General features: G+C 34.8%; 1 protein-coding gene across 3 annotated transcripts; it reads left to right on the forward strand.

Annotated features, from left to right (window-relative positions):
* Positions 1-9,038: 9,038 nt before the first annotated feature.
* LOC138701703 (sorting nexin-8-like) lies at positions 9,039-69,724 on the forward strand. Of its 3 annotated transcripts, none has more exons than XM_069828884.1 (13): positions 9,039-9,177; positions 19,282-19,417; positions 19,697-19,821; positions 25,364-25,496; positions 27,590-27,768; positions 36,571-36,688; positions 38,706-38,908; positions 40,863-40,984; positions 42,253-42,387; positions 42,493-42,709; positions 46,462-46,650; positions 48,654-48,859; positions 49,413-69,724. In XM_069828884.1, exons 2-12 carry the CDS (start codon positions 19,396-19,398, stop codon positions 48,756-48,758), a joined length of 1,548 nt encoding a protein of 515 aa, XP_069684985.1. In that variant the 5' UTR covers positions 9,039-9,177; positions 19,282-19,395; the 3' UTR covers positions 48,759-48,859; positions 49,413-69,724. The 3 variants fall into 3 exon arrangements, with proteins under 3 accessions (XP_069684985.1, XP_069684986.1, XP_069684987.1); XM_069828885.1 differs by having other exon boundaries at positions 62,612-69,724; XM_069828886.1 differs by having other exon boundaries at positions 67,212-69,724.
* The last annotated feature ends 74,455 nt before the right edge of the window (positions 69,725-144,179 follow it).

Genomic DNA, 144,179 nt, shown 5'->3' on the forward strand with positions numbered 1-144,179 from the left:
CATTCCTAAGAAGAATTTAGCAAAAATTAATGGAACTACGTTGCTTGGACGTTCTCTCCTGGCTATAAATGCATTTAGTAGTAAGTATGTTATGCTCTTAACATTAAATCAAATTAAAATATCTATTTCGGTTGCTTTTGTAATGAATGTTATTTCTTACAGGGTTCTCGTCTGTGTGGGTTTCAACAGACAGTATTGACATTGCAAAAGAAGCAAAACGCTTAAGTGCTCAAGTTCATTGGCGCTCACGAGAAAGCGCTATTGATTCAGCTTCATCAATTACGGGCGTTCAGGATTTCAGTTCATGACATCCAGGTTAGATTCAGCAATTAATAGGCCTATATATTGTTCTTGATGTAGCTAGTATTAGTATTGTTACAACCACCTGAATGGTTACATTGGATGATGATGATGTTAAAGGAACATTTATTATTTAATTTGTTGTCCTTTAATCTTAAATTATTATATATAGGCCTACACATCAAAAAAGTTTGAGAACCACCGGTGTGGCTCAGTCGGTTAAGGCGCTTGCCTGCCAGTCTGAAGTTGCGCTCGGGCGCGGGTTCGGTTCCCGATTGGACTGATTACCTAGTTGGGTTTTTTCCGAGGTTTTCCCCAACCGTAAGGTGAATGCCAGGTAATCTGTGGCGAATCCTCGGTCTCATCTCGCCAAATACCACCTCGTATCACCAATCTCATCGACGCTTAATAACCTAGTAGTTGATACAGCATCGTTAAATAACCAACTAAAAAACAGTTTGGAACCAAACAGACTTTAACCCTTCGCAGCACAAATTAATTTTTTATGTTTTTCACTTCATGGATCATAACAAAGCTTCCATCAATTTTTTTCAACATTTTAACTCTGCACACAATTTCAAAACATAGATGGTACCTCTATGTATACTCAAGAGGTGGTTCCTTGGTGGAATATCTGTGCTGTAAAATTTAGAAAGAAAGAAAACTGTGGTTCTTCTGGATAACCACTATGCTGCAAAAGGTTAAGAGCCTTTTCATATTTCAATATTAACTGAGTTTGAATAAGGAAACCCTGTGACTACTTTAACCATATATAATAAAATATGAAACAAAAATTACATTTTAACTTTTTTATTGAGGCATAAATAAACAAAAGACAAACATAATACTGTAACGAGAATAAACTGTCAGTTCAATTACATGCAATTGTCTATATGGACATTTAAGAGAAACTGTTTTAGTAACGCGTCATGCCTTCTCTGGTTCTGACAAGTGCCTGGATGCGTTTTGGCATGCTCTCGACCAGGTTGTCGGGGCATTGCTGATATAGACGATCCCATTCCTGGATTGCAGTCTCTCTGAGCTCATGAAGAGTTTGAATAGGAGTTGACGATGACGAATGACATTCTTTAGTTGGTCTCAAGCATGTTCTATAGGATTCATATCCAGTGAGTAAACAGGCCATTGCATATGGTTATTCCAGCAGCCAGAATTCGATCATTTACCTACCTTCCTTGTTGTGGCCGGGCATTGTCATCTTGACAGATAAAATCTTCACCAAAATGTTCCCTACAGGCAATGACAAGACTTTGGACAATCTCTCTCCAGTATTTCACTGGAGTCATATTGCCTATCATGGGCACTAGGGGTGTTAGTAAGCCATGCATTATGCCTCCCCAAATATGATACTTCCACCTCCCTACCTATAGTATTTTACGGGATGACAGGCATGGGCTGCATAACCAGGTACTCTCCAGATTTGAACTCTTCCTGAATCAGGTCTTAGAAAAATCCTTGTCTCATCTGTGAAGAGCATAGAACCCGACCTCTCTTGCTCCCATCTCTGATGCTGTTTTGTCCATCTTGAGGATGGCAATTGAGTGGAGGTATAGCCTACGTCATGGTCGCCTTGCATGCATATTCATCGCGTGAAGACGATTTCTGATGGTTTGGGTGCTTATATGCTTCGCAGTAGTCCAAAGGAAAGGACTTCGTAGTTCTGAAGCATTGGTTTTTGGCTCTCTATGATCTAAACACTCCAATACCTGTCCAGCTTGAGTGGTTACCTTTGGACAACTTTCTCGGAGCCTATCTGCTACTCCATTTGATAACGCTTCCAGGCCTTTCCAACAGCACTATGGGGGGGGGGGGGGGGAGCTGCCTCAATCCCCAAAGCAAAATCTGTACTTAGCAGTGACATCATCTATGACTCCCTTACTTTCCTCAAGGCACATTTCAGTGACCTTCCAAAATATACTGAGTACTTGGAATCTTTGTTGCTACAACTGAAAGATGCCGTTAGTGTCATTGACTCACTTCTACAGAAACAAGTACCAGGATCCGTGGGTGAATCCGTAACATTAAAATTGAAGAAAGTATTGCAGAGGAATCAAGGGTTTGAAAAAATGAAAAATGTGTGCTCCATTCTCCAGGAGGAAAGCTTCAATTGTCAGTTACCGTGGATACCTGCTGCAGTGGCAGTGATGAAATTTGCACCTATGTCATGTGCTGTCAAAAGAACCTTTTCGTCCTTCAGATGTATATTGAGAGACAATAGAAAAACTTCTCAGTCAAGAATCTTGGCCATATATTGCAACCAGGTACAGCACCAGTAAATAATGTTGTTTTGTTTGTTTGTTTGTTTGTTTGTTTGTTTCTTTGTTTGTTTGTTTGTTTGTTACTTTTTAAAATAATTCTTGATCAAGTTTGAACAAATTTAATTCAAAGTTGTGTGTGTACTGTACCTTTTATCTATTGAAAACTGAAATTTATGTACTTATATCAAGGTAAATTATATTAGATAAAATGTTAATTGTAACAGTAATTTATTTAAACTACAAATAATGTTTAAGGGGAAGGAGCAAAAATGTCGAATCTTATAAATTTTGATAAATAGTTCCGTTCTCGAAAAGGTCAGTTTTGTGGTCTATGTTGCCTTAATAAATAAATATTTATTTTTAAAGAATAACTGTAAGGATAAATTTTTAATGATTGGACAGTTTTTACGACCCCTTTCACAGGTTGGACATAAAACCTAAAAAAAACCTATTTCACCGTTCCAAAAACCTAAAATGGTCTTTTCAAAAACCTAAAAATCTGGTCCCTACTTATGACATTGTCTGAGGGAGCTATATAAGTCCCAGCAGGTCAGAGAGGCTTTCATAGCAGACTACATTGGACCTGCTGAATCGATAGGTGGTACCATAGTGAATCATGGTACCTACAGTAATACGATCTTCAGATCAATATAAGATGCAGCAGGATATAATAACGTCATTTGCGAACAGACAGTTTCGATCTGAGGAGACTGCAGAACTCATATTTATTAGACTTCATTTTATTGTTTTCATAAATACTACCATCTCTCGAAATACTGAATTTTTTTTAATACACTGTATATAACATGTTTACAATGTTTGAACAATATCTTCCTGTGCCTAGAGTTTTTATACTCTTATTTTCGTTCGACACATAACCCTATCATTCTAGTCCAATTCGTTCAATATCTTCTCTTGCATGGTATGTGTGATATCATTAACCCTGTATTAACATACAGGGATTGATTTACAATTTCAGAGGCCTGGAGCTTAATTTTGTTTATGAGACACTCTTCTTTTCATATATGATAACTAGGCCTATCTTATTTTATTTAAATTTTATCACTTGTCTCCTTTCATCATGTACTATTTATTTCACAGAGGTTTTTATTAATTCTCTATTTTGAGGAGAAGGATTAAAAATAAAGTCGATTTTCAGTTGACAGAGTTGTTATTTCATTTGTATAATTAATTAAAAAAAAAAGTTTGTTCCTGGATTTTGAGGCCTCAGAATCATGAGGCCCTGAGCAGAGGCACCTTAGGCTCCTGCCTAAATCAGGCCCTGTTAACATATCTACTTTTCAATATTTGATATCTCGACAGATTATTTGAAATTTGTATTAAATACAATAAATTGATCAACAATCACAAAGGCAAAAATGGGCAAATATCAACAAACTTTGAAAAACATATAGCTTAAAACCAAGACAAGAAGCTGTTACTGCTTTCAGATTGAACACCAGTCATGACTGCCTTGCAGCACATCACTGCAAAATTGGAATCCTTAATACTGAAGAATGCCCCTTATGCAACTTACCTATTCACTGAACAAGAAAGTACGAAATGGAAACTTCTCTCAACTTTACTGGGAAGCAAGAAGCAAAATAGGTTAAATGATCCCAAATTGCGGCCATTAGAGAACAACAACAACAACGTTTTAATAGACGTTTTCTTTTAATGCGGATGCACGAAGTGAACATATTAAGCTAGATGTTGTGGATGTGATGTTGAATGAATCAGCATAGTAGAGTATTTCTTTTTACTTTTTACAGAGATTGATGTAATTGCTCTCGTACAATGCACATCGCCATTTCTGCAGGCGTCATTCCTTGCTGAAGCCTATACGATGATGCTGAGTGGCCAGTATGACTCTGTTTTCTCAGTCACACGAGAGTTCAAACTTCGATGGAAGAAAATGCCAGGTAATTTATTTCATTGTTCGATCAAGTAAATGGTCAGTTATGGACAGTGGCGGCTGGTGGTTTGAAAATATGGTGGTGCACAATGGATATCGGAGAGGAGTTAAACATACTTTACTTTAAAGTTTAAAACCGTGTATACCTGAAGGCTATACATATAAAGCTTATTTATATGCAATTAATAAGTAAAATGACTAAATACAAGCATACTTATTTATACAGAAAGTCCAAAAGTGGACAGGGTCGTGGATGGAGCTCTCTATATTACGATTTAACCTCATGAAAAACATTTGAGCACAGAATCGTCATCAGAATGCTACCAAGTACCAAGTCCAACGTTTTCGTTCATAAAATTCAAATGCAGCTTTCGTAGGTTGTTGGGAGATAGCAGCACTTATTGTCAGAACGACAACTCTTACAACTTTAAAGCAAAATACAAGCTCCTTTATGTATTGTGCCGTTTGTGTGGATGCAAATTGAGAAAGTAATGTGCGATATATGCGACTGTTCGTTGCACAAGCTGAATGAATACATTTTTCATGCTTATTACTTCGGACAAATGTCTAGTTGAAACAGATACTTTCCCAGTGAATTTAGTTTCTTCTGCAATGACGTTGGTGTCCCATGCCAGGGAGTGCGACAAACCTTTCTCAATGAGAAAGCAGTAGACCACGCCTCTAACCCCCTGTCCCCGCATTAGCCGAACATCTCTATAAATTACCTTCCATAGGTTTTCAACATCTTTGCAAACCAAGAGGCTCGAAGGCTCCTGCAGACGTACAAAACAAGATGCCAGCTGCAGATAGTCATGAATGAAAATTGTAAAAAAAAAATATATTTATATTTTTAATAGTAACAAAGCTGGGAGATTAGGAACATGACTGGGGGGTGTACAAACCTGCAACCCCCTTGAGAAGCCGCCACTGGTTATGGAGCTATCCCTACTTCTCCATGGTGCTACAGTCCCACAAGGAGCCAGATCCAGTCCAAGCACCTACAATATAGTAGTGAACTATTCAACTACCAGATGGGGTAGAGGTGCTGTATGGTCAGTGCTGAAAATCCCAACAGCTGTTATTAATGAACTTTCCTTTGACTGGAATTCATTACCTATCATGGCTCACCAATTTTGCGGATTACCCTATGTACTTTTCATTGCCAAGTACAGAGAGGTCCATTTATAATTTGAGAGTAGTTACAGCACACATTGATGGAATAGCTTCTTGCAACTTACTCACTGCTCACATAAGCTGAGTTACCTTTATGATGAACAGTATGTGACCGCACAGTAGTGTCTGTCATTCTAACACAATAGTTTACAGTATTAGGCAGAGTATTTTTCTAATGGAAACATATTTTCAAAATAAAAACTCCGTCATATGCCTTTTTGAAATCTATGAATAACTGATGTACTGTACCCTTATACTCCCATTTTTTTCTCCAATATCTTTCGAATACAAAAAATCTGATCAATTGTCGATCTATTACATCTAAAACCGCACTGATGATCCCCAATAATTTCATCTACGTAAGGAGTTAATCTTCTCGAAAGAATATTGGACAAAATTTTGTACGATGTCAACGAAAGTGATATTTTTATTGAAGTTGATATTCCTAAGAAACTAGTTCGAGTAATTAAAATGTGTCTCAGTGAAACATACAGGCCAGTTTGTATCTGATGCTTTTCCAATTCACTGCAGGCTAAAGCAAGGAGATGTACTATCACCCTTACTTTTTAACTTCGCTCTAGAATATGCCATTAAGAAAGTTCAGGATAACAGAGAGGGTTTGGGAATGAACGGGTTACATCAGCTGCTTGTCTATGTGGATGACGTGAATATATTAGGAGAAAATCCACAAACGATTAGGGAAAACACGGAAACTTTACTTGAAGCAAGTAAACTGATAGGTTTGGAAATAAATTCCGAAAAGACAAAGTATATGATTATGTCTCGTGACCAGAATGTTATACGAAATGGAAATATAAAAATTGGAGATTTATACTTCGAAGAGGTGGAAAAATTCAAATATCTTGGAGCAACAGTAACAAATATAAATGACACTTGGAGGAAATTACATGCAGAATAAATATGGGAAATGCCTGTTGTTATTGGGTTGAGAAGCTTTTGTCATTTAGTCTGCTGTCAAAAAATCTGAAAGTTAGAATTTATGAAACAGTTATATTACCAGTTATTCTATATGGTTGTGAAATTTGGACTCTCACTTTGAGAGAGAAACAGAGATTAAGAATGTTTGAGAATAAGTAGGCATTGTATTCTTCACCTGACATAATTAGGAACATTAAATCCAGACGTTCGAGATGGACAGAGCATGTAACACATATGGGAGAATCCAGAAATAGACATACAGTAGAATGTTAGTTGGGAGGCCGGAGGGAAAAAGATCTTTGGGGGGGAAGAGACGTAGATGGGAGGTGGGATATGATGATAATTCTGGATTAATCTTGCACAGGATAGGAACTGATGGCGGGCTTTATGTGAGGGTGGCAATGAACCTGCGGGTTCCTTAAAAACCATCAGTAAGTAAGTAAAAACTCCGTAAAACTTGTTTGAAAAATACTTTTGTAAGTTTCGTCGCAAATATCCAGAATCAATCACACTCAAATTATATTATGGATATTTCTGTATATTACAGTGGTTTAATAGTGTATTTTGTAATAGAAAATCTATTTAGTTTTTTAAATTATGATTTTGAGTACTACGTTTCATTGTTCTGTATGCGGTATTAGCGTTGGAAAGGGAAGAGATAGACGACTGCTGAAGTAATCACAGATGGGTTTCAAGTTTGCAGGCGTAATTACCATATTTCTGTCCTGATTACTTTCTCACTTGAATGAGAAATAACAATATAATAATAAATATGATCACTTCGAGCTGTGTAATATTGTCGTTTATTTTTGTATTTTATTTATTGCGATATTAAAAGCTGGAGAATTTCTTGTTGAATTAATGTTCTTCCTTTCGGTAAAGAAGCTAGTGTTTTAACTTAAAATATTAACAACTGATCCTACGAACATCGATACATTTATCAAATGGTTCAGATGAACTGGTGCGAATCAGCTGAATGACACCACTGCCTTTTGGTGAATTTAGTCATATGGGCTATTCCATATGAAATCGATCAGTAAAAAACCTCGCATTTTTTATACTCTAATTTTTCCCTACTCATACAAGGTACTGAGGGGAGTACATTTTCAAAAATATACTATCGAAAGTCAAACGGTTTTCGTATTATTGAGCGATAAATTTAGCGTATTTTATAAAAACAAGCCTCTTTCAGTGCTCAGAACTCTGAAACCATTTACTGCAGAACATTGAACGAGAGCTTATTTTGAAGCTGACATTTGGTAGGTTATGTTAAGAAGTAATCATTTTTATTATACACAGAGAGACAGATAATCTGATTTTACTTGCTTTTAGGCTTTTTGGCCATTTGTAAAAATGTAAAAAAATATTGAGAAAAAACCTTGCATTATTAAGAGGGATTAGGCATTGTTTGCTTAGTGGTATGGCAGTAAGTTTCGAGGGTATTAAATAGATTATTTTCACATGCCTAGACTTGAGCTGAAGATAAGTGAGTGTTGGGCGTCATTTTACTCCTGTGTTTATGAAAACCTGTGATGAAGCTAGCACAGCCATGACTGCTAGACGACACATTACGTGTTTGTCTCCTGGCCTTGCTTGTCTCGGTTAGCTCCTGTCTCACAATCAGCTGGTTAGTTCACGCGTGTACTATTTATTTTCTTTATTTGATATTTTCAATACTTTCTTATGAACATACCATCAGTAAAAACATGTGTTTATTTGTACTTTCAATGCGGAATCTAACTATATATTTTTAAAATATTTTTTCCTAGCCAAAGGCATCTTAATGAGGAAAAATCTAAATTTCTCCATTTCCATAAAAAGTAAGAAAATCTGTTTATATGTCAATATAAACTTTAATTTCTCAGCATCAAAATAAACCATGAGTTTGATCATTGGGTGAAAGGGTTTAGGTGCTACAACAGTTTAAAGTTGCTAATTTTATGAAAATACGATAAATTTAAATATTTTTAATTTAAACACTATGAAGTTCTGATGCCTCAAACTTTGCACAAAGCATTGTATCATAGTTCCCTACGTACAAAAAAAGTTTCATTGTATTTAGAAATTGTAAGGTCAATTTTCTCTATATTTCGGTCAATTTGAGATGTAATAGCTCATATACTCCATACCAAATGAAGCTTTGATTTCACTTCGGAACTAATATTATCCAGATAGAAAATACTAAGTTTGTAATCACTTATTGTAAATCTCTTAATTGACTTACTGCATTCAGTAATTACTGGCAATGCGAAATTTTACTGTAATTATATTCTTATCGAAGGCAATAAAAGTTCAACAACTATAACATCGTGGCAAGCTTTGCAAGTCATATGAATGTACGTTTCTATTTTATAAAATGAAATATTACAGGTAAAAATCGTGAAGATTGGCCTTGAGAACAGTGGAAAATAATATATAGCCTACTTCATTTCCAGATAAAAGTGTTAAACCACTGAACTTCGACCCTAAAGCACGACCAAGGCGTCAGGACTGGGATGGAGAGCTGGTAGAAAATGGAATGTTTTATTTTGCAACAACAGAATTAATTAATGATGGACTTCTGCAGGGTGGAAGGTAGGTGATCTTTTACTATATTTTATTTTATTATTACCATTGATAATTGTAAAGTATCATCATCATCATTCCACTCCCGATTATCAATTTAATGAGGGGAAAGAGTTGTCCGGACTTTCAAAAACTACAGATTAATTCACTTTAAGAGGACACTCCACTAGAAATTACAACTATTTTCCTAATCATTTTTTTTTCAACCAAATTTTGAGAGCATGTTTACTATGTGAAGGACTAACAAAATCCAAATTTTGAACTCCCAAATGTTTTTGGCTTTTGACATTTTATTTTTTTCTATTTGTTTTTGAGAAAATATTTTCAAAGCCAAGTTTTTAGTGAAAGATCTCAATTTTTAAGCGTCCTTTTTTTTTTTTTTTTTTTTTGCTTAAATTCACAAGACATAGAGAAACATTTCTATGCATTCATTTTATGAAATATCTCATTTATTCACTTTCAAAAATTGTTTGTTGATGTTGCTGTTGTTGTTTTCTAATGCCAGGCGTTTGACAATAAAGTGATTTGACCTCTTGCACTCCAATATTTTTCAAAGATATTGTCATAGTCAGCCACTGAACCACAGATTTTGAGGTATTCCGAATATATTTCTTGGTTTGAGTTGCACATCAAAAATTGTTTTGAAATTTAAAAAAAAATGTTATTTTTTTATAATTCTTGAAAAAAAAATTAATAAAATAAACTAGCAGCATTTCCTACAAAATAAATGCCTAGAAACATAAATACTTGCAGTAAAAATTTAATCCAGATTGATTATCATTAGGCATTAAAAAGTTGGTGTTGATCAAGAAAAATAAACTAACGGAAAAATGGTTTTGAAAGTAAAATGAATATTTATGTAACTTACGCCTATAAAAATTCTCCTCCTCTACATTCATCTAGTAACTTCAGGAAGTCAAGTTTAGAACAAAAATTTACTAGATTTATAATCAGAAATTAATAAAAAAAAAAAAAGAATTCTTTGATGAAAAAGTAGTTTTGACAGCTCTGTAAATGCCACGCCCCCTTACAGCCTTAATTTAAAAAAAAATATATATTTGTAATCGGAATTGAACTTAATCTATTTGTGGCATGAAAATAGCCATTCTAAAGAAATGAAATAGCCAATAAAATTTTTTCGGAAAATTTTCATGATTTTCAGTAGAGTCTCCCCTTAACAGTAAATTTGCTCCTATTTCATAATCTTCTGCCAATTCTCTACTCTCTAATTTCTCAATCTCTTACAATTTTTTTTAATTGTTAGAACCTTTTTCTTCCATGACAATACACTTTCAAGATGAAATTGCAATTTGTGAAAGCTGAAAGAAACTTAACTGAAGAGAGAAATACAAATTTTTCTCATGTGTACAGTAGTTATTGGCTTTTTTTATCTTTCAGTTCTACTGATAACAAATATAGTGCTTGATTTAAGTTGCGCATAAATTTTAATAGGAATCTAATGAACTGAATGCAGGTCAGGCTTCATTACATCATCAGAGCTACTCTGTGGATTGCAAGTTAAAGAAAAAGGACGCATATGGATATTTTACATTTATACACCGACGGATCCTTGATCTCCAGAGAACAAGGTGCTGGTGCAGGTGTTACGTGCTGTCTCTTCTCACTTTATAGATCTCTTGGATATGAAACAACAAGTTTTGATGGAGAAATCACTGCAATAAGTGAAAGTCTCAGGAATCTTCTATGCCACATCAATAAATTTAAGAATGCAGTTATATTGTCAGACTCCAAAGCAGCTATTCTATCAATAGTCTCTAAACACACACCTTCATCTCAAACAGCAGAAATAACTAAAATGCTCTCTCAATTAATATCACTCAATAAACGAATTGTATTCCAATGGATACCATCCCATTGTGGAATCCTGGGAAACGAGAATGCGGATGCTTTAGCAAAGAAGGCCAGCATTGCTACTTACAGACCTGTTACTAAATCTACATACTACTCTGTGAAAAGATTTATTAAATCTACATACTTAGACTTCAACAAACAAAATTTGATAACACAATCTCAAGGGAAAAAATGGAACCCTCTGGATCATAATCCACAGTTAATTCCCGATTTACCACGAAAATCGTCTGTAGCTGCATTTAGATTGGCAACATGTCATGATTGTTTGGCCAAACACCTGCATAGAATTGGAATATATCAGTCCCCTAACTGCCCATTGTGCAACTCAAACCAAGAAATGGATTCGGAACACCTCAAAATCTGTGCTTCAGTGGCCGACCATGATAATATCTTTGAAAAATATTGAGTGCAGGAGGTCAAATGACTTTATTGTCAAACACCTGGCATTAGAAAACAACAACAACATACCAAATAAACCATGCACGAATAATCTGGAGTTTAGTGTGTTTAAGTCCATACTCTTAGTTTTGAAAGACAAGGAAATTAGGAATGTTGCTAGTATAATGTAGCTGTTGTAGTTTTTGGCGTAGCTTCATCTTCCATACAACTGTTACAAGCTGGCGCCACATGCTTGCATAGTTACCGAATTTGTGCAGGAGCCATCATGGCTCTTTGTTAACTATACTTGTCCTCGAGGGAAATGCTTATACTCGTAATGTGTTGTGCTCTGACATAAGTTGTTAATTTTTTTTATTTTAGTAACAGACAGTTATTTTAGCGGTGGTAGTAACAGTAGAAGTAGGAAAACTATAAAGTCTCAGAGCAGAGATATAAGTTAATTTTGAATGTGCGAGATTATTTTGATACTGAAAGATAAAATGGTGGTACTTTACTGCTCACTGGCGCAGTGGGGAAGAGAGTGTGCCCCCCCCCCCAAAGCACTTTAAAAAAAAAAATGTTGAAGCTCTGCAACTTACTTCCAGTAACACATAACTCGTTTACAATAATGGCAACTCTCCCTGTAACTACTCGTACTTCAGAAATAGTACATTATGCAATGAGGCTATAATGGTAGTAATTAAGACGCGAGTATGTTTATGAAACGAGCGCAAGCGAGTTTCATAATTTTCATACCAGCGTCTTAATTACCATTATAGGCAAGTTTCATACGACTTTTTATGCTGGACCATATTTCTAACTTTAAATTATTCATAAGTATTCATGTTATTGTTATCTAAGTGAGGAGCGGAACTGACCTCGTGAAATACCCTACCTCGTAAATTGTGAGATGTGCGCAGACGCGAAAGTATTGATTTTTTCCGAGAAACAGATGTCGACGACCTTGATATAATCTAGAGCGTAAAAGAAACAATCTTGATATAACCTTGAAATTGAATTATACATTGAAAAACGAGATGACAAATTGAATTTATTTGAATATTATTTACAATTAACGCTAATTATTATAGTAACAGAACATAACCTTCTGCGACAGTATTGGATTTCCAGCCTCCGTGACATTTCGCTAGTTGTCTTTCGATTACATATCCGAGAATAATTGATACTTGTGCTTTCATATTGCTTTCTGATTGGTGGAAAACCTGAACTTTAATGAATAGGTGTACTTTAATGAGGTCCATTAAAGGGCTGCTACCAGGTGTATAATTACTACATTTCGGCATGGTCGAGCATAAAGTAATTTTCATCACTAAGAAAGCGTAGGTATACATTAGGAACAGCATAGGGGAGTAGCGCCTTAATGGACTGGGTTTCATCTACATACATAAGAAAATTTCTGTGAATGATGTGCTCAGGGAACTGGTTAAGAAACGCAGAAGGTTGAAATACATTGTTTCTAGCTTAAAAGTATAATAAAAGAGATACGGTTGTCAGTCATTTCGTCGCAATTTAATTTTCTTTTTATTTCAGTGCATAAATACGCCTATTTTTCATTTTGTCACATGGCAACACTGTAATGAAAATTTTAACCTGTGCTCACCTATTCTTGATATCTCATTCTCCTCATGTATTATATATGAGATGTCTCGATGTGTATTGTTCATGATGATTCAAGATTCAAGTTCCTTACGTGTTTGTCCATTCTACTTTTTTTTACTGTTCTTCCCATTTCTATTTCTCGCTCTTTTAGTATGTTTTTATTTTTTTAAACATATCTGTGACCATGAAGATAGATGGGTTTTGCATATGACAGAGAAAAATAGGGAGATTGTTTTAAGTTATGCCCTATTATAATTTGTAGTAGACCTACAGTTCAAGCCCTATACAACTCGGTCCAAAACATCGCGGATATGGATGTAACAGTGTAAGAAATATGCCCCCCGAAAATACCTTTATTAAATGATCATATTCTGATGTACTGTACCACGATCAAGCTATAACGGAGGCAGAAGGTAAATAATGTCCCCCATAACCTTGTTATATCGGAATTCAATGGTTTTGCTTTGCCCCCCTCCCAAAGAAACTGTTCTCTCTCTGCCTATGTTCTGTATGGTTGTGAAACTTGGACTCTCGCTTTGAGAGAGAAACAGAGGAAAAGAGTGTTTGAGAATAAGGTGCTTAGGAAAATATTTGGGCCTAAGAGGGATGAAGTTACAAGAGAATGGAGAAAGTTACACAACGCAGAACTGTACACATTGCATTCTTCATCTGACATAATTAGGAATATTAAATTCAGACGTTTGAAATGGGCAGGGCATGTAGCACATATGGGCGAATTCAGAAATGCATGTAGAGTGTTAGTTGGGAGGATGGAGGGGAAAAAGACCTTTGGGGAGGCCGAGATGTAGATGGGAGAATAATATTAAAATCGATTTGAGGGAGGTGGGATATGATGGTAGAGACTGGATTAATCTTGCTCAGGATAGGGACCGATGGCAGGCTTACGTTAGGGCAGCAATGAACTTCCAGGTTTCTTAAAAGCCGTAAGCAAGTGTTGTGTCAGATAGGGTATGTATTCTGAAATTTAGTTCTGTGTTAAGGATGTGTTGGCCATGTGTTTTTGTATAGCTGTATATTTTGTATTCTAGTGTGTTCAGTTTCAGACTTTTCGGGTCAATATGAGGATTTCCATGTCTGTTTCTAAATTGTTGTAATTGTGGTTGGTGTTGATGTGTTCTGCATAGATGGAAGTATTGTGTGATTTGGTCTAGCCATGTTATCCAGTATTTTTCTTTGCTGCCTACTGGTAAAGATCTTAACTACCACTTAACAAATTTACAAGTTAGCACGTGGTTTACTTGATTCGATCTCTTCCACCCTTGTGACTCAATTCTTGTTTGAACTAGTTGTTCATGAAAGTCTTTATTATCATCATTATTATTATTATTATTATTATTATTATTATTATTGCTGTGGGTGATGGTGGTGGTGAAGACAAAGAATAGAAGTACGTGTACTGCATACAGTATTCCCTACAGTTTATATAAAACAAATTACAAAAAACGTAACTAAAGATAACAAAAACAATCACAAGTAAATGAAATTCTGAAATAGGCAATAAAATAACGAATAATGCAGGTTCGCGTACACATTTATTGCTTTACTTGTCTAGTTTTTTATTAAGGGACATGTGTGTCTTCCCCCTCCCCCATCTTCATCTTACTTTCTCCGATCCCTTGAATACCTCTAATGTAAATGGAAGCTTTCCAGCGTTTTCTTCTCCATATGTTGAGATTTTTGGTTTCTCTTGAGTTCTTAGCTCCTTCAACAATCATTTTCGCCACTTCATTACACCATTATTTTTTTAAGTGGTAGAAATTGTCGCTCATTCTCTATATAGGGGTTGGGTTTCAGACTTTGTATGTACGTTTTTTATTATTACTTTATTTTGGAAAGGTCTTGTGCTCACTATCTTTATATAGTACCCAGTAATACAGAACATATTTTGAACCATCCAAAATAAAATCCTAAGTATGCAACTCACTAGTCACATAAATAACGTAAAGACATATTATACCCATTGTTAAAGTAATTAAATTAATTAAGGAAATTAAAGACAGAATAAATATGGGAAATGCCTGTTATTATTCGGTTGAGAAGCTTTTATCATCCAGTCTGCTGTCAAAAAATCTGAAAGTTAGAATTTATAAAACAGTTATATTACCGGTTGTTCTTTATGGTTGTAAAACGTGGATTCTCACTTAGAGAGAGGAACATAAGTTAAGGGTGTTTGAGAATAAGGTGCTTAGGACAATATTTGGGACTAAGAGGGATGAAGTTACAGGAGAATGGAGAAAGTTACACAACACAGAACTGGATGCAGTGTATTCTTCACCTGACATAATTAGGAACATTAAATCCAGACGTTTGAGATGGGCAGGGCATGTAGCATGTATGGGCGAGTCCAGAAATGCATATAGAGTGTTAGTTGGGAAGCCGGAGGGAAAAAAACTTTTGGGGAGGCCGAGACGTAGATGGGAGGATAATATTAAAATGGATCTGAGGGAGGTGGGATATGATGATAGAGACTGGATTAATCTTGCTCAGGATGGGGACCAATGGCGGGCTTATGTGAGGGCGGCAATGAACCTCCGGGTTCTTTAAAAGCCAGTAAGTAAGTAAGTTAAAATAATGACCAGCTTGCACATTGCTGAATCAGCTTATCGTTATAACATGCTAACTAGTGAGTGAAATTTGATAGGATGAACAATATCATTCTCTTGTGAAGTACAGTAGGACCACAATGATCCGAACTATTTGGGACTGGGGTTAGTTTGGATTATCAGTTCGTTTGGATTATGAAACATATGGAATTACTCTAGGTACACTGAGCTGCAAAAGAAATGCCGAGTCGAAGTCGCTGACGATTTGAAATATCATGTTACGAGGACTTCGCTGTATGTATGAAATAATTATACAAACACATCTGAACTGGTCTGCATTTTCTAAAGAGTTTTTATTCCATGCAAAAGAGAAATATGTAGTTAAATGTTTCAATTAGATTCAGTTTTCAGTTCTGTATCTGTATTATAATACTTACTTACAAATGGCTTTTAAGGAACCCGCAGGTTCATTGCCGCACTCACATAAGCCCGCCATTGGTCCCTATCCTGTGCAAGATTAATTCAGTCCTTATCATATCCCACCTCTCTCAAATCCATTTTAATATTATCCTCCCACCTACGTTTTGGTCTTCCCAAAGGTCTCTTACCCTCCGACCTCCCAACTAAAACTCTATATGCATTTCTGGATTTGCCGATACATGCTACATGCCTTGTCCATCTCAAATGTCTGGATTTATTGTTTCTAATTATGTCAGGTGAAGAATACAATGCATGCAATTCTGCATTGTATGACTTTCTCCATTCGCCTGTAACTTCATCCCTCTTCGCCCCAAATATTTTCCTAAGAACCTTATTCTCAAACACCCTTAATCTCTGTTCCTCTCTCAAAGTGAGAGTCCAAGTTTCACAACCATGAAGAACAACCAGTAATATAACTGTTTTATAAATTCTAACTTTCAGATTTTTTGACAGCAGACTAGATGACAAAAGCTTCTCAACCAAATAATAACCCACATTTCCCATATTTATTCTGAGTTTAATTTCCTCCCGAGTGTTATTTATATTTGTTACTGTTGCTCCAAGATATTTGAACTTTTCCACCTCTTCGAAGGATAAATTTCCAATTTTTATATTTCCATTTCGTACAATATTCTGATCACGAGACATAATCATATACTTAATCTTGTTGGGATTTACTTCCAAACCTATCGTTTTATTTGTTTCAAGTAAAATTTCCGTGTTTTCCCTAATTGTTTGTTGATTTTCTCCTAACAAACTCACGTCATCCATATAGACAAGAAGCTAATGTAACCCGTTCAATTCCAAACCCTATGTGTTATCCTGAACTTTTGTAATGGCATATTCTAAGAGCAAAGTTAAAAAAGTAAAGGTGATAGTGCATCTCCGTGCTTTAGCCCGCAGTGAATTGGAATAGCATCAGATAGGAACTGCCTATACGGATTCTGCTCTAAATTTCACTGAAACACATTTCAATTAATCGAATTAGTTTCTTGGGAATGCCAAATTTAATAAGAGTATTATATAAAACTTCTCTCTTAATCGAATCATATGCCTTTTTGAAATCTATGAATAACTGATGTACTATACCCTTATACTCTCATGTTTTTCTCCAATATCTGTGGAATACAAAAAAACCTGATCAATAGTCGTTTGCATAAATGTTTGATTCTGAAATCAGCATTGAACATTGATGTCATTCTTAATTGTTAACAACCTGTTCTCTCCGCTAAATATCGCAAATTCCAAAATTTTAATATCATGAGAATTTGAAGAATGTAAATAATAATAATAATAATAATAATAATAATAATAATAATAATAATAATAATATAATATAATAATCTACAAATAAAGGAAAGTTTCAGTGCAAAATGTTATTGCAAAATTATGTGTAGAGTAATTTGAAAACTCACAAATGCTAACTCGCGTCACTGAGAAGGGGAGAAAGAATATCCACAACATTAACTAACTTGAATATTCTGAACATAGTGACATATTGTTTGAAACATCTCAAGATGCATATGAACATGCACTTATATCTTCTGTACCAAGTTAATTTAACATTAAATATTCAGCACATAATCGTCACTTTGTATCAAAGCCATGTTGTATTTATTTTTGGTCCAGGAAAAATACAATATGGAATTGCTACAAAGTGGCAGGGGTGAGTGTATCCATAAAAAAATGAATTTTCCCTGGACCAAAAAAACAATATGCCATTGCTACGAAGTGGCGGTGATGTACTGGACATTTACCAATATAACTTTTCACTTTCTGGAACTTCAACCTCTGTATCTTTTACTTACGGTATGTTGGACATACTGTTACCATTACTACTAAAAAACTTGATCCAACACTTTGACACTTTACTGCACAACATTGGTTGCTTTCTGCGAGTTAGATTCCACTGCACTACACTAGTTGGACGTAATTAGAACCACCTCACAAGATGAAATTTGGAGAAGAAGAAAAAAATCAAGGGACAGTTTTTAAAAAGAGCACTGCGTGTCAGAGTAACTAGCATAGTTCCACAGCGTTACAATTGACATATCAACTAAAGAGAGAGTAATTTCATTTTATTTAATGTATTCCATATTTATGTTACATCAGTACTGAAGCTTTGAGATGTGGAACAAGTCAAAAGTTAAACTTTTTTTTTTGGCGAGATGAGGTGAGGCCGGGGATTCGCCATAGGTTACCTGACATTTGTCTTACAGTTGGGCGAAACCCTCTGAAAAAAAAAAAAACAACAACCATATGATCTGCCCAAGCGGGAACCGAACCCAATCGCGATTCCAGTTCTGAATCACAAGGCAAACAAGTCTACAGACTAAACTGAGATCTCAGACACCAGCTACCGCTTCTCTCCATTGAAGCATACAAAAAATGACAGAAATATGGCTAAAGGCTGTTTCACAATAAACTGGGAATGGAAATAATGTTAAAATAAATGTATTTAAATATGAGCATTCACAGTATTGTTAAAATAAATATATTTAAATATGAGCATTCACAATATTGTGAATTCTCACATTTAAATACCGGTACATTTATTTTAACAATATTTCCGTTCTCGTTCTCGTTTCCGTTCCCGGTTTATTGTGAACCAGCCTTTAAGTTCTTCACCACGGATGCAATGGTGAACGAAAAGTGGATGCGAGCGAAGTAAAAAAAAGTACCCGGTACTCTGTGCTGTAATTTGGCCGTAAGCCGTAACGCAGTACCAGTAAAAATAATATTAGGGTGTCAGTTTCAGCATAAATAATACAGAAAACGACTGATGAAGCACAATGAATTAGCAGGGTTCCAGCAAAAATTTGTGTTCAACTACAGCACTGCCGGTACCGGTACAATACATGAGTACGCGTCTTGCAATATAACATGAATTTCATCACCTCAATTGCGAAACGGACAAATATCCTATAAGAGAGGATTGTGTGTATATACTGTATGCGTAAGACAGTGAAAACGATATATGTACGTATGTGAAACGAAAGTTCTCGTTATTCGGTAACAACATTCTCAGGGATACAGTTTACTGCTATCTGCACGTTGTGCGCAATTTATAATTATTTATTAGGTCTGTATGTTATTGACGGCACTTATACAGTGTAATTATTAATTTAATATATTTATAGAAACATTAGAAACTAATTGCATTAAGCCTTAGCTTGTTTTTATTTTGAATTTCTTATAGGTGTGGTGTCGTGGAAATACCAAGAAAATACAGCAATGAAATTGATACTCTACTTGATCTGAGAGTAGCAGAAGCACAACTTGATGCGCATTCGTTTTTGTGAGGTGTCAAAACATGGCGACTGATCTTGCATTCGGTGGGTGGATCGGACAGTGTTTTATTGTATATTTTGTAATGTGTGTGATAATACGTGTTGTTAGTGATAAGGAATTATTGTCTAATAAATTATAGATAAGGTTAACGCTTTTACCAAGAAAATCGTAGCTTTTCAGTCATGTTTCTGTGTTGAATAAGATTTCACAATACAGGAACTTGTGATTGAAAACGTGATTTTAGGGTTAGCCCTCTGATTACGTCAGAGATCACAAGAGGTGTAACTGAGATAGGTAATAAGGACGTATTTTTTATATTTCAGGATCAGTTCCTCCGTATTATCGTGAAGTTTATAACATAATTTCACCTACTTCGAGCAATGTCAATAAAGAACTGTTTACAAAGTTACTTGTCAAATCGGGACTTCCGTCTCAAACATTGAGTTTGGTAAGTTTTATAAACTTGTAAAATTATTTACTGTAATATTTAATGCATGTTATACTTTTATGTCAGAATTTTAGAATTATTCATTAATTGTCTAAAATAACCAAAGAAATAAGGCTTATTCATAAAATGCCATTTAAGCGTAGCTGTTAAAAATTGAAATGAACGAAGCAACACAACTGTCGAGGATTGAGTTAAACTTTCAGAGAATGAACACAATAGGCCTACATACGAAGATGCAAAAGATTATAGCCTACTCATAGGCCACACACGCAGAAAACGACGCACAGACTTATGTTATTACCGTGAAGCAGCACTGTAACATCAGGGTAAAATATCCACTACCGGTATTAAGACTAGTTAGTCTTATTCAAATTGCACTCTTATTGTTAGAATGAGAATTTCCAATTATTCACCCATAGGTCTCTGTAGCTAGCCTATTTGGAGTAGTTACGTTTTTAATCTGAATAGTGTAACAAAACAACATAGGCTAGTTCAATTTAAATCCTGCCCAAATTCAACTTTGCAATTTCAAGTGCAATAATTAACAATAGGTCCCCAATAGAAACAACAACCAAATTTCTTGGCTTACAAATCGATAATATGTTACATTGGAAAAATCATATTAAAGAAATTACCCCCAAACTAAATTCAGCATGTTTTGCTATTAGATCTATGCAAGAGATAGTAAATATCAATACTTTGCATATTTCCACTCGGTAATGAGGTTTGGAATAATATTCTGGGGAAATTCCACAGATAGTAACAGTATATTCCTACTACTAAAAAAGAGGAATTAGAATAATAGTAGGTGCCAAATCTAGGGAATCGTGTAGGACCATTTTTAAAAAACTACAAACAATGCCATGGCTTGTCAGTAGCCTATATTTTTTCATTAATAATCTTCCTCTTATGTAATCGCGAAAACTTTGTAACTAATTCAACAGTTTATAGATAAATATGCGTCAAAAAATGACTTTCATACTCAATCGACAAGTTTATCTTGCTATCATAAAGGAGTGCGTTATATGGCAGTAAACATTTTTAATAGCCTCCCTACGAATATAAAAAATGAAACTCAAAACATAAGATTATTTAGAGCCAAATTTATGACATTCAACAACGCTTCATGAATATTTCTGTCTTGTATTGATACTAAAACCCATTGTGTTGCACTAGTAAACTATATTGTAAAACTCTTCTGTAGACTATAATATAGTACTGTATATAATATATTATATGTCAACTAGACTGTGACTATAATTAAGACTTTATAATAGTATTAGGCCTATTAAGATTAAGATTTTTTTTTGACGTGTTCCATATTATTCTAGCTGTGAAGCGATGTAAATAAATACAATACAATAGTAGGCCTAGTAGGCTATTTTTTTTTATTTATGGTTCTACCTCCGTGTTTCCCCATGCGTCTTCAAGAGATATGAAGAGGTTACCTTTACCTGTTTTATATTTATTATTGTCTTGGAACTTTGTTTATTTTCATTGTAAGATGATTTTTCCGTACTCGTTCAAATTTGTACCTGGCATAGGCCTATTTGTTTACTTTTAGTCTAAATAAATTTAATAACATAAATTAGTCTTTATACTTAAAAATTATTTTTGTCGTATGTCTGAAGTAGAGAGTTTGTATATAGGCCTACTTACGACGATAATATAGGCTAGTCTGTTATTGTAGTATAAAATTACAGATACCATTATACACACCTCACTATCGAGTTATACGTCATATGATACGTGATCAGCCATGCTTGATTTGTTGTTATCTATCACTTACAAATGTAGGCCTGCATTATGTAATGAAAATTAAATATGATTACCATGTTGAAACAAACGACTATGATAATTCTCTTTTAAATCATTTGTTTGTATAGTCATAATATTCCACTGTGTGACTTATTTGTTCCTACTTATGTGAGATGATGGTCTGAGGCTCGATTCCCGGCATGAGCAATGGAAGAAATTTATTTTCAGGACTGAGTGTTTGTCATTTGTCTTGTGATGTCTCTGTGTCACGCTCATCCATGACAAGAGAGGTCCGCATTTGTGAAGTGTCTTGTGTGTGTGGTCAAATGAATCTTTCTTCCCTATCTGCAATGGTGTGCAAGTCAGATGAAAGGGGAGTTTAAGCAAAGAAAGAAAGAAAACATAAATTAGGTACCTATCCATATTAAAGCAATAATACAGGTAGGCCTACCAGTAAATCAACAATTTATACTTTCATATGTAGGGTCTGGATGGGGAAGAAAATAACTCACAGAAAGGGGGGGGGGGACAGATATATTGTGATCAGTGAACTCTTCTTGGCTGTTTCATTCATTATAGACTATGATTGTAGAGTCGTCTATAGGTACATTTACAGTTTAATTTGTTTCAGCAATATACATTTTCAAATAAGATTTCACACAGTTAACTTATTGTTTTTCCCCACAGTTATTATTTTCCCCACTTATCGAGAAACAGAGGAAGACTAATTTATTTTCTTATATATGCCCATAGACCATTGTTTCTATGCATTATATATTAAAGGAAATTGAAATATTTAAGCTCATACTTGTTCATATTTTCCAACGACAACAGCATTTCAAATTTATATCAAGTATGGGTTTTGTTATTTTCTTCCCTACCCAGACCCTATATTTCTTATTCCTGAGTAGTTGATACAGCGTCGTTAAATAACCAACAAAAAATCTTATTCTTCTTCTTGTCGGTATACAGAATTATTCCACATCTAATAGTGGACAAATTTCAGCCTGTTCCTATTCAGAATATACGATTTAATTTAACCAGGGATCTTCACTGAAAATTGAAGGGAAAAAAATCTAGAAGTGGTACTTCATTTCACGAATTTTTTGACATTAAAGCAATGATAGCCTATGTATTCTTTTTATAATGCCAAATATTCCAGCTTTTAAATGAAGAGTCCACTGCAAGAATGATGGATGTCACTTTCTTGTCGAAAATGAACCAAGACTGTCAATGCATAACTTAAGACATATAGAATGTACATAGAGTATTATATGGCATTAACACTGATAGTCATTGTCCAGTAATGATCGGAAAATCACAGTTAAGCTGTGAGCGCTAAGCATTTCAAACTTTTAATTGCTTTTCCTGCAAAATGTTTTCCAAATGACATCCATCATTCTTGCAGTGGACTCTTCAAATGTTGAACATTTTCTCAAATCAAATATTATAATTTCAGATAGACAAACAAGTGATCTGCAGAACATAGAAAAATTCACACAAATGAATATAAAACTAGTAGTTTCAGATACAAGAGTCCAAATAGTAGCGGTGATATTTAATTACAAATGGTTACCGGTATTGCATGAAGTTCTCTGATAAAATTAGTTTTAAGAGGGTTTCAGTTAATCAAAGGGTATAAATGAAAGGATCAAACTGCTCTATGTAAATAAATGGCAGACACTAAATCTACCAAGGTTTTTCACAACTTACTACTACCATTTAGGCTCTAGTCCCATCAAAATCATATAAATTACCGATCTTTGTTAAGCATTTGAAATATAAACAATTTATGTATTATTGGCTATTAAGGATAGGCTTACAAAAATTGTAAAAATATAAAATAATCATCCTATTTTTCAAAATACAGAGTGATTCAAAAGTTCTACTCCATGTTGTTTGAAACATATAACTTACCAAAATTAATTAACTTTAGGTATATTACTGGATACATTAAGGTAACATATAGTCTCCAGTAAATTTAAATTTGTCTCTCTTCCATTTCAAGACAAACTGCTCAATGCTATATAATTTTGACATGGTGGAAAACACATTTACAAGCAATGAAAGTCACAGTATTAAGACATAAATTGAAAATCATTTCAGTTAGCCTATTTCTTGAAATTGAAATATTAGAATACCGTATACACAACCATGAGTAGGTATCTCAGATTTGTTTAATTATAATAAAATAAAATTCAGTTTTCTTTAAGTTCTAAAAATAAATAAATAAAAATAATAAATCAAATTCTAGTTTTTTTTTTTTTTTAAATACCATTATATTATTATGAGCATCTTGAAAAAAAGCTCCACTAATAATTATTTCTAACAAAGACACTTTTAGAAAAACCACAACACACACAGAAATAAAAAATGGAACAAAAGGTCATAATAATATAAATAACCATATACAAATTGTTATAAATAACACGAACTAAAATAATTTGGTAGCAGGCAAACTTAGAAATGAAAATTAGGCTACGGATTGAATTTTATATCTAGAATGTTCATGACACAGACTACCAAAGGGGGGTAACAAGACCACCCCACATGAATAATGTAAATTATATCTTACAGTAGATTAATTATTTGTTATTCTTAATTCATATTGTTAGTAGACATAATAGCGAACAAATACATGGAATTTAAAAAATAAATGTGTATAAGAATGAAAAAAATATTGTTGGGGTAATCCTACTACCCCTCTTGGTAGCAGGAAGGTTAATTAGACTATTTTGGGGCTAGAAGTCACGTATGGTATGCGTGGTTTGGAAAGGAGTGGTTCAGTCTGTCTTGTTTTGGATGTTTAAGGGCAGATGAAACTGCTATGGATGTATTATATGAATGCAAAATCTTAGCACTGGTACTTTTAGGAACTGTAAGTCTATCTCGAAACTGGGTAAGCTTTCTTAAGTTCCAAGTAACAACATTCTGCGAAACTTTTAAAAAAACTGTTAGGTAGGCTGTTCCGAGTTTAAGAAAAGGAACAAACATGAAGGTCTGTAAAATAAGTCCGTTATTTTCCTATTCTCTCTTTAATTATGAATTAATCAAATATAGTCTAAAATAATAATTAATGTAGCTTATATAGGAAAGATTGGAGAATGCTGGGTTTGCAGTGAAAGATTTGCCCTTGTACACAAATGACACAGTCTTTTTCTATATCTTAGCTTCAGGCGTCGTGGATAGTGCAGTCGATATAGCACTGGCCTTCTGTGCTTGAGGTTGCAGGTTCGATCCCAGCCCAGGTCGATAGCGATAAGTGTGCTCAAATGCGACAGGCTTATGTCAGTAGATTTATTGGCATGTAAAAGAACTCCTGTGGGACAAAATTCCAGCACACCGGCGATTCTGATGTGAAGGGTTCAGAGCCATAGTGGGCCAAGCACCATTTATTAAAAACGCAGAAAGCAAGGGTTAAAGTTAAGTGAATATCATAGTTTAATGAAGATTGACATATCATTTAATTTGAATGTGTATGCTTTATATTATACTTGCTATATGTTTCCACTGAATTATTGTGATAACTTTATTTTAACCCTTGTTTTCTACGGTTTTAGTAAATGGCGCTTGGCCCACTATGGTTCTGAACCCTTCATATAACCTCGGCAGTTGCGAGCATCGTTAAATAAACCATTCCCCTCCCCCTCTTTAGCTGTGAACATTAACTCAAAATTTCTGTTTAGTACTTAAAAATTCTAAGCCATTAGCTTAATATTCGATTTTATTGATAATTTACTGGTGCACTACGTTATTGTTAAGTTTCCTTCTGTAATTTCTTCAGATTTGGGAGCTGGTCGACACCAAACAAGGATCACTATCTCGTAGTAGTTTATACAAGGCCTTGGCTCTGGTTGCCTGGGCACAACAAGGGAAGCAGCCAAGTACAAAACTGCTGGAGAATTTCTCTGGGGAAGGTATGCTTGTTTACAATATTTGATCTATGTCAATTAGATATTTCAAATACAGTAGGCAATATTAATAGGACCAGTTACAAAAATCGTGACACCTTGTGAAATTGAAATGGTAAATAAACATCTGTTTTTCATATAATCGAGAAAATATTTAATGTGTGATTACATATAGATAAGAAGGGGCGTTTTATATTAATTTTTATACCAAAAGGAAGTAGTTTTAACCATGCACAGAAAGTTTTGTTGAAAACTTGAATGTAGAACTGCTAGGTAACTATTAGGCTATGTGGAATTTCTAAAGTTGTAAAATAATTATGTTCCCTAAAGTTCTAAATCTACATAATTTAAGTTAGTGATCTTCTTTTCTCTCTCTTCAAGGCTGTGGTCTTCGAATGCCTGTCATATACTGTGGGGAACTCACGAAATCAGCCCTGGTAGGACTGTAGAGTAATACCAATTCTACATGCAGACAACAGCCAGCATAATGATACTCTTGCTCGCAGAAAACAACATAATGGCACACTACTAACTACATTACAGTAACTAACCAATGTGAAAACATTCGATCAACTTTTAAAATATAAACCAACAGTTTCAACTTATACAACACACCCACACAGAGCTAGTCTCAAACTAACTGATATTTTCAGCAACAGTATAATTAAACATGTGCTGACAGCGATGTCATCTGTTTAGTGAGATAACACTCATAATTCATAACAACTTATCTTATCTCTGGTCAATTTTAGGAAGAGTGGTGTTCCATTCATCAATACCTCCCCACACCGCATCTAATTAAAATACACCTCACAGAAACTTTCTCGTAAGCTCTTCACAGTAGGCCTACTGCTTTTTTACTTTTCTTATAGTTTTGTCAGAGGTCAAATAAAGATCTAAGAGTCATAAAGTTCCCACATTAGGGACTTCTGACAATTATTTGAAACGGTGGGAAGAAAGGTATTACAGAAACAGTGAAATCATTTGATTTCAGATTATTTACATTAGACAGCTTATAATGTGAAAACGGTATTACAACTATTGCTTTCAGATTATTACTTATTATTAAAAAATAAATGCGTTTTTCTTCATAGAACGTATTTGTGTATGTGTACGTATTATAAGGTGTTCTAGAAGAATTGTCTCAAATATCAGGGATATATTGAGGAATTGATTGCAACAGTTTTTGAATTGGAATCCACATTTGCTGATGCCAAGCTAATATGCTGTATACAGTAGAATGTTCAAAAGTGTCACTGTCTGAAACGTGACCCCAAGATTATGAGCAGTGTTCTCATGCTTAACTTTGAAGTGTTTCCACTGCTTAATTACGTGTGTAGTGAATAAAATTATTAGTGTTTTGTTATTTGTCATTGTCGTGGTCATCCATCATGTTGTGGATATAGAAAATCTGTTCTATTCTCTGGTGAATTCTTTTTCGTGCTGATTGTTACATGATTCTACATGTTGTAAATGCAGAGAATCTCGTTTTTCTGTCAGCTCTGGTGAATTATTTTGGACGGTTTTCATGCCGATTGTTACTCAATCCTGTGTTGTGAATTATTTGGAACGTTTTCCATGATGATTTTTATCTGATCATACAGAGAAACTGTTTCTTTTATTCTCTAGTAGTTTAGTGAATTTTTTCAACCTTTTATCGTGCTGATTTTTATTCATGAGGAATATGTATTCTATACATTCATTCTATTTCATGGGAATTTTTTCAGTTACACTACACATAATTACAATGTGTATCACTGACCTCTGCAGAAGTGTCTCCATAGTTTGACAAGTAGCAGATAAGCTAATCACAGGAAGTCAGAAGAGAACTAGCCTTCCCTTTCAGTTCGAAAAATAACTAGAAAGTCTATTTCACTATACACGCAATTTAACAGCATAAATATATTAAAGTCAAGTGTGCATGCTCACACACGCAAATGTGCGCATAGTTGTGGGAAGGATACATTTCAGAAGTCATAGAGCTTTTATGTTATTAATAGTTGTGGTGTCTGTATGTTCGTTTTATTTCCCTGTGTATCCCTCATTAGAAAAAGTTTATCTTGATGTAATGTTATCTGTCTGTCATTTGTTTTTTGCAGAGCTTCCACGACCTGAACTAGGTGATTTATCTGATCTTGCACCAGAGAAAACAAGTAGTCCAACTCAGTTGGGTCTAAGATATCCTGACATCTGTCAGTTAGACACAATTGAAGTTGATTTGGTACCTGAAAAGAAGGGCCTGTTCCTAAAACACGTAGAATACCAAGTATCCAGCAAGGTAAGTCATTCATCTTATTTATGTAAACTTAGTGAAATTTGTGATTAGTAAAGATTGTGTTAGGACAGATTTTCTTAGAATACATTAGTTTCCTTAGCTACAGAGACATTTTTATGACATGAGGCGAGCAAACGGCGAGTCATTGGCAGCTTGCTCCCTGCATGGGCTATTAGAGGTGTGGCATAGTAGATCCTCACTCGCCATATGGCATTCGCTGTAGTCACAAGTTGTGTTACAAAAGTCTTATCTCTTCAAGTGTACAAAGTTAGTGTATAAAGTTTAGTGATTATTGTGTATTTAGGTAATGCCTACCAACAAATTCTCATTGTGCAAACATGTGTATATGTACAATATTTACATAAAAGGCAGAAGGTCGTGTGCGAAAACAATAAAATTTCCAAACAGATCTGTGCCTTCTGCCAAAACAATTACAAGATCTGCTAAAAGATTTAAAGACGCAGGTTAGAAGACGTGCTAAAAGATTTAAAGAAACAGGCTAGAAGACTCGCTAAAAGATTTAAAGAAAGAGGCTAGAAGACTTGCTGAAAGATTTAAAGAAACAGGCTAGAAGACTCACTAGAAGATTTAAAGAAAGAGGCTAGAAGACTTGCTAAAAGATTTAAAGAAACAGGCTAGAAGACTCGCTAGAAGATTTAAAGAAAGAGGCTAGAAGACTTGCTAAAGGATTTAAAGAAACAGGCTAGAAGACTCGCTAGAAGATTTAAAGAAAGAGGCTAGAAGACTTGCTAAAAGATTTAAAGAAACAGGCTAGAAGACTCGCTAGGAGATTTAAAGAAACAGTCTAGAAGACTCTCTAAAAGGTTTAAAGAAACAGGCTAGAAGACTCGCTAGAAGATTTAAAGAAAGAGGCTAGAAGACTTGCTAGAAGATTTAAAGAAACAGGCTAGAAGACTCGCTAGAAGATTTAAAGAAAGAGGCTAGAAGACTTGCTAAAAGATTTAAAGAAACAGGCTAGAAGACTCGCTAGAAGATTTAAAGAAAGAGGCTAGAAGACTTGCTAAAAGATTTAAAGAAAGAGGCTAGAAGACTCGCTAAAAGATTTAAAAAAAGAGGCTAGGAGACTTGCTAAAAGATTTAAAGAAACAGGCTAGAAGACTCGCTAGAAGATTTAAAGAAAGAGGCTAGAAGACTCGCTAGGAGATGTAAAGAAACAGGCTAGAAGACTCGCTAGAAGATTTAAAGAAAGAGGCTAGAAGACTTGCTAAAAGATTTAAAGAAACAGGCTAGAAGACTCACTAGAAGATTTAAAGAAAGAGGCTAGAAGACCTGCTAAAAGATTTAAAGAACCAGGCTAGAAGACTCGCTAGAAGATTTAAAGAAAGAGGCTAGAAGACTTGCTAAAAGATTTAAAGAAAGAGGCTAGAAGACTCGCTAAAAGATTTTAAAAAAGAGGCTAGGAGACTTGCTAAAAGATTTAAAGAAACAGGCTAGAAGACTCGGTAGAAGATTTAAAGAAAGAGGCTAGAAGACTCGCTAAAAGATTGAAAGAAACAGGCTAGAAGACTTGCTAGAAGATTTAAAGAAAGAGGCTAGAAGACTCGCTAAAAGATTGAAAGAAACAGGCTAGAAGACTCGCTAGAAGATTTAAAGAAACAGGCTAGAAGACTCACTAAAAGATTTAAAGAAACAGACTAGAAGACTCGCTAGAAGATTTAAAGAAACAGGCTAAAAGACTCGCTAGAAGATTTAAAGAAAGAGGCTAGAAGACTCGCTAAAAGATTTAAAGAAACAGGCTAGAAGACTCGCTAGAAGATTTAAAGAAAGAGGCTAGAAGACTCGCTAAAAGATATAAAGAAACAGGCTAGAAGACTCGCTAGAAGATTTAAAGAAAGAGGCTAGAAGACTCGCTAAAAGATTTAAAGAAACAGGCTAGAAGACTCGCTAGAAGATTTAAAGAAACAGGCTAGAAGACTTGCTAAAAGATTTAAAGAAAGAGGCTAGATAGAAGACTCCCTAAAAGATTTAAAGAAACAGGCTAGAAGACTCGCTAAAATATTTAAAGAAACAGACTCAGTGAACAATCGAAAATCAAACAGAAAACTTGGTGTTCTTACAGAAAAAAAATTAGACGAGATTGGTGAAAGATTGGAACATATCCCTAAAAAATCTCTAAAGTGTTCAGCACAGGAAACTGTACTTTCTCAGTTCTCTGCAAGAAATGCAACAAAATTATTGAAACTGAAGCCGTAAAATTTGAAGAGTGCAAGCATTAAGGCAGACAGACCCTGATAGGAGAGTGCAATTTTGTAACTGGATGTTGGAGAAGGTGAATTCAGGAGAAACACCATTGCATAGTGAGAAGATAGGGGTCTGGTGTGGAATGGACATCACATTATTGTTTTTTTGTTTTTTTTTTTTTTGGAGAGAATATAGTTAACAATAAAAGGTATTTCCAGTTAATTATCGACCCCTTCTTTGACGAACGATTGTCAGTCTATTTCCAACAAGATTTTGCGTCTGCTCATATAGCTGCCATGTCATTGAGGGAATTATTTCATATTTTTGGTACGAGGCTAATAAGTAATAATTTGTGGCCCAGGTCTAACACCCTATGATTTTTATAGGAAGTTAGGGTTTATAGGAAAAATCTTCATTCTATAGATGAACTAAATACTATATACGAGAAGAAATTGATGCTATCAATGATGTGGAACTTCAGTGTGTTGTTCATTCGTTTATCAGAAGATGTCAGTTGTGTGGTGGCAGATGGCCATTTTCAGCAACGACTGTGAGCATGAAGTCCAGATTATTTAACATCTATTGTTAGCACTGTTATGTATTGTAGAAGTGCTGGAGAAATGGTTATGTGCTCACAGAAACCACGCTAGCAATGGGCCATGAGTCACCTACCACCCACCATTTTCTCGCCTCACGTTATAATAATATCTCTGTACCATATAACATCAGCTCTCTATTAGGCCTATCTTATTGTCATCACTCTGTAAAGAAGTACTAGACCTTGCCAATCAGACCTCTCTCTAAAATAGCAGGTTCATATCTGATTAGCCAGCTGAGCTGAAAACTAAGACAGAAAGAGAAATAGAAACAGAAAATGTTTTGGTACTTCAGATTATGTTACGATTTCATAAAACCTACTATAGTTTTGATTCTGGAAGTTGTTCCCTGGACTTTAGTGGTGTGTGTGATGTTGGCCATTTGTGTTCTTTTTTGTGTTAGAATTTTTACATCTCAGAAGCTATACTTCCTTGCACATCCATGACTTTTACTTTACTGTATGTTTATATAGTTTTTATGTCCATACATTTATGCAAAATTGGATTTTGCCTTTCATAACTTATTCTGTTTTCAGCTTCCAAACACCAAATATATTTTGTGAATATCCCACTTCTAGTTGTCCGTTTTGCATCACCTTACTTCAGTTAATAGTTGTTTTTGGATTGTCCCTTTCTTCTTAACACTATTGTTCTCATAAATACTTGTGTATATCACTGTGTCCTTAACTTCAAAACAACCATCTCAGATTTTTTATTTTGTAGGCATTAGTTCCATTAGTCTTTCTCCATTACCATTCCATGTATCTTCTCTAAATTAAATACTTCGTCCTTATTTTCCTCGTTTGTTCGATCATTGAAGTCTCCCATCGTAATCAGTTTTAGTTATCTGCATTCTACTGACTGTATCTTGTGGTACTAAAAAGTTTGTTCTTGATTTCTGCTCTTTAATCTTCATTTGGAGCATAAACTGATATTACTGCTTTTTGTTTTTGCCTTGTGTAAATGTTACGAATTTCGTAAACTAGGTCACAAGACCTCTTGCCATCTGACCTCTCATCTACTTGACTTAATCATTTTCAGTGAACTATAGTGTCAGCTATCAGTTTAACATGTAGAGCATTTAATCATATACAGTAATAAAGTCTTCTTATGCAGATGTTTTTTCTTCTTCATGTATCAGCTTTCTCATTATATGAAGTACTGTATATAGATGTTAAAAATACTGTTTCAGTACTTGCACGGAAATACACTTTCAGCTTTTTGACGCCAGAAAATTGTTTTTTGGCATCTCGTTTGTCACCTGTACATAGTGATTTCTTCTGAACAATTGAACAAATATTTTTATATTAAATATCCGTGAGTCATTTTATTTGGGAATGATGCACATGAAATATATTTTTAGTAAAAGTTTGTTGGTCTTAAGTTTTGGAAGTGGGGAGGGGGGCAAACGACTATTCATTTCAAGATTCAGCAGACGATTTTCTTATTAATTTTTGTATTATATGAAATAATACATTTATTAATGAGAGACTGTGAAGTTACTGTCTTCGAAAAACGCATTTCTAAAATAATTATATATCGGTACGGAATTATTTAAACTTTTCATTGCAAATTTTGTGTAAGTTTTGAAAGCCCTCAGGCCACAGGGAGGGTAGGTAGCAGAGAACTCCTCATTGTTCAGGATCAGTTGTTCATGTATTATTGACCCTTGATGTAAACACATTTGTTACATGTGAGTGAATATATTTTTATATCCAAGTATAATCAGTTGTAAATTATTTTCCTCGAATTAGAAACAATTAGACTAGAGGTGTATTTGTTTTATGTAAATTTATACATAATTAATTACATTAGGCCTATGTTAAAGAAACACCTTTTTATGATGTTCAGAGGACGAAAGTTTTATTTGGGTGAACTTATTTCAATTTATGTACTTATATTCATATATGAGGCCTCACCGTCCTCATTGAATAATCAATGACTGTGAGTAATATTGTAGATACCTATTATTGGAGAAAGCTATCGGGTCCCGGTATAGTTCAGATGGAAAGAGCACAAAGAGCTGAGAGCTCCTGGGTTCGATTCCTGGTGCCGAAACGAATTTTACTCCAGTAATAGATAGTTACTTCAGTTTCTTTATATACATTCTTTAAATAATGATAATAATTCAAGAAAATAAACTGTAAGAAATAATATCATTCGTACAATGTGATAAAGGTACTGCATCATTATGAAATGCATAGAACGTGTAATGAGAAAGTATGTGTTATCTTCGTGACATTAATTTTTATATCATACATTATGGACTCGTGTGAGTCTTAAACAGACAAGACACAGCTTCTAGGTGTGTGGAAATAATATTTAGAATCCTGCTGAGATAATCCCTCCATACAGAAAATAACATATGCAGGAGAGTGCATAGTTTTTAAACTGACGTTATAACGGTAATATTATCTATTTCGCTCCAATAGATGACGCAATAGTAAGCACATTCCTTTCACGGTTGATCTCCTGGTTGGAGAACAGTATTATCTCAACATCTCAGAATAACTGCACCATAGTTGAAAGTGGTTGTCAATAAAAAAATACTGAAATAATCATGCAAATGTACTCAAAATTGTAGTAAACTGTGCATGGAAAAGTCTCTATTACTATTGTCGTCATTGTAATAGGAAAGAAATCACATGAATGAATGTAACTGTTGACGGATGTTTTGTAATGAAAGTGAGTGTAAAGTTTTTACTTTCTGAAACTTGCACGTCTTTAATTGAATAATGTTATAAGTCGCAAGATTTTACCAGTACCCATCCATAACAAGATCAATAAGTTGCACAAAATACAAATGTCATTACGATTTTCCTTCATTAAATGTTAGTCGAAATCAAATTTCTGCATTCTTAATCTTTAAAACTACAGATATTAGTGAAAGTATACATAAAAAGTAAAATACGTTTGCAAAATAAGTATTTCCCACTGAAATATACATTTATATCCTTGATTATGTGTATGTAAAATTGAGGAAGCTGTACGTAAGTTTGCCTATGTTCCAGATTCTTTTTAGAATATTAACAAATGCATGTATGTTATGTAATTTCTGTATATATTAAGCCTATCGTTCAAATACCAGAACTTAGGTACCCCCTGGTGGAGGTTTCAATACCTACAAGTCAGTTACATTTATTTACCGTCAGGGAAAGGCAGAAAACATATTTGTTTCGATACTTTATCGATAAATTGCAAAAAAAAAAAAAAAAAAAAAAAACCGTCAGGAGCAGAAGGACAAGTGATAAGCTCATCACCTCAAACACCACCTAAACATTAATAAACAGTAACTATAAATTCAGAGTATCCTAATTATCAGTATGATAATATATGTTGTACCCCAGGTGAGAGTAGTCTCACAGTGTATGTCTAGTACTAATTATAGTAAAGTCCTTGAGAAATTTGGAAATCCTAGATATTTTATTTTTTTGTTTCATTCGCGTAATTAATTCCTTTCTTCTATTTCATTTTCCATTTTTCTCATTTCCCTACTTTCTTCCTTCTCCTTTTGTTCTTTCTCTTGCCTCTCTCTCATTTTTCTTTCTTCTGTTTCTTTTTCATCTCGTTTCGTTTTTCCTTTTCTTTCTAATTGTTTTTTCTTTCTTCCTCCCTTTAGAGAATTGTTTTAAAATAAGAACATTACACATTACATATTCTTTATTCGTACAAAGATTTCACTGAGAGGAATTCTTTTTAGTAATCACGTTAGATCTGTGCTCTGTTCATTGCACATAAGATTACGCAAGTTGAACCAAATCAAACTGGATATAGTCAGAACGAATTCGTGCAGACTCTGGTTTCATCTAGCATATTCTCACCTGTAAACAAAAGCTCAGCAAGTTTCCGCAAAGACTTTAGATATTACATAATTTGTGCAGAGTGAAAGTTGATGGGATTTTTTTCTCTTTATTCTTGAACTTTCACTTGCAATATGTTGCTCACAATGACGAGTTGCGTGGTTACTTCTAGCGTAACTGAACTAACCTTGAACGAGAATAACATGCACATCAGTAATTGAAAGTTGTTCAGTTTATTCAGTTGTAACAGGTGCTTATTACTATAAGTGGCTTTGTAGGTTAAGTTTGCATGGAAATCTGACTTCCATGTTTGTTTATTTAGTTACGCTATTTGTTTATTCCGCTATTCCGTGTTTAATTTTGAATTTCGTGAATAAATAAGTCGCGTCGATCGTCTGTGATGAAGAGTATAATATGAAATTTGAACTTAGTAATTTGTCGTAGCCTAGCAAATGATATAATAATTGAATTAAGTAATGAGCATTCTAGAACCAAAATATACTGCCACTAAGCTCAAATATTTGCAACAATAATATTTCTTTTGATTTGGTTGGCCATTTTACATTGAAGTATATATGTAAACGCACATTTATATGGGAAAATATTTTTCATGCATACCCTATTTTTCTACTTCTACAAGATGATGCTGCTTTCGCTAATGTATGTCCCTTTCGAAAGCTTGGATATATTAAAGAAAAACGAAATATCGTATTATGGTTATTGTTGTTCAATAAACTGTCCGAAGACAGGTTTGAACTTCATAAGCGATATCAATAAGGCATAATTCATGATGCAACAAAGCCAGGAATTTATGGGGTAGGATGCGCAGTTTTTTTCCCCTTCCATTGTTTACATCATAATTCATATTACACTAATCATACTTCAGATCGTGTTATGGTATTGGCCACTAAAAATCGTAATATATTTAATAACGTATTCATGTTTAAGTAAGTTGGTAACTACATTCTTGTCCGTTTTGAAATGCATGGTTACGTTAATGTCTTGAAATAGGCCTACCCTTCAATAACTGACGCAAAAGTTTCAGTGAAAGAATAGTACATTATGCAACGAGCCTATCATGGTAGTAATTAAGACGCGAGTATGTTTGTTTATGAAACGAGCGCAAGCGAGTTTCATAATTTTCATACGAGCGTCTTAATTACCATTATAGGCAAGTTTCATACGACTTTTTATGCTCGACCATATTTCTAACTTGAAATTATTCATAAGTATTCATGTTATGGTTATCTAAGTAAGGAGCGGAACTGACCTTCTAAATTGTGAGATGTGCGCAGACGCGAAAGTATTGATTTTTTTCCGAGGAATGAATGTCATTGACCTTGATATAATCTAGAGAATAACATGAACATTAATCTTGATATAACCTGGAAATTGACTTAGAATTGAAAAACGTGATGACAAATTGAATTTATTTGAATATTATTTACAATTAACGCTAATTATTATAGTAACAGAACATAACCTTCTGCGACAGTATTGGATTTCCAGCCTCCATGACGTTTCGCTAGTTGTCTTTCGATTGCATATCCGAGAATAATTGATACTTGCGCTTTTATAATGCTACAATGGTGATATCTCATTGGCTGAACAACTGAACTATAACGAATAGATATACTTAACAACTGAACTATAACGAATAGATATACTTTAATGAGGTGCATTAAAGGGCTACTACCAGGTGTATAATTACTACATTTCGGCATGGTCGAGCATAAAAATTCTTATTGAACTTCATTATACACTAAGCTAAATATCTACTATTTTGTAATTAATTGCATGTTTTAGTGCCCAGTTTTAAATTTTTGCGGACTCTGTGCATATTTCAATATATTTTACACTTGTTCAGATTCCAGTTACAGTACATTTATTATGATACTGGTATTGTGTAATGAAATAGTGAAATTTAGCAACGAAGAAACATGTACATAGATTCACTACACTGATTGTATGTATTATTATTATTATTATTATTATTATTATTATTATTATTATTATTTATTTTTTTTTATTTATTTTTTTTTTTTTTTTCCATAAAATTATGCTACCTTTTTTTTTAAATTATGAATGACGACTACAATGAATTTCATGGAATTAAAAAAAAATGTAAATGTATTCCTGCCACAAGTTCGAATATTGATTTTTATTTTGAAGTGTTATTGTAAATGTTCACCTTTTTTTGTTAACAGAGATTTGGTTCTCTTGTGAGGAGACGGTACAATGATTTTGTGGCACTTCATGAGTTACTTCTTGGAAGATTTCCATACAGACTCATTCCTAAGCTACCCCCAAAGAAAATGGTTGGAGGTATGTTTCATTTACAAACATTATTACTGTTAATAAATCATGCAACTATTTTTATCATCGTCATCATCATCATTATCATCATCATCATCATCATCATCATCATCTTACTTTAGTATAAGGACTTATTTTTTTCTTCTATTTAATACCAATGTTAATACGAGTATTACTACTACTGCTATTGCTGTTACCACCACCACTCTACTGTGGCGACTGCTGCTGCTGCTTACCGCATTTTCGTGAATACCTCGCGCACAATTCTTCCGAAATAAAGTAAAAAATACGGGTTTGCGTCATATTCGAAATAAAGTTGGCAACATTGCCCGATTTTCCTCCACACAATTCCCAAGATGGTAGAGCATGCCAATATATTCCTCTGCTCGTTTCTTAAAATTGTTAAATGGTATTTGGATTAGCAGTACATGTGTCAGAATCAAGGTCAAGTGTGATAAGTTTATAGTTTGTGAGTCTTACATTTTCAATGGATTCGTGATGCATGGGCACATGTATCGCTCTCTCTTGTTGAAAATACCTTCAAAAAGTGTAACATCTCCAATCAGCTGGACAAAACAGAGAACAGTAAGTGTATGGAGATGTGAGTGAAGATGAATACCCGAGCGACGATGATGGTGATGACGAAAACAGTGCAGAATGAAGAAGTTAATAGTACTTACTTACTGGCTTTTAAGGAACCCGTAGGTTCATTGCCGCCCTCACATAAGCCCGCCATTGGTCCCTATCCTGTGCAAGATTAATCCAGTCTCTACCATCATATCCTACCTCCCTCAAATCCATTTTAATATTATCTTCCCATCTACGTCTCGGCCTCGAAGTTAATAGTGATAGCATGTATTTGTTATAACAAACCACGTAGTATGATACAAAATAAAAATAGATAGTTTACTGACTGACTGCTATTAATAATGCAGGATGTTATATAAACGGCCGAATAAGCAAGACAATAATTGACATGCATGCAGTGCATGTACATAGGATGGGTTTGAAATGCGCCCTGTGCCAGGATAAAATTTATTTAAAATTTATCGTTAACTGAACTCTATTTATGTTTAATTGTTTTTAATTTATCATGAATACATTTGTTGAAAGTATTATTTTTGTATATTTTTTTTCCCCTTTTCAACTGTGGGGTGCACGGCTTATTCGAGGGCATGGGGTATTCGAGAAAATATGGTATATTCTTCATCTCAGGTAGAGCGACTTGTAGTTGGTATGGAATACTGAGACCTAAAACTTATTTCATTGTGCGCCCAATAAATTGGAATCAGTCGAGGCAGTAATTCTTCTTCTTTTTCTTCTTCTTCTTCTATGCATTTTAAGTGTCGGGGCAGCCTTGTTCCATCCATTTCTCCCATTCCGATCTATCTGCATACAGTCTCTTCATATCCGCATTGTCTTCCCACACTTCTGTAGTTCTTTCAATCCTAAACTCCCAATTAATGCGAGAAAAGTTTTTCTTGCTCAGTTCTTCCTTCTACTCGTATCTCCATAACCTGCTTCCGTTTTCACTCTTCACCCATTCTGTTAACATGACTGTACCACTTCAGTTAACATTTCTCAACAACCACACTCATCCCTTTCTTCTGTCCTCATATTCTCGGATTCTTTCATCTCGAATTCTTTCTCTTCTGGTTTTTCCTGTTGTTTGCTTCACATACTTCTTCTCCATCACAATGAATTCACATACTTGTCCTGTAGTTTGCAAGACTCTCCGTGCCATACAACAAGATCTGGAGCATGAGTTGGTTTAACCCCCTGGAGCTAAACAATAGTTTCCAAGATACTTACATCTAGTTCCATCCAACTTAGAACACTGGGGCAGGATGTGTGGAGAAGTTTTTCTTCCTTATTGCAAAGCCTGCACATAGGGTCGTTAATGATATTCATGATTTTGAAGTGTTTTCTTGACCAGTAGTGACTAGTCAACATATCTACTACCATATTTTCATTCCTTCTGTTTAATGTTGAAAACGCTTGACTAAAGTCATTTACTTGTGTTCAGCGGACTCTCATTTCATTGAGGAACGACGCAAGTCCCTTCGAAGATGGCTGACACTAGTTGCACGTCATCCAGCACTCAATGGCGATCCTCTTCTAAGTTTCTTCTTGACATACACTGGTCCCGATGTCCAGCACAAGATAAGAGAAGTGTTTAGGCGTGTACCAGATGAATTCACCACTTCAGAACTGGCAGCACGTGCAAAGGTAAGGATGATGACATTAAGTGACCGAATTATAAGTTATATACACTAATTTCCCTAAAAATAATGCATACAATTTCCCTTTCACATGCATACCTTACATACAGTTCATGTGCTCGTGCATGTGTGTGTTTTTTTTTTTTTATCATTGTAAGGGAGTTGATAAAGTATAATGTAAGAATGTACTTACGTAATGTTGTTGTTTTCTAATGCCAGGCGTTTGACAATAAAGTCATTTGATCTCTTGCAGTCCAATATTTTTCAAAGATATTATCATGGCCAGCCACTGAAGCACAGATTTTGAGGTGTTCTGAATCCATTTCTTGGTTTGAGTTGCACAATGGGCAGTTAGGGGACTGATATATTCCAATTCTATGCAGGTGTTTGGCCAAACAATCATGGCCTGTTGCCAATCTAAATGCAGCTACAGACGGTTTTCGTGGTAAATCGGGAATTAACTGTGAATTTTGATGCAGAGAGTTCCATTTTTTCCCTTGAGATTGTGTTATCAAATTTTGTTAGTTGAAGTCTAAGTATTAGATTTAATAAATCTTTTCACAGAGTAATACATAGATTTAGTAACAGGTCTGTAAGTAGCAGTGCTGCCCTTCTTTGCTAAAGCATCCGCATTCTCGTTTCCCAGGATTCCACAATGGGATGGTATCCATTGGAATACAATTCTTTTATTGAGTGATATTAATTGAGAGAGCATTTTAGTTATTTCTGCTGTTTGAGATGAAGGTGTGTGTTTAGAGACTATTGATAGAATAGCTGCTTTGGAGTCTGACAATATAACTGTTCACTTATTGCAATGATTTCTCCATCAAAATTTGTTATTCCATACCCAAGAGATCTATAAAGTGAGAAGAGACAGCGTGTAACACCTGCACCGGCACCTTGTTCTCTGGCGATCAAGGATCCGTCAGTATATAAATGAATCCAGTTTTGTGGAGGGTACCTAATATTAATTGTCTCTAAAGACAATTGTTTTAGTATTTCAGTGTTTACTTCTGATTTCAGTATTTCTTCTGTTAAATTTAGATTATATTCTATATTTAATAGAGTTAAAGGGTTTGGTTTAATTTGTAGGTTTTCTTTTAAATTCAGGATATTGATTTTCTGTTTTAATTCTTGAACAATGGATATGAAACTTTTTTGAGTTTTCAATCTACAGAGAGGACTGTATGAATGCCAATTGTTTCCTGGTAATCTAATAACTTTTTCATATTGAATCAGTGCTTTTTCTTCTATTGTCATTTTGATGCTGTTAATATTAATGAGGAATCTCATAGAATCTGTTGGAGTTGTTTTGATTCCACCAGTAATGAGTCTGAGAGCTTGGTTTTGAACATATTCTATTTCGTTTATGAAAGGTGAAGTAATTAAAATTTCTCCGCAGTATGTCAGCACTGGCTGTATAAACATTTTGTATGTAGTGTTCAAAGTATTCCTAGAGCATCCCCATTACGTAATGTAGACAGGGATATAACTGATGAGTTTATTTATGTATGTGTTCTGCTAAGCAGTCATGACACAATTGTGAGAATGCAGTTACTGAAGTCTTTTAGGCTTATTTAGAAAGTATTGAATATTTTTGTTAAGTTAATCTTCCAATGGAAAGCCCAGTTACGTATTTTATTCTTCTTCCTCTTCCTCTTCTCTCTCCTCCCATTCCTCCTCAAAAACTTCGTACCACACTGAGCTATGTAAAAGTCACAAATATAAATTTGTATAATCTTCTATTTATTGGTATTGTGAGGGATTTGTTAAGTGCCAGTTTGCTTATGCTGAATCAAAGAAATTGTGGGGAATTATTTCTGTTTATTGTTTTATATCCTTTGTTGGAGTCCTACTTAATTCCATTCGTTCATTTCAAATTTAAGCTATTATTATTGTAATGGTTTTATTTTATGTTTTGTGAAATAATGTTTACTAACGAATAAATAATTGTCCACTAGGAATTGGTACCGCCTGAAACACATACAGAATTTGCTAACAGCAGAGATCAGATTAGAGTTATACTCAATGGAATCTCACGTCTAAAGCAAATTGCTGATGTCTTGGCTTTAAGATCACATGGGTAAGCAATACTTACATTATTAGCTAGTATTGATTTTTGTGTGAGGAAGAAAGATAAATTTACTGAGGCATACTCATGTTTCAAGTACAGAACTTGTGTATAAAGCTGTATTTTAGATGTGCAGGGGAATTAAAGTTTAGTTGGTATCATTATATGAAGATACTGTGTTGTTAACTGTGTTTACTAGAAAAAAAAAACGTTTTGTCTGGTATGATTGGAGTTCGTGTTGCTGTGGAATTATTTGGCACTTTTTTTTAAAATACACATTTTAACATCTTTGTCATATTGCATGTGTAGGATCTTTGGGTATTTATTATTAGGCCATGAACTATTGTTCTGATTCTGTTTCTGTTGTCATTTATTATAAATGACTTGCATTCATTTTTAACCCCTGTAGTAATAATAATAATAATAATAATAATAATAATAATAATAATAATACTTACTTACTTATGGCTTTTAAGGAATCCGGAGGTTCATTGCCACTCTCACATAAGCCCGCCATCGGTCCTATCCTGAGCAAGATTAATCAGTCTCTACAATCATATCCCACCTCCCTCAAATCCATTTTAATATTATCCTCCCATCTACGTCTCGGCCTTCTCAAAGGTTCCGGATCCGCGCAAACGTGCTACATGCCCTGCCCATCTCAAATGTCTGGATTTAATAGTCCTAATTATATCAGGTGAAGAATACAATTCGTGCAGTTCTGTGTTGTGTAATTTCTCCATTCTCCTGTAACTTCATCCCTCGTAGCCCCAAATATTTTCCTAAGCACCTTATTCTCAAAAATCCTTAACCTCTGTTCCTCTCTGAAAGTGAGAGTCCACGTTTCACAACTATACAGAACAACCAGTAATATAACTATATTATTATTATTATTATTATTATTATTATTATTATTATTATTATTATTATTATTACCATTTTTTCGTAGACAGATATGGTTTATCAACCCCTTTAAAATAATGTATCTGGAGATGGGAGTGTAATTTGAAATTCAGTGAAGGGATGAAGAGGTGGAACAGAAAATTTAGTCAGCAGAGCTTTTGATCTTCCTCCTCGAAAGCTAAATGGACGTATTTTTCCTCAAAATCGCGTCTCCTGCACATATTATTCAAGACTGGAAGTTTTGAAATGAACAAACGGTATTATATTATCATATGCATTAAGAGAATTGAGACATGTGCTGGGAATGATTTTACACAATTAATATGTTCCATTGTACTGTGATATCTTGTAAAAAAAAAAAAAAATATTCATTGCAGGTATGCAGCTGATATGGCTGAATTAGGTTCACAATTAACAAGTCTAGCAAACGAGCCACATGGGTCTTCGAGTTGGGCCACAGGTGGTAACAATGTTTGGGCTGACATGAAGAAAGGATTTCATATCATATCGAAGTAAGTAATATCTTTATTATACAATTTAAAAAATGGCGTTACAATTGCAACGACATTAATGTTTCAGTAGTAGTAGACAGTAATAATTTTTGTTCATATTCACAGGGAATTTGGGCTGCTGTCAAGTAAAGCAATGCAGCAAGCAGTGAGGGAAGAAGACGAGGTATGTGAGAGACTGAATTTGCTTCTGGATATTCTGATAGCCCACAGAGAGCTTTGTGAGAGGCACGAGAAAGGCGTTGCACAGGACCACAACAAAGCTCTGGCAAAGATGCTGTCGCTCAAGAAGAGGCAGATGCAGGGCGTCATTAAGGGCACAGATGTAAGTTTCAGTTCCAAATTTGGCTGGGTGTGTATGTGGGTGAATCTTCCAAATGTAGCATATTTCTAACCTCAAAAATTGTAAGATTCAAATATTTTCCAAAAAATTTGAAAAAATTCTAATATATTTATTTCAAGATCTTCTTTCCTTTAAAATTAGTGGTCACATACTTTTTTAAATTTAAGTGCCAGTTTTTGGGCCATAAAGTTTTAAGGGACTCTCACTCTGAGAGAGGAACATAGGTTAAGGGTGTTTGAGGATAAGGTGCTTAGGAAAATATTTGGGGCTAAGCGGGATGAAGTTACAGGAGAATGGAGAAAGTTACACAACGCAGAACTGCACGCATTGTATTCTTCACCTGACATAATTAGGAACATTAAATCCAGACGTTTGAGATGGGCAAGGCACGACACGAGCTTTGCTCTTTCGGGGTATTTTAATGTAACGTTTTTATGTATATGTTATTATTAAATAAATAAATAAATAAAAAAAATAAATGTAGCACGTATGGGCAGATCCAGAAATGCATATAGAGTGTTAGTTGGGAGACCGGAGGGAAAAAGACCTTTGGGGAGGCCGAGACGTAGATGGGAGGATAATATTAAAATGAATTTGAGGGAGGTGGGATATGATGATAGAGACTGGATTAATCTTGCACAGGATAGGGACCGATGGCTGGCTTATGTGAGGGCGGCAATGAACCTTCGGGTTCCTTAAAGGCCATTTGTAAGTAAGTAAAGTTTTAAGGTCCAGGAGGCTGACAGACAAAATACTCATACTTCTTAAAAGTGATGGCTACCAGTATATTGACACAATAGAAGTGAGACATTATTTTTTTTTCTATTTGTAAACTTCAAAAATGATTTAGAAGATGAATCTCACTTTCGTGTTTGATGTTTCCTTCCAATTTCTCATCTACTTCAGTACAATATTAAAAACCTAAGAATAAAATAAATTCTAACCTAGTCAGCAAAAATATCCCTATATTTTTTTTTTTTCCAGGAGGCTGACATTTAAAGCTCTGGATAAATTTACAAATACACAAAAAATGTGTAAATGGTGTAGAGTATTTTATAGACATCTTACATTAGACTTTTAAGTACGAAATGGTGGACCAAATAATTAAGAAAAAAATTATCTTGGTGTCGGGAGTCAGAAATTCTTATTAAAAAAATGGAACGGACAGTCCAGGAGGCTGACATTTAAGGAGTTCATTTTTTTTTGTCATAATTGTATGAATATGTGTACAATAATTTGAGGTGGGGAAATATAAGCCTACAGCCATAAAAGACGTGCGATTTTTTTCAGCCTTCCTTTAAGGTTAGTTTTTGCAGGAGTGTTGTTGGATTTCAAATTAACAGCATTTGAGAGATTCACCCATGTATCCATGCAATGTAAGTACCGTATGTGTATGCATGCATGCATGGATGTGTGTGTTTTTTTAATTGATACAGTAGCATGTTCCATTAATTGTAATACTACATGCTGTGAATGATTTGCATAAAAAATATTTCAGATAAATATACAGTATTTACAGCGAATATTTTCATAGTCCATATTGCTAACAAATGTATGAAACTCGTTCCGATTTTCTTTGTCACTTTGTGTTTTTGCATTGGCTACAGTCCTCCTTTCTGTAAAATATCTAGCATACAACTTTTGCGGCTGAGCATTGTTTCTCTGTGTTGAAGGGCAGGCTATATAAACATTTGTGAGATATACCATTGCACAAGGGAGACTTTCGGCATTAGCAATGCTTTCATGTGCTTCTTGATCTCTGTACTCTTGCTGTTGATTCCAGTACTTTTATGGGTAATCTGTCATTATCGGGGAATGGATTTTTAAGTACTGAAAGTTAAAAATGACACTGAGTGTACTTGACTGGATATGGTGTCGGTTAGAACCATTTTGAGTCCTTGTTCTCAACACTCTGAAATGTGACAGTGAAGAGTTGGGTGAAAAAGACTGGAGGATGAATCTAGTGAAGCTCACTTGCTTATTTGTATACAGGGTGTTAAAAAAAGTATTCATTATTTTAAGAGGTGGTAATATGCATCGAAACAAGAAAATAATGTCTCATGAACATGGGTCCTACAACACATACTTTCTGAGATCTGAACACTTGTTCATAGGAAGTGCTCAATGTGACGTCCATTCATGGCAATGCATTCCTCTGCCCTTCGGCATAAGGAATCACGCACTCTTTGAAATTGATCTGGTTGTTCTTGATAACCAAAAGTCTAGGGGATTTAGATTTGAGGAATGAGCAGGCCAAGGTGTGAGGCCTCCCCAACCAATCCAGTGGTCCTGAAATGTCAGCGTCAGGTGGTCACGCTCATTGCGTAAAAAATGTGCTGGTGTGCCATAATGCATGAACCACATCTGTAGTCTTTGCTGACATGGCACATACTCCAGCAAGGTAGGCAATACGTTAGTAAGAAAGTCCTGATAACGAGCCCCAAGTTAATCTCTGTGTAGCACGTATGGCCCTTAACTCTTTCTTACCTATAGATACCATATGGCAATAAACTTTATAGCATTTTTATACTTGTGTGTTACATATGAAGGTAAATTTTGCTGGATAACTTCTATTTCAATACATTTTCATCAATATAGTTTTGTTTCAAATGTTGCCACTCCCGTAACTTGGTCCTAATACAGCTGTTTGTTTCAACATGGATTGCTTGTAAATTTAATTTGGGTTAGAAAGGGTTAACCTATCGCCAAGAACACTTGCCCATACGTTGATTGAGAATCGGTGCTGATGCCTTGTTTCTTCAATTGCATGGGGATTTTCATCAGCCCACACATGCTGATTACGAAAATTCACAACACCGTCTCTTCTGAACCCTGCTCATATCTGCTACCGAACTTTTCTTTTCAGTATTCCTTGCGATGTATCAGTATTCCATGCCAGGGGTGTCAACTGCGGTATGATTATCTGGTAGCCTGCTGTATTGTAGGGCACGAAAATGCATTGTTATGAATGGAAGTCACATTGAGCGCCACCTCATGAACAAGTGTTCAGATCTCAGAAAGTATGTGTTGTAGAATCCATGTTTATTAGACATTTTTTTCTTGTTTTGATGCATACTTTTTTTTTAACGCTCTGTATAACAGTAGTATGGAATGGCGCGAACTTCGTTAATTAACAGTGAACACAGAGTTTCATCATTAACTACAATTTATTAACTACTGCTTTCAAATGTAGCGACATTATTTATACCAGAGTGAGGATATTGCTTGCTCGTTTATAGCTCTAATTCAGCATTGTCAGACGCAGCCTAAACGGAGCGGAGCGCTCCACTGTAACTCGTTGCGTGCTCCGGTGCTTCCACAGACATAAGCAAGTTCGCACTCCGACTGGACGTCTCTAGCACCACAACCAGTTTCGGAGCTTACAACTCTGACACTACTGCTCTAATTAGTTGAAATATTTTCTTTTTGTACCTAAAAATTTTTTCCCTGGTCATCATCCATACTTTTCACATGACAAAACCATTTCATTCTTTGTTATTTCAAATATGTCTGTAAATTCTCAATTCTGCGACAGAATATATTTGTTAAACATTAATGAATACTACTGTACTCTACCCATACTATTGTAATGTAGTAAGGTTAAAATTAATTCAGAAGCTCGTAGGATGGCAGAGAGTGTTATTTGTGGTGATAATTTTAAAAGAAATATGGTAGACTCTAAATTTTTACACAATATTGATTTTGTTGTTGTAATGAAATATTGTTCATTTTAGGCCGAATCGGTAGAACAATTGGAATCGAAAATGATGGAACAGGAGTCAGTGATAGCCAGTGTTGAACTTCGTAATGCTTTTTCTCTGCACTGTCTACATCTTGAGACGCAACTCGTACACGCACACTTAGAGATTCTGGCAGCTGTTTTAGGAACACTTGTAGCAGTCCAGATCAGAGGACACTCTGAGGTAAGTAAATTTTGTGTCATAAGATTTTATTTCTGTGACTATTTAAATTATCATTACACTTAAGTGCAACGTTTGTCTCTAAGAATCCATATTTTCAAGAGCATCAGTGGAAGCAGTGGTGATATTCGGCCGGTTCGCACCCTTTTAGACGAACCGATTGTTCAATTATTTCTAGGTTTGACAAACTTTTCAGTTTATAATATTTGCAATTACCATGAACTTATATACCGTTATGTTTAACATAGGTACACGTGAGAGAACTGGTTAAACTTTTTGAATATCACCACTGAGTGGAAGTATTTAAATTTAAGTTGATTAATGTCAACATTTGCTTGCATTATGCATTGAAATGCAAATTTTCGTATATAATGCTAGTATAGATTATTGTTACTACATATTTATTTGATTTTATAATAAAATGTAGATTTTGTAAAACACTCTTGAAAAGAGGAATGTTAGTGATTAGGACAAAAATATGCATTTTCTGTGGAATAATACATTTTCTTACCTTTTATGACTGTTCAGGATGTCTTTAAGAGTTGCAGGTGAGTAATATTGCATTGTATTATTATAATACGGAACTCTTAAATTTAAGGCTAAATATTACTTTTATGCTGTAATCTTTTACTTCTTGCAATTCTAATGCTTCTTCCAGATCAAAATGATGATGATGTGTTAATATGCTTAATTCTTGAGGATACTTCGTTGGTTTCATGTTCACGGACTGTATTCCATTCAAAGTGTGAGACATTGCATTTACAATTACTGTCACATTAGTGAATCTGAAAAGAGGAGCTTGATTTTGATATTTAAAGCACGTCCATACAGGGCAATAGTAATGAATAATTAGACTAATGACAGGAAAAAATGGAAATTGTCCAAGAAAATATGATTCAAAAGCTCTCCATAACTATGGATAGAGACAGTTACATTTTGTGACTCACAAAAATCGCGAAAATTTAAAAACATTGCAAAATGATGGGAAACATGTTTGTCGGTAATTTTTAACATATTTACGTGTATTTCGACACATCAGGTACTCGAGAATTTTTTAAAATTTGTCTCTATCAGCGAATTTCTACTTATACTCGAGAAATGTAATAGCATCTAGCGAAAAATCGTAAATTGAAACTGTTATCCCCCCTCGTACTTTTTTTCTTTTCTTCCCTCCCCCCCCAACATCCAGCAATTTATTAACAAAGTACCAAAACAAATATGTTGAAACAAATATTATGTTACCAAACAATAATATGTCCGCACTATAAACAAAGTACACACCATTATGGATAAAATACCACGCTGACCCAAGCAAATTAGCACTGACTATTCCCTTTATAATGTAGCGACGATATCTCTGAATACCCAAACATGAGTGCTATTTTCATGATGGTGTAACGAAAATATACGAAAATACCGTGACGCACAAAGGTATATCTCGCCTTGCGTGCCCATTATATCCATATCTCCATGCACTCTGTATCTCGCATACTAATAAAATTGTAAATATTACCTGTTGCCATACTGAGCTATTTTAATTCAGGTTTAGGTGATCACAGAACCCAAGAATTTTCCTTTTTCACCCAAGAATTTAATTATTTTACTCAGAATTTTTATCTTTGTCACTCAAGAAGTTTAGGCAATTTTATTCAATAAATTTGAGGGTCCCTAACTATGGATATCAGCCAGTATCTTTACCTTTTTTATTTATTCATTTATTTATTTGTAACTATTTTATTTCATTGAAATAATAATAATAATAATAATAATAATAGTAATAATAATAATAATAATAATAATAATAAAATAAATAATAATAGTATTGCTTCTATGATAGAATACATAGTTACCCTCAAATGTTTGATATATCATCATTTTAATGACATTCACTCCTCTTAACTCATATTTACGCATCATTTGCATTTGAATTTGGAAGCAAAAAATTTTTGTGTGCTTATCAACATTAAAACTGATGGAATATTGTTTTACTTCATGTGATGTTACAGATGGCAGATGTATGGCGTCTGATTCAACCGACTGTTGCCAAATGTTTACCTGAGAACAACATACAGCCACCTGTTAATGGCACATCTCCGTGTTCTGATAAATGACTGCTGAGCACCATGTCATTTGAGGCAGACATTTCCATTGAAAAGAACAGGACTGAGGGAACCAGAACCAACAGTGGCATGTTGGCAGCTACATTCAGTCGGTAAATTTCAACAGTTTCTCATACTGATTGGCCGAGAAGTGGCCTTTGTTTGTAGTAGTTATTGTTTAAAGGAATATCAGTGTGGCAGGTTGCTTGATGAAGTGGATAACGAAACACAGTAAACCACAAATCAAACGTCTGTTTTGAACTGACATTTTAATGAACTTAAATGTGCCAAATAAAATAATGTTTTACGAAACTGTTATTGAAACGAATAGTATGACGAAATACCATGACAAAATTGTGTGAAAATGTGAAGTCTAGCAAAAATAAGTGTTTTGTAAAATTTCGTGATCAGTGCCATTAAGTAGCAAAATACTTTCACAAATGTTTTCTTTGCACTGCTTGGTGGAATTGTTGCATCAGTTTAAAATTACTTTTGATTTGTGGATTATATGGAGAGTTTGTTTTAATTATATTTCTTATAATTTTAAGTGAGAATTGACGTAAAATTCTTTTTGCAACTCAACCTGTCATTATTGATAAGATGTGGCTATGTTTAAATAATGATAACATAGTATAGAGTTGATGGGTAAAATATCCCGTTTTACAGACATCACTTACTTACCATGCTGTAAAAGTATAAACGTGCCAAAAGTTACTAACGACGTTGATGTAGACTGAAGACTATATGAGTAAGACAGAACTTGATGAAACGTCACTCTCCAGTTTGCCCTGACTAACTGGAATTCCTCATGTGAAATAATTGATGGGCTTCGTCTTCATGTTAAAGACGGTAACAATTTTAATTATTTTGGATGAATTTTTGGTTATAATTTACTTCATAGGTTTCAATTCTCTGTGATGCCTAATTTTGTTTGGATGAAGACGATTGTCATTGAAAGTGCAATTACTTGATTTTTTTTACATAATTCTAGGTTTCTCGTCAGTAAGACAGAAAGATAAGGTATGTCTTCTTAGAGCATAAAAACTAATAGCTTGTTATTTTTAGGTGGGGGTTTTCAGAACTATGAGTTAGCTGTGGTCGAGTGTCCCCATTTAAAATCACTGTTGGAAACTTACGTGAAGAAAATGTAGCTAGTGTTTATACATACTAATAACGTCGCAACATTCTACATATGTCATACTTGAATTCTGGCATGTTCTAACCTAATCTAAATCTTCTCTTACGTTGGGTTATATTAGAGCTTAGCTAATTTTACTCTGTTAATTTTAAAAATGCAAGGAAGAGTAAGAAGAAGAACTGAGTCTACTGATTCTTTACATGATGTGCTCACATTTTTATAACTTGAAATCTTATCTTAATGTAGACCGATACAATGATATGGAATTTTATACTTTCCATACATTATTCTAGTTTTAATATCAATAAGAACAGAAATTGGATAGAATATTTCCGCGTTTTCTGGGAATTTGCATGGAATTGGAACTTAAATAACCACTAGCACTGAGTATAAAACACACAAACTCACTTCATGCATGTGCAGTATACCAATAAATACACTGTTTTAAGGTAATAGGTTTTAATTAAAGGTGGAGATGCTAGTAAAGCTTCAGAATCAATACCATCAATATTCTGTGTTACGGATAGTATAAAAAATACAGCAATGCTTGTTATTTTTCTTAAGGTCTTGCCCTCACTTGCCTTGAAATGAGATCCATAACTATGTTTTTTGTTGGTATGGGATGGTAACTCTGCAACTTGAAAATCAGACCTATGTGTATAAGAACTATTTTTTCCACAGTAATTTATTATAAAGATAGATACTTGGTCGACCATCTTGATGCTCACGTCCCTCTCTAGGATTTGAAACTATGCTATCATTACTTGAAGTGTTATGATAATAAATAATGAAGATGACGGAATGGTGACAAAGAGAACGGAACAATCTCACAGAAACTTGCCCCAAACATCTTCTTTGTTCAAAAATTCCTTGCCAAGATTTGAACCCATATCTCTAAGTGGCATTCCATTGTGACTCATGTTACATAGTGAGACCTAGATTTTGTTTTCTAGAATTTTTACCTATCTCCAAAGCCTCATTTTCTTAGATTACTTCATTTCAGTTCTGGTTTTTTACTTCATAGAGACATTTACAGTACATAAAAAATTAATAATACAGGGTTTCTACAAAAGAACTTTGAGGTTTTAAAAATTCATAATAAAAGAAATAAATGAGATGAAAGCATCCTACTTTTCACGCATTTTCATCCACTCAAAATTTTCGGTGTAGTATGAATCGATTGTTAGTTGACACACCTGGAGCAGAAATTTACAGGCATTTGTTTTTACATAACTCCTACATGCTGGGATGTACATGGGAAGTTATTGAATATAGTTTGGATATATGCAGAGGTATGAACTGAAAGCATATTTAAATCTACTAAATGCCAAAAAAAGAAAAACTTTTGTATGTATGCTGTCGTGTCATCTATATGTAAGTTGACTTTTTTGTTATTAGTGTAATACATTTTGTCTGAAACCCTGGAGTTCTTTTGTAGAAACCCTGTATCATGACTCATATTACAAAATTGGGATATGCATTTGGGCAATGTTTAAGTCAAAGTTGTCCTGAAATAGAGTGACATTCATGCCTGGTTTTAACTCAAATCACGTAAAGTGAAGTGGGTAGGCATTGGATACATAACATGCCTGTTTTTAAAAATATGTATTAATTCATTTAGTGTTCTGCCCAAGGGTAGATCTTTCACTGCAAATCCAGCTTTCTCCAGTCTTTCCTATTTTCTGCCTTTCTCTTGTTTTCTCAAATGATCCATATATCTCAATGTCGTCTATCATCTGATATCTTCTTCTACCCCGAACTCTTCTCACATTCACCATTCTTTCCAGTGCATCCATCAGTAGGCAGTTTCTTCTCAGCCAGTGACCCAACCAATTCCTTTTCCTCTTCCTATCAGCGTCATTCTTTCTTCACCCACTATTTCCAACACAGCTTCATTTCTTATTCAGTCTGTCCACTTCACACATTCTATTCTTCTCCATATCCACATTTCAAATGCTTCTAGGCGCTTCTCTTCATTTCGTCGTAATGTCCATGTTTCTGCCCCATACAGTGCCACACTTCATACAAAGCACGTCACTAGTCCTTAGTTCGTTTTTCAGAAGTCCGCAGAAGATGCTCCTTTTTCTATTAAAAGCTTCCTTGGCCATTGCTATCCTCCTCTTGACTTCTTGGCAGCAGCTCATGGTACTGTTTATAGTACACTCCAAGCATTTGAAGCTGTCCACTTGCTCTACTGCCTCCTTTAGAATTCGCAAGTTTATCTTTATTTTTCTTCCAATGGCCATGCTCTTCGTCTTATTTGCATTTATCTTCATCCTATACTGCTCCAGTAGCATATCCTTTAGTATCATTTATGTTGAAGCATAAAAACATTGACATTGTTGAAAGAAATGCAATAGCAGTATGTAGCAAATAACAGAAGTGAAAAGCCAAAAGAGATGTAAGATTAAAATAGATGTTATTAGCTTCCCACTAATGTTCATACAGTGAAGTACTCTTGAGTTTAGCATTTTACTAAAACCGGATTGTACTGTAGAGCATTTATTTTGCAAACTCTTAGGGTAATACTGTATGTAGTTTGTGGTTTCACCACTATATTATGATGATATAACGTTTGAGATGTAGGCCTACTTCGAGAAAATAATCTGTTACAGTCTTCTTAGTAATTATGTGCAATAACGTCATCACTATTTTATTAATTAGGATTTACACTTGCAGCTTCAAAACCATATCATCTCAGAGGATATTAGCCATTTTTTATGTGAAGAGATAGATAAAGCTTATTTTCCATTAATTTATGCTTTCTAGTATTTATTATACAGTGCTTATATTTTGAACTCTTCTTCAATTCTCTTCAATAATGCGTTGTGTTCAGAGTCTATCAAAATGCTGTATTATGCCGGATATTTGATAAACAAATGTAAAGTTTGACATGTTAATGTAGAGTTCAAACTAAGACTAATACAATAAACTTCATTTATTCGTTTTTTGGGGTCTGAAGAATAAGATGTAGTGAGAAAACTGTATAATTGAAGTGACTTTTAATAACATCTGAAATGTAATTTGAAGACTATATGGAAAGAACAAGTTAGGTCAGTTTAGTAAAATTTTCACAAGAGAAATTTAGAACTTCATAGTTAATCTATCTTTGAGTTTATAATGTCATACTCAAAATTTATAACATATATTCTTGAAGAATGTAAGATTATTTAGTAGGAAATCTTAGCTGCTTAGATGCAAAGCTAGCTGATACATTACATTTTCAAACCTGAATCCAGAAAATTTTATAACATTGACTTAGGTACGTTGGTCTTCCAGCACGATTTTTAATTAATAACACGTGATTATTTTACAAAAAGTTGGTTATTTTGGACTCTTGCTCCTAAGAAATAAGCCATACTCTCATATTGTGATAACTGTTCCATAATTTGCTCAGTTACATCATGATGGTTACAAAAATGTTTCACTGTTTCTAAAGCAGTAACAGCATTATTAAAGGACAGGAGATTGGTGGAGGAAAGCAGGGATAGCTTCGAATCTTCACGAATTTCAACATTGAATGTTAACATTGAACACGTACTATATTTTCGCGTTCTTAAATTTTCACGACAAACCTAGTTTCGAGCAAAATTGATTTATAACGTATAAATGATATTCCATATCTCCTGGGGTGTAAAATACGATTATTCAAGGTGCTGCAGAGGAATCGGACGATTTTCAAATGGAAATAACTCGGTAGTTATGTGTATTAGAACAAATCTACTACTGCCAAAAAAACTGGTAATGTATGTCATTTTGTTGACATACATTTAAATTGTCTTGAAAATTGTCCTTCAAATGGTGTCTGTCTCTCTATGCACTCTTCAAGTCTTTCCCTGAAGTTGCGTGTTGCTCTTTCCAACATTTTGCCATGAATGTTGGCGATTTTCTGGGAAATGGCAATCTTCAGATCATCAGTTCTTTGAAGCCTGTTTACATACACTTTGGACTTCAGGTAACCCTACAGAAAGTAGTCACAGACGGTAAGGTCAGGCGAGCGGGGAGGCCAGGGAATGTCGCCATGCCGAGAAATGAAAACATGTGACGCAGAACTGTCATTGAATTTTCTGCCGTATGAGCTGTGGCACCATCTTGCTGAAACCATACAATCCCAAGTAGTTCGTTAGGATTTTCGGGGGCCCAGTATCTAAAGTTCTGCTTATTAACATAAGATTTAAATGCAAATGTGCCTCGTCACACATGAACATAACTTTGTCAGTCAAAATATCCACCATTCTCTCGGCGAATGTACTGCATTGGACATAGTCTCTCTCATTCAATTGCTGAACAATCATAAGTTTATTAGATGAAACTTAAGATCTGAATGCAATATTCGGCGCACAGAACATTCTGAAAGTCGCAGTGCTATATATAGCCTACCATCTAGCTTATCGATGTGTACTCCTCGTAACAACCACTCTTACTTGCTCAATGTTATCTAGCGTTCGTACACTTCGAACGTATCCTGGTGGTTTCTTCTTGCAAGCTGATGCTGTTAATTGAAAGTTTTGTACACATATCAATATGATATGTGAGAAGGAATGACTCCGTGACAGACAACATTAAATTGGATACGAAAGGCACGCTGGGTTTTCACACCTGAATCACCATTCTTGAAAAATGTCTCGATAACGAAAGCACGATGCTCCGAGCTCCTTACTTCCATGATTACACAAAATGGCATCAAAATTGCTAACAAATGACAGTCGATCGATATCCATAACCCCTCATGTTGCTCAGTAAATGGCCTTCTAAAACCGTCCGATTCCTTTGCCACACCCTGTATAATTATAAAAACATTTGAACGAAAAACGTATGACCGAAATGAATTAAAATGAAATTTATAAGAATTTAGCCAAGACTTCAGAAAAAAACGTATGTCCTAAATGTGAAATGTATAAAAGAAGTTTTACTGCAGTCTGTCATATTTTTGTAAGAATATTTTATTTTGGAGCTGTGTTACAAAGAAGCAATAATACACATTGTAAACTGAAATAATTTCTCCTTAACATGTTATAATAAAAACAATGTTTAAAATTATGCAGTAGTATTGCAGTGAAGGCATTGTACTGCAAGACAGAAGGTCATGGGTTCGATTCCTGTTGGAGTCATGGATTTTCTCTATTCATCTAATCCTTCTGGCTGCACTATGGTCCTGGGATTCAGTCAACCTCTAGCAGAAATGAGTACAGTACCAGGGGTATATCCTGGGTGGTAAAGATAGTAAGCACATAGGATTGCCAGTCCTAATGTTGGTTGTCTGTGAAGATTGGAGCCTTAACCTCCTGCTACACTGTGGCCCTTCATGGCTTGTAATTGGAATCACTTTACCTTTACCTTTATTATAAAGGTACAAAGTGATGTTTCTGAATTCACAGAGATAGACTCATTTGTCACCTAAGCGTATTTGTGATCCATTTGAATTCATTAAAGCCGTTTCAAATAGTATCCCAGATACATTGAATTCGTTGTGGCAGTTTTGTTCTGTCCAGAATATTCTCAGGATTCACCAGCACTTCATGCCACTCCTTACATTGAAGATAAAAGGCTTTAAGTCTAGCTATCTGGCTGTCCAACCAACTGATTCTTCGCAACTTGTATACTTTGGATAAACAGAATTGAGATAATTATTATGTTGATGACTATACACACAAAATAATGGCTGGGTCTACAACAAAGAAACTTCTAGAAAGCATCCTTTCCGTATATTTCATCATGTAAATTTTTATGTACATGCAAAGACATTGATTGTAATTTACAGACTTCTACTCAGGATAAAGAAATTTCAGAGTGACAGTTTTAGAATGTTGTTCTAGTGCATGTAGCTGAAAAATAGACTCGCATATAATGATCCATTCTTTCATCAGATTTGCATTTATGGTTCCTAGTGTTCATACATCTATTTGCATTTTATGTTACCTGAAATATAGCCTCACATAATCACTTATGATATAACAGTATTAAGACTGCATTTACATATCTGTATACTAGGTCTGTCCGTAAACTTGTGGAACTTTTTGTTGTGAAACTCAGTTTTAGTGGGCTCAACTTACAATTTACTGTATTCACTCTTGTCCTCTTAACATTTCTTCCAATTTTCTAAATACAGTATCAATGAAATTCTCCTTATATTGCATTCATTTTCTGTACGTGTTTTCTTGGATTTCTTTTATTGTCTGAAACTTCCTGTGTGTCCTGCTGTGGGAGCAGGAGAACGTCTGCAGAAAACATAAACATAACGTAAACACAAAAGTTTGCGGTCAGGTTACCAAATGGGATCATTCACAATGATTCACATAAACACTGACACTAACATTGCCGTTAGACGTTAACATGGAAGTTTGCAAACTAGAAACTTTCATGTTTATGCTTATGTGATTTGAAAACAATCCACAATCTAGAGCTCTGAAGTATACAACAGAATATGAGGAAAGACGTCGTTATTATGTTTGTTTCCATCGTGAATGATGGTATGACTTTTTGATTTTATGGTAATGTTTACTTTCTTATGTTAACGCTTATGTTTAATTTTCATTGTGAATGGGCCTTGAAGCCTCATTCACAATGAAAATTAAACATAAGCGTAATATAAACACAGAAGTTTGCGGTCATGTTACCAAATTGGTTCATTTACAATGATTCATATAACACTGACATTAACATTACCATTAGACATTAACATGAAAGTTTACAAACTCCAAACTTTCATGTCTGTACTTGCGTGATTTCGAAACAATACACAATCATAGAGCGTTTTGATGTGTATGCAGGATCACCGTCATGGAGCATGATCTATTTCTCTCTTTTTCATCAATTTTTTCCAATCACTTTGTCATTTTCGTATGAACAAGATTGTCTTGAATGTGAATAATTTTCTATCGACATTCAGCTGCCAATGAAGTATACAAACCATTTCCAGATCCAAGTTTGGCTCATTGATTCACCACCAAATGCATTCTTAAATATTTTCCATGTCGCTGTGAAAATTTTCTCTAATTTAGAATTTTCGTATTTGTTCTCTACAATTTCAGACATTCTTGAATAGTTGAATAATCACCAAATGTTAATATGCAACTACGTACTCAAAATGATGCAACACAAAAATATATAGGAACAGGAAGATTTGGCAAATGTATGTATGTATGTATGTATGTATGTATGTATGTTTAGTCATCAGTCCAAAGACTGGTTGGAACCTCATAAGTGACATCAATAAGACATCACTCATGAAGCAATTAATTAGGAGATAATGGGGTAAGGTGGCCAGTTCCTGTCCCTCTCTGTTGCATACATTACTGACTAGTAAAATATTACACTAATCAGACTTCAGATGTATACAAAAAATTGTTCTTCCTCTAACACATATCATCAAGTGAGATGTACTTTCTGATAAATGTATCAGCCAGAACCTCAGTCAGAGGTATTATTAGATACATTACTTACTATACAACACTCTGCAATCACATTAGTATGCTTGAAAAAGTTGTGGAATTTATGCACATACCTCGTATTTGATTGGAGGGGTCAACAGTGTATAATTTCCTGTATTTTGGGATTCAAGTAATAAAGATGACGTTAAAGAGAATTAAAAAAAAAAGCATCACTCACAATAAACAGACTTCACAATGTTATTTATATATAATTGATAATTTTAGTAATTGATTTCCAAATGATAATTATGTTAATGTCTTCCATTTTATATCAGAATAATGGAACTTCGAGTATAATTTGAAGTTCTATTGTTTTTCAACATGTACAACATTGTGTATTTAGTGGGGAACTCATTTTCAATTTGAGCTACTTTTGCTTCATTTCAATGTCACTACCTCAGTTTCTTTGACGAAAAAATGTATTGACTCTCTGTTCATAAGCCGGATTATGACTGTTAGGCTTTTGATTTGGCTGATAAGACTTTTTACGTTGTTCCGACATGCTTATTTCTGTACTGACTAATACTGTTTGGGTGTTGAAATTTTTTTATTGGTATGATTAGTTATATTGTTTTATCATAAATTGTAATACTACTAACATGGTTACGTCATATGGTCGTCATGACTAGGGAAGGGATTTCTAGGTGCTAAAAAGAGAGATTTAGGACTTTTAGGGTTTATATAAAATTTAGAATTAATAATTTTAATTTTAGTAAATATTCCATTTTAGGTGGAATTTATGTGCTGTCAATGAGTGCTATTGAACTGAAGACTCGAGTTCTATCAGTAAAAGAGACTGATTGCTGATTGGTCAGTTTCATTTCGCATAACGGGTACTTTGAAATGAAAACTAATTTGTAAGCTCTTGCCTAACATGAATAACCTATCATACCTTTTGTGCTAAGATGGACTTTTCTGAACGAACTTTGGTTCCAGGAAATTAGGTAAAATCTTGTTGCCTCCTCTTCTGAGACCAATATTGAACAAACTTGCCAGGCCAGTGTTCGTAAGAGATTTTTTTAATAACATATTGTAGCTTTTTTTTTTTTGTTGCAATTTTTGCATTTTTAGTACTTGTATTTTTATTTTAAATATACGCAAAATACTAGAAAAACATAGTTTTTAGGCATTTATAAGAACTTTATGGTTCATTTAGGCTAGAGATTATCTAGACATACGTCTAGAATGTAGGAAACAAATTAGATACGAAACTAGAAATCTGTTCCCTGGTCATGACAATAACAAGATTGTGACAGAGTAGTTCAATTAGAACTGGAACTTGGGTATGAAAAGTTGACAGTAAGCAGTATGCAATTTGCTAAGAAATTTCAGTGGTTAGATTGTGGTATAAAAATGGTCTGTTGTGGCACTTGAATTGGTGTTGGGTGAAGAATTTGATAATATCGTTCTGGTTGAGATTTCATTGGTTTCTTCAGTTTGTTGTATGAAATTTTGCTCATATAAAACAAGAAGTATTGAATGATATTGCAGTTATCTCCTGCACTTTATTTAAAGACACTGATTACCTCACATTACATTCTCTGTATTTCTGAAAATGTATATAGAAAATTACTTTCTTCTACTGGTACCTTACATTATGTAGGAATATTATGATACTCCTGAAAATATATAATTGCTCTCATCACAAGCTGTAAGTCTGAAAACAGTTTTTTTAACCCTTTATGTTGAAGATGAAATTGTGTGAAATCTCCAATGATACAGAGATAATCAAGAAGACAAGAAATTTATACAAACAGTACTCGACATCATTGTAGGTCTAGGACTAATTTTATTCTATAACTTTTCTCTGAATGATGACATTATTTAATAGCAGTATTAAAATTCGGATTTTCAAGGTTACTTTTTATACATTTGGCGATCAGTTGACGTTCTTTGTGTTTTCGAAGTTGAAAGACTTTTGACTGTAGTGTTGGAATTGTTTTATCCATATTCGTTTTCATCACATTTTTACTGCCTGTCTATGCCATCTTTTTTTTCGCTACATTTGCTATAACTGTTACTAAATTATATATTTTATTAAACTTAAAATAATTTTTATTTCGTGAAGAAGAGAGATTTATTCTTGCCTGTAATTATTATACATAAAAATTTTCATGGTGTTTCATAAGTAATTGTATTAATTTTAGCATTATCTAATTGATATCAGGTGATAAAATAGACTAAAATGTCCTATGGCATTTCTTCTAAGAATGTTTTATTTCAGTATTACAGTACAAAGTTTCAGTAACAAAGAGCACAAACTGAAGGTAATTTCACTCAAAAAGATTAGAATAATAAATAGGTGATCAAATATTCGTAATAAACCAACCAGTACATTAAAATAATTATGAAGTCACCACTCAATTGTCATTGCAATTCTATTGGTGACTAGAAGTTCAGATGTTTCCAGTCTGGTTATGTAACTAGCTAGTCAACTTGTCCTTTATAATATTTGATGGTCGAAATGTACAGAACAGTGTTGTGCACAAGTTATAAACTGACTTTTGTAGGAAAAGAGATTGTTTATATTGTTACTGTCCTTTACACTGTAGCTCTGAAATAAATAATTCTCAGGAAACTTTTCTGAGAAGATTTTAATCTTATTGGCCTCTACATTGCACTTTTAAAATGTTAACCAACTTATAAAACATCCTGTATTTGTAATAAATTATACCTATGGATGAAAGTCAAGTTGTTAGGAGATTAAAGATTATTAACTGTTAAAGTAATATATATATATTTTGCAGTTTTTTGAACTCCACATGTTTACATAAAAAATGTTTTCTTTAAGTCATTTTATATTATAATATTTTGGCGTTATATAGATTTATTAGAAGTTATTTCTTAAATTGGTTAGAAATATGTATTGTTATAAAGGCAATATTCCAGACTGAATGGTTCTGAATTATACGAATTATAGAATATTCTGGAATATGACCTGAAATAATGATGTATTGTTTCTGAAGAGGTAGAGGAAAAACATCACATTAAAATACTTTACAGTTGCTGTGTCAAAATAAATCTTCTCCTGAATAAAGAAGTCACAATATTGTTTATTTCTTTTAAAACTCTCTTTCCATTGCTTAAGCTAATATTATAGAATGCGGAACATGCATGGAAAATTTCAGTTTAAAATAATAATAATATTAATAATAATGGTTTATTTAACCTGGCAGAGTTAAGGCCATACGGCCTTCTCTAGCACTCAACCAGGAGTAAAACTGCGATACAAAAACACTACAAATTTACAAAATAAAGTACACTGCAATTTTACACACAAAACTGAAGTAGATAATCATAATATAATGTAAACAGCAAGTTACTAGAAATCGGACATAATATATAACATATAGAAAGAAAGGAAAATGCATAATAAAATGTGAACAGTAGCTCAAAATAAATGAGACATACAATGTACAGTATAAAAAAGTGGGTTATTTTAGGAGGGAAAATGTGATATAGGTACTGTATTTACTCTCATATAAATCACACTTTTTTAATGAAAATATGGGGAAAAAATTTGGGTGCATTTTATGTGGGAAAGATTTTTTTGTTGGAAAACAAAGCATTTAAGACACATTATGCTTATGTACTCTTATATCAACTGTTATATGGCAACTGGAGTCCTCATCTTATTCATTGTCACTGTTGTCAACCTGTGAGCTTTCTGACTTTCACATGCATCACATTCGTTGTTGTCAGCCCATACTATGTCGTTTTGACTCCCATTAAACTCATTTGCGATGCCTGTTTTAAAAAAAAATTCACAAAGATGTCCATCAACACCATAGCTCACACCTGTATAATGCAATCTCTCATGAATTCAACTCTCTCTTTATTTTGCCTGGTAGCATCAGACTATCCACTCGGTGTACAATTTTCGTATGTTATCCTTTAAAGGACTTGTTTACAGAAACATTGAGGAGTTTTAGACAATGTGTGAGTCTACCAGGAAATTAATGCGAGATGTATGTGTGGGGATTTTTTTCCCTGTAATTTCACACTGAGAAAATAGCATGTAAGATATACGTGAGGGCGAGTTATACGCGAGTAAATACGGTATTCTCGTAATATATATTCGAAAATTGACGAAACTTCTGTCTTGATAAAAATACAAACAAAAGATGATTTCATAGGTGAAATGTGATTTTATAACTGCTGTTTTCAAGCTAAATATGGTGTACCTTTCCGATCTTCATTCATTTGTTTCCTGTTTGCTTGTTCATCATTCATTATAGAAATTTACTTTTGAGGGTCGTGGGTTCAAACCAGACCGAGGGCATTGGATTTTGAAGTGTGGTGAAATTCTTAGGTTTTTTTTTTTTTTTTAAGCTCTAAATACTGTCGCATAGACTTAAAGCAAGTAAAAGAATTGAGCCTCTGACAGAGGTGTTCAGGCAAAATCTGTCAGTTATTCTTATTTACCGCTCCATTGAATTTGGAACATTGGATGCTAAATAACCCCTGCAATTTGAAGTGTCGTTAAGTGTAAAATACTACTCTTACTATGGCATCTGTGCTTTCAGAAAAGTTGCACATGAAGAAATAGTACGTGTGATGTTATTGTACTGTTGTGTGAGAACACATCACACTCAAACCTGAAGACGTTATTTTGATAATGGTACACGGCCATTTAATTGATTTTGAGATATGAAATCTTAAAGTTAAATGTGTACTGAAAATTCAGGATATGAAATATTTGAAGAATAGTTCATGCCTTCTTGTCAAATATTAAGTTGGCCTTCTACTCTTGGGGTTCATGAATATAGTGTGGGACATGTCTAATAAAGGGGGACAATGGAGGTATTATATCACTATTCAAATAACAAATTTCAGTGCGTGATTGATAAATCCAAGACAACTCTTTGGAGGTGTAACAGAATGCTTTTATGGCTTTGCATTTACCTTCAGATATTTGATAATTTGGATCTAGATCTTGATTATCAATGTTATCAAAATCACTCAAAATCTCGTTAGATTCACTCATTTTAGCTTAAATTAAAATTAAAATTAAATTATGGTTTATTTAACGACGCTTATAACTGCAGAGGTTATAACAGCATTGCCAGTGTGCCGAAATTTTGTCCTGCAGGAGTACTTTTACAAGCTAGTAAATCTACTGACATGAACCTGTCGCATTTACGCACACTTAAATGCCATCGACCTGGGCCAGGATCGAACCCGCAACCTCGAGCACAGAAGGCCAGCGCTATGCTGACTATGCTATCAAGGCAGACATTTTGGCTTAGCATGGAACATAGTTGAGTTATACCACTATTAAAATATTTTTCTTGTAGGGTTATCTAAGACGCCTGCATTATGGTGCACTGTGTTGGCAGTAGAAGGAAGTTGGAGTTTTACAACTTTCATAACAAAAAGAATGGACATTTGTGAACCTGAAAGTGTAGTTAACTCCAATTTGACAAAAAGTGAAGTTGTACCACTATTAAAATAACCCCTTGACCTGTGCTCAGGACACATCTTACACTTTACAATGCTCTTGGTCATTTTCGCATTGAATTATACGTATCGAACAGCTTTGTCCTGTGAATTTTCTCTGCTAGCACTGTTTACTGTTAAAAGAAAAATTAATAAATTTATGTATATATATCTATAACCAAGAGTCCATACCAATGTTTGCCTTGGCTTCTCTTTTTTTTTTTTTTTTTTGTGATTGGTTTATTTTACGATGCTTTATCAACTGCGATGCTTATCTAGCATCTGAGTGAAATGAAGATGGTAGTGCCAGTGAAATGAATCCAGTCCGGAAAAGACCTCAACCAGGTAACTTGTTCCAACCAGGATTTCAACTTGTGCCCACTCGTTTCATGGTCAGACATACTAACCATTAATCCACATCTGTGGACCTTCGAATTTTTACAGACAAACATTCACTCAATTTTATGAAAGTAATTAACCATAAATAAATCTTACGTATTGTAGATTATCAGATTGTCACTTCTTGGAATTCTTCATAAACTATAACTTTTGGTATGTAATAAGAAAACTGAACATTCGCCATACAGCCAGCAATGCATTTAAAAGTGAACACAGTCAATTAGATGGCTGTGCCTGCACATAATAGACTTTTGTGCTATAATGCCACATCTGTTTTCAGATGTCTCATGAAAATAAGAATGAATGTACATACATTATCACCAATAAATATATTTGTTAAAGTATGTACCTTTTTCCTTTAATTAAGGGTCATAGAATAAATTTAAAGAATAAAAAGTTTATTGCATATTCCCCAATGTTACAGTTCCTTAAGAGTGTGTTTTTATTACTCTCAATTTGTAGAGCCACTCAAGCTCTTCAATTTCTTTTTGTTTGAATGTGTGTGTCCAATGGGGAGGTCAAATCTTTGTGTGACGTTTAGGGTGTTCTGAAAATGCCGTCCAAGAACAGCACTACTGAATAGAGGACTTAATACCTATTAATTTAATAATAAGAATCAACACTCCACTGTCACTTGTTACAGAGATATCGTGGTTAATAAGTGTCGGTCAAATGAGATACATCATCGAAACACATGGAAACATGTTGATAATGTGTTACATATCTATTGTGACGTGTAGATATATTTTTACTTACAGCTTCGCAATGATACTAGGACTGAAAATCTCACTCAGGACTAGATGCATGTGACAATACTCGATTACATTTTACTCCATCAAGATGCTAATGTCTTAAAGTGAACTTGCTCAATATACCCGTTGGACAGTGTTTTTCCTCCTGCTAAACGTTCTTGCATAATCATTTGTAGTTGTACTCTAATAAAGCATATACCATTTCTTTCTCCTGTGTTGTTCCTGCAATGTAGGTAGTGCACAGCCACCAAGTGCCTGCTCTCTTTACGTAACTTCTAAATACTGTAATAATTTGATATGGAAGTGATTTCAAAAAAACTTATGGATTTTGTTCAGACTATTAGAGTGATACTTAGACCAAAGGTTAATTATTATAATTGCACAAATATATACTCACTTTTTGACTTTTAGGTGAAATAACGATTTAAGAGTTAAGTTCCTATCTTTATTATAGATAACTTCATTCCCTCTGTTACGTCATATCCCTTTTGGACGACATTTTCCGAACATTCTTTATAGAGCATGTAAACGCATTTACTGTGATTTCATATCTTTTGAAGGTATGTTTTATTTTTACTTTGTAAAATTTATATCAGAATATGAAATTATTTGTGATACCTTCTGTTTATATGTAAGTCTAATTTTAGATGCAAATAATGTGATGAGAGAAGGTAAAACATTCCTAGTTAGTCCTCTTACAACACATCACATTGTGATAGAGTGAAAAAAAGTGTCTTGTGTTATGTATATTTTGTACAGTTTACATGATTTTGGCTCTGGAGCATTTGATGTATGTATTCTTGTTTGTAATGTATTGAATGTATTTAGTTTAAAATGTTTAGAAATGGCATATTGATTGTTGCATTAGAGTATAATACGGTTCATGGTGCTAAAAATGTTTTTTTTTGTATTGGTTACGGGTTAATTAATGTTGTTTCATACTTAGTTGGCTTACAGAATGGGAAATTAAAATTTTAATAATGAAAATAGCAACTAGTAACATAAGATTTGGAAAATCATCACCTTCACTACCATCGCCAATATCACCACCACCATTGCTACTGCTATTATCGCTGTTGCCAACACTATCACCATGGTTATCATTAACATTACTTGGACTGGTAACACTACTATTATTTCTAACACCGATATTCTTACAGCCACTGTCACTATCACTGTTTTCTTTTGAAGACCTTAGGCAGAGATCTATTTTAGGCCCTACAGATTTTATCTTTCTCTTCCTCAGTCATGGAGTAGGCTAGGTTGGTATCATAAAGAATTTACTTTCCAAGTTAGGGTGTTTTGATAAATGAAATGTATTGTTCCTCATGGTACAGTCCTTAAAAAATTGAATTTTGACACAAGTGAGAAAATGCCAGAAAATTCCTGTCATCGAGAATCAATATACTTTAAAAATGCATAAATATTCGACTTTACTTGCCTTCTGAAGAAAGTCAAGCTAAATATTGCCTTAAGAATCCATTTTTTTTTGGCTGGGGATGAAAACAACTCGATCAAAAATATTGTTCTCGCTTTTATAATTTGGTATGGTCGTGTTCTATTGATTATGATTGAAAGACAAATTTTCTTTTTCTGTTAGTTTGTAACAGAATTAGAGATTACATTTCTATTTTCATAAGTATCCCTGCAACAACATTTTAGTCAACTGACGGCTTCTTTTCGATGAAAAGGTGTTTGATGTGATGCACATACTGTGAATGTGAGCAGTGGCGGCTCGTGCCTGATAAATTAGGTGAAGGTCAATAGAATTCTAGGTAATTTCCTAGAATCGTTATATAGCCGTGACGTCGCGAATGCTTTTGTAACCTATACGATGGTCATATTGAATTAATGTAATATATTCACCATTTTCTTAAGTTTTATGAAAAGCATAGCATATAAAATAAACAAATTTTCAACATTTTCGGAAGCTACGTCCCCTTAATCCCGAAGAATTCACTGTCCCAGCAAAACTTCCGCACAATACATACCACAACATAATAAAACAACCACAAGTCCACATGACATAAAAAAGACAAAATCTAACACATTTTATACAACACATCAAATTAAAAGAGTACACAAGAAATAGGACCCATAACAAAATTCAAAATCACAATCATAATCGTAAACTGTATTCATATTTTAAATCAACTTCGGAACATGCAACTTCCGATATAAGCTTACCTATCCAGTAAAATCAGTAGCTACGATTAAATCAAAGCAGTATTCTGTTGAACAGAAAACTTACACTTGAACGGAAAAGAAAGGGGCACTAGTAATTTCATCTCTTACAAGTTCATTGATGCATTCAGAAATACAATCAATTATTTCATTTTGAATCGTTTTAGATTTCCCAGAAAGAACAGGCCTAATTTTTTCATAGTGATTTCTAATTTTCATAGGGCCAATGAAATGAGAGCCAATAATTCTTTGAAATTCCCCCTGTTCTGTGACGAAATACTCTCATCATGACCGCGAAAAGCCAACTCCTGCTTGCTTAGAAACAATACCGTATCGATTGCGGTGTGCATTACCAGTCTATTTAAACGTACGTTTTCATTAAATTGACTTACGTATAACCTATAACTTTCCTTTAGTGCATCCGCAATGGTGTTCACGTTCTTCTGCAGTGACTTTAATTGCAAAATACATTTAATGTGTTCAGCTGAATCTGCATGGCTGTAAAGACCACGATTGACATTTCTGAAATCGCAAAATCCAGTTGAATTCCAAGCGGGTTTCTCGTTCCCCAGAAGAAGACAAGACCAACAATATAACTTCTCGTTTTAGTGACTCCCACATAACCAGTTGCAATCGGCATACCACGAATCTTCAAACTGAATATTGTATGACCGACCACCACTTTTCACTTTTTTCATAGTTATATTAATGTGACTTGTTGTTCTGCGGTATTTTAAAATATCTTGCTTATCTTCTGCACACCAAGGAGAGAACGGTGTCTCCAAAAGATTACACACTTAATCGTTTAACGGATTCATTTTTTCATCGCATTAATACACGTAGTAACACCTTCACACTTCGCTGCACTTATCACAACAAAGAATACGTAAAGCGAAATCGTTGGTCAGCGCGGGTCAAATGTACAACGTAGTTTCAAATGTTATGCCAACTTTCTTTATTACAGGATACTCAAATTATTTCAAAATCCATACAAAACATAATATTCAAGAGATGCTAACGTTAAAAAATACCAAAATATATACGTTATATGCTAAATTTAAACAATATTTAACTTCTTTACAGAATATTTTATGTTTTCTTATTTAGTTGCAAAATATTACAGTTTGCCACCCTGATCCAATGTTTGGACGAGAGAGAGATTCTGTCTTTCAAGAATAGAGAAAGGAGATGAATGCCTGCTCCACAGACCTTCATAATAGCCTCGCAAAAGGGACCGGTAATTCATAGTAAGCAACTCGTTGTCATGGCAACCGGGTGTGTTTACTGAAGGCCAAAAGGAAAGTCTCATTCGGACCTTCAGCTGGTCTGCTAGCCACGTGGCCTGGCTGGTGAGGGGTTCATGTGAAGTGCTGCAGTGAATGTTAACTGAGCGGATTAAGCCGAACAAGATATTAAAAAATAGAGCAAAATATGGTTTAGTGAAGGATTCATTTTATTTTAATTTATTGATAAAATATATTTTATTAAAGCACGAAAAAAGGGGTGAAGGTGGCCTTCATGTACTTCACTTGAATAACCGCCACTGAATGTAAGACAATTTTTCCATTAACTCTAGTTTTCCTTGCCATTTTAATTCTATCATTGTTGAATCATCTCATCACAGAATAGTCTATATTGTTGAGTAATTACCAGTTACTATTAAAAAATTTAATCTTACTTTTGTAATAAAACACTTCGCTGTTGGATCTTTAGTAACTAAAATGTAACAGGGCTAGCCAGAAGCGGTGGCCAAAGAAAGATAAATAGTTTTTCCCTTGCATCTCTGCATTCCCTCTTATTTTCTTTGTCAGTTGCCATTGAAATAAACTTCTCACGTGACAGTCATATGGACAAAAAATTCTTGAGTGGAAGTGTGGCTATCCCAACATAACATTCAAACAGTTGGCGTCTGTTGCCTCTAACCGGCAAAATAAAGGCAAAAGACCTCACTACTTTATCCTACATTCTGGCTAGACCTTTCATAACAAACCTAACCTGTAATTTTATTACATTTGAAAAGCGAGAGAGAGTCTAGTATATACAGTCGCGAAGCTTGAGTTGTGAGGTTGCTAGGAACAATAGACTGTGCCAGTACTATTTCGCATTGTCTGTAATGAGGCGATATTAGTGATCCTAGTAGTTAGCAACTATCTATGGATGCATATTTACTACGTATTGAGCTTCGTGACTGTATATACTAGACTGTGCCATAACCTTGCATCCTTTTCGTGACTTTTGGCGTGTAACGTCTATGTTTGTCTTATATTAATAAAAAGAATTAAATAATTTTGTGTAATTGAGATTACATTTCGGTCGCAATAGAAGTGCTACATCATATTCGATGAACAGAATATTGTGAACGAGTCTATTCCTAGATTATATGAAGCGTCTGCATACAAACATAACCTAATTGGAAGAATTTATTATAATCCATGGAGTTTGCAATATATTTAAAAAAATGTAATTCAGTTGTGTTTCAATATAGACGCCAAACAGACTCTTACACAATATCGTAAAATGGGGTGAATAGGGACGAAGTTTTATTGTTTTTTTTTATTTCTTTGTGTCAAATATTAAATATAATAATAAGAGTGTTTATGTTTTCATTCATATTGAGTGAATAAATAAACACTCTTATTATTATATTTACTCTTTGACACAAAAAAAAATAATAAAACTTCGTCCCTATTCACCCCCTGCGTCCCTATTTACCCCATTTTACGGTACATGCGTAACTATAGAAAGTTAATATAAGACTGGCATTACTAACAGATGTTTAAATAACAGTAATATTTACGGGATATTCTTATGCGCTTATATACAATACACTAGTTAATTATTGTTAATTGCTTGTGGTTCAGAAACTGTTCTTTACTTATTCCCTTAATAGTACATTCTGTTTTAACGCATTATTATTGGAGGATTGACCTTTATTCATAGCTTATTTCATTTCGTTCATTACACACATTTAAACCTTACAGTAAATTTTATTTCTTCATCTTATCTTCAAATATTTAGTCTATAACCTGTTGTGCCTCAGCGTGTCTCTTCAGCGTTTATTTATCCTAGTTCCATCACCCTAATTCCTATATAGACGTTACACGCAATCATAAGGATTTTCTCAAATTCGTCACTTTTTTCCTGTGTATCAGTAGGGTAGCGTTTGTAACATCTATGAGACTGATCTTTGTCTTTTTGGAACACTGTTTCAAGCATTGATATTAATTTTAAAGATTCCAAAATAGCGTTCCAAGAAGCAAATAAAATAAAAAAGAAAATGGTAGCCTTGCTTGAAGCATTTTTGGCATTTAAATATTTTGTAAATAATATAATTTATTTGTTAGTTATTTGGTAGAAATGTATAGATATGAGATTTGTAATTCACTCCAGAGCTGTGTAAAATGCATGGGTAATAGGTGGGCTCCTCCTCAGATATTTCTAGAATGAAGATGTAGATAATCTTTCCAAGTATTGGTGGAGAGGTCTGGTCACAAAGAAGCTGTAGCTTGTAAATAATTTGGTCTGTTTGTACATAATAATTATAATGTATTTTTAAACTATTGTTGTTATTGCTGATGGCATTAAATTTATAGTTGTTATGCATTTAATTTAATAAATTTTAGAATACATAATAATTGTTTATTTTTATTTTGTCCTTTACTACCACCTTTAGAACTAACTGGTATAATACAGTAATTTATAGTCTTAAATTTTATTATTTTCATATAGAGTGCTCATACATTGTTAAGATTATTGTATTAGAATTATAACAAAGCTTGTTTATAAGGAAGTATAAATTGCTGTCTTTGTGTTCGTGTATGTACTCCTTTATTAATGTTTGAATACCTGGTCCAGGTTTCAGGTAAAGGCATCCTTGATAATTCCTATTTTAGATCGTTTTCTCATTGGCTAGTTTGTATAATGTTGGTAATTTTTGTCTCGTATATAAGTGGAAGCTTAACTGTTGGTCTTAGAAGTTCATAATGACTTTAGCCTTTGAAAAACTTAATAATAACTGTGTGTTGTTGTTGTTGGTAGCTGGATAATTAATTCTTCTGCAAATAAAGATAAAAACATAACAGTTAGTGCATAGCTTTACAGTTATACAATAACATTCACTAAGACGTTATAAATTGTCACAATTTCCACTGCTCCTCCATTATAATCATGGAACAATATTGGACTGGTTGTCTGTCCATTGTCCCAGTGTGTGTGGTGTCTCGCAGTGGCCTCTGGGTATCTTGACCCAGTAAACTGGGGAGTCCTGCAGTGTGTGCGTGTTTTCAGTAGAGTTGTGGGTCTAGGCACAATAAATCTCAGGCTGCGGTGCCGAAATTAGTAAAAAAAAAAAAGTACCGTATCCGGCTATGCAGTTTTTAATTACACATCAAAAGTTGCAGATCTCTTTACACATAAGTCAATAATAACACGGAATTCGGGTTGCGCAACTTGAAAAAGAGCACGACTGCAAAAAAGTTATATTTAACGTTTACACATAACGTGCCATTTATGTAGCTTAACCTTCCTATACGCAGCTCCATTTTTCATAGTTCTTGGTAGCGTTGTGTCTGCTACGAAGGTTCTGCGAGTTGTATGGAAAAGACCAAGAATTGTATAACAAATTTTGTAGGAATTTCAGAGAACACTTTTGATTTACTTACTTACAAATGACCGCAGGTTCATTGCCGACCTCACATAATCCCGCCATCGGTCCCTATCCTGTGCAAGATTAATCCACTCTCTATCATCATATCCCACCTCCCTCAAATCCATTTTAATATTATCCTCCCATCTACGTCTCGGCCTCCCCAAAGATCTTTTTCTCGCCTCTCTCCCAACTACCACACTATATGCATTTCTGGATTCACCTGTACGTGTTACACGGAGTTCAAAGTTTGGATTTTGTTAGTCCTTTACATAGTAAGCATACTCTCAAAATTTGGTTTAAAAAATAGAAAACAATTGTCATTTTTAGTGGAGAGTGCCCTTTAGTACTCAATATTTACAATAAGGAAACACTTGTATGGTGTACATAGCACACAAATTGTTCAAAATAGCATTTTATTTATATATTTTAAGTTAAATAAATTACTTGTTATTCTGTGTGTTTACGCAACCTTGTATTTTGGGTCAGATAAATAAATCAAATTCAAAAGTTATCAAGAATAAAATTGTTACCGTAGTAATAATAGCCATATAGTGCTTCTGTATAAAACAAATGCAATATTTTTTTTTCTCCTCGCTGTTATTTATAGTCGCTTTAACGTCGTTGGTCATATCGCGAGTTAATCTTTCGGATGAAATCCGAAGGCCTGTGTACTATTGTTGAGTACTGGTTCTGTTGTGAACTAGATGGCGACTGTATATGTATTACTGATTTGTTATGAATATGATTTCGGTGATGAATGAGGCCGGTGATATTCAGGGATGTTGTGGCCCGAATTTCCTGGCATTTGCCTTACGTTTGAGGGAAAACCCTGAAAAACCTCAACCAGGAAATTCAACCCGGCCGGAAATCGAACCCTGGCCCTCTGCGTAAGAGACCAGGATGCTGCCGGTGATATTCAGGGACGTTGTGGCCCGAATTTCCTGGCATTTGCCTTACGTTTGAGGGAAAACCCTGAAAAACCTCAACCAGGAAATTCAACCCGGCCGGGAATAGAACCCTGGCCCTCTGCGTAAGAGACCAGGATGCTGACCCCTACACCACAGAACTGGTCAAATGCAATATTACATAGCGAAATAAAAAATATTATGGGCTGTCATTTAAACATGTTCTCTATGACGTCATAACTCGTACAAAAACACTCGCAAAAATATTTTATTAAAGTAAATGCAGGCTATATTCCTTTCTAAATATAAGGTTCGACATGTCTGGTCGTTTTGTCCAATCCACACATTCAATTTTATTGTATTATGCGTTACTTCTGAAAAAAAAAAACCTGTAGGCCTATATGTAGAGGCGCAGTCATTTAGGTTGAAGGCGATTATTAAGTGTAATTTTAAAATCATGTTTGTTGCGATGCATTTGAGACAGCCTGCCATGTGATAGAGAATGGTATCTATATTGGAGACGAAAACGTCAGAGAACACCGAAAGCAAACAAAATGAACAAGTAGACACAAAGAAACTGTTCTCTTTGATGTCGGTTGGAAACGAATTCAGTGCGAGGGCTTTACTAACAACTCGGTTAGCATCGCAATTTTTTATTACCAAGGGAAGAACACATAATCACCTACACAAGTCGGACACACATACTCGTCCTCTCTGTCCCTTCCTAAAGCAATAGTATGCAGAAAAATCTGGTTGTACGTAACTGAAGGGGAATGATTTAAATTATGCACAACTTAGAACATATAAATAAGGTTTAAATATAAGATAATTTAGAATAACTTTACTATACTATGAATCAGTTTAACAGACTATATATATATATATATATATATATATATATATATATATATAGAGACACACAATTTGAACTGGTAATGGAAATTAGGAGATAACGGCTGAACGGATTTTAATAAATGACCCCCTCATTTTTAAGTCTGGAACCCAAAGTTTTTCAGAAAAATGGTAGTTTTCAGTGAAATGTCAATTTTTCAACATAATTTTCCTATTTTCTAAAATCCATCTGTCGTCACTAATTGCATTTCAGAATAAAACAAAACACACTAAAACAATATTACACGAAGAATGCTGACAAATTTAGAGCTCAAATTAAATTGGTTATTAAAAACTTCAAGACTTGCTAAAAATAATTTATAGGTCTGATTCTGTGGTGTGTAATTTTCTGACTACAGCTGTGTATTGGATATTAAAAACTACAAAACTTGAGGTGGTTTGATGACATTATTACCATTAGAAATGAAAATATTATTATAGTTAATGTCATGCTGTGACTATTTTTCATTAATTATACATATTAATGCTATATTTATGATATGAAAGCGAAACGTTTTGGGGTTATATAAGTAGATGTAGAGAATATCTTACCATGTATTGTGGGTCCCTATCACCACGGCATGGCGCGTCCTCAGATTGCGGATAGAGGAGACGGCCTCCATATATGGATGGTAGCTGCGAATATATTGAATAAGCAGTCGTGGACAGCCGATAAGGGGTGGTCCTCCAGCTTGGGGGTTGGGCGAAGGGCCAACAACCCATCACCGTAAAAAACAGCTTGTTACGAAACCTAACAGTAAGCCTCGGAATGAGACTGATTTTTTGGCACGACCACAGCAAAGGAAAAAGGTTATAAGATTTGGTACATGGAACGTAACTAGTCTTTGTGCGAGATCGTGCGTATTTGCTTGTTTTCCGCACAGAACCAATACGCGGTAAGTGTGAAATACCACATTCAGTATTCCCAACGTAACACACACAATTTCCCTCTTCTTACCGCTTAAGCGCGACATTCATTTTACTGCTTTAGGCTTTTAACATATTATTTTTAGAGACGTTTAACATAGTAATAATTATAAATTGGAAACTTACCACTGCAATTTCACCTAAATTGCAGTGTTAATTATTGTTTTTAAATATTTGCGAAAATTAAGTAAAGTCTACTACTCCACGAAACTTATTGCATTCCTGATACAAGTAACATTAAGGAAGCCGTGAAAAAATCAACAAGATTCCAGATGCGGATGTTATTACTGCAATATGTTATATAAATAATATTGTTAAAATAGTAAAATGAAAAATAAATCATTACATAACCTTACCGTTTGTTTTAAGTTCGCATTTATAGACTGGGGGGAAAAAAAGACACGTATATCACGGCCTGCTGGAGTATAGTAAACACAGAAAACATTTTATAGCAACAATGTTGAAGAAAGATATTTTGGTGTTCCGAAGTTGCCGTCATTAAACAGAAACCAACATGGAGATTTCATTGCAACTAATTAGAAATTCCTCTTTCAGTTATGTAATAAACGATCTTCGCACAAAATAATGTACGATACACTAGCGGTATGTTTGTTTTCATGTTCTCGGAAATTAAAAAAGCTCAACTGCGTTTCGCTTTTTCAATCTTTTCCTCGACCATGAAAACGTCAACATACAGCTCTTGTAACGTATATTACTATTATAGAACAGGAGGGGTAACATTAGTAGCTAAAGAACTAGCTAGATATAGAATAGACTTCGTGGGAGTACAAGAGGTTAGGTTAGATGGGAATGGCAAATCACAAATAGGCGATTATTTACTGTATTATGGGGAAGGAAACGATAATCACCAATTAGGAACAGGATTCTTTGTACATAAAAGAATAAAATCAGCAGTAAAAAAGGTCGAATTTATCAGTGACAGATTTTCGTATTTAGTACTTAAGGGTAGGTGGTGCGATATCGTAGTTATAAATACTCACGGCCCTACAGAAGAGAAAGACGACCATATAAAGGATAGCTTCTATGAGGAATTAAAATGTATCTTAGTGAAACTTACAGCAGAGTCCGTATAGGCCAGTTTCTATCTGATGCTTTTCCAATTCACTGCGGGCTAAAGCAGGGAGATGCACTATCACCTTTACTTTTTAACTTCGCTCTAGAATATGCCATTAGGAAAGTTCAGGGTAATAGACAGGGTTTGGAGTTGAATGGGTTACATCAGCTTCTTGTCTATGCGGATGACATGAATACGCTAGGAGAAAATCCACAAACGATTAGGGAAAACGCGGAAATTCTAGTTGAAGCAAGTAAAGCGATAGGGTTGGAAGTAAATCCCGAAAAGACTAAGTATATGATTATGTCTCGTGACCAGAATATTGTGCGAAATGGAACTATAAAAATTGGAGATTTATCTTTCGAAGAGGTGGAAAAATTCAAATATCTTGGAGCAACAGTAACAGATATAAATGACACTCGGGAAGAAATTAAACGCAGAATAAATATGGGAAATGCGTGTTATTCGGTTGAGAAGCTTTTGTCATCTAGTCTTCTGTCAAAAAATCTGAAAGTTAGAATTTATAAAACAGTTATATTACCGGTTGTTCTGTATTGTTGTGAAACTTGGACTCTCACTTTGAGAGAGGAACAGAGATTAAGGGTGTTTGAGAATAAGGTTCTTAGGAAAATATTTGGGGCTAAGAGGGATGAAGTTACAGGAGAATGGAGAAAGTTACACAACGGAGAGCTTCACGCATTGTATTCTTCACCTGACATAATTAGGAACATAAAATCCAGACGTTTGAGATGGGCAGGGCATGTAGCACGTATGGGCGAATCAGAAATGCATATAGAGTGTTAGTTGGGAGGCCGGAGGGAAAAAGACCTTTGGGGAGGCCGAGACGTAGACGGGAGGATAATATTAAAATGGATTTGAGGGAGGTGGGATATGATGGTAGAGACTGGATTAATCTTGCTCAGGATAGGGACCAATGGCGGGTTTATGTGAGGGCGGCAATGAACCTCCGGGTTCCTTAAAAGCCAGTAAGTAAATAAGAGAATATCTTAAATTAGATCTTGATTTCTATAATTTATTGAGTGGCGGCTATATAGTATATGTTACTGAAAACTATAAAACTTACGCAAGATAATAATATTGTTATTAAAAATAAAATATTTTCATAGTTATTAATCAAGTGGGATTGAGCCTTTTTCATATATTTAATGGCGGTGTGGTGTAGATATTTATATGCATGATTCTCTTCACTATTAGCTCGAGAGAGCGCAATAATTAGAGTTCCTAAGGAAAGACCAAAAGATATTACTTACTGATAAAATAAGAGGCCTACAAGATTTTGTATTCTCCCGATCATTTCAGCATGATCTCTTAGCAGGATAAACTGATTCTACCGTCTACACTTCAAGGTAGTTCACGAAACATGCAGCAGCTATATCAAGATGCTATGTCTATTGTTCGAAAGCATAGCGAACCTGATATTTTTTTTAACTCTCACCTACAATCCACAATGACCTGAAACAACTACTGCTTTACTCCCACATGAAAACCGACTGATCGTCCTGACATTGGTACTTGCGTTTTCACGTTCAAACTAAAAAACAGAAGGTGTATACGTTCAAGAAAAAGTATTTGGCATGAAAAAAAACCATTCAGAGGGAGTATGTTTCATTATTATGGAAGCAAATGGCTTTCAGAATGTCTGGTACTCTTCATTGAAAATAAATCTGAAAAATGTTTATTTGAATGTCTAACGAACTTAGTTTGCAGCATTTGCTGCACAACCCACTAGTCTATATATATAATTTGAACTGGTAATGGAAATTACGGGAAAACGGCTGAACATATTTCAATAAACGACCCCTCATTTTGTAGTTTGGAACTCAAAGTTTTTCGGAAAAATAGTAGTTTTCAGTGAAATATGAATTTTTCAACAAAATTTGCCTATTTTCCAAAATCCATCTGTCGACAGTTTTGAGAACTAGCTAATTGCATTCACGGTCCACTTGATGCTCGCTTCGCTTCTCCTTCGAAGGGAACATCAAGTCGGCCGTGTTGCATTTCAGAATAAAACAAAACTACAGTGCATGAGGATTAAGTTGGCGTGATTTCTACTGTCCTTGTCTGAGGTCCTTGTCTACCGACTGCCACCAGATGTGACGGGCAAGCGGTTTCCTTTTGTACAATTCTTGGAATGCCCTTTCTCCTCCCTTCTCCCATCACACTTTTGCAAACCCAATTAGTGGATCTCTCAGTGGCGTCTCGGGGTTGTTCGAGTTCATTAGTTAGTAGTATCTTGTGAATAGTGAAGTGAGTTTGTATCTTTTTTTTATTGGGTTATTTTACGACGCTAAATCAACATCTCAGGTTATTTAGCGTCTGAATGAAATTAAAGTGATAATGCCGGTGAAATGAGTCCGGGGTCCACCACCGAAAGTTACCCAGCATTTGCTCGTATTGGGTTGAGGGAAAACCTCGAAAAAACCTCAACCAGGTAACTTGCCCCGACCGGGATTCGAACCCGGGCCACCTAGTTTCGCGGCCAGACGCGCTGACCGTTACTCCACAGGTGTGGACGAGTTTGTATCTTGTTGTACCAATTTAATATAATATAATATAATTCACAAATTAAAATGTTTTCGGAGATACATGGTTTCACTGTTACCTTAAATATTGTAATGAGTGTTGTGCTCTTGTATTTAATAATAATTGTAGGCAATATGGGAAAACGCGGGAAAGCCTTGAAGTCGGACGGTATGAACATGGTTATTAATGTACATAAATTCTTTACTGGAGAATATGAGGCACTGAAATGCGGAAAACAAACAATATCTGTGCTGATTTTTATCGAAAGTACTGCTGCAGCGACACACATATCATCTCGTGGTGTTAACAGGATTAAAATAGAAAAAAAAAAAACAAAAACAAAAACAAAAAAAAAAAAACCAAAAGGAAGCGCTAGAAAGCGGAAGCGGAAGTGGAAGTGTGCTGCGAACTCCAGGAAAGAAACGCCCGAACAGGACTCTTAAAAAACGTGTGTAACAGGTTAAAAATGAGCGCACTTGCAAAAGTGACGAAAGAAAATTGGAGGAAGGCCTGTGAACGCATAGAAAAAGTTGAAAAGTTTTATTGGGCGAAGGATGGACTTGTAAATGGAAATTTATTATTCGTTCGTAATCAATTTGGACGACACGGACACGGACGAACTTTCTGGCGGAGTGGAGTCAGAATTTGAAGAGGAAGAGAATGCCGCCACTGATAACTCGTGGTCGTTTGAAGGAGTGTCGACCATCATAAATGAGGGTAGAGAGAGATGGTGAGCATTCTCTCTCTTTCTAAAAGGGACTAGACAAGTAAATCCTCATGGACTACTACAGTAAACAATATTACACGAAGGCCATGATCTGCAAGAATGCTGACATATTTAAAGCTCAAGTTAAATTGGTTATTAAAAACTTACTTACTAAAAATAATTTACAGGTTCGATTCTGTGTTGTGTAATTTTCTGGGTACAGCTGTGTATTGGATATTAAAAACTGCAAAACTTGAGGTGGTCAGATGACATTATTACCATTAGAAATGAAATATTATTGTAGTTAATGCCATGATGTGATTATTTTTAATTAATTATACATATTAATGCTGTATTGATGATATGAAAGCGAAACGTTTTGGGGTTATTTAAGTAGATGTAGAGAATAACAAATTAGATTTTGATTTCTATATTTTACTGAGTGGCGGCTATATAGTATATATAGTATATGTTACTGAAAGCTATAAAACTTACATAAGATAATATTATCAAAAATGAAATATTTTTATAGTTATTAATCAAGTGGGGTTGGGTCTTTTTCATAAATTTAATGACAGTGTGGTGTAGATATTTATATGCGTGGTTCTCTTCAGTATTGGCTCGAGAGATAGTATCTTTCATTATTATGGAAGCAAATAACTTTCAGAATGTCTGGTATTCTTCATTGAAAATAAATCTGAAAAATGTTTATTTGAACATCTAATGAACTTAGTTTGCTATAATTTTAATAGAACAATAGAAAAAAAAATGGTAGGAAAATTAAAAGTTCACAATACTATAATTTTATACAACATATAAAAATATGGACATTGTGATAGTTATTTTCTTTACGGTCCGACAAGGTTTAATAAACTAGTGTGAGAAATGAAGCTTTGCCAAGTTAAGGGTTAAGGATTCTGTTGACTTGTCCAACTTTGTTTTAATCAATAGACAGTGACTAAAATTACAGGGTTTAATGTAAATACACTACAGAATATACAGGGTTTAATGTACCTGTACGTACTCTCCCTGGTAGAACTCTTGACTCAACCCGTTGCAGAAGATGCGACGAGCAAGAAACGCTTCCTCACGTCTTGGGTTTCTGCCATCATGGAGAATTGCTCCGAATCAACAGACATAATACGGTTCGTTCTCTCATCGCAGCTTCAATCTGTCAGAATGCTTCCTATGAGGTTTATGAGGAGGTTGGTTGCGTCTCTTCTGATGGCTCTACTAGACGGGCTGATATAATTGATCGGCAGAAGGATAAGGGTGTCATTCTTGATCTCACAATCCGTTTTGAGATGCATGAGCAACAGCCACAAGAGGTGTGTCGTGAAAAACAAGTCATATATGAGCCTTGTTGTCAGCATCTTGGAGCACAATACCACATTACACATTGGACAGTTTTTGGGCTCATGTTCGGTGCCCGTGGCACGATCCCACGTGAAACTTTAAATCAACTTAAACATTATAAAATTTCTGATGCAACGATTGATGCCATAGGATCTCACGTGTTACAATCACCATTAGCTATAATTAGTAATCATTTGTACCCAACAAAAGTTTTATTGTAAATGATTTCCTACGTTTTCTTATCTTAATATTTTTTCTTTTTCTTTCCAAGTGTCACAAAATTGTTTTGTTTACTTATTATTCTTTATGAATTGATTAGTAGGCCGATCTATCGAACCCTTATTTAGGGCGGCTTTTGTTTATACAAATTATCACTACAGTATATACATTTATTAGGCCTACAACATTGTTTCTTTAATCGCGAATTCACATTTTAAGATATCTTAATTACGAGTATTAAATTTTTATATTATTAATATTTATTAAGTATGGAATGAAGATAAATGCCAAAAAGACGAAGGCCATGGTCATACAAACAAAGTAAACTTGCGAATTCTAAATGAGGCAGTAGAGCAAGTGGACAGCTTCATATACTTGGGTGTACTATAAGCAGTAGGCCTAATAGGAGCTGCTGCCAAGAAGTCAATAGGAGGCTAGCAATGGCATAGGAAGCTCTTAATAGAAAAAGGAACATCTTCTGGGGACCACTGAAGTGCTGTTTGTGAAGTATAGGATTGTATGGGGCAGAAACATGGACATTACGACGAAGTGAAGAGAAGCGAAGCATTTTAAATATAGATATGGAGAAGGATGGAGCATGTGAAATGGACAGAATAAGAAACGAAGCTGTGTTGGAAAGAGTGGATGAAGAAAGGATGATGCTGAAACTGATCAGGAAGAGGAAAAGGAATTGGCTGGGTCACTGGTTGAGAAGAAACAACCTTCTGAAGGATGCACTGGAAGGAATGGTGAACGGGAGAAGAGTTCGGGGCAGAAGAAGATATCAGATGATAGGCGACATTAAGATATATGGATCATATGAGGAAACAAAAATGAAGGCAGAAAATAGGAAAAACTGAAGAGAGCTGGATTTGCAGTGAAAGACCTGCTCTTGGGCAGAACACTATGAATGAATTAATATTTATTAACTATAAAATAAAGATAAATGCCAATAAGACGAAGATCAGGTCATAGGAAGAAAAGTAAAGAAGGTAAACTTGCGAATTCGAAATGAGGTAGTAGAGCAAGTGGACAGCTTCATATACTTACTTACTTACTGGCTTTTAAGGAACTCGGAGGTTCATTGCCGCCCTCACATAAGCCCGCCATTGGTCCCTATCCTGAGCAAGATTAATCCAGTCTCTACCTTCATATCCCACCTCTCTCAAATCCATTTTAATATTATCCTCCCATCTACGTCTCGGCCTTCCCAAAGGTCTTTTCCCCTCTGGCCTCCCAACTAACACACTATATGCATTTCTGGATTCGCCCATACGTGCTACATGCCCTGCCCATCTCAAACGTCTGGATTTAATGTTCCTAATTGTATCAGGTGAAGGATGCAATGCGTGCAGCTCTGCGTTGTGTAACTTTCTCCATTCTCCTGTAACTTCATCCCTTTTAGCCCCAAATACTTTCCTAAGAACCTTATTTTCAAAAACCCTCAATCTCTGTTCCTCTCTCAAAGTGAGAGTCCAAGTTTCACAGCCATACAGAACATCCGGTAATATAACTGTTTTATAAATTCTAACTTTCAGGTTTTTTGACAGCAGACTAGATGACAAAAGCTTCTCAACCGAATAACAGGCATTTCCCATATTTATTCTGTGTTTAATTTCCTCCCGAGTGTCGTTTATATTTGTTACTGTTGCTCCAAGATATTTGAATTTTTCCACCTCTTCGAAAGATAAATCTCCAACTTTTATAGTTCCATTTCGTACAATATTCTGATCACGCGACATAATCATATACTTAGTCTTTTCGGGATTTACTTCCAACCCTATCTCTTTACTTGCTTCAAGTTGGGGTGTACTATAAGCAGTAATATGAGCTGCTGCCAAGAAGTCAATAGGAGGATAGCAATGGCATAGGAAGCTTTTAGTAGAAAAAGTAACATCTGCAGATCTCTGGACTGAAGTGATTTTTGTGGAGTAGAGCTTTGTATGGGGCAGAAACATGGATGTTACGACGAAGTGAAAAGAAGCGACTAGAAGCATTTGAAATGTGGATATGGAGAAGGATGGAGCGTATGAAGTGGACAGACAGAATAAGAAACGAAGCTACGTTGAAAAGAGTGTTGAAGATAGAATGATGCTGAAACTGATCAGAAAGAGAAAAAGGAATTGGTTGGATCACTGGTTGAGAAGAAACAGCCTTCTGAAGGATTCACTGGGAGGAATGGTGAACGGGAGAAGAGTTCGGGGAGAAGATATCAGATGATAGACGACATTAAGATATATGAATGATATGCGGAGACTAAGAGGAATGCAGAAAATAGGAAAGAATTGAAGAATGCTGGGTTTGCAGTGAAAGATCTGCCCTTGGGCAGAACACTAAGAATGAATGTTTATTACAAACCTCGTGCAATTCCAGTTTCTGTTTTGTTGAGATTTGCCTGAACTTCTTTTATAAATCATTTGTCTTCTAGCAAATAGCTCTTCCTTTTACTGACACACATGATACCAGTTGCCATAATAGAACAGATACTGAATAATCTGTAAATGTTTAGAACATGTTCCATGAGAAAGAAGATGAGGTGTCATGTAAAGACGGAGCATGCCTGGGCTGTCCGTAATCATGAGATCACTGATGTAAAGGGGTAGCGATCTTCACTTTCACGTGGCTTACATATTCCCTGTATTCCGCAGCTGAACTTCAGAATTTTGGGGAATTATTAAAATGTATTCAAAGTCATAAAACAGGTTATGAGGCGTTAAAATGAAACTTTATTACGTATCAAAGCGAACAAAAATACGTACAATTCAAACTCGATTAAAAAGAAATACTGTTTACAAAAGCGAATTACATACAATTCAGAATTAATTTTGTGTAATTTTGCTAGGACCTGTGCATAATACGTAAAAAAAAAAAACACAAGAATGACGTATAACTGGATTCTACTGTAGCTGACGAGGCACTTGAGATGGGTAGTTTAGATACTAATACAGGCAGGCTGTGCTAGGTTTTCGTCATCACATTGACTTTTTGTCCTAGAGACTAACTCTTGGTAACAGACTCGATAGATTGATTTTAATTTTTTCCCCTAACTTGATAGCTGAGCAGGCATATACGGGTATCTCTCAAGCTTTTAATGTGTTTACATCGGTTATCAACACCAGATCCGCCGTTCATGTAAACTCCATTTCTGAAATCTGTAGAGTAAGTCGACGCATTTGGGTGGAGCCTATGACAAGCGAATGGGCAGAGGCTATCAGTGCGGGAGTGTATTGCGGGCTGCATCGGCTCACGGCCGCTAAGGGGTAAGATACTCGTGACAGAAGGTGATAGCTAGGGGTGGCATTTTAGAAGCTCGTCTTCAATCAATGAGCGTATTCCGAATCTCAGCGCTGAGCAATCTGATGGCATCACGGTGTTCCGAATTTCACCGATGGCGTCACTGATGCTCCACCGGTGTCGCACCGGTGCTATCAGCTTGCGGAGGTGGTGGCAGTCTCCATCAGCCGCTATCAGTAAATCTGATTGGTTCTTGTATAGGGCGGGAATTAGCAGACGAATGACATCGTGCACTGTTGTGTCATGGCGGTGTGTTCTGCTTTAGTTCTGATGTATTGTTTGTAATGAGCACAACGTAAAAACAATATGTTAATGGCTTATGAGTGAACATGTCAACGGACCAGTTATTACTACCGGTTCAAGAAATAAATTGTTTATGCTCTCTTTTCTTTGAACGAGGTGGCAGTACGGAAATTTCGCAAAATTTTGCTAGCGTAGCACAGACAACAACTTATACAGTCGCCATGACAGCCATCGATCCTTCCAACAGTTTTGTTCCTATTTTGCTGCAGCGTGACATCATTGTTGTGAGATTCGGAATACGCTGAATGCTTCCCCCCAGAGTGGTCATTGGACTGGCCCCCCTCCATTCACCACTTGCGCAAATGACTTGTTTCGTCTCCTATACTCTACAGATTCCAGAAACGGCGTATAATATAGTTTCCATTGGAATATAATATCATAACTGTATCGCAGTTGGAAGCCAAAAGTACGTCGCAGCAAGAATACCGTAACATTGTTAACCAGCTGACATGTAAGTTTGACATCTTTCAGAATTAAAAGTTAATAATGAACACATTGTTGTTGTTTAGTCAGCAGTCCGAAGACAGGTTGGAATCTCACACAAATAAGGCATCACTCATGAGGCAACTAAGCCAGAAGATAATGGAGTAAGGTGACCAGTTCCTTTCCCCTCTACATTACATATATCGCTGACTAGTAACATATTACACTAATCAGACTTCAGATGTATACAAACAATATTGTTCTTGCTTTGATACATCTCGTCAAGTGAGAGGTGCTGCCTGATAATAGATGAACTGTACATATCAGTCAGAACCTCAATCAGAGATAGAATGAATATATTACAGATTATTATTCATTCAATTTTGATATAAATCACTTTTTTGAAACGAAGTGGTTTTCCCTCAACCCATGCTGGACAACTTCCGGCACTGAACCCTGGACTCATTTCTCTGAGATTATCACCTTCATCTCACTCAGACGCTAGATAGCCATAGCAGTTGATAAAACGTCGTAAATAAACGAAATAAAAGCAATAGAAATGTATTATTGCTGATAATAATTATATTGGGCGCTAAAATTCAAGTCTCATTTCATATCAGTTCTCATTAGGTTTCCAACTGCTGATTGCACACTCGCTCGTCTGTGAATTCCCGTATTCATCACCTCAATCGTGTTTGATTTATAAGGCAACCGTGACACGCAAGGAAGTGCCTTCAATTCACAGACACTTGGAATTGAATTACAAGACATTCTATGCACACGTCACAGGATGACATGTTTCTCATTCTTCATTCAAGTGAAGATTTATAGAAGGATATGAAAATCAAATTGACAATGAACAAAGAAACGTGATTTAAGGAACGGCATAGGGATATGCTCCATTCGAACATGAATCCATATAAACTTAGTTGCAATAGATATGTTTGTATCGCATGTTTGTGAAATGTAGTAGTCACACTATAAGGAATGATTGCCTATTTAGAAGAGTAGATCGGAAAACGAATAAAATAACATAGAAATGGAAGCAATGGAAATAATGAAATTACTACGAAATTATTACGGACGAAGCGAGCACAAATGGATACGCTGTAATCTTAGCGACTGAAAGGAGGTCGATTAGTAGAAAATCAAAATGGGACTTTGATTGTGTTTGCACTAGTTCCCCCCCCCCCCCCCAGTATTAGGGGAAGAAATATTCGAATGGTGCTTAAGGAATGAAGTATAGAAAACACTTTTATCCATGACTGGTGTATAAACTGGTCTTTATTTCACCGTCCTTAGCAACTTAAACAATGCTTTTCCATAACAGCGAATTAAAAGTTTTTAAACCACTCTCTCCATGACAACCAACACGTTAACAACATTAAAATCCATACATTCTTTCATCATTTATAACTTCTTCACAAACAACACATTACAACATGTGTTTACCAGTTTAAAATGAAATGTATATGCCAGTAAAGGAAGAAATATTGTGTATAGCTTAGAGTGAAACCTACAGAGCAACAATCGGTCGGCAAAATTATGTTTTAAAAGCACACCGCACGTTATTGTATGATGCCGACATGTTAAGCATAAGGCCGCAGCGATAATACCTCAAAGTGGGCTGAGAAATCGTCCTGGGTAGCTCACTCGGTAGAGGATTGGTGCGCTTAGTCAAAGGTCCCGGGTTCAATACCCGGCCCCGGAACAATTTGTCCCTTGAAATTATTCAACTCAGCTTCACAGAGAACTATACCTGAAAGCTAGATTTGCATTGTGCAGAATATTGTACGTGAAAAAAAAGGGACTTGTAGACAGGAGAAAGTAAATTCTATGACGGAAACAGTAGGCCTACAGTTGTTCCTTACACCACATATCATGAATCTAATAAAAGTCTACTTCAATGAGGCACAGCACACAGCTGTTTTGCTACATTGGTTGGTTGTTGGTAATGGTACAAACCACGACACGGCTGTACCAATCCAAGATCTGTGGTCTTTCCTGCAAGGTCGACAAATCTATTACGGAGGAATGAGTCGAACTCGGTTCTTTGAACTAAGAAGAATTCTTAGATTTAACGACAAGAACACAAGAGAATTACGCCGCCAGAATGACAAGTTTGCACTATTGAGGAAATTATTTCAAAGCTTCAAGAGCTTTTTCCAAGTATTACGTTCCTAGTCCTCATAATTTATTATGATATGAATACTGAGTTCATTCATTCATTCATTCATTCATTCATTCATTCATTCATTCATTCATTCATTCATTCATTCATTTATTTTATTCCATAGATCTTACATGAGCAATGAAGCTTTAAGATGTGGAACAAGTCAAAATTTTACAAAATTATAATTACAATTTTTACAAATTTTTACAGTTTTACAATTTAGTAATTTTCTACAATTTTTACAATTTTATGCAATTTTTTACAATATTTTGGCGAGATGTAGTGAGATGAGGTGAGGTCCGAGGATTCGCCAAAATATTACCCGGCATTTGCCTTTTGGTTGGGGAAAACCTCGGAAAAACCCAACCAGGTAATCAAATCAAAGGGGTTGATGCCGAGGACTCGCCATAGACCATCCGGCTTCAGTTCCACGGCTGTGGAAAACCTCGGAAGAAACCAAAGACCAAAGGGGGAATCAACCCAAACCCGAACACAGCTCCGGATCAGCAGCCCAGCGAGTCTGCCGACTGAGCTACATCGATGGCTGTACTAAAAGTATACAATACATAGCCAATCAGATTATTAAATTTACAAACGCAAACGATCATTCATAAGTTGAGCTATATGTATGTAGGCTAGTGTTTCTTGAATTACAGCAAATAAATAAAATTTGAAATTTTAATTAATGGATATAAAAACAAAATAGCATAATTTGAAAAAATAAAATAAATATTATATTTGTGGTCCTGAGAGACCCCCCCGTTGGTAATGCACGTTACATATTATGAATTGGTATAGCTAGGGTTAAGATAGGCCTAGTAGGCTGTGGAATATTGAGTGTAAGTATTGCGGATCAGAGGGTTAGTTGACCTGCGTCTCGTGTTAATTTGTTACTGTCCCCTGGGCGCGTATTATCGTGCTCCTAGCGTGGTAGGCAGGCCGCTCTGGGTCGTTATTACGTCCTCTGTAAAATTTATAGGCTTTAAACAACATGCATTCATTAAAGTCTGAACACGGGAAGCATCTATGCAGGAGGATTGATGAGAAGGCTCTATATCTCTCTGGAGACCGGCACATAATAGCGCCGTCCTTTTCTTTGTATAAAACAGATAACGTTGCCGCAGCCGCACATTCTTTTTTTACGGTCTGATCGGGGGAAAAGATACTTTATTTATTTATGTCGCGTGTCAGATATACTCTTCAATAAACACATCATTAACAGTTCGTATTTGTAACAAATGTCGCGTCTTTTATGACTATTGCACGTACGAACTTGGTTAAATACAGCATAAACATACCGCTCTAAACATGTTTTATAATGACTACTATGTAAACATAAAAGTAGAATGTTGGCCATTTTGATGTGTTAAAATGTGCAGGATATTTCTGAAATATATGGACGAGCTTTAAGATTGTATTCAGGGGAAATATTAATATTGAAATTATGGCTGCCAAGCGTCCGATGTTTCGCCATATTTTATTGCACCCCCCTACATTTTTCTGAATTATTTGGGACATATTAATTATTACATATTCGTATTACTTATGTTTTGTATTTGAAATTTGTTACTAAAATACTTTTTATAAATAATTTTAATTGTAATGGACATCATTTATATATAATTTACGAATTAATTGAGAAAAAATTCTTCGTAAATAAATAGGCAATAATGTTAATTGACTGATTATGGCATTGAATATAGTAAGCATAATGATTAGAGACCGGATTTTGAAGGTAATCCCTTTTTTATTTCAACACGAAACATGAAATAATTAATTACGATGTTCAGAACTATTTTCCACCGACCAAATTATGTGGTTTTGACTTTCCTTTTTTTCCTCTTTTTTTAGTCCATATTTCCATTCCCCCCCTTTAAAAACATCTCTTATTTTGGTCCTTTTTGACATTAACGCAAACATTTAGATAATTTTCCTATATTTTTTCGATATTTTTGAGCAAGCGAAAATAAATATCATTCTTCTGATTCCAGACATTGAAAAACTAATAAAGTGTGCTGATTTAGAGTTCGGGATAAAAAGAAAATTTTCACCTCTGGTTTCAGTTGATGTTGAGCGGTCATTTTCTGTTTATAGAGACATTCTGCATTCAAAGAGACAGAAACATATTGAAATGTTGAATGTGATCAAATACAACACTTTCCTTATGTTGTGAAACGATAAATATAAGCTTGTGTGTGCTATGTGTATCCATAAATGTGCTGAAGTGTGTTTTCAATTAAAATAGCACCCTTTTGAGGTAGTAATATAGTCCTTTTTGTAGTCATTTTTTTACTATATCAAATACAACACTTTATTTATGTTGTGAAGAGATAAATGTAAGATTGTGTGTGCCATGTATACCCATGAATGCGCTGAAGTGTGTTTTGGGGAGTAATTTAGTCCTTTTTGAAGTCCTTTTTTACTGTAACTTTCCCCCTTTTTTGTTCTTCTTTGATGAAAAATTTTCCCTTTAAAATCCGGTCTCTAATAAGCTTAATGCCACATTTCATAATTTGTAATTGGTAGAGGATAGATTCATATGCACTAAAAAACGGCAAAATATGCATGCATGTTTTCTGTATGGTTCAGTGATGATAAATCTCCAGGTCATATGTCTCACATTATGAACGTCATTGCTCCAGCTGACATCGAAGTACATTTTAGCATGGAGTTTGTGTTCGTGGCTCTGTCCTCAACGGTACGCTGCAACCACAGTCTGTCTTTCCACAACCCTCAATCGGCTGATGTATGTCTGTGTGTCTCTGTGCCTTGTAGCAGGATTTGGAGTATAATCCATTACGTCTCTAGGGAATGCAAACTGAAATGAGCTCAAGTTGGACTCTCGTATGTACGTCCAACTAATTACGTAACTGAAACAAATGAAAACTAGTCCGTTTTATGCCAAGTTTGAGAAATCCCATTCCTCTGTTATAACGACATATACATAGGTCTAACAGTAATATTTTTTTAATGACTCAACTGCTTAGGTTATTCAGCGTATACATTAAATGTGGGCGAGAAGTTACCAAAAAATTTTATCTGGAACCCTTTATTACGGACAGACTTGTCTTAAGTGCCATAAATTTACAACGTAGAACCCACTTTTATTTCCCTACAGGAGGATTTAATATGGGAGATCTCGAACTTTTAAGAAAAGTAGCCATTGCGAGCACTGTTCCTAGCGAAAAAAAGTTAGAACTGTATGAGATCTGCGTTGACTGTGTAAGTGAATATCGTGGCTCCAACTTGTGTTTTACGTTTATAGAAAGCAAAAACACAATCAATGTAAGTTACACTTTTCTTTTCGGTCATGAAATATATCATATCTTTAGTTTATTGTACTTTGACTGGATGTGCGTGATATTAGTAGATGCACAAATTATTGTAATGCATTTTACAGGTAAGTAAAGGCTTCAAAATGATTGAGATTACCCTCAAACAATTATCTTTGTTTCGGGTGTGCTGTCATCTTTTAAATGAAAATATAACTTGGGGAGATTTCGACATTGTGTTTTGTCGAGTTCTCCCTCATTTCGTTTGTGGTCCTTCTTATATAACCTGGGGATGAAAGTCTCAGTAAAACATTGTTTTATTTTACGATCTTGACATTTTCATATCCATACTTAATACGTTTCGCTGTACTATGAATCTCTCCTCCTCTTGATGAAATAGAACAAGCAAGTATTATGTTGTCTATAATTTCATTAAAGTTTCTTAAAATTAGGTAACCGCTGATTTCTTCTTTTTTAAATATTTTCCTCCTCGTTTCTCGTTGCTGAATTCTGATTTTTTACTCCTATCATCATCATCATCATCATCATCATCATCATATTGTTGTCGCCTTCGTCGTCATCCCGTTCTGACCGAAGTTGTGAAGTTAGTAGGTGCAAAAAATGGCTTTCTCTTTCGATTTTCTGCGAAACTCTCTCTCAAATATGAATTTGTCTCTCTCTGATATATTGCATTATTCAAATAATGATGACGGTATCAGGTAGACAGGGGAGAACAGAAGGACGACATACAGAAGCTGAGAACAGCAAAAAGAGTTCAGTGAATCCAGCTGGTAGAGCAAATATGGGTCAGCAATTACAAAAGGAGTCGAGAGATAAAGAATATACTAAGATAAGTCAAGATTTTGCAAGAATTGGAAGAGATGAAGTAACATTAGCGACACCGAATAGAGGTACGTCATTGGGGAGAAGTAAGGGACAGAAAAGTTATAACTTAAGAGGTTGGTACATGAGTGACAAAACATAGGAAAGAAAGTGAAAATGGTGGTGGTGACAGAAAAGACGGTAAGGCAAAGGAATAATAGTGGAAAAGGATAAGATACAAGTAATAATCAGAGAGTGATAATAAGTAGTGATACAAATATAATAAAGAAAGTAGGAATGGAAATGTAATGAAAGTGTAGAAACTACTTCGTCTGAAAATATACAGATTAGATTAATGGAAATAAGTGGTCAGTGAACGTTAGTGATTCAAGTAAATAAATAAGTTAACAACTATGGAAGAGTTCAATTTTGTGGCCTGGAGGAAAAAGATCTTAAGTCAGTTTTTTGTGAAAATGAGATTTTTATATATTCTGAAAGCGGAAACAATTCTCTACAATCTGGTAAAACGGTTAAAGTCAAATAAGACTCCTGACTGGATTTATAGAGCGTTACCAAATGTCCCAAGTACTTTTTGAGTCGAGCACACAGAATAAAGGACTTAAGAATATTTAATACTTTATTCCTTACAATCCATCACATATTTAATTTCCATGCTTCCCTATTAAAAAGGTCTAACTTGTATTTTAGCCATTTTATCACATACTGATGTCCTTTCCTTTTAAAACTTTAAGAACCAGGGTAAACAGTCCTATAATTGTTTAAGACCCATTTTGCATTCCAGATAATTTACATTTCTCATTTATTTTGACATGAAAAAGATCTTGTGTTTAATAGTCCCTTCTAGTCAGTTTGGCTTCTAGTCTTAAAAGGGCTTAAGTGCGGCTATTTTTGGAAATAATCAAGAAAATTGTTAAATGAGCAACATTATCTGTTTTAGAAGAAATATAAACAAATAATATCCAGGAAAAAACTCTTAATTAAAAAAACCCTATAATTGGCACTAATTTCAATCTTTCTACTGCTCTCCTGAAAATTATAAAATTTTTACTTAAGACCTTTTTCCTCCCGGCCACAGAATTAATGTAAACAATGTTGGGAACAATTAATAAGAGATTGAGAGAAGTGATTGTTTAGTTAAATGAGATTAGTAAGAATAAGATAGATAACTGGGAAAGGGAAGTGTAAATAGAAAAAGAAGGCTTGGAAACAGAGGTGAGTGACGTGATGGAAAAGTGATCAGGGTCATTTATATGTAATAGTCCGATGTTTAAAAAAGCATAAGCAGAAAATGTATTCAAGGGAGTGATGGCACTGTATGAAGAATGTGAAGGGCCATCACGACTGATGTAAGCTGGTGGAATAAATATATCATATCATATTGCATTATTCTACGTTGTCTCAAGTTCGCGTCAGACCCTATACAAAATATTTGTGGTTCAGATTTTCCTGATCTGTGTCTCGGTTATTATGCAATCAATAGTGAATAGCCTATCCAACTTTAAAAAATCTGAAAATGAACACAACACAATGTAGCACTGCTACTTATATTGTACTATTTGATAACTCAACGGATATTAATTTAAACAAATATTTTGTCGTGGTTCATAATCGAACAACGGGCCACAGTTTTCGCACTAATGTGTTTAGATCTCTCCTGCATCTCGTGCGGGTTGAATGTAAAGTCACAGCAGCGTGGTTGTAATACGAATATAGTTGACCTTTTCAACGTCCACAGCTTGTTTACTAGTTTTAATGCAAAACTTGTGTAAATCACATTATCCTCCGTATTTCCCTCCGCATCTAAATTAGAGGCAGTCTAATTTATACAGGCTAAACTTTCTTCTTTTTTAAACTTTCCAATTATACGATGTATAGAGAGAAGGTATTGTGATGCAGCACGAAGTCTATTTCGAAATTTTGACTGCATTACACGTTTTCAGCATCACCGATACCGGAAAGATGGTTTTAAGCAGTGACAGAGAATCAGTGCTGTGTGAAATCATCCCTCAGAGCAGCTGCGCTCTTTCTTAAATTGGTTATTTAAATACGCTTTATCAACTAGTAGGTTATTTAGTGTCAATAGAATTGGTGATGGTGAGATGGTAATTGGCGAGATCAGGCCGAGGATTCGCCATAGATTACCTGACATTCGCTTTACAGTTGAGGAAAACCTCGAAAAACTCAACCAGGTAATCAACCTGAGTGGGAATCGAACCCACGCCCCACCGCAACTCGGATCGGCAGGCAAGTGCCTTAGCTGACTAAACTACGCCGATGGCTGCGCCCTCTTTTAATAACCCCGGTATCCAGAGAGATCTGAGTGGCGGAGAAGGAGTATAATCTGATTTCGTGCACCTGTTACAACCAGGATACTATTGCTTGCATTGTAAATTAATCTAAAACATGGATAAATATTTTAATTCTACAAAATTAGACTATACAGTGTGTAAGGGGTATAAGTGCCGTCCTTTTCATAGTCTTCGGGAACGGTCTACATGAACAAAAAATATCCATACAACATAGGGTCAAAACTTGACAGTTTTCTCAGAAAAATATATTTATTCTCCTATTTTATTCGCGTTATTCTGCTTATACTTACTTACTTACTGGCTTTTAAGGAACCCGGAGGTTCATTGCCGCCCTCACATAAGCCCGCCATTGGTCCCTATCCTGAGCAAGATTAATCCATTCCCATATCCCATATCCCTCAAATCCATTTTCATATTACCTTCCCATCTACGTCTCCGGCCTCCCAACTAACACGCTATATACATTTCTGGATTAGCCCATACGTGCTACATGCCCTGCCCATCTCAAACGTCTGGATTTAATGTTTCTAATTATGTCAGGTGAAGAATACAATGCTTGCAGTTCTGTGTTGTGTAACTTTCTCCATTCTCCTGTAACTTCATCCCTCTTAGCCCCAAATATTTTCCTAAGCACCTTATTCTCAAACACCCTTAACCTATTGTTGTATCAGCGTGCCTGAGTAAAACCCAGGAAAGAGGAAAGGATCGTAACTTTAGGTATTTTTGGTTGCCTTTCACAAATAATATAAGTACCATAATAATTATAATAATTTAATATTAACAAACTGAGAGAGATAAATTAAAGTAAAAATACAAAAACAAAGAATTATGGATCTAATAACAATATAAAATAGTGAGATAATGAAAGAGAGAAAATTAATGTCTGCATTGACAGTCTTGGTTCATTTTCGACAAGAAAGTGACATCCATCATTCTTGCAGTAGACTCTTCATATGTTATTAATTTATGGAGAAAGACGTAATTCAAGTGAGGCAAGAAGATGTAACGTCAGTGTTTTCAGCAATGAAAGTTACCTAATCGGCGAACTTTTGTAGCGGTTTCTCAACGATTATTAGAAACTAAGGGTGCTATGCATAGACATTTCGCTAGCCCGCGCTACGAGCGTGATAAACTAGCCCCGGCATTGACTGGTTGGTTGTACAGAATTCATATCATATCATATATCGCTAACACTGGTTTATGAATACGAAAAACGTTAGTTCGCTAATCGTCCACCGGAAGCCCGCGCTAAGAATGTCTATGAATACGACCCTAGGCTCTTACCTCGTTACGAAAATCACACAACAGAAATTTCGTTAAAATGGTACTACTTTATGGAAGCGGGAGAGATTAAAATGTTGCATTTAAAAAAAGTTTGTGTGGTTTTGTGCAGTAAACCATTATTGTTTATTTTTTAGAAGTATAATAAAAAAGAACCTGTTGCCAATATTGTTAAATGAAATGTAAATTTACCATAAAGTTCTATTAATGAGATTGAAAGTTTGTATTTGCTGTTAGTTTTATGTAAACAACGGTCCGTCCCTGCATTAGAACAGAGCATCTGTTTTGTACCGGTATGTCTGTATCCGCTTGAACTGTACTGTGTACTTGTAAACTCTCTCCTCCCCATCCAGCAACGTTGTCAAACGCCTAATATTGTAAACTTTAATAATTAGTTAAATATTGCAATTAGAAACAAATTGTGAGGACATTTTTCCTTCCTTATTACATGAACAATCATCAGTTAAAATAATGGCACTTAGACCCCTTACACCCTGTATATTAACAGTAGAATTTCTACGAACACAAAATTAAATTACTGTAGTAACTACAACGGGACAGAACACAACGTGTCTTTCTTGTTTGATATTCTGTTACTAATTTGAGGGTGCGTGGACAAAAGAGGATGTCACCAAAACTAAGTTTTGAGATGACTGCAAAAAAAAAAAGCTTTGACGAAATATATAGGATCTCTGAAACATTTTTTAACTTCATATGCACAATTGTCTTTCATCTTTAATTCCAAAGCTGTGACTTTGCGCATTCTACTCAATGTTCTTACATTATGTATCGAAATGTTGATTAACTCAATTTTGGCTGAAAGGTGACATCCCCTTTTGTCTGCGTACCCACGAATTAATTTAGGCGTCCCCAATACAACCAGACTGATAATAATAATAATAATAATAATAATAATAATAATAATAATAATAATAATAATAATAGCAGAAAAGCATATCACAATATATGAACCACATCGATGGGTTTATTATTTTTGGAGTTATAATGATTTATCCAATTTAAGCTTAATGCATTTCCTCAAATTTTTCCGGAACTATTGTCGCAGAGTAGCATTTCTACATTTAATTTAAAAGTGGGGTATTATCGCCGCGCTCTCATGGTTAACATTCGGCAGGTCTTTGAGCGGCCTCGTGCATAACATTCGGCAGGTCTTTGAAATTTAATTGCATTATTGTTTTCAATTTCTTATGTCGCCGCTCCAATCACTCGCCTCAATTTCAATACTGCAACCAATAAGCTGCTTCCATTATTAAATGACACCTACTTGTCTAATCTACGTGGACTAAAACCGAGGTTGCAATGTCTTGTGCTGAGGACGAACATTAAGGTATGTGATTAAAAATTATTATTAAAGAGTTATTATTAAGAGTTAAGAATGTCAACGTACTCGTATATGAAATAATAATAATAATAATAATAATAATAATAATAATAATAATAATAATAATAATAATAATATATTAATAATAATAGCCATTTAACAATATAACAAACTAGTGCTTATTCTTATCGAGGAAGTAGACATGACAACGTGACGCTTAGAGTGAAACCTACAAAGCAAAAATCGGTCGGCAAAATTGTGTTTTAAAACCACACCGCACATTATTGTATGATACCGGCATGTTAAGCATGAGAGCGCGGCGATTAATACCCTTTATCACGCTTTGTTGTCATGGGGACATGTTCGTGCAAAATATTGGAGATGGATGTTGATACGTACTTTAGCGAAATTTGCAATAACCGCCTTTCCATGCGTATTGAATAAAATTTGAGGCAGAGGCGTCATTTAGGGGTGGCAGGGGTGCAATATTGCCCCCTTAGTTTAAGATTAAAGAACGTTAATATAATTGAATAGTACTGCTAAAGAAAACATGTGAGAACTATACTTTTAATATTAAAATATTCCACTTTTATAAATGTTTAAGAAATACTGTACAAGACGAGCCAGTTAACTTTGTGTATTACTGGTTTTTGCCTTTTTTTTTTTTTTTTTTTTTTTTTTTGTTAAGTTTATTTCCTTTAACAATTGTGATCATATCGCGTGTTTAGGATCTGTGGGTATACCAGTAGGTCGTTTTTTTTATTATTGTTGAGTTCCTGTTTCTATTATATGGTGTCGATGACTTGTGTTCATGTAACTGATTATAGATTTTGATTAATGTTCATGATATTGGTGATTGAGGCGGTGATGAATTGGCATGTAAATTTTCAATCCGGCATTTGTCTTTGTGACTGAGGGAAACCGTGAAAAACCCCAGTCATATTGGTCAGCCACGGAGTTTCAACCCGAGACCTCCTGAATGCGAGTTTCAGACGCTACCATCTGAGTCAACTCGCTTGGTATTGTTGCCTATGTAACATAAATTACAAATTTTAAATTTAAATTATTAGTTATTGTACCTGTAGAATAAGAAGCTGAAAGTACGCCTGTGTGTGGAAACTAGAAATGCACTGCGTAGAGAGGTAAACTTGACCATAAAAATAATTTAGGCCTACCCTCTTTGTGACTCAAAATAATAAAAATCACTTAAGAAATGGAGAAAAATAAAGAATTTTAAAGGCCTTTTAGTGTGACTGAGGGAAACCGTGAAAAACCCCAGTCATATTGGTCAGCCACGGAGTTTCAACCCGAGACCTCCTGAATGCGAGTTTCAGACGCTACCATCTGAGTCAACTCGCTTGGTATTGTTGCCTATTGTAACATAAATTACAAATTTTAAATTTAAATTATTACTTATTGTACCTGTAGAATAAGAAGTTGAAAGTACGCCTGTGTGTGGAAACTAGAAATGCACTGCGTAGAGGGGTAAACTTGACCATAAAAATAATTTAGGCCTACCCTCTTTGTGACTCAAAATAATAAAAATCACTTAAGAAATGGAGAAAAATAAAGAATTTTAAAAGCCTTTCAGTGCATCTGATATGGTTTAAATAATTTTTTGTGGTCAAGTTTACCCCAGCGGTCAAGTTCACTCTACTTTACGGTGTAAAAAATAGTTCGTATCAGAGGAAGTAGGGAGGGAGCAAGTTACGCCACATGATATACTATATGGACTAGGCTGACCAGATTTTTTATGGTCCAGCAGGGGACTTCGGCAATTTCAAGAAAAACCATAAACGCTTTTCTAGTAACTCTTCGTTGAAATGTTGCAGGAAATACATGTAACAGTAGATACAATGATAGAACTTCGCACCTAAATTTGTAGAATATCTTAACTGTTTAAATTAAATGCATAAACACACGTAACTCCTATACATAATTATAGCCACTAAGAATTCAATTTCATTACTGACGCAAGCTTGGAAGTCTTTCACATAATATTGTACACATTGAACTCTAACACAGATATTTTAGAAGTACCTGTCTGAAGAATCTATTCATTCCCATACAGCTCCACACTAATTTCTTCACATGAGAAAGGAAAGTTTGCTTTCACTTGTAACAAAGCTTTAACTGTTAGGCCTACAATTTTCATTCTTGATTTTTCATCAGTCCAGATTGAATTCATTGTGGATAAAAGTCTTTCAAATGGTGAATTACTGACTGAAAGACACATGATTAATGACACTATTTTGAGAAAATTTTCAAATGGAATGGATTTTTTTTTTTTTTTTGAGATGTTGAAAAACATCATACCACTTGTTGGTTTGTCACAAAATTCCTAATTTTTTGAACTACTTAAAAATGGACACTGCGGCATTTCTAACACTTCTGAGCAACGCGAATGAAGACAAAGATGCTATTTTCTTCTCAAAGAGTGGAGAATATCTCCTACTGTGCTCGCTGATTCTTCTGTCTCATCGAACGGTATAAGCCGAGCGTTAGACATTCGTTCTTGTTACAGTGATGAACTGTGTAGTAACATCATAGATGTTTATCATTTCAAAACTTTGCAGTGTCTAACTAACCTCTCTATAGTATAACTACAAAACTTGCTTTAAAATGTAATATAAATGTTGTAGGTAAATGCCCCCCCCCCCACACACACACACACAGGAGTGATTTTGTTTTTGCCACATCTGATAGATGTTATTGGATGTAAATGTAATTATTATAAACGGAGAACACAATCACGATAATGCAAGAACTGTATCAAGTTTTCTAGTAATAATAATAATAATAATAATAATAATAATAATAATAATAATAATAATAATAATAATAATAATCATCATCATCTCTAATAATTAGTGTATCAATCTTTGCGTCTGTAACAGTTGTGCAGCATGATTATTCGTTTTATTATATTTCTGTGACGTTATCTCTGTACTAATATTGTTAGTAATCTACTGCTATATCAATAATATTTTGTAAAACGTTTCTACATTGTCGCAGTATATAGGCAGAACACTATGTATGGACCTATCATATTATATAATATGTGGTAAATCAAATATTGAATAATTATTAATTAGCAATAATAGGCTAACTGTATATCGAAGTTTTTCATATTGTTTTATTTATAACTTCATGTTCCTGTTTTGGTACGTTCCATTGACTGTTCCATTAAACGTTTGTCATAAACGCAGAAAATAAAGCCTTATTTTTACTGTGTGAGCAAAACATAATGTGTATCTTATCTGTCTTCTTCCATACAAGATGAGACATGTCGGTGAGATGAACTTGTACTGTGTTTCTATTTATTATGAGCGTATCACGACCGATAGTATCTCACTCGAGGGTGCGACAGTCGACCGAGTTCAAGCGAGCGATTTAACTCCAATGCAGCACTCGAAAACAGTTCAGAAATGTGCATGAATCGCAGTAGTTTCATCAATATACTTAAATATTCACGCATTAAATGTTATTGAAACAAAATCATAACTTCTGGGGACAAATACGGGGACATTGGCTCCCCGGGGACAGCAACTCAAAACCGGGGATTGTCCCCGGAAATCGGGGACGTATGGTCAGCCTAATATGGACTTCATTAAAAATTCTTGCCCCTCCCCCCCCCCCCACAACGAAACCTAAAGGACGCTCCTGACTGATCGCTATAGAGAGGACGCAATAATTGTGACGATTTTGAACCAACATCACACAGTCCGACAGTCGCAAGTAGCATGACGGCCTGGTCATGCAGTCAGCATGGTCCAAGACTACTGCTTAATATTATCGCCGCGCTCTCATGGTTAACATGTCGGCATCATACAATAACGTGCGGTCTGCTTTTAAAACATAATTTTTCCGACCGATTGTTGCTCTGTAGGTTTCACTCTAAGCGTCACGTTGTCACGTCTACTTCCTCGATAAGAATAAGCACTAGTTTGTTATATTGTTAAATGACTGTTATTATTATTATTATTATTATTATTATTATTATTATTATTATTATTATTACATATACGAGTACGTTGACATTCTTAACTCTTAATAATAACTCTTTAACAATAATTTTAATCACATACCTTAATGTTCGTCCTCTGCACAAGACATTGCAACCTCGGTTTTAGTACACGTGGATTAGACAAGTAGGTGTCATTTAATAATGGAAACAGCTTATTGGTTGAAATATTGAAATTGAGGTGAGTGATTGGAGCGGCGACATAAGAAATTGAAAACAATAATGCAATTAAATTTCAAAGACCTGCCGAATGTTATGCACGAGGCCGCTCAAAGACTTGCCGAATGTTAACCATGAGAGCGCGGCGATAATACAGTACAGGAAAATTGCAAGCCAAGGACACAGCCTGTCAGTTCCTATAAGCCTTATAGTATAAGCAAACGAATTTTCACTTGTCAGCTGAGAATCGAGCCGATGTCCGCTACCATTAGAGCCACAGCAACTGGACGATAACGTGAAAGTAAAGAAATGCCCTGACAGCTTAGCATTGCATGTGTGTGTTTGGGGAGGAGGGCGCCGGCATTGATCGTGGAATATGCGGGCCCACCTCTACCGCAGTGGCTGGCTGATCGAATGCTCCTCATCACACACTAACAGACTGTAAGCTTCACTCTTTACGAGGTGCCGCAAGCTCAGCGGATTAAAATTGTTGCGAGTCGTCCAATCTGGCTCGACCAGCGCACAAAGGGATGTATAATTTATTCATGGGCCTTTTCTTGAATCCCTCGCTACGACATAAGAATTTAAAATGTTTCAACAGCTGTGAATCGAATTATATATTTTGACAACCCCCGAATAAATCTGGATTATTTTCGTAATTTTGTGACCAGTGATAAAATTTGTGATCACCAGAGACCGGAACTTTGGCAGAATGGCTTTTTAATGGGTTAAATCTATCTTCATTTTGAAAGTAAATCTGTACGAATTATACCTTTGTGATTGAAACGTCACAGTTTTATGTTGCCCTTTTCTGCCTTTTTTAATATAAATGCCTATTTTACAAAATAAATGTTTTTTTTTTGCTTTTGTTTGATTATTTATCTATTATTTATTAATTTATTATTAAAACTGCCTACAGTTATATTTTAATTTATTTCTATAACCGCTACAATGAAAGTGACTTCACCGAATGTATATTATTGTCTTTCAATCAGTTCATAATATTCTCTTTGCAACAATGAGTTCTGCCGTGCAAAAATGTATAACAGTAAGCGTTTTAATTATCGCTTGTGTTTATTTGACAAGACAACAATGAGTGCGGGTCTAACATTATTATTATTATTATTATTATTATTATTATTATTATTATTATTATTATTATTATTATTATTATTATTATTATTTCGACAGATATTGGAGAAAAAATGGGAGTGTAAGGTTACAGTACATCAGTTATTCATAGATTTCAAAAAGGCATATGACTCGATTGAGATAGGTTTTATATAATATTCTTATTGAATTTGGTATTCCCAAGAAACTAGTTGGATTAATTAAAATGTGTCTCAGTGAAACTTACAGCAGAGTCCGTATAGGCCAGTTTCTATCTGATGCTTTTCCAATTCACGGCGGGCTAAAGTAAGGAGATACACTATAACCTTTACTTTTTAATTTCGCTCTAGAATATGCCATTAGGAAAGTTCAGGATAACAGACAGGGTTTGGAATTGAACGGGTTACATCAACTTCTTGTCTATGCAGATGACGTAAATATGTTAGGAGAAAATCCACAAACGATTAGGGAAAACACGGAAATTTTACTTGAAGCAAGTAAAGCAATAGGTTTGGAAGTAAATCCGGAAAAGACAAAGTATATGATTATGTCTCGTGACGAGAATGTTGTACGAAATGGAAATATAAAAATTGGAGATCTAAACTTCGAAGAGGTGGAAAAATTCAAATATCTTGGAGCAACGGTGACAAATATAAATGACACTCGGGAGGAAATTAAACGTAGACTAAATATGGGAAATGCCTGTTATTATTCGGTTGAGAAGCTTTTGTCATCAAGTCTGCTGTCAAAAAATCTGAAAGTTAGAATTTATAAAACAGTTATATTACCGTTTGTTGTATATGGTTGTGAAACTTGGACTCTTACTTTAAGAGAGGGACAGAGATTAAGGGTATTTGAGAATAAGAGTCTTAGAAAATATTTGGGGCTAAGAGGGATAAAATTACAGGAGAATGGAGAAAGTTACACAACACAGAACTGCACGCATTGTATTCTTCACCTGACATAGGAACATCAAATCCAGACTTTTGAGATGGGCAGGGCATATAGCACGTATGGGCCAATCTAGAAATGCATATAGAGTTTAGTTGGGAGACCAGAGGGGAAAAGACCTTTGGGGAGGCCGAGGTGTAGATGGGAGGATAATATTAAAATGGATTTGAGGGAAGTGGGCTATGATGATAGAGATTGAATTAATCTTGCTCAGGATAGGGACCTATTACGGGCTTATGTGAGGGCGGCAATGAACCTTCGGTTCCTTAAAAGCCATTTGTAAGTAAGTAAATAATTATAATTATAATAATTTATATTTTTTCTTCTCTTCTTCTCTGCAATCCTTCCTCTGTTTTATTATTTTCTTTTTCTTCTTGTTACCTTCTTTGTGCCTATTTCTCTTCATCCTCTTCTGTTATATCTTTTCCGTTCTCGTCCTCATTTCCTCAGTTCTACTCCTCTTTTCCTTCTTCTCTTCATATCGTCTTCTTTTCTATGTCCTATCCTTCTTTTATCGTCTTCTTCTATTACCATTATTATCCTTTTCTTTTTTCCTGCCTGTGCTTTTTCATCCTCTTTTCTTCCTCTTTTGTTTCTTTATTCCTCAGTTGCTCCTCTCTTTCTTAACCCCTTCCTTTCGTCTCTTTTTGTCATCGTACTTCTCTTCTCTCCCCCTCCTCGTGTTCCTGTTCATCTCCTTCTTCCCCTCTGTTAATTTTCGTTTTCATCTTTCATTCTCTTCTCTTCCTCATCTTATTCGTGTTTTCGGAGAAATAATCATAGCAGAGTGGTCTGGAAGAATAGGGCACCGGTCTACAGCATCTTTATAACACTTGCATAGAACTTCTTGGTGACAGCGGCAATCCCAAGCAAGGCGCCAGCCGTGTATTGCTCTTGCCATCACGGTCGATCCACTCAATCTGAGCAGGGGTGACAAAGCCACCCGTGCTGAACTAACTCCGGCTGTTAGTGGGGATCTGGCGATTTCCTCATTAAATGCACAAGAATAGATGGCTCTAGTTTAACACTGCTATTTGAAGTCTGAAAATTAAAGAAAAATATCTCAGAGTTCAAGTTCAAGGAGATTTCTCGTCTTTGTTTGGATGACAATCAAAGACGAGAAGCTTATTTTACATCAATATGAAGTCGTAAATGTAATAAAAACTGTAAGAGATTATTTTACAGAGTTCCTAAAATTTCACCTATAGTAATGGCAGCTTCAGGTGAGATCAGTAGCAGTGACACAATAATAATAGTGGCAGCAGCAGCAGCGGGGATCAATAGTAGTGGTACCAGCAGAGGAAATCAATAATAGTGACAGCAGCGGGGATCAATAGTAGTGGTACCAGCAGAGGAGATCAATAATAGTGACTGCAGCATGGGAGATCAATAATAATGACAGCAGCATGGGAAACAATAATAGTGACAGCAGCATGAGGAGCAATAATAGTGACATCAGCAGCGGACATCAATAATATTGCTAGCAGCAGGGGAGATCAATAATAGTGACAACAGTATGAAAGATCAATTATAGTGACAGCAGCGGGGATCAATAGTGGTTATAGCAGCAGAGGAATTCAATAATAGTGACTGCAGCATGGGAAATCAATAATAGTGACAGCAGCAGCGGGGATCAATAGTAGTGATAGCAGCAGAGGAGATCAATAATAGTGAATGAGGCATGGGAGATCAATAATAATGACAGCAGCATGGGAAACAATAATAGTGACAGCAGCATGGGAAACAATAATAGTGACAGCAGCATGAGGAACAATAATAGTGACATCAGCAGCGAAGGATCAATATTAGTGATAGCAGTTGGAAAGATCAATAATTGTGACGACAGAATGGGGAATAATAATAATGACAGCAGCAGCGGGATCAATATTAGTGATAGCAGTTGGGCAGATGAATAATAGTGACAGCAGAATGGGGAATAATAATAAAATAAAGACAGCAGCAGCGGAGTCCATGGTAGTGATAGTAGCAGAGGAAATCAATAATAGTGACAGCAGCAGAGGGGTTCAATAGTATTGACAGCAGCAGGAAAGATTAATAATAGTGACAATAGCAGCGGAGATCAGTAGTAACAGCAGCAGCGGGAATCAATCGTAGTGACAGCAGCAGGAGAGATCAATAATAGTGACAGTAGCATGGGAAATCAATAGTAGTGACAGCAGCAAACGGAGATCAATGATAGTGACAGCAGCAGCGGGGATCAATAGTAGTGACAGCAGCAGCGGGGATCAATGATAGTGACAGCAGCAGCGGGGATCAATAGTAGTGACAGCAGCAGCGGGGATCAATGATAGTGACAGCAGCAGCGGGGATCAATAGTAGTGACAGCAGCAGCGGGGATCAATAGTAGTGACAGCAGCAGCGGGGATCAATAGTAGTGACAGCAGCAGCGGGGATCAATGATAGTGACAGCAGCATGAAAGTTCAATAATAGTGACAGCAGCAGCGGAGATCAATAGTAGTGACAGCAGCAGCGGAGATCAATAGTAGTGACAGCAGCAGCGGATATCAATAGTAGTGACAGCAGCAGCGGGGATCAATAGTAGTGACAGCAGCAGCGGGGATCAATAGTAGTGACAGCAGCAGCGGATATCAATAGTAGTGACAGCAGCAGCGGGGATCAATGATAGTGACAGCAGCATGGAAGTTCAATAATAGTGACAGCAGCAGCGGAGATCAATAGTAGTGACAGCAGCAGCGGAGATCAATAGTAGTGACAGCAGCAGCGGGGATCAATAGTAGTGACAGCAGCAGCGGATATCAATAATAGTGACAGCAGCATGGAAGTTCAATAATAGTGACAGCTGCAGCGGAGATCAATAATAGAGATAGTATCAGGGGAATTTATTGTAGTGGCAGGAAAATCGGAGTTCAATGGTAATGGCAGTAGTAATAAGGAGATATTATGTTTTACGCAGTAGTAGTAGCAGTGTTGGTGTTGACTGCTACTTAAAGCAATTATAAAAGCCTAGTGACTGAAGTATTAAATACTGTAATTTAATGCTAGTGATAATAGCTTAATTGCAGTATATTGACTTGTGTTTACCTTTAATGTCCTTGTTCTAGTTATCTACTCATACATTTATCTTCCTTTGAAATTTGTTCTGATCGTGTAAAATAGAATTCATATCCTCTCGTAAGAGGGAATTTACATGAAAGGGAGGGAAGTTTTGAACGTAAGCCAAGATATTACAGAAACTAGTAGTCGTGAGAGAGGTTGTTGAACTTTCCAAGAAATGAGTAACAAGGAACATTTAATTAGTAGGATTTCTCTCTAGTTAATTATTTAGTGCTTAAACCCAACCCCAATGAGACGCAGAATTCCAGTTTTCTCGCCAACGACGGTATCTAAATGCACCTCTTCTGTATCTGCATTTGCAGATATTGTAGCACAGTGATGATGATGATGATGATGATGTTCATCATCATCATAATCATCATCATCATCATCATCATCCGTCACGAATTAGGCCTGTGTAGACCTGTTTCGGCCCCATCTAGCAGTCTTCTAAAGGGTCTTCCTAACCGTCGATGTCCTCTGGGTTGATATTACATCATTATTTTGGGGATTCTTGAATTGTCCATTCGTTTTACATGGTGCAGCCAATTTAGTTTGTATCTGTTTATTTTTTCTTCTACTGACTCTACTTCTAATTGTTCCAATATTTCTTCATTCCTTTTTCGATCTAAAACAGCATACCCTGCTGTCCGTCTGAGGAATTTCATTTCCGTTGCTTTGATTGTGCTCATATCTCTTTTCCTTAACGTCCAAATCTCACTTCCGTATAAAAGGGAGGGTAATGCTAGAGTATTATATATTTTTATTCTTGTGTATTTTTGTACTAATTTAGCTTTTAATGTATTATTTATTATTCCTAAAATTTGTGTAAATTTGGTGATTTTTTTGTTCACATCTTTTTCATTTTAATAAGATATTTCACAACCCAGATAACTGAAATTTTGTCTTACTTCTGATTGGATCTTTTCTCAAAAATGCCATTACTTTTGATTTTTGTGCTCAATCTCCATCCCAAAATCTGATAATATTTTATTTAATGTATATAGTCCTCTTTGTAAGTTATCCTCTGAATTGGAAATTATAACTTAATCTGCAAAGAGCAGGATATTTAATGTTAAGGTACTGGTTATTATGATTCCTGATGTATAGATTTGATTCCATTTAGAAATGATTTCATTCTTGTAAATATTAAATAGTGTTGGAGATAATGGGCAACCTGTCTAACTCCATTATTAATATATTTTCTTTCGGATGTACGATTATTTATTTTGACACTTATTTTATTGTCAGTGTAGACTTATATTATGTTTTGTAATAGCAGATTTGGTATATTTTTTCTTGTAAAATGTCAAATAAAAGGTCTCTTCGAACCTTGTCAGAAGCTTTCACAAAATCGATAAATGCTATGTGGGTTTCTAAATTAAATTCTCTTCTTTTTTTCTAATAGTAATTTGATATTGAATAATGGATCTATACATGATATTCCTTTTCTAAAGCCATTTTGGCACTCTAGAAGGAAGGTTTCAGCATGGTTTTTTTTTTAGTTTTTCGTTTAAAATTCTGCTAAATATCTTATAGCACGTAATAATAATAATAATAATAATAATAATAATAATAATAATAATAATAATAATAATAATATCAAACGTAGCATGAAGGCCACTAATGTCTCTCTTACGTAAGATCGGATTTGGTCGCTCCTGTGCTGGTATGAGGTGAACGGTCGACTTTGCGACCCTGTCCCTCGGGATCGGCTCCGGAAAGAAGTGAGAGTGGACGCGCTGATGAGAAAAAAATCCCAGAGATGTATTGAACCCGTAGCGGCGAAGACGGAGGCGCCTGTTTGCACGTGATTGCGGCAATTCCAAGTTAAACTGTTTTACACACACATACACTTATATACTCTATGTGTGTGTGCGTGCGTGCGCGTGCGTGTTTGCGTTATCTTGGGTTAAAAAGTTTCAAGTTCCAAGTTCTGTTAAGAATTCGATATATTATTTTTCTGAGCAAACTAACTGCGGTGTAGGTTTTCTGAAACTTTGTCCAGTTTTCTTGTCGAATACGCTGCTGTTATTCTAAAACCTCGTAACTTCAGAAAATATTTCTGAATTAGAACAAAAACCAGGGGCGTATTTTGCGGGCTACCGGGGCTACCGGCGGTAGCCCAAGGAAATTACAAAAGAAAAAGTTTATAATATAACATAATGTAATAATTTTGTATTATTAGTTTTACCACAGTAATTAAAATTAAAGTAATTGTTAGATATATTTTGTGTAATAATAGGGTCAGCGGTAGCCCAAACCCTTTAACCAGTATACGCCACTGACAAAAACATTAATGGAGCGTAAGCAGTTGCTTTCACAAAATGGGCCTACAACTACCAAACATTACATTGACGATTTACCAGATGTGTTAGCATAATAAAACAGCAAAATCCCGTATAGATTCAAACATAACTCTACGAGGTTTAGTATTATCTAACAGGCATGCTGTCATTCCAGTATACGTGGTTTTGTATTTTGTCATGTGCGGAAAATGTTTTGTACATTTTTCTATAAGCGTTCATAAACCAATGAGGATCGATATTATGCATCCGTTAAGTCCGAAACCTCAATTTCAGCGATAATTGGATTTACGAGGTTTTGGAATAATAGCGACATCATGTTTCTTCACTGCCTGTTTAATGTGATCTCATAAATGCACAATAGTAGCTGTTGTTTATAGGTATAGTTGAACTGATAATATAATTATTAACTTATATTATTATTATTATTATTATTATTATTATTATACGAACTGAACGCCACCGGCGTAGCTCAGTTGGTTAAGGCGCTTGCCTGCCGGTCTGAAGTTGCGTTCGGGCGCGGGTTCGATCCCCGCTTGGGCTGATTACCTGGTTGGGTTTTTTCCGAGGTTTTCCCCAACCGTAATGTGAATACAAGGTAATCTATGGCGAATCCTCGGCCTCATCTCGCCAAATATCATCTCGCTATAACCAATCTCATCGACGCTAAATAACCTAGTAGTTGATACAGCGTCGTTAAATAACCAACTAAAATAAAAATATACGAACTGAAATACAGAAATTTAATTATGTAGTGGAACAAAATAAATGAACTTTATTAAAGAAACAATTTTAAAATTTTATTAAGTGTTAACCGTATTAGTTCTATTATACGAATATGAATTCTGGACGTTAGCAAGAAAATAAATTGGACAGAATCAGTAGAGATGAGAATGTTGAGATTTGTGGCAGTTTGTAAGAGAAGATAAAAAGAAAAATGAAGACATTACAAAGGAACTGAATATATTTAATTTAAATAAAAACCTAAAAGCATTGCCAGGAAACTTGCTTTAAACGTATTTATCCATAAAGAATGGAAGAGAACCGGGCTCCTATACGGATACTAAAATACAAACCAATAGGAAAGAGACTACAAGAACGTCCACCAATAAGATGGAAGGATGAGTTTTCTTAATGTTATTTGAGACAGGAAAAGGCAAGAGGCATAGGTCTAAGCCATGATGGTGGTGGTGGTTATAATGGTTATGATGATGATGATGATGATTATTATTATTATAATTATTATTATTACTGGATTGTGTTAATTATTGATTAATCAATTTTACTATTTTTTATGGATTGAGTTACAGTACAGTGGTTTTTTTTTGGGGGGGGGGTTAAAGGCGGTCGCAGCGTGGTATTGATCAAGCCCAGCTGCCTTTTCCATTACGTTTCTTTTTAGGTGCAGTAATCTTCCTAATATTTTATGTTGAAATTGCATTATTAACAATAACAATTATAAATCACATCACTTCATCGTAGTGCATCGTAGTGCAGAGCTTACGAAAACATCGGGGCTCTACCTTCATTCCCAATGCGCCTTCGTGATGTGTATAGGAGGGCATAAATTTAGCTTGTCATTAATGTAGCACAGAATCCTACAAAACATTTGTTCGCATATTGTAAGAATTTTTAATATCGTCCTATTTACAACAATTGTTTTCTAAAGTGACATGAAATCAATTATATTGGTATATAAGTACTCAGAATAACAATCACGAACAGCATAAATGTTTCAAGTAATAAAATTGTAGGGATTGGATTAATCCCCTATCAATTTTTAAGTGACTAAAGTTATAATGTGAAGGTATGTAAACTTACCATCTTTGTGATACTTTTTTTTATTTTTAATGTACAGTCTTAGAAAAAAGTTTTTCGCAGAGATACTTAAGGCTGGTTCACAATAAACCGGTAACAGAAACGACAACGAGAACGAGAACGGAAATATTGTTAAAATAAATATATTTAAATGTGAGCATTCACAGTTAACTGTTGTAAATACATTTAAATACATTTATTTTAACATTATTTCCGTTCTCGTTGTCGTTTCCTTTTCCGGTTTATTGTGAATCAGCCTTTAGTAAGTCCCAGAAAGGAGGCAGTGCGCATGATCAGACATATAACGAATCGAAACTAATTTTACCCATGACCTTAACAAAAAACATGCGTTTACTAAATACTTTTGCGTTTGTAAAGTAGGCTTTTATTCAACATTACTTTATTCCACTAGTGAAATAAAGACTTTACCTCACAGTTCATTAGTATTGTCCTAGTACCCGGGCACACGCCTATACTTTTCCATTCAATTATTATTCAAGAAGTTACTAGATGTCACTACCTCTACTTCATTACCATTTCTAAAATCTCCATACATTCAGTCTCCTTCTCTTTTCTCTATCTACTACATCGTAATTTGTGTATTGCATCCATATCTAATATATATATATATATATATATATATATATATATTTTTTTTTTTTTAATTTTACAAAAATTTACCTTTTGGGATGCGAGGAGACTTGAACCTGCGAAATTGGGTTTATAGTGGGTTTATAGGATTTAATAACAACGCGCCTTAGTCAACGGAGCTAAACAGACAAGATGATTAATTACGTTTTAATCACTGCCTGCTGGATAACATCCTATGGCTGCTTATTCTGCCTGCTCAATCAAAGTTATTTCACCGCTAGGTGGCAGGCAGTTCCCACCGCTATTAACATTATCTGTATATGCAATGTCATTACCTGCCACCTAGAGGCTGTTCGCGCATAACCGTTGATTGGTCAGGCAGTTTACGCAGCTATAGGATGCAATCCAGCAGGCAGTGGTTTTAATATTCCTCTTAAGTTTACAGAAGTAAAATGTGAAATTATTTTAATCACATTAGTCCCGTGAACGCTTCTAAATAATTCTTGAAACTTAAAAAAGATGAAAATACACGTTTAAAATGAAAAAAAAATATATATAATTAATTATAATTTGTTATTTATCCGACGCCTTAGATACCATTCTTCACTATTCATGGCCTCCATCATGACCTACCTAGTATGCGTATCGATTGTAAAATCCGTGCCATGATATGTGATTATATGAGGACTTATTTTCAACATAATTATTTTTTTTTATAAAACAAAATTTTTTGTTATGGTCATGGATAAAATTACGTATGGTACTTGTGAGCGTGATCTTCATTGCACTCGTGTAATTTCCACTCGCGCAATAAAGATACACTTACCTCACAAGTACCATAAATAACTATTATTATCTCAATTAGTCCTTCTCTTGTGAACCAGGTCGCTCGTCCTCTGATCATGCGCACTGCCTTCTTTCTGCGACTTAAGTATCTGTGGAACAAAACTTTTTCCTAAGACCGGACTTCCGTAACTTACATGCTAATTAATAATTGTTTGATTTAATTAATAGAATTAATTGGCATAAATTCTTCTATTTTTTTCACTTTCACATTGCAATACTTTTTTATTAGTAATCTGAATGAAGAAGCATTTTGTATGGTTTCTTAGCAACCGTTAACAAGAATGGTAGCTGTTACACACAGACCTTTTGATATGTGAATCTGTCAAGCGTCTCTTGTGTGAGATATGGAATTCAGGACTTTGAGAAATTGCCGGAGAGGCGAAAACTCAAGAGGGTGCCAGGGTCGGGACATTTCTCTTATAGAACTGTACCTTAAGAGTTTTCGTTGTGAGCGAGGAGTAGAGTATATTTCAAAGAGGATAGACACAATGGTTAGTCAGGCAGGTAGAGTCTTCTGTAATTAATTAATCCGTTACAAAAGTGATAGAACTATGGCAAATATGACGATAAAATTTTGCGACTCTGAAATTTATTTAAATATAAACATCATGAAACATATTAGGGTAAGTCCGGAGGAGATAGTCATGGGGGAGGGGGAGATGGCCATAGTCTGTATTTATTCTAAGATTGACCGGATGTGAATACAGAGCCTCCGTAGATGGCATTCTTTTGAACATAGAGTGAAGTGTTGAACAGATGTGCGGCTTATTGTTACGAATCCCATAGTTGTCACTCATTGTTTGTCAGTTATATTGTATCTTTTGAGTGAAGTGAGCAGAATGTTTCATTTCAAGTGTGAATCTTCCTATAATCCTCCTCGTATTTTTATTAATCGTTATGGTTATGACCATCTGCCTTCCCCCTAGTCTCCGCATATGATCCACATACCTTAATGTCGTCTATCATCTTATATCTTCTTTTGCCCAGAACTCTTGTCCCATTCACCAATCCTTCCAGTGTATCCTTCATAGGCAGTTTCTTCTCAGCCAGTGACCCAACCAATTCCTTTTCGGAAGCTAAATTAACCGATTTGTATAATTATTATTTCACCATTGGAAAGTGTAGTTTCTCTAGATGGACACAATGCTATAATGTTATTACAGTAACTTCTGATATTATAATATAATATAATATAATATAATATAATATAATATAATATAATATAATATAATATAATATAATATAATGTAATGTAAAGTAATATAATGTAATATAATATAATATAATATAATATAATATAATATAATATAATATAATATAATATAATATAATATAATATAATATAATATAATATAATATAATATAATTTAAGTTATTTGAAGGGTTCAGAACCATAGTGGGCCAAGCGCTATTTACTGAATACGTAGAAAACAAGGGTTACAATTAAGTTATTACCATAATTCAATGGAAACATATAGCAAGTAAAATAAAGTATACACATTAAATCTAAATGATGTCTATGTCCATTAAATTATGGTTGCATGTAATAACAATTAAGAAACATGTTAAAGGAATTATCATTGCACCAAATGAGTGGTCTCTGGACCAAAATGATCGCATTTTAATTATTTAAATACAATTTACATTAAGTAACATATTAAACGATTTATCCTTCTATCAAACACGAATATTCCCTGGATCAAATGTCCTATTTTAATTATTTAATTTCTTTATATTTATTTCTAACGGGTGCAGCGGAGCGCACGGGTACGGCTAGTTCCTCAATAAAACAAAATAATATATTATTTTACATAATTTAGTACAAATGTAATTAATGTGTTGGTTCCATTTTAAATGATTGTCGAAAATTATGCCTAAATACTTAACTTCGGAGGACTACTTAATAATCGGACATCTACATTGTATAAGGCAACAATTAGAATTACGTAATTTAATCTATACTACAGTAATAATAAATCTGTAAGCGAAATTTTTCTGGTAATTTTCGCTTTTTCAAAAATAATTGGTGTTAACATGTATAATTAATCATCCTGAAACCGAAAATCGCTTTTTTGAAATTTTTGTTTGTATGTCTGTCTGTCTGTCTGTCTGTCTGGATGTTTGTTACCTTTTCACGCGATAATGGCTGAACGGATTTCGATGAAAATTGGAATATAAATTAAGTTCGTTGTAATTTATTTTTTAGGCTACATAGCATTCAAAACACTTTATTTAAAAGGGGGGGTTATAAGGGGGCCTGAATTAAATAAACCGAAATATCTCGCTTATTATTGATTTTTATGAAAAATGTTACATAACAAAAGTTTTAAAAATAATTTCCGATAAGCTTTATTCCGGACAAAATTTTGATGGGACTGATATTTAAGGATATACAAGAGTTTTAAAATAACAATACATTTCCACCGCCGCCTCAGATTATAGTGTCGTTCCGTAACTTCTATGTGCAAAATGTTATATATAGTAGATTGTATTATTTACTACATCACTATTTAAGTTATTTAATAGAGTAAACATCTGAAAATCGATCAATATGTGACATAGGAGTTATTGCAGGAACGACGACGATGGCTACAATGAAATCAAAACAAATGACTCCGTCTATTTAAGGCGGCCTTGACGTTTATCAATATTAATATACAGAGAATATTTTGTGTGTTTGTATGAAGTAATCTCAGAAGCTAATTAACCTTCACTATTTGAAATTTGTAGTTTCTCTAGATGCATGTAATGCTACAAATGAGGACTGAGGTAAGATGAAAAGAAATCTGTACGCACAGAAAACTTGATATTCTGTCGAAATATTGTATAACTTGATTATTGTAACTTTATTTGGTCCACATAAAATACTCTAATTTTATACACTCATTTTACCATAGAGATCACTAGAGCTGAGTTATTTTAAAAGGTGTCATGAAATGGGGTTCCTGCGCTCATAATTTACCCATATTCGTTTCCTGTGTTTCTTAAAATAATATTTATGTAGGGTATCTCATTTTTTTATTTGCATAAACAATGATATACAACCGAGCAAGTTGACTCAGGCGGTAGCATTTGAGACACGCATTCGGGGGTTCCGGGTTCAAACCCCATGGCCGACCAATCTGACTGAGGTTTTCCCTTAGTCATAAAGGCAAATGCCGGATTGGAAAGTTGCATGTCATTATTCATCACCGCCTCAATTACCAATACCAAAAACATTAATCAAAGTCTATAATCAGTTACATGAACACAAGCCATTTACAACACACAATAGAAACAGGAACTCAACAAGAGTAAAAACGGCCTGCTATTTTACCCACACATTTTAGACACGCGACATGACCACAGATGTTAAGGCGTGAATAAAATAAACTTAACAAAAAAAAAAAAAAAAAGATGCACAGTATGGTTAACATAAAAATGATCTTCGTACACAATTAACTCTATTAATTTGGAGTGATTTATTAAAGGATGCATTCAAGACTAATTTAGAAAAATGTTAAACGAATTATATTTGCACCAAATGAGTGGTCTCTGGACCAAAATTATTTAAATACAATTTAAATTAAGTAGCATATTAAACGATTTATTCTTCTATCAAACACGAATGTTCCCTGGACCCAATGTTCTATTTTAATTATGTAATTACTTTTTTTTTTCTAATAAGTGCAGCGGAGCTCACGGGTACAGCTAGTACTTAATATAGATGTAGGAGGTTTGTTACATTTTTTCAGATAATGAGAATGGAATAATTATGGTTTTATTTTCGTTGATAGAAAGATAATTTGTCAAACCATTTTTTATTAATTTAAGGCCGTTATTTGAATTATTATATGCATCATATCAGGTATTAAAAGCTTCCTTTGCCATTGCTATCCTCGTGTAAGTTTATTTAACAGACTCTCCTAAATCTTGACTTAGATTAGTGTGAAAAGACGTGCCGGCACTAGAGTCGTCGCATTTATTTGATCATTTTTTGTCATTTTTCTCATAATTTGTCATTTGGACTTAGGCCACTTTGGAATACATATCTCCAATTCTGCTTATCATAAACACATAATAAACCGTCTCAACAGAGATTAGTCGTAACTCAGTTCACAGCTTTTCAACCCCGGACAGGACAAGCCTGTTGCGAATGAAGTTTTTAAGAGTACTTTTGTTTAATCTGCCAATCTCATTGCTCTATCATATCACAGGGATTCGCCATAAAATGCTTTTCAACTAAGTGAAGGCCATCATTTCGGACTGTCCTATAATTTGAAGCTCTGACATGAAAGTAAAAGGAATTTAATTAGCGGATTTACATTTTGGCTTTTATACGTGGGGATGAATCGTTAACTGCAATTGCTTCGTGGAGAAGCTGCAGTAAGTTGCTTAGACATAAACGCGATATAGCCCTCTCACCCGGAGCAACTTAATTGGCAGTAAAGGATTCAGATGGCTGGGACTACAAGGCCCAGGCAATTCAATTTTTTAAAACATTCGGGATCACTGCTTAATGTGGTATTAATTTCTGTTCAGACCTCTAGAGTTTGAAATTCCATCGCTACAATCCACAGTCCGATGATTATTATTGTTATTACAACTTGTGCGCTCATGCGGGAATGCCAGTATTTAATTTACAGTTAGTGGCAGCAAAAATAAAAGCACAGCGGCCATGACCTGGCTTCGCAGAAGAGGGGTTGCATTTAGGAGCATTGTTCGCTCTTGTATATTTTTGTCCGAGATCGTTTTTGAAGAAGCATTGTTATAAAAAGATAGTGAATGAGGGAGGATTGGGCTTTGCTTATGTGGGAAAGCATACAGTACTACCACAGTCTAGTATATACAGTCACGAAGCTCAATACGTAGTAAATATGCATCCATAGATAGTTGCTAACCATTAGGTTCGCTAATATCGCCTCATTACAGACAATGCGAAATAGTATCGGCACAGGTTATTGTTCCTAGCACCCTCACAACTCAAGCTTCGTGACTGTATATACTAGACTGTGATTACTACTGTGAATGTAAGAAACATTTGTCCCTTTTCTCGTTCGTATTGTGTTGGTATAATAATTTGTGTTCAGTACACACTGCAGAAGAAAAAATTCGTTTTAGAAATAAGTTTCTGAATTAGTCACAGTAAAAAATAAACCCAAATTGACTGCAGTTTTACTGAAAGTATTTAAGCATGGTAGTGTTAAGTATTTTTCTTCGGTAATTTATATGCATTACATGCTATTCGGAATGGTCAGACAGAATAAGAAACGAAGCTGTGTTAGAAAGAGTGGGTGAAGAATAATCTTGAAACTGATCAGGAAGAGGAAAAGGAATTGGTTGGGTTACTGGCTGAGGAGAAACTGCCTACTGAAGGTTAGTTGACTAAACAACAACATAGTAATGGGATAAAATCATAATATAAACACAAAAGTTACGCAATCACCTCTAAATCCAGGAAATTACCGTGTCAGTGCGAGAAGCTTACCTGGGCCTGGCAACGGGAGCGTGAAAGTTCGCGAAGTTTTAACTTTGCCGTTTTTGTTTCCATCACAGCCTACTAGATTCTTTCTGTTGTCATCATAAACCTATTTGGTTGTCGTATATTTTTAGCAAGGAGACCGTGACATAATTTCTTTTTCTTGCATCATTTCTAACTAACGCAGAAATTCAGTAGAATCACTTTCAATATATGCTACGTGTATACGTGACCAGATTATAACGTGAATTGATTTCTTGAATATTCCATGTCATAAATTTTGAAGGTAGTTAACAAATTAATACTTTTTGAGATTAAAAAAATAAAATGTCGCAGTAGAAAATTTCTATTTTTAGATATGCATTGGTTTTAAAAATTGTTTTCCCCATTTGTAATAAAGATATAGGAAAACTAATGCTTGATGTTTTCTTATATATGCCATTGGTCTTGCAAAAAAGAAAAAAAATGTGAAATACTCGTATTTTACTGAAAAATTGAGCTTCTAGGTTTCACACTGCTTAAAATGTATTTATTTATTTATTTATCTATCTATTTATTTATTCCACCTATTTATTTACTTATTTATTTATGTATCTATTTATTTATCTATTTATTTATTTATTCTATTTATTTACTTATTTATTTGATTATAACAGGACAAAGCTCCAATTATAGTACAATAGGCAGTACAAATATTATTTACAGCTTTGGAGTAAAGAACATGGAAAAGAGATAAATACAGATAGGAAAAATAGATAGTTATAGATGTAAATATAAGTGAAAAATACAAAATTAGAAATGAAAAAAAGAAATATAAACACAGACAGTATAAGTCGTCTGTTCATAAGCGAAACACATTAAGTAAAAATATTACCTCTGAGAAAAAGGCGTTTGAAAGTTCTTGACAGGACTGAATCCTCAAAGTATTATTTTTAGTAAGTTGTGTCTTTTAATGTATATTTCATGTCCCAATTCTAAGTTTGTACACATACATTATGTACATTATATACGCCTTTTTTCTCAAACGTAATATTTTTTGACTTAATAACATCATTCCAAATAACTTACAAAATCATAATAAATTTGCTAATAGTGGAATTTATTTATTGCATTGCAAAAACTGCCATAGTAAATATGTAGGACAAACCAAGAGAAATTTCCGCACACGTTATAGGGAACATGTTTCCGATTTCAAATATAATAGAAATAAGTCGAAGTTTGCAACACACCTAATCAACCACAATCATGAACTTACAGGTATACATGACGCCCTCCAAGTTCTAAAAACTGTCAATAATTATAAGTACATGAATCCCGCAGAGGAGTTTTACATAGCCACCCACTCTGATAATAATAATAATAATAATAATAATAATAATAATAATAATAATAATAATAATAATAATAATAATAATAATAATAATAATATCCCTGTACTTAATGAACAATATCCTAATTTAAATAACCCGCTTTTCAAAATTGTACAGAAATAATTCCGGTTTATCCACTAGGTTTGCCTGGTACACAGTTTTCTTCATCTGCTACATTCCACTGTAAAGCTCAGTCGTGTTGCTGCATCAATGGACTCAAGTCAACTTCTCCTCAACCTTCTTGGCTTTAATTCCATACGTCCATAAACAGCAGCACGAGCGACCTATATACTGTAGCATATTTTCATCATTTTGGGAACTGCACCCGCATAACCTTGAAGATTGTTATGTCTTCTTTCTTCGTTATGTACACTTATCTGTTAATACAGTGTTATCAGCATATTCCACGATTTCATGGTATCATCATCCTACTACATGTATTTTAATGGCATATTGCTCAGACTGCCTATTATACCAGTTTTTAATTTTTAACGATTGTGTTTAACTGGAATATCTTAAGTGTTCATTTTATGTTAATATGTTTTTTAATGTGACCTGAAAATGCCAAATTTATTGGTGAAAACGTTTGTCATAATTAAATACTACTTCATATAATAACATGAAAAGTTCAATGTATGTAATATTGTTAAGTAATTGACTGTAAGAACTTACACTATTTGATTAATGTGTTTTGCTTATAAACCGACGAAATAAAAGTTGTAAAATGTATAAATGAAAATTACAGAGTAGGCCTAACAAGTAGACAACGATATTACGGTATTTTAAATCAACTACTTTCAATATTTTAATAAGAAAATTTAGACCCCACGTTTTACATAGTCTGTTTGATTGAATTTTGAACACATTTTTAACACTGGTGAATTTTTATGTGATGAGGTTTTAGTTTTTGTAATGTAGGCCTAATCTGACAATTTCTTAAATTTCATATTCCAGTGTTAATCTGTATTTGTGACAATATTTCGCTGTTATCCGGTAGACCGTTGAATTTTTTCACTATGCCCTGCACTTGTAGTAGTCCTGACAAACATCGAACCGATATGTCAGCTCATTAATCACTTCAGTCAGTCAGGCCTCACAACTTCAACAACTGATCGTAATCTTGCTCGTAAGTCTTCAAGTAACGGTGTCAAGGCTGGAAGATAAACAATGTTCTACAAATCCCAAGGGATCAAATCAGGGGACATGGAAAGCCAGGGTGTGAGGATTTATCGCCCAGTCCACCTACCACGGATGTCTATAAAAGAAACACGGATGTAATGACGCTTAAATTAATCATAATATGGTCCCATTAAAACAAATATAATTAAATGTGGCACCATTCTCTGTTAAAACATGTCCAGATATAGCCTCCGCGTTCAATTCATACCTAGCCGGTGTAAAAGACGCTTTCCTTTGAAAAGATAAGACACAAGAGTTTGTTTATTGATTAGGCCTCCTCCGATGCCGTTCAAATCATAAGGAACGGTAACATGTCTGCCAATGATGTGTTAGCATTTTTAATTGAGGTGCCGATATCAACTCCACATGAAATATTAACCAATATTGTCATATCTGCAGTTGATAAGTTAGTAATTTTGATTTTAATTTACATTAAAAGTCATCTTATAACTTAAAATTTATTCACTGTCATAATGGTGGTAGAAATCAATATATTTATGTCGGTATGAAAATAATTCTAACTAGGTATGATCTTTACACCGAAAAGTGACACCGCTTCACATTACAAGGATTGATCATCATCATCATCATCGTCATCATCATCATCATCATTATCATCATCATCATCATCATCCACAGGGATTAGGCCTTTCGACCTGTTCCGTCCTCTCAAAGAAATTGATCTCTCCATCTCTTCGTAGATCTTCCTCTGTCTCTCTTGCCTTCAGGCTTGTACTCTAGAATCTTTTTAGGGATACGGTATTCTGGTATTCTTTGTACATGTTCATAATATTTTTCTTGATATTCTTTTATTTTATTGTTTAAGTTGAATATGTTCAGTGAATCGTCTCTTATCGTTTCATTATATTATCTGTCTGTTCTTCTTTATCCGGCTATCGATCTAAAAAATCTCATTTCTGTCACTTCTATTTTGTGTTTTTGGTTTTCTGTTGAGCCCAGCATTCTGAGCCATACGAAGGAGATGGGACTGCCAAGATTTTATAAAACTTCAAGATGGTTTCTTTCCTTGTTTGTTTAATAGGGTTCTTTTAATCGTTTCATATATTTGATTAACATTTTGTAATTTTCTTTGTTGATCTAGTTCTCTTGTGTTTCAAATTTCACAGCCCAGATATTTAAAATCTCTTACTTGCTCTACTTTATTTCCGTTAATTAAAATTCTACATCGTTTCTGTGTTTTCCCTTGGAAAGCTGTAATTTTTGTTTTTGTCGGAGATATTGCTAAATTATAGTTTGGGGCTGTGATTTGTAATTCATATATTAATTTCTGAAGCAGCTATTACTAATTGATCATCTGCAAATAAAAGAGTTGTTAAATATGTTTCGTACAATTCCTTGTAGATTCTATCCAGTCTTTGTGACTTGGTCAATATATAAATTAAACAATGCGGGCGACAGCGGACACCCTTGTCTTATACGTTCAAAAAAGATATCCAATACTAAGCCTGCCACTAGGTATTAATTTAACGATTTTTACTATATGAAGCATCTGTAACCGTACACTCGATAAATGGGATATGATTATTACACGTCTGCATTAACTAGAGCACAAAACTCATTTATCTTTTCTTTATTTTTAATGGGCGTAGAAATATAAACTACAGATTTCTCTATATATGACGCCATGAGACGTACAGAAACGTTACCTCCCACAGTGCGCCTGTCGTAGAGTGAGGTTCAAGAGCGGTTGTCGGACTTTGCATGCTACTGAAGGGATTACTCATTCGTGAGTAATGTAGCACAAGAAATAGTTTTTTTTTTTTTGTTTGAGAATACTGAAGGAATTACTCATTCGTGCATAGCGTAGTAAAAGTTGTTGTATATTTTTTTTCTGAATGTTTGAAGTTGTTGTATAATATATTTCAGCGAGTTTTTGTGGTTTTAAGTTATTAAAAAAGTGGAAGAAAATATCCGACAAGTCATTTCAAACTTTTCGCAAGACGAGATACAATAAATACGTTGAAGCAGAAGGAGGACACTTTCAACATATCTTGTGGCACAAGTAAGATGAACTTGTATTCATCTTTAAGTTGTTTATAAACAAATGTGCCCCTAAACAGATACAATGAGCCTGTCTGCAGTGTTTCGGAGGGCTGGGAAACGAGCGATTGTAAGTTTGTTTTATGTTTGAGAATATTTATTTATCAATTCACACATATTCTTATTTAAAAGATATAGAATGTTAAAGTAGTCAGTATTTTGGGAGGTGGTAATAGGCTATTCATAAAATAGGAAAAAATTCAATATACATTGGTTCTAAAATTAATATCTTCCGAGATATTAAGAAGTTATGCTACACTTCACATAAAGCACTTCGCTAATCTCTTCATAGATCCGCAGAAGATGCTCCTTTTTCGATTAAACGCTTCCTTTGTCATTGCTATCCTCCTACTGGCTTCTTGGCAGCAGCTCATGTTACTGCTTATAGTACATCTCAAGTATTTGAAGCTGTCCACTTGCTCTATTGCCTCATTAAAATGGTTCAGTTTCTTTAATAATGCTGTGCGGAGAGAAATAAGAGAACCTTATCTTTGATGATCTTGAAGCATGACATTAATATTCTGTTTCAAATGTTAGTGAACGAAATGTTATGATTAATTAATTTGACGTACAGTAAAATTAGCTTCGGAAGCTTTCTGCACAGCTTAGCGGCTGTCTGTCGCAGTTGGCATCACTGCTACTAGTTATGTCGTCCTGGGATTCCTCTGGGTTATGCATGGCGTTTAATGTATTCCCCGCGGAGGGAGTTCGCTTATCAGGAGAGTGAAGACTTGGAAATTACGCGGCCACCGCAAATCAATCGTCTGGCGAGAGGTGTGGCTTGTTTGATCTGGACGCCATGATGCAATGCAAGCCACGTACAGGGGCCAGAGGGCCATGATTTTTTTGTGTTCATTTTGATTGTAATAATATAATATCACTACTTACCTGTATCAGCACCAGACACTAAAGATTTATAAAACAGACAATTTAAATTATATATATTTCTCATTCGATAACGGAACTTATTGTATTTGATAGTCTTTCGGCGAGTTAATTTCTCTAGATAAATCTGTTGTATCTGTTTATGATCGAATTTGTGCCGTTTGAAAATATTGGTAGTCGCGAACCCTGTTGTAATGCGGTTACAGACTTAAAAGAAATTAAAGAAAGTGGTATGCAGTAATTGTATGTTTTATTACAAATTAATTGATTACTTCGGAAAACGTATTATATGTCTTTCACGTGTTAAATTTTATGTTATCTTCTTAACATGTTTCAGCCTGCTATTGGTCATTTTCAGAACTGGTTGTTGTTGGTCTTAGCGCCTTTTGTTTGTTTTTCCTATGAAGGTGTGTTGGTATAGTGTAATATGTAGTCAAAGAGTGTGTGTGTTCTGAAATTGAGTTGTGTTGAGAATTTCATTTGGATGTGTTTTTATGTGTCTGTATATTTGATTCCACATTACACTACACAAACACACCCTCACAGGAAAAACAAGCAAAAGGCGCCAAGACCAACAACCAGTTCTGAAGATGGCCAATAGCAGACTGAAACATGTTAACGAGGTAATGTAACATTTAACACAAGAAAGTCAATATGTTTTCCGAAGTGATATAGTGTTAAAAGTAATGTATTCAAGATGTATGGTTAATTTACTAATTAAATTATTTATTGATTTATTTACTTTATCTATCTATCTATCTATCTATCTATCTATCTATCTATCTATCTATCTATCTATCTATCTATCTATCTATCTATCTATCTATCTATCTATCTATCTATCTATCTATCTATCTATCTATCTATCTATCTATCTATCTATCTATCTATCTATCTATCTATCTATCTATCTATCTATCTATCTATCTATCTATCTATCTATCTATCTATCTATCTATCTATCTATCTATCTATCTATCTATCTATCTATCTATCTATCTATCTATCTATCTATCTATCTATCTATCTATCTATCTATCTATCTATCTATCTATCTATCTATCTATCTATCTATCTATCTATCTATCTATCTATCTATCTATCTATCTATCTATCTATCTATCTATCTATCTATCTATCTATCTATCTATCTATCTATCTATCTATCTATCTATCTATCTATCTATCTATCTATCTATCTATCTATCTATCTATCTATCTATCTATCTATCTATCTATCTATCTATCTATCTATCTATCTATCTATCTATCTATCTATCTATCTATCTATCTATCTATCTATCTATCTATCTATCTATCTATCTATCTATCTATCTATCTATCTATCTATCTATCTATCTATCTATCTATCTATCTATCTATCTATCTATCTATCTATCTATCTATCTATCTATCTATCTATCTATCTATCTATCTATCTATCTATCTATCTATCTATCTATCTATCTATCTATCTATCTATCTATCTATCTATCTATCTATCTATCTATCTATCTATCTATCTATCTATCTATCTATCTATCTATCTATCTATCTATCTATCTATCTATCTATCTATCTATCTATCTATCTATCTATCTATCTATCTATCTATCTATCTATCTATCTATCTATCTATCTATCTATCTATCTATCTATCTATCTATCTATCTATCTATCTATCTATCTATCTATCTATCTATCTATCTATCTATCTATCTATCTATCCCATCTATCCCATCTATCCCATCTATCCCGTCTATTCCATCTATCCATTTATTCGTGGGTTGTAAGGGGTAGTGAAGTGCATTCCATAACCTCTCCTACCCAAATCCCAACCTTACCTTCCCGTGGCGCAAGCTGTTGTAACGAACGAGGCTCTGGGGACCAAGTCATGGCGGTATAACCATTCCTCCTTATATTGAGGAAATGCAGTATACACTAGCTTGACCAGAAGCTACGAGGTGGCAACCCCACCACTGTACTTACCTCCTCCTTGCTAGCAACTAGTTGGAGGAAAATCCTAAAATGCTTGTAAGTCTACAAAACGATATAGCTAGACTTTAAAACTTTAGCACGACCAGACCTGCGCTATAGAAGTGAAGCATGGACTCTAAGGAAATGTGACGCAAGTAGAATCACTGCTAGTGAAATGGGATTCATGCGCCGAACAGCTGGTTATACTAAGTGGGACCATAAAAGAAATGAAGACACCTTAAAGGAACTTGAAATGAACTCTATACTAGGAGACATAAATTAGTTAAGAATCGACATGGAATGTTTTTCTTTTTCGCATTATACACGTTGTGCATGACGAGAATGCTGTAAATGACAGAAAAGTGAAAAGACATGCAATATAAGTGATATGAAAGATGCAGTTGATTGCACCTAAAATAAAGGAAAACTGAGGTTTCTAGATAAAGGAAAACTGCCTTAGAGAAACCTCGTCTTTTTCTTGGCAATTTCGCAATTTCGACGAGGATCATGAAGGGACCAAAGCAGCAGTCAAGGAGAATGACATTTCCAGTCTCTCAAGTGAGTTAAGAGAGGTAGACAACGAAACAGCATCCTCTTCATAGGCCAAACAAAGAAGATCTGTGCTTAAAGAAAAGCCGAATGATAAGCCTAATGATTTTTATGCGGATCTTGCTCAGGAAATTTCGAGGACGCCAAGCATGGTGAAAGATGCGTCAGTTGTGATCAGTGATTTAATGAAATATGTCAAGAACTTTCAAAATACCGAAAGCACTTCAATTGTTTGGATTGTAGGCATGAATGTGATTGAGGATTTTAAAATTTGACTGATTATGCCTCAAAATTTTGAATTTAAAGACTGTCACGAAAATACTCTTTTAGTATCACGAAATTATACCAACCCTTCTATAGTGATATATTTTTTTTGTTTATTTGTAATGCTTATTAAGTAATTATTGTATTAATTTATTTGAGATAAAAATGCTGACATGTAACTTCCTGAAACCTAATAATGTACGATAATGGCATAAAAACCGGACCGACCCTTGTAGTTGATTTCAGAGTCTTGTTCACTCCAGAGCACGATAGACTGGTAACCAAGACTTTCGTGGTTCGAATCCTGCCTGGGAAGGAAACTTTTCTTTTGTTTCTTATTCTAATTTATTCCCAATACTTTTCGAGTGCAGCGATGTTTTACTACTTAATTAACTTATTATTCCCAGAACATGAATTTTACCAGCAATCGTAAAGTATTGGGAATAAATTTGAATAAGGAACAAAAAACAATTTCTTTCACAGGCAGAATTCGAACCACGAAAGTCTTAGTTACCAGTCTATCGTGCTTTGGAGTGAACAAGGTTCTGAAATCAGCTACAAGGGTCGGTTCGGTTTTTTTTTGCCACTACTGTACATACATTAAAAACATTCATTCCTTTATAAATTTGAATCTTACTTTTGCACCAAAGCTTAGTATCACGAAATTAGACGAGTCTGCCCTACATATTACAATAAATGTGATAGTAAACAGGTCTCACAAAGATGTGAGAATCAGTGGATCTCGCAAAATCATGGCTTTCTTTTTTTACATCAGTGTGAAAAGAATTCATTTAATAAAGCTTAGATTTTTTAATTACATAGTTTTTTAATTTCTTACATTACATATTTATCTACATATTTTGCCAATTTTGGCTACATATTTATGTACATAGTTCTCACTGTCATATTGCATAATATCCTAATTATACTTATTATTATACTAATGCAATAAGTAAAACCTTAAATTATTGTACTGAGCTACTAGAAGTCCTTTTTAAATAACATGAAATACATGTCGATTGCAAAAGTTGCTTTGGCGGATCGACTGAACAGACGGGGCTCGATTCCCGGGTAGGGCATTGATTTTTCTCGTTGCAACGGAGCCCGGAACAAACTGAGGTCTTCCCACTTCGTCATGGAACTTGGTGACTGTTCTTGTGAGATAATTTGACTTATACTCACTAATTCTGTTGAAAGTGCAGATAAATCGTTTTCAAGAAATTGGGAGTAAAACCATTCTGAGATGTCGTTCATATTATACAATTACTATTTTTTATGACGACTGTAACACAAATCATTTCTGTCAAGGTGAAATATAAGTTGCATGGTTTAAAACCGTTTTCAAAATGTAAAATTTATAAATAGACCTACCTATAGCTTAACTATAAATGGACGGAGTTACGCAATAATAGACCAACCGACAATTTGAAAAAAAATTAGATATTTGCACAAATCTGTTGATGGAAGGCTAATTTAACTCGGAAAAAATCAAGAATGCGATATCTGAATTTTGCTGCTATTTATAAGGAAAAATTCGTTTATTGCATAAAATTCATTTATTTATTTTGCTTTGAAATATTAATTCAACTGCTGGTCTCTTATTAAAAATCGGTTAGTCTTTTTTGGTATTATTTGTGCTGTTTTTTTAATAGTATGAATGTTATAATACACCTTGAATAAAATGTTTTATAAAAACAGATTTATTTAAATGGCCAGTATCTCGAAACAGGTTTTGGCGCTTGGTCTATTATTTCGTAACTCCGTCCAATTGTACCATGACCCGCTACTGATTTAAAAACAGAATATATCGCCCAGGGACACTGTCTCGGGGACTAGTAGGGGCGGTTGTTCCTACTGAAAAGTCAGACTATTCTTATTTTGTAATATATTTCGTGGGATCTTTGAAACATATTTTCACAACTATGTATGTTTTCTATGTGCGTTCGTTTCATTGCAAAGTATGAAGGGAGAGGTAATCACCTCAAAGGAGAGGTAATTACTTCTCCCTCTTTCTGACTTTGTAAGAAACTCCTGTTTTTTTTCTAATGAAATTCCCATGGCTAAGTTAGCTTCTTTAGAAAATGATATTTTTCATGAAATAGTTTTAGGAAGTCCAGTCCACACCTGTGGAGTAACGGTCAGCGCGTCTGGCCGCGAAACCAGGTGGCCCGGGTTCGATTCCCGGTCGGGGCAAGTTACTTGGTTGAGGTTTTTTCTGGGGTTTTCCCTCAACACAATATGAACAAATGCTGGGTAACTTTCGGTGCTGGACCCCGGATTCATTTCACCGGAATTATCACCTTCATCTCACTCAGACGCTAAATAACCGAAGATGTTGATAAAGCGTCGTAAAATAACCTACTTGGGAAGTACATTAAATTGATTATAAATGTGAACTATAAAATATATTATGTTTCACGATAAAAGGCATATAATTTGTATTTACGGGATAAATAAAGGTTTGTACATAACCACTATAAATTTCGCACACTCTGAAAATTTTAAATTATATCCATTGTCCATGATCGTAGCCCGTTTAGAATGCATTTGAAATTAAATTATTTATTTATGAATGTTATATAAACATGATATTGGTTCGTAAGTATTTACAGGTATGCGCAAATGTATTGATATAAAATGTATTTTAAAATTTATGAATTTATTTATATATCTATATTTTATCACCCTGTCCTTCGCAGTGGCTATAAATTCCTAATGTCTTCGGTTCTTTTCCTGACAGAAATATGGTGATTTATCTCCTCTCCATAGCGGTGGCCTTTTTTGATGTCAAATGTTTATTCAAAACTCTACAAGAGTGAAGAGTGAATAGAGAAAATATGAAAAATGAAATCCGTTAGAGTCGATTTATATACATATTTGTTTAATGAGACACATGAAAATTATGAAATAGATCAATAAATTTCAGTGCTTAAGGATACAACCGTGTAGTTCATTTCCTTAGAAGTCTTCATTCGCATTCACTAATGCGTCCATTTGTGTGAGGGGGCGTTAAAAACTGAAACTTTTTTGTTCCTTGAATCAATTTAGAAACGCGGCATTCACTTCATCATCTGTGCGGAATTTGTCTTTTCAGAACATTTTTGAGGACACGAACAAATGAAATTCAAAAGTTGGAAAGTTGAGGCTGTAATTTTGATGATCTAGAGCCTCCCACCTTCTTCTCGCAAACTCCTGAACATTTTTGATTTGGACAGCCACCCATTTTAATAGGTAGCTGATACCTACATACTTCCTGTGTATAACCAAACTGTTCTCGATTGCTCTACGCAAGTTGACGATAACCAGACATAAAAAAAAGTGACAAAGAAGTAGGCCATTTTACATTATAAGATTGATCTTAAATATGCTGAGGCTGTAGAAATAGAACTATACTATATTACACTATCTAGAATAAATCGTACGTCACAAGAGCAGATCTGTACTTTTATAGAGTCTCAAGAGAAATTACTTAATTCCCACTCCAATCTAGTGGTAGGAGCATTTGGTTTCTGCACACTTTGAAATGTGTGTTGCGGACTGTATCATGCCATGTACCACATGATCACAGTGGCGACTCGTAATATTTTTTATATGTAGAATATGAGATTGACGACTGATGACCAAGACAGAAACTAATATTAATAAAAATATAATATTAGTAATAATAATAATAATAATAATAATAATAATAATAATAATAATAATAATAATAATAGAGCATGCAAAATCAATACAAGTAGGCCTATGTCAGTCTGACTCACCATTCTGGAACTGGAAGTTCGATACTCCTCCCCTTCATAGTTGCGAAGATGGCTCCTAAGCCATTGTACTGTCCGATATTTACCGATGTTCCTTCGTACGTTTGCGCAATTAATTTCTTCCTATAGTTAAATTCTTCTAAATGATTAAATGCAACTTCAGATATTCTTTCGGCTGTCCTGTCATCTGAAAGTCTTGTTAATTCTTGTATTTATTTTAGCTTATTTTATTTAGCCTATCTTTATGTAATTTTGTTTTTTATTCATTTTGTTTCTTATGTTATATCATTTTAAATTATTTATTATTTCGTTTATTCTGTTCTTTTAAAATGGCCAATGAACAGCATTTAAGGTGGCTATAAGGGTACTTGAAAATTCTTATTGTAGTCTCTGACAGGGTCTCCACCACCCAGAAAGAAGGGTCGTAGTATTAGGATACGCGGTCATATTCTCAAACGCGGTTAAACTGAAACCGTACTCCGCCCTCCGCACCCTCCCTTGTCCAATAACTTCACTGCTAGAAAAATAGTTTGTTGTAAGATATTTGGATGGTTCCTCGGAAATTATTTCTGAGCTGTGCAGTGGCGACAACTCATGACAGAAAGTGGAAGCTTAAAGGAAATAAATACGTCGGGACGCATTGAAAATCAAAATCTGTAATTAAAATGTATTCTATCCTCAGAGGCACGAAATTAAACTGTAGAATCAGCTTCATATCCTTCATGGAGGAATCGCCAAGCGGTTTTATCCGGACTACACGATCTATAGTGTATATAACTTCTATAGCTTCTATAACTGCGAAGTGCGAGGTCCAGCTTTAAAAACCATTCACTGTTGCCCGTTTAGTCCGGATTTGTGCGAGGCGGGCCTCGCACCTCGCATGCGTCCGTTCTGAAAAACCAAGCCTTTAGTTGTTCAGCCCTTACAGTAGATGGCAGTAAGTACCGTAGTTTATAGGTCTACGTCGGCTTTCAATAGTATTGACAGTCATCTCTCGCCGAGACTTACCATGGAATTTCGCAGAGTGTAAACAGTTTTATTTCTCCATGTGCATTTGCATATTCAAAACAGAACTAAAGCCCGGTTCAGACGGTGCGTGTTTCTGTGATGGATTCCAAGGTGGCTGCGCTGATGGCTACCCTGCGTGCTCACTTGCTGGAAGTAATACACTCTGGTGACTGCTTTGATGGCTAGCTTGCTGGATTTCTAGGGTAGGTTCCTTGCTATTTTTCGTGTTGGTTTGCAGGCTGGAACCAACGATGATGATATAGTATCACCACTGAAACCATATCGCCATGTTCGTTGTTTTCTAACTAAACCTGTTTTTTCTATATTGTTTAGTTTCTAAGAAACAGCAATTAAATATTGGACTTTGGCTGTTTTGCACTTATGGCTTAATTACCTTATTACGACATTTACTATTGTTAATGTAGGACTTTAGTTGTTTTCCACTCACGGTTCAGTTTCTTTTTGACCATGAGTGTTGGCAACAGATGAAACAGCAGATGATTTTCCAATTTGAACTGTGAAAAGAGAGCAAGCCAGCTCCGTGAGAACAACAATCATCACCGTATCCACCACGGCACCCAGCTTGCTAGCCAGCAAGGAAATACGCAAGAAAACAAGCACCGTCTGAGCCGAGCTTAAGCTTATAATATAGGCCTAAGCAACTTTTCACTACTCCAACGATTAAGATATTGTCTGAGACTAGTAGGCCTATCTGCGACTCTAAAAGGAGTTAGGGATGATGGCTTTGTGAACTCACCCTTTCTACTATTGTTATGGGCGGTTAGCTTCTGCTGTTCTACTGCTAGCAATAAATATTTCACGCACTACTAATATACATTAGCGAATTTCTCAACTAATTTGAAAGTCAGATTGAGGTTAAAATTTCAGATAAGTTGGAGTTACATAGTAGGCCTAATTATTATTTTATAGTTTCAGTCTACAAATTATCAATTAATACAGAAACAATTTTCTGTTATTTCACATTACAAGGTTATAATTCTACTAATATTTACGATTTTTTTAAAAATCGTCTTTAGGTGGAGAGACATAAATTGAAAGATTGAGCATAGGTGAAATATAAGAAAAAACCTTTGTGCTTATTATGAACTAAATTAAAAGCATGTATAAAACCAATATAAGGTTTACATAAGGTGTGGTTCTAAGTCATTTCTAACATGTAATAAAAATTTGTAAATTTTATAAACTAATAGTATTTTAAAAAATGACCACAGTATCTGAATCTTTTGGTGTTACATAACCAGTTTTATTCATAAAAATTATGCACGTATTGACAGTCAAAGGTTAAAAAATTTAAACTTAAAATCCATTAGTGATACCATGTTCAGAAGAGAGGTCTTTAAAAGAATGCAAGTATTGACATTCTGTTTGTTAATCAGTCACTCATATCGATGAGGTGCATACGACATGATGTTAAGAGAAGGAACCATCTCATCGAAGCGTTATTACATTGAATGTTTTAGGCAGGTAATAAATAGCTCTGGATGATGATGATGGATCATAAAAATCACACTTCCAACATCTCCGCCTAGAAGACTAATTGTATACACACACTAACGCACACCTACCTACCTCCGACAGCCAGGATCGTAGATATCAGTCATCATCAGTACCCTTCCACCATTTTGTCTTCCTGAAGACGAAGATACATCCAATCTTCGAACCGTTGTTTTAATCTTCACCAGCAGTGGAATGAGTCTCAGCTGCACATCTTCTGAATAATACACCATATTGTGATAGTTGTCCATAAGGAATCAGTTGGGATATTAAAGGACAGAGAATTTGTAAGGATAGTGTGTCACAGCGTTTCTCAAACTTCTTAATAGTATAGACTACATTAAAGAGCTCCTAGATTTATAGGGTACAACTAACATTAAGAGATTAGGTACAGCTTACAGCAGTACAATTTTGGAAATATTCAACATTTTTTTCCTCCATTACTGTATCTTGTCCTTCTGCTATATGAAAAAATATTTTTACGATTTAAAAAAAATTTACATTTTTTTTTTTTCAAAATTCAGTTCACTGTGCAGTGATAAGCGTTTCCCACTTAACTCACAAACTGTCCAACATTCTGTGATGAAATTTTTGTGTGTATTTATGCATGTCATATCAACAATATGATGCAAGATCAGTTCTCTGCCTTTGATAGATTGATAAAAATAAATTCATTTTAAAAAGTAGTCAAATATCAGTATTTTCTTCTAAAACAAAATAAAAGAAATATTATTTATTAAGGAATGTAGTTGAAAGAGTATGATATTGTAAACATGAGTTTTTGCAATAAAATAAAAGAGAGAGAACATGGAAAATTTAACAAGTTTATGAGTTACGACGGAAACGCTTCATCACTGCACAGTAAACTGACACCATTTTAAATCTTGAAAAAATGAAAATAATTTTCATTATTGTACAAGATACGGTAATGGAGGAAACATGTTTAATATTTCCAAAAATGTTACTGCTGTAAGCTGTACATAACCCCTTAACTACTTAACTGTTGTAATACAATTTTACAAGTTGACCCTTACAAAATGTTCTGAACTGTTTATGTAAAAAGCGTTAAAGTAAACCATGTATCTACAAGAACTACCAATAACAAGGGAAGTTACTAGTTTTTATAAACATGTTATAGGAAACAATTCTGAGTAGCCTACACTTAAGTATATTATAACATTTATGAATTTTCTTTATGACATAAGTCATCGTTGTTATTGAATTCACACATTACTTATACACCATTCATCAGCCATAGAAGAGGCCGGGGCTGAGACAAGCACCCTGCCATCTAGTGGTCTACTATTTGATTACAAGACGAGATAGGGACGCTGCATTGTTAGCGTTACGTGTCCCCATAGGTGTCATTAATCAGATTTTCTTTAACCAGAGTTTACCACCTATCGTGGTTCTGAAATTTTCCATCCAGAATCTACACAGTGGGAGGAAAGTCCTACTGCCCTGTTTATTTTTTCCTGAAAAAGGAATCTATGCATGAAAAATTTGTCGGTGATACTCGTATGGCATCTGGCGGATGTATTTCGAGGTGTGATCATGTCGGGAGACATCTGACAGACTTGAGGGAAACTATGACACACGGAAATTCCCAGCCATTGGAGAATGCAAGATTGCGAGGCGAATACGAGAGCTTTCAGTGTGGAGGAGAGACTTGAGGCTTCCGTGTGCGTCCACATAATGGGAATACCAATAGTAATGTTGTGCAGTTGTATGTCTTGCGCCTGTCCTAATTCCTATCTGTTAATTTGTTGACAGTCACAGGCAAAAATATTTCATTTGCAAGTCTTTCTTCATGTTGTCGCTTATTGTTAATCGCGGCACGTTTTCTTTTTGATTTTATCGGCCATCGATCCAGTGACTCGGCACGACAGCACCAGTTTCTTGGCGAGTGGAGAGTCTCTCATTTCACTTAGCATCTTTAACACATCTCGTGCTGAAAGCTTTTTTTTTTTTTTCAAAATTCAGAATGGTGGCAGTTCACTGTGCATTGATGAAGCGTTTCCCTCATAACTCATAAACTTGTTAACTTTTTCATGTTATCTCTCTTTTATTTTATTGCTGAAACTCATGTTTAGAATATAATGCTCTTTCAGCTACATTCCTTAATAAATAATATTTATTTTATTTTGTATTAGAAGAAAATACTGATATTTGACCATTTTGTAAATGTATTTCTTTTTTTATCAGACCATCTATCAAAGGTAGAGAAGTGATCTTGCACGATATTGTAGATATGACATGCATAAATATACACAAAAAAATTCGTCACAGATTGTTGGATAGTTTTTGAGTTATGTGGGAAACGCTTCATCACTGCACAGTGAACTGAATTTTGAAAAAAAAAAAAATGTAAATAATGTTTTTTAAATCGTAAAAATATTTTTTTCATATAGCAGGAGGATAGTTTTTTTACACATACTAATTTTCATTGTTGTACAAGATATAGTAATGGAGGAAAAAATGTTGAATATTTCCAAAAATTTACTGCTGTAGGCTGTACCTAAACCCCTAAACAAGTTACCTCTGCTCGGTGGCGCCTTACCAAAACCAGCCCTGATATCCTGCATGATGTTACTAATTGTTTTTCTGGTATATAGCCGATTGTGGACCAACACGGAAGTCACAGGTCTCTCCTCCACACTGAAAACTAGCATATTCTCATCTCTATCGAGCATTCTTGGAACGGCTGAGCATTTCTGTTTGTTATGGTTTCCTTCATGTTTATCGGATATCTCAAGCCATGATCATATCTCGAAATACTCGTACGAACCCGAGTATCACCGATACAGTTTTAATGGACAGATTTGTTTTGCAGGAAAAATAAACAGGTGCAGTGGGACTTCTCGCCCACTCTATTCAATCTTTGAACTTGGAAATAGCTAGAAATCGAATCCTGTATCTCTTCATTTATGTCAGGCAAGGAAACTACTGCACCAAGGAGGCGATCCATGACTTAATACGCGACTGCACGTAACTATAATAATTCGACCCTCCAAAGTACTAACATTGTAACTCAATTTTTTTATGATTTTGAGTTGTCCTAGTTAATATGGTCTTAGATTGTTTCTTTTTCTCCAAGTACTATCACTGTAACTCTAAACCTCCCCAATTGTATGTAAAATTTTATTGTTACTCTACATATCTGTATACACTAATTTACACGATTAATTTAAAACGTCATTTTAATCTCCTGAAAAATGTAAGAAAGTGAGTTACAATGTTAGTATTTGGGAGGGTCGAGCAACAGTGGAATCTTTTTTTTTTTTTTTTTTTTTTTAAGTTTGACTTCGTTTCCTTAATTTTAATTAATTTTAAAACAATATTATAAGCCGTACTTCTTCGTAAAACAGTATATTGCCGAGATGATTTGCAGGAAGATTGCTGGCAGTCTATACTTCGTCCCATAATGTCTGACAGGAGAAGTAAACATTGCCGGCAGAGGAGGAGAGAAGTATAATTGCTTTTCAACCAATGGCAGAGGTCTCATTCCAGGCTTGTCTTGAACTTGGGCGGGAGTAGAGCGCTTCAGACCGCCCAACTTCAAGTCAAGCGTGAAATGGTATCTCTGTCATTGGTTGAACAGAAAATTGTACTTCTCTCCTCTTCTGCCGACAATGTTTACTTCTCCTGTCAGACATAATGTAACGAAGTATAGACTAGATACTTCCATATTATTAACAGTGTTGAAAGAGTATTCTTATATAAAAAGCTTTGGAAAATGGATTGCATGACCAATTCATCTTGAACTCGTACACACACTAAAAGTAGCAGGGGTAGATACCTATATATATATATATATATATATATATATATATATATATATATATATATATGAGGTCTCGCCATTGACGATACAATGAGAAGAGTTCGGCCGGCACCGTGGATCGTGTCCCGGGGTAACTCAGTTGGAAAGAGCGCTCAGCGCGCAGAGCTGAGAGGTCCCGGAACGAATTTTTCTCAAATTATTAGGTATATATCAGGGATAGTTTGAATCTGAGACAGAACATTTCTATTCAGTTATACTACAGTCTAGTATATACAGTCATGAAGCTTGAGTTGTGAGGGTGCAAAAAAAAATTGTGCCGGTACTATTTCGCATTGTCTGTAATGAGGCGATATTAGAGATCCTAGTGGTCAGCAACTATCTATGGATGCATATTTACTACGTATTGAGCTTCGTGACTGTATATACTAGACTGTGGTTATACTTACCTTATCCATGTTTTTTTTGATAACAGTAATTTTCAACTTATGAACTGTGAAACTTAGCCTACTTTGAATTAAAATATAACAGTATTACTGAAATCATTTTCACTAAATGGTATTTTTACACTCTCTTTCACTAAACAAGTACCGGTAGCACTAGTACAACTCATAGTTCGTGGGCTGTAAGGAATAGTTTGAGAAACGCTGGTATGACATAAAGAAAAATATATTATTGAATATATAAAAATGAATTAATATTTAATAGCAGCTGAATAAAATATTATAATTTTAAACTTATGTCACATTCATTTCGACTTTAATATCAAGTATTATTGAGCTCAAAGCCTGAAACAATTATCATACAGTGTGTTTAAAATTGTTCATTACACATTCTTACACACAGAAACCCCGCTATACCGTTTCACACACAGTATTATATTTAAATAATATGTTTACATTTTACATAGTAGGAGTATACAGGAAAGATACTTAATATCTGCATAATGTAGTGTGTTTATGTATCAGTAAGGGTTATATATAATAATTTTAGATTTGGAATTATAAAGTGTATGCAACCATATTCCTGAGACAGTCACTGGTCTTCAGATTTTCGGAAATAAAATGTTCTTACGAAATTTCTCATATTATTAAATAGCTTTTTTCATCTCATTTTTCATTGTTAAATTGAGCGATAAATTAGATCTTGTAAGTAATGATATACAATAATATTCACTCAGTGTAGCCTTCTATAATCATTTTCGAAGGAGATATATATATTATAGCCGTCGTGGTTTGTTTTGTGTAATATAGAAAGGACTTTTACTGTAATGAAGGAACTTGTATGGAAATGTTACTATAGTTATTTGCATTTGTTTGCCATATAGAAAAGTCTGGCGTAGTAGAAAGTTGAATACATAAAGTAATAATTAAAATGTAACCGAATTATCTTTAAAACATTGGATTGGGTCTCTCTCTCATGTTTCGACTTCTAGACCTCTAAATGCTTACACCTTCTTCTCTTTGTATGAAATACTTATCTTAGTGTATTGTCAATTGGACGGAGTTACGTAATAATAGACCAACCGACAATTTGAAAAAGAACGAGATATTTGCACAAATCTGTTGATGGCAGGCTAATTTAACTCGTAAAAAATCAAGAATGCGATATCTGAATTTTGCTGCTATTTATAAGCAAAAATTCGTTAATTGCATAAAATTAATTTATTTTCCTTTCAAATATTAATTCAACTGCTGGTCACTTATTAAAAATCAGTTAGCCTTTTTTGGTATTATATGTGCTATTTTTTGTAATAGTATTAATGTTATAATACTTCTTGCTTTAAAATTTATATAAAAAGAAAACGGATTTATTTCAATGGCCAATATCTTGAAACAGGCTTCTGGCGCTTGGTCTCTTATTGTGTAACTCCGTCCAATTATTCATTCTCGAATTAGGATAAATCATATTACGGCAGTCTATACGTAAGATTCTTACTGTGAGTAATACGTAATAATTAAAAGAGAAAGATCTATAATGTGAATAAATAAATATATTTTCAAATGAATCACAATATGTTACGTTATTTCTTTGTAATTGGGAGATATTCATATTTATTTCGTAACTAGGCCTATATAAATGTTGTAATAAAACATTGACATTGGAAGAAATTTGATGGATGAGTTTTTAATAATAATAATAATAATAATAATAATAATAATAATAATAATAATAATACAGTATTCTTTTTTAGATCTCATCCCGTTTGTCTTATCACCCAATGAAAACGATGGAAAAACCTTGAGTATTTATAGTGGGAAGATACCAGTGAAAGTGAAATTATAATGGCAGGAAGAGTAACTGTCTCATGCCTCCATGTTAATTATTCTACCAATACACTTAATTAGAACCAGGTACCCAACTTTGAAGCCGTTAGCACCTGCACTCACAGTATATTTTACTTCCCCTGTTAAAAGATTTAACTTTTACTACAATATATAGAATATTTTATTTGCTTGTGGGTCTTGTAAGAAAAGGCCAAGCAATTGGGAAAATAGAGGGAAGGGAGTAGGTCGGTGGCCCATTTCGTTTTTAATATAACAGTAATTTCCATTGACTGGTATTTAAGTCTGCGTCATTCGTTTGTGACCCCATCTAGGATTGACACATCGATGCTGTAGTTCCTTTTGCCGCCGCTTTAGCATTATCCTCAGTGCATCATGGAAGCGAACTATTAGCACCGCATTATAACAAATAGAGCAATGGTGGAATGCTGGTAGTGGAAACGGGAGTACCTCGAGAAAACCTACCAGCAGGCACCGTCTTTGCCCACCACAAATTCCACTTGGTCCCGCCGGGATTCCGGCCTGGGTTACCTACGTGGAAAACCGATACTAGCTTGTCGGCTAACGGCCGCCTTTCATTAGCATCATAATTATTATCATGTGTTAATTTTGCTTATACAGTATTCGGATTTCGTATTTCTGTGGTGTTTGGTCGAAACACGACCTGTTTTGAGATACAAGGATTTTTATTTTCACTTTTTCTATACAAATCATAATTCTAGCACAGTCACGAAGCTCAATACGTAGGAAATATGCATCCATAGATAGTTGCTAACCACTAGGATCGCTACTATCGCCTCATAACAGACAATGCGGAATAGTACCGGCACAGTCTGTTGTTTCTAGTACCCTCAACAACTCAAGCTTCGTGACTGTAGACTGTGATTCTAGTTTACGTACAAATGTGAATGAAAGTAACATAAGATTAGATGGGGATATCACGGCTATACCAAACGAAAGAGAACCGTTTTTTATATAGTCTAAGGTTGAAGTTTCAGCTAAATAAGATCATTTTTGGAGTTATGTTCTGACCAAACACCAGAGATTTGAAGTACCATAGATTAGACTTAGCCTACTTGGAAAGCAACTTTAGTAATTATTTATTTTACCTTTTAAATGAAATATTGTTTCTTTTTGTTTCTGTGGCCGGGAGGAAAAAGGTCTTAAGTCAATTTTTTTTTGTGAAAATAAGATTTTTATATATTCTTAAAGTGGAAACAATTTTCTACAATCTGGTAAAACGGTTAAAGTCAAATATGACTCCTGACTGGATTTATAGAGCGTTACCAAATGTCCTAAGTACTTTTTGAATCGAGCACTCACAGAATAAGGGACTTAAGAATATTTAATACTTTATTCCTTACAAACACCACATTTTACTTTCCATGCTTCCCTATTAAAAAGGTCTAACTTGTATTTTAGTTATTTTATCACATACTGATGCCCTTTCCTTTTAAAACTTTAAGCACCAGGGTAAACAGTCCTATATTGTTTAAGACCTATTTTGCATTCCTAATAATTTACATTTCCCATTTATTTTGACATGGAAAAGGTCTTATGTTTAAATAGTCCCTTCTTCTCAGTTTTGGCTGTGTTAAAAGGGCTTAAGTGCTACTATTTTTGGAAATAATGAAGAAAATAATTATTGTTAAATGAGCAACATTACCTATTTTAGAAGAAATATAAACAAATAATATCCAGGAAAAACCTCTTAATTAAAATAACTGTATAATTGACACTGGTTTCAATCTTTCTACTGCTCTTCTGAAAAGTATAAAATTTTTACGTAAGACCTTTTTCCTCCCGGCCACAGGTTTATTACCATTTATTTTATATTACTTTCATTCATAAGTTTTATTTAGTTTCCACGAGATATAGAAAGAAAAAAAAATCTCCTTTACAAAAACATAAAACACTTTTCCGTCTGAACGAATTGATTTCAGACTGTCTCAGATATTATTATATAGCTCTAACATAATATATTTAGACAAAATAAATCTCGGTAAACACATTTATCTTTAATAGCACTTACGGATTCTCTATTTTAAAGGGTAAAGCAAAAGTAGTGAAAGATTAGATTTAATGGAACTGTGTTATTTTACATTATTCTCGAAGTTCAATAACCTTTTCTTGACCTCCTTCATGGTTCAAGATGGGAGTGAAACAATATTTTCTCGTTGTGAGACTCCATTACACGATTAAAACATGAAGAACTGTATGATAGCGGTGTAGCGGGGCTTCGTACAGTTACACATTCTTTCTTTAGGCCACTCTGTAGTTGACAAAAGCAATGCTCTCTGTAACATTCATCTTCCTGTATTCTTTACGGCTTCGTCTCATACTTCGTCTTTACTCATGCTAAAGAAAATGCAACAAAACATTTCTAGAGCTTATACGACAGAATAAAAAGGAAGACTAAAACGAAAGAGCATAAAACGGACAAGCAGATCTGTAGCTTGCCTGCTTCACCCCTCGTGTTTGCAGTGTGTTTCACAAGTTGAGAATAAATTCTGTCACTATTTGTAATGTTCTCATTGAAATGGAAATGTATGTTAAATGCTTAACACGTGACCATTTGCGCTAGTGATTGATTGGTCTCTCTGTTGCCAGAGCATCCGTAGACAAGGACAAATGAACGTCATTTAAACAAATCTAATCCATTTCAGTATGCGTGAGCAAATGGAAATGATTTTACTGTTTTATTGACTTTTATTTCTTATTGCACATGTGCAATTTCTCAAACGTCTATATATTAAATGTGATCTATTCACCTCTTTCAGAGGTCCCGGTTTAGAAGACTGGCTTTGAGTCTATGAATCCTACATATTGACCCAAGAACTGGCGTTGTTAAGTCCCTGTCTTCGTATCTATGCAAATGAATAGCAATAGATCTATAAATCTCTGTTAAGGAAATGACAATTATTCAAGAATCGTAAAACTGAAAATAAATGTATTTTAGTACTGTTCTATGGCTTTGGCTTAGTCATTTGAATAATTTTTCAATTTATTCTCTTAATTTATTCCATTTGTCCGTTCAGCTATTCATTCGCTTGATCCCTCATACAATCAATAGTCCATTCATTCGTTCGTTCGATCGATCAATCAATCAATCAGTCAGTCAGTCAGTCAGTCAGTCAATCCATTCATTCGTTCACATAATCTAATTACTGTAACAGATGGATGGATTTATTGAGCAATATTACACATACAGATGTACTATATTATCAGAATTTTCTCTTAAATCCAGTGCACGGGTCTTCTGACCGTACATGCTGTGTAAAACAAGTCCTACTTTGTAGGTTTCACCCCTTCACCTATAATTAGATCCAATACTCTCCAAAAGATTAAAATAAAAATGGCACAAACGAAACACATTATATAATACATCCTAACTTAAAACAGGCATAAAAGTGTATAATTGAATAGTTACCATTATCTCTTCGTCAGTTCGCATCACAAACTTCAACAGCTGAAGTTCTAATCTGTCTCGCCTTCGAGAGGAACAGTCCAGTCTTGTTCGTATTCTCTATTCCCCATGAGATCAAGACATGCAAGCGAACTCCTATTCTGGCTTAGCATCGAGGGTGGTAGATATTATCTCCGGATATGTTCCGATTCGACACACAGCAATAAAATATGTCTCCAGGAGTCCTTTTCTCCGCACAGTGGACAAAGGCGCTCTCCTTCTTCGTTGACAATATGTAACTAGTCAACGATGTATACAATGGAGGAGGAAAGAAACTGGTCACGCTACCTCATTATCTCCTGGCTTAGTTGCCTCATGAGTGATGCTTCGTGGTGTCACTTATGAGGTTCATACCTGTCTTCGAACTAAACAAACATCCACATATTCATTCATTCGCTTATTTATTCATTTACTTTCTCATTCATTCATTCATTCAATTCTTCGCTTATTCATTTATCCATCCATTCATTCACTCGCTTATTCATTCATTCATTCATTCATTCAATCGCTCATTCATTAACTCACTATTTTATTCATTCATCCACGTAAATGTTACAAGCAATTATAGAGATTCTATTAGTCCCCAGTCATCTTTGTTGTTGTTGTTGTTGTTATTGTTTAAATGACATTCCTTTGTTCGTTGCCTTGACAAAATTCATTATGATAGTTTTTTTTTTTCAAAATTGTTCTTATTTGAAACTTAAGCAGATATAACATTGAAATAACTTGAAGGCCTTCATATTTTAAAATACCGGTACTATGGTAGTACTTCAATTTTCTGGTTCTAAATTAAATGCATTTTAAAAATCCTTACAACAAAGCTGGAAATGTGCCTCGTACCAGCTGTTGTGCGGTCATTGCATGTTAGGAACCACTAAAAGGGTAGGGCGTGGTCTTCCAGTATTCAGCTTCCCACAGATTGTCTTATTTTGCTTATCCTTACTTTCTCTGTTCCCTGCTCTGTCTTTCAGAGGTCTCTGCGGTCACGTCATAATTACAGTGGCTCTATTCATGATGTCCTGCTGGGACACCTTCAACTTTAATCGAGAAGTTGACCCGCAGAGACATCTGTCCGCAAAGCAGGCAACTGATAGAACAAATAACTGACATAAAATCCCAAATCAATGATAAAGTTCTTCCACTTGTCATGAGACTGGACCTACGATACGGGTTTCGTGGCTTACTGATTGTTGGCTAGCTTCAAACCCGCAAATGTTAAAGATATTCCAAGCATTATAATCGTATCATTTATTCTGAATTGTGCGTAAAATTTAATTGATGTAATTAATAAATAATAATTTCTCAATACTTAAGCTGAGAACTCTACTTGTGAAACATACTGTACAACAGAACGTCCAATAGCACCGCATGCTTATAAAAACTACCATGTTAAATCTTATTTATGTGAAGAGATTCTACAATATTAGGAGGTCTTCGTAAAACTTGTTCTTGGACTGGATCCAAAAATGTTAACTAAGGATTGGAAATATTCATTTTCCCTTTGAAAGCTGTGGTGACGTTATTCGTTATTCATATGTCACGGAACAAGAGTCACGAGATCTAACGTGATCAACGGTGTGGAAAGATGAATCAGATGACTAATTATTTATTGGCTGAGCGGATGTGGTATTAGATTTGGACGCTTGTAACAAAATTAATTTGCAATGTATTCAGTTGCCAGTGTAATTACTTCGTAACATTAATCCGAGCGTGTATGCTATATATTATAATTTTAATTAAAACAAACACGAATCAATTACTTCATTTGCGTAACAGCCAATACAGCGTTATATGTGTACGAATAGGCTAAACCTTTATTTAGGTATCAAATTAAAATAATTAATTGGAAAACTACCAGCGTGTATTTAACTATGGATTTGTCAGTTAGAAGACATTCAGTTTAGCTGTAATTTGTAACTATTTTATGCACTTACATAATTAAGAACACAACCTTCTAACGTTTCGAACCTACTTATAAGGGGAGATTACTTACTTACTTACAAATGGCTTTTAAGGAACCCGCAGGTTCATTGCCGCCCTCACATAAGCCCACCATCGGTCCCTATCCCGTGCAAGATTAATCCAGTCTCTATCATCATATCCCACCTCCCTCAAATCCATTTTAATATTATATTCCCATCTATGTCTCGGCCTCCCTAAAGGTCTTTTTCCCTTCTGTCTCCTAACTAACACTCTATATGCATTTCTGGATTCGCCCATACGTGCTACATGCCCTGCCCATCTCAAACGTCTGGATTTAATGTTTCTAATTATGTCAGGTGAAGAATACAATGCGTGCAGTTCTACGTTGTGTAACTTTCTCTAGTCTCCTGTAACTTCATCCCTCTTAGCCTTTCCTAAGAACCTTATTCTCAAACACTCTTAATCTCTGTTCCTCTTTCAAAGTGAGAGTCCAAGTTTCACAACCATACAGAGCAACCGGTAATATAACTACCTGTATTTTATAAATTCTAACTTACATTGTCACAGGTTAACCAAACAGTAAAGCAGGAAAAGTTAATTACTAAAATTGCATAAAAATACCTTTTCCAAAGCCTCCTTAGTACTGTATTATGTTACAAAATATCTGTGGATGCAGTAACTAATGTTCAGGTCATTATGACAGGTTATCTTTAAATAACTGGGAAACGATTAGAGTTATCTCAAAACGGATTACACCATTGATTTTTTTTTTTCAGAAAATTTCACATGATTCTGAGTATCTACATGACCCCCTTTCCATTTAAAATTTCAAAGCTGCATCCAAAATGGCGGCATTTGAGATAGCTGAGGGCTACAATCGAATGTGTCACTGGTAGAGCATTTGGTCTTAAGCATATGGAAGATATTTATAGGCCTATCAGTAGCGGCCCGCGGTTACAAAGGTTGGCATTTCTGCATGAAAAATGGTGTATTTAGCAAACGCATACTGTTTATTGCTTCTAAATCGGATGACGCGTGTAATTACAGCCCCTTCTCGAATTTGACTGTGCACCCGAAATTGTACTCCAACCATCCGTGCGCTACACCTCTCCCACCTGGTACAACTAGTCACGTAGTGGAGATGTGCCCCACAATATTTCTAGTTTTTTAAGTCAAATTAACTAAATCTTTCACTCCGGTGTTTGTTCATGTATTTTCTCCTCTAAACAGAATACAGAAAGCGTTTTCATGAGCGCAGCAAAAAACCAATCGTTTCCATTACACATTTCGGTATTAAAATGACTAGTAGGCTACATGATTTCCTCGACTTTTTTCCAGAAATTTCAATATTTAAATTTTGTGTAGGACGTCCTAATTTTTTACGTTAACATGCAATTTCTCTTTTAATTTCGAAAAGGATTGGTTGATTAGGTTTCCATTTCATTCATTTTTAATATGAAATATTTCCTTAGACACGCTGACTAATCACATCACACCACCCACATTACTATAACACATTGGAACTGTACTGATATTCAGTAGTCCAGAAGCCTATGTGTTCTAACGCAAGTCATAAAGAGAGGAGGGTGTTGACGGTTCTTTTGTACAGGGATATCATTTTATTTTTACTAACATTTTTAATATTAACCTGTCTATACCTTTAGAGAACCGGAAACACCGCTTGCTTCCCCCTCCAAGACTGGAGTTCGATGATACTGGCGTAAAACACAAATCACTCTACTAGGTATAGGAAGGAAGAAAAGTAGTTCATCCATTTACGTAAACTAGGAAATATCGCGATTTTGAGTTTGATAATTTTCATTAGGCTTTTCTTTAATCAAAGTACAGTACTGTATTAAGAATAAGTGTTTTTACTCACGAGTTATCCATGCGAACATATTCATTATGCAGTGTATATTATACTGTCTACAGCACATTAGCGTACAATATAGAGAAAGAAGTTAAATTGAAAAATAATCATAATATGAATATTTAAACACAATTTTGAAAATGGAGGCCGTTCATTTCGATACAGGCTTCAGTTCTTTTGTGCATATTATCGCACTATAGACTATTGCATCTAATTCCAATTGCCAGTTTCGTCCTTCGTACTAGTAACTCATGTTGAAATAATTCTGTACCTACTCTACGTACTGCAAATTCAATCTTCACTTCTGCCCGACCCGAAAATATAAAATTACTCAGACATGCTATCTACTGTCCGTCCAAGTGGTTATGCCGCAGGATTGTAGAAAGGGAAGAAATCACGTGACAATTAATTACTTAACGAGGCCCTTTTATTTAAGTTAAATTAAACAGCTGTATAATATTACGTAAACTTCCAATTCCTAAGAGAAATTAATGTTTTCAGAAAAGAGCTAAGACAGCCCAGCTATTACAGAGGGGCGAGCAGAAGCAGGTGGGGGAAATCGGGATGCGACGTAGGCAAACGGACAGTACCTGTGCGAAAATATGATTCAATATTGAAAGCTCTTTCGTCACTGGAAAACGCGAACATATTTCTGGAACGTACTATACTCAGTAACTCAGTACTGCTTACTATCTGCGGTCCTGGTTCTGTGTGGAGTTGGAACTTCCTTAGTAGAAGGAGTGGGAGTGAAGTACTATCAAAAACTCAGGTACAATAAAAATTGAAGTAAAAATAAAATGATGTCCCTGTATATTCGGAGAGAGCTGCTTCGGCTGCAGCTCTAATGCAGTGTTATGGGACGGTGAAGAAAACCAGTTTTCTGCTGCCGACTACCCTACGTTGAGCTTCAGGAACTGCCGATCATAGATCCGAAAAGTACACTACTGATAAAATTCTCGAGCAGTTCAAGGCTCCTACAGACAGTAAAATCTCGAATCGAAGGAGAATGACTTGGAAAAATAAATGAAACAATGAACTAGATTACATAAAAGCACGTTTTACATTTTTAATTTTTTTCAGGTCCATTTAAATGGCGGTTCAGCAGCTCTGCAGTTCTTATTGTAGAGCCGCCCCTGATTTATATAGTTCCAGACTTTTAATTCATCCTGTATATTCTTCCACAACTCAAGCGTATGGAAATTATGATTCATGAGACGGAAAAGGAAGTACGGGAAGTAAAAGCCGCGCAGCGACAGAGAGCGAGATAGGAAGACAAAGCGATTGTCTCTTCTGTGAGACACTGTACATTGTAACTAATCCATAACAACTCTGGATGCTCTGAGGTCATGG

This window comes from Periplaneta americana, chromosome 6 (genome assembly GCF_040183065.1).
Source record: "Periplaneta americana isolate PAMFEO1 chromosome 6, P.americana_PAMFEO1_priV1, whole genome shotgun sequence".
NCBI lineage: Eukaryota > Metazoa > Arthropoda > Insecta > Blattodea > Blattidae > Periplaneta > Periplaneta americana.

Bases quoted from the DNA above. Each gene is read 5' to 3' on its own strand.
- LOC138701703 (XM_069828884.1), top strand. From the start codon at position 19,396: ATGGCGACTGATCTTGCATTCG. The intron at 27,769-36,570 runs GTAAGTCATTCA...TTTTGTTAACAG, and splicing joins AATACCAAGTATCCAGCAAG to AGATTTGGTTCTCTTGTGAG. The intron at 42,388-42,492 runs GTAAGTAATATC...TCATATTCACAG, and splicing joins GGATTTCATATCATATCGAA to GGAATTTGGGCTGCTGTCAA.